Source organism: Rattus norvegicus, chromosome 10 (assembly GCF_036323735.1).
Source record: "Rattus norvegicus strain BN/NHsdMcwi chromosome 10, GRCr8, whole genome shotgun sequence".
In the NCBI taxonomy this organism is placed as follows: Eukaryota; Metazoa; Chordata; class Mammalia; order Rodentia; family Muridae; genus Rattus; species Rattus norvegicus.
This window is the reverse complement of record NC_086028.1, coordinates 25,606,477-25,750,655: the sequence shown is the minus strand read 5'-3', so window position 1 is coordinate 25,750,655 and position 144,179 is coordinate 25,606,477. Positions and strand designations below refer to the sequence as shown.

Below are 144,179 nucleotides of genomic sequence, written 5' to 3'. Positions count from 1 at the left end.
GATCTCAGACCATGGAGGGCGAAGAATCACAGGTTCAAGGTCATCTCCACGAAGCAAGTTCGGGACCCGCCTGAGCTACATGAAACTGTCTCAAAACAAACAAACAAACAAACAAACAAAAATATAAATCCTGTGACTTCTGCTCTGAAAGAGTAAACAGCATCTAATTTTATATGCTTAGTTAGCTATAGGAAAGTCTTAAGATTACTAGTTCATACATGAATAGTTTAACCTTATTTAACATATAACAGTGATATTGGTAATACTCACATGTTCAGCTCTTCCTCCTATGGAACCATCAAGTTTTCTTTTAAATATCAAATCTCCCAAAACTCCCCTCTTGCTCCAAGTGTCCTTCCGTGCTCTGGCTTATCTTACCTTGTAAACCCTGCAGATGTCTCATTAGATGCCGCTTTTTAATACCTCTGCACGTTCATCTAAGTTAAGTTCCATTTCTGGGCTCTCCAACATGAGCCTCCCTTTACCTTTATGGTGCTCAAAGCTGGAGTGCTGGGAGCCAAGCAAATGGTCACTAATGATACAACTCAGAAGCCACCAAACTTTGTATCTGAGGATCGAATAATAAGTAAATAGTAAGTAAAGTAAACAATAAGAAATAGTAAGCTTCTCAGATCCCAGCATTTCCTCACTGTCCAGTGTACTCGGTCATCATTTAAAAGCTGGCATATACTAAGCAAATGAGTGAGCGTTCCAATATTTTATTCATACCAGTCAACTTATTAAACTTGGTCCATAAAAACATAGTTTACCGAGTCAGGTGTTGCTGCGTATGCCTTAAATCCAATCACTAGGAGGCAGAAGCAGGCCGATCCTTCTGAATTCCAGGCCACCCAAGGCTATCTACATTATCTCAAAACAAAAAAAAAATTTTTTTACATAGTTTGCCAACCCCTTATATACACTATACCCTTTGCTCTCACAAAACAGAATACTAACAGAGAATAATGGCATTGTTACCAGTCAGCTACTTGGGTTCGTTTTCTCTCTACCCTGATAGAAATTATGGGTAGCTGAGAAGCTTTTCTTATGTTTGTAGTCTCAGACCTATCAGTGCCCAAAGCCTAGTTGTTCAGCTCCAAATCCTGTAAGCCAGAGGTTTGTTACTCCAGGCCTTAAAAACTAAATACCTGTATCTCAGGTACTTAGACTGGAGGCTTTAAGTACCAGCAGCCCCAGCCCTTGGCAGCTATTGTATCCCTGACACCTAGTAGCAGGCAGCAGTTGCTAGTGTGTCGGCTCCCTGGGCAGGCCTCAGGTATTGAGATCTGCAGCAACTCCAGTCGTCGGTATGGAAGCTCTCGAGTGTAGAGTATGAGGTTCCTTGGCCCTTTATGCTCAGCAGCTCTCTGGAGCTCTTCCAACAACCAGGGCCCACAGTTTCTTGGCTTATGCCTCCACAGATTTCTCTCTTCCTTCATCCTTGGTTCTCTCGTCTCCCTCACTTTCTCTACACTTCCATTAACTCTTGTTTCTGATGTCTCTACCCCTGGCTATTTCTACCCCGGTCACCCATTGATGTTCTTCGGCCACCTTCTCCCCGCTGCCTCTGCTTTCCTTCATGGCTGCTACCATTGTGTTACCATTTTGCTGTCTCTGTTTCCAGTTCAGTTCACTCTACTGATGGCTAAGATGAAAAGCATGTTGATTGAAAAGAGATCACCGCAGAGAACCATTTTAATGGGAAATGTTGCAACACCCCAGGACGGAACAGGAGGGTTCTCCTTGCTGACTGAAAAGGTCAACCAAACAGTCTTCACAGGCAACCAGAAGAGAATCATAATAAGAATGTTTGCACCAAACAGCCTTTGATGCAAATGATGGATTTTGATCTGCACCAATCATGAGCCTTCTGCTGGGGAATGTAGAAGTGCCTCCCCTTTAGTCTGGGTGAAGAAATCTGTGGGACTTGATAACTCCAAGTTCTGTTTTTCAAGGCTGATGCAAGCTATTTGGAGGGATGAGGACGGGAGAATACCATTAGCCACGGCTGGGGCGCGTAGTTCTCTGCAGCTGCTGGACTGTTCTCAGAGTGAACAGCCAGACTGTCATAAGGGCAGTCCAGTCATTGCCAGGAAAGGGAATACTTAACTGACAGTTTCCCACTTGACGCTGCCAGCTAAAAAGAAAGAGCCTGGCAAAAGACTCCACTCTGGCAGTTGTAATCACTCACAGAAAGCATTAAGAGATCGCTTAGAGTGGAAGCATAACAAAAGCTCTGCCCAGAACTAAGGATTCTAATAGCGTTGGGTTCTCCTTAACTCTGCTTAGCTATGCTTGAAAGCGCTTACCTCATGCAACCAGGGAGGAGTGGACCATCTGGTCTGTCTCAGTGTCAATGTTTATGTCCTGTCCAATTCATTTGTTGAAACCCAGACCTGAGATGACAGTGCTAGGAAGCCTGCTTAGGATGTGATTAGGTCTTCAAGGGTGGGGTCCGTGTCTTTCCACAAAGCCGACTTGAAGGAGGTCCCTCAAGTCCTCCATCATGGGAAGTGAGCGTGGAAGTAACAATTGTCCGTAAGGAATTAGGTTCTCATTTGACAAGCAATCTGTTAGTTCTCTAATTTTAAGCATTCTAGCCTCCGAACATGTGTGAAATAATGTTTCCTTGTTTATATACCACCAGACTAGGATATTTTGTTGCAGCAATTCAGACAGATTAACATAGAACAATGACTTGAGAACGTCAAGGTTTCTCACCAAGCCTAGTCCAATATTATGCTGCTATCTAATATTCTAAATGATGATGAACAAGAAGAGGAAGAAGAGGAGGAAGAGGGCCGGGGGAACAGAATAAGGAGTTCTATAGACTTTAAAATCCCAGGAAATTGCTGGAGACTCTAAATCTTTCGAAATTTGAAGGAGCTATAATTTTACTTATTTTCTGAAGTAGACAGACATGTAAGGGTAAGTCAAAAAAATATGCTTTTGCAAAACGAAAAGCTATTATTTTCATTCCACACAGAGCACCAATGTTCATATCCTGAACACAGCTTTGCTCTACCCCTGTAGAAACAAACACATGAAAAATGAAAACACTTAAGTAAACAAACAAACAAACAAATGGAACCTGTCTTCTCTAAAAACTTTCTATGGTTAATACAATTAGTTCTGGAGACAATCGCATTTTCAAGACCACATCAATAACAGATATAACCAGGGGTGACTCATGCTAAAGAGTAGGTGCTGCTCCTGCAAAGGACCCTACCTTGTTTCCCATCTTCCAACATCAGGCGGTTTAACCCCTTGTAACCCCAGCTCCAGAGTCGGCATCTTCTGACCTCCTCTGGCACCTATAGTTTATACACACACACACACATACATACATACACATACACACATACACACACACACAATTTTAAAAAGTAAAATAAATCTAAAAATCAATGTAATCAAATTTATTTGATAGAAATACTCAACACATTCAAAGTACCATCCCAAGCATGCCCAGGCCTAAGGGGAGGGGGGGTACTTTTACTTCTGACAGGTACAATTCACATTATCTTCAAACATATCCCTCTCTTTCATGCTAAAGATGACTTGATTACAAGGTATCAGGGACTGAATTTGCTCCACAAACATTCATATACTGATGTTCTAACTCCCAATCTATCAGAGCAGGAGCTTGTCAGAAATAAAGTGGCCATAACTGTAATTGGTTAAGATGGCGTCTTTGCACATGCTCTACTATGTTCATAGCAGCCTTATATATAATAGCCAGAAGCTGGAAAGAACCCAGATGCCCTTCAACAGAGGAATGGATACAGAAAATGTGGTACATCTACACAATGGAATATTACTCAGCTATCAAAAACAATGCCTTTATGAAATTCGTGGGCAAATGGATGGAACTGAAAAATATCCTGAATGAGGTAACCCAATCACAGAACGGGTATGCACTCATTGATAAGTGGCTGTTAGCCCAAATGCTCGAATTACCCTAGATTCACAGAACATATAAAACTCAAGAAGGATGACCAAAATGCCGATGCTTCACTCCTTCTTTAAAAGGGCAACAAGAATACCCTTCGGAGGGGATAGGGAGACAAAGTTTAGAACAGAGACTGAAGGTATGCCCATTCAGAGCCTGCCCCACATGTGGCCCATACATATACAGCCATCAAACTAGATAAGATGGATGAAGCAAAGAAGTGCAGGCTGACAGGAACCAGATGTAGATCTCTCCTGAGAGACACAGCCAGAATATGGCAAATACAGAGGCGAATACCAGCAGCAAAACACTGAACTGAGAATGGGACTCCCGTTGAAGGAATCAGAGAACGGACTGAAAGAGTTTGAAGGGGCTTGAGACCCCATATGAACAACAATGCCAAGCAACCAGAGCTTCCAGGGACTAAGCCACTACCTAAAGACTATACATGGACTGACCCTGGACTCTGACCTCATAGGTAGCAATGAATAGCCTAGTAAGAGCACCAGTGGAAGGGGAAGCCCTGGGTCCTCCCAAGACTGAACCCCCAGTGAACGTGATTACTAGGGGAAGGGCAGTAATGGGGGGAGGATAGGGAGGGGAACATCCATCTAGAAGGGGAGGGGGAGGGGCTAGGGGGATGTTGGCCTGGAAACCGGGAAAGGGAATAACAGTTGAAATGTAAATAAGAAATACCCAATTTAATAAAGATGGAGAAAAAAAAGATATTAAAACTCAAAAAAAATGGCGTCTTTGGTTTAGGCCCTAATGGAATACAAGTCGTTTTCTGGTGAAAAGAGAATGTGTGAGTGAAGAAGCTGGCACACAGGGAGCAGTCTGTGAGAAGATAATGCTGTAGATGCAGGCGATGCTTCTTCAAGGCAGAGATCACTCAAAACCCGCAGGCTATTTGGAGGAGAGAATAGAACACTTTCTTCCTCAGAGCTCTTGGGAGGAAGCAACCCAGGCTACAGCTTCACAGCAGACTTCCAGGAGCCAGAATGGAGGACTTCTCTGAAGGTTTTCAGGGAGTCAAGCTACCCATCCAGAAAACGCTGTGGGCTACAAAGCAGTAGGTGACAACTGGCCTAGAGAGTGGGGCCCACTGAACTCAGAAAAACTACATTATAAGGAAGATTAGTTATTCTTGGAGTGAATATTGAAATCAGTTTAGTGTCGTTTCGTCTCCATTTTATGGGGGGGGGGGGTGGCTGCAGGAAGGTTGGACTAAAAAGAATCTTCATGTGCACATACCAGCTCGCTTTTTCCTCCAAAATCACAGTACCCTTTCAGAAAAAAAAATGAAATTTTAAATACATAAAGTTGCTGGGGTGAAGTAAAACTTTAAGAGCTCTTTGGACAGTCAGTTGGATAATGTTTTGCCAGGGCAAACACGGGAAGGAATGTTTAGCTGAAGTAGACACAGCTGAAAGACTAAGGCAGACTCATGAAGAACGTTTAGCTGAAGTGGACACAGGTAAAGGGATGTCCTGCTAAAGCAAGCATGTGAAAGGACACATGACAAAGGACTCTTTACTAACAACACACACATATTGGTCCGCCTTACATTACGTAGTTGACCTACATTTGTCAGAACTCCGTAAGAAAAATGCACCAGGAAACTTCCTGTGCTGTGCTGCGGTTTCTTGCCGCTTCAGACTACTCAGGCTGATTGGCAGAGTGATGGCGGCTGAGACAGACGCACAAGCTAAGACCAGACTCATGGAGGACACGTGATGTGTGGAGGGTAGGAGTAAGACTGGACTGACAGCAACAGAGGCTGAGCTTGACTCACTGGCAGAGCTAGCTATGCAATGCTGTGAGTCTCGTCTTCACTGGCCTTCACTTATCTGAGAGAGGCACAGTCAAGAACTTCTCCTGCTGTTCCTCTTGGTCCCTCCTGCTGACCTAGGCGGAGTCTGAGGCCTGGCTGTCTCTGCTAGGTAGTGTCACCACTGCTGACTCATGTTTGCTAGCCCTACTCTAGCAAACTAGACTGTTGTATCTGTGAAGTGTTTGTGAGTGGATGGGGCTGCTGCTGCTAGCCTGTGAACTCAACTACCCATTTCCAGACAACACAGACAGGAGTTGCTCCAAAGAACCTTTCAAAGCAAGTCCACTTCCCCTGCATCCTTTCTTGTCCACTATTTCAGGTGGAACCATCATTTTAAAAAAGGTTTTTTTTTAAATTAAAGTTATACTGGACAGTGACGGCATGCCTTTAACCCCAGCACCCCTGGGTATCACAACCCAGGAGGTTGAGGCCAGCAGATGTCTGTGAATTTGAGGCCAGCCCAATCTGCAGAGTGAGTTCTGGGACAGCCAAGACTACACAGACAAATCCTGTCCCAAAAAAAACAAAAAGAAAGAGAAATTCAATAAGCAGCCCATATTGTCATTATCGACAGTCTCATTCTAGGATTTGTATGTGTGTGTCATAGTCCAAATTCCCTTAGATCTTAGCGTCTTTGTTGAAATGATAATACAGAAATCAAAGAGGGAACAAGACTCCTGAGCGTCAGATGCTTCCCAGGAGGAAATGTGTCGCCTACGTCCATCCTGGTCAGAACCAAAGCCAACACAGGGAACTCTTTTTACCCTCTGATGACACTTCACAATGTCTGAGAAACGCAGAGTGACCAAGTTTGCACCCTCACCTAGGTATCACAAGGCATTTAAAACATTCAGAGCAAACTCAATCTGAGTCGGTTTTATCTGTTAAGCCTGCTTGGGTCCTGTCTGTCCTGGGTCCCAAAACAAATGCCAAACCACAGGCTTCCACTTCTTTTTAGAGACCAAGCCTTACTCTCTCTCTCTCTCTCAGAAAATGCTGAGTCCATGTAAATCAGTGGTTCTCAACTGATTCAAAGTGGGTTGCAATCACTCTGGCCAATCTCCATCTCCAAAACTATTCATATTTCTACTTATTATAAAACTTATTATACTTACAGTGTGATTCAAAACCAGTAGCTAAATTACAGTTATGAAGTAGCGGCAATATTTTTTTGGTTGGGGTCTCCACAACGTGAGGAACGATAAGAAAAAGTCACAGCATTAGGAAGGCTGAGAAACACTGATCTAAGTAAAGCTTCCATATTTGCACTTATTCTATGCCCAAATAAATTTTTGTACTCGTGTTAACTTTGACCACAACCTCTAGGTTTACAAAAGCAACAAAATTCTAAAGTAAGGCTCCCTTCAGACCAGTGATGTGCAAATAATTAACTGCTCCGAGGGGTTTCTGAGCATAGACAAGAGGGACTGAGAAAGAGAGGTCCTTGACTGACATGTCCTCTAGAGGAGAGATTTATTAATACCTCAGCAGGCAGGATTCAGGGATCATAAGCAAGAAGCTTCCGTTTCACTGCACAAAGCCAAGTGTCTACTCTTAAAGGTTTCCGCATGGGGAAGGGGAGAGCCTTCAGGCGGAAGTATGCTTAATTAATATATAAGTTATGCTATGTGATTATACTTAGACAGCTTCCAATCCCCAGGGATATAAACAGCCCAGGGAAGGGAGAGCATCCCACTCCAAGAGAGAGCCTGATGGGGTAGATGGGGACTAACTCTGGAAGAGCTAGGTTCTAGTGTACCTAAAGTGCCCAAGAATCGTGCTAGGCAGATTTTAAACACGCAGCAAGCTGGAATCCATTCCACACTTCTAAACTCTGGGGCATGACCCCAGAACCACATCTCACACACCTCTGATTTATATAATCTCTCTGAAACTAATCAGTGGAGCATCTGATCCATCAACACGAAAACTAAACTAGTATTAGTAGAAAATATATTATGACAACAAAGACACTTGCAAGTGAAGAATAAATGTATGTGTCTCAAAGATTACTAATTTTTTTTTGCTGTTTTTATATGTGTATGTCTCAGGTATATCAGACTTCAAAAGATCTTTGCCTTCCATTGGTAGTTACACAAAAAGAAAAACTCTAAGTTATTTAGTATCATTTGCCTTCTTCGTGACGTTTTAGTATGTGGGGGTATATGTGTGTGTGGATGTGTGTCCATAAATGCAGATGCCCAGAGAGGACAAAAGCATCACATCCCCCTGGAGCTAGAATTATAGGAATTGTGAGCTACCTGACGAGGAGGCAGAGAGTGGAATTTGGGTCCTCTGTAAACACAGTACAACTCTTAACTACGAAGTTGTTCTGTCTGTCCCCTATTTGCATTCCTTCTCAGATTTTTCAGTGAATTAACTATGCCTCTAAACATTCACGACCTTATACCCACCACTATAGAGAATTCAGATCATGTCAGTGGTTTTTTTTTTAATGTTGTGAACAAAATATCACATTCTTCAAATATCAAACTGTCCCTTAATTAATTAAGTGCATTATTCGCCTCTCTTCTTCGCCTGGGTGGCTTCACATTGGTCGCGCAGGCCCACTGATCTTCAACATTGAGTGCTATGCAGAGGACGAGAGAGAAACCATTATTTGAGAATTTAAAATCCTTTCTCCTCCTTCCTATCTAATAAAACGATTCCTACAGAAATTCTTGTATCGCTATCAGAGTTGCAAATCTTGATGGCTGGATTCAACTGACAGCATACATACGTACTCTAATATATATGTCTGTGCAGATACTCATCCACAAAATACTAACTGCATTCCCCACCCCACCCCCCAAAGAACCAGTTCTTCATGCTCTAATGTAAAAGGATTTGCATTGGTAGTAATAAAAATTGATTCACTGAGTACTGCTGTGTACCAGATACTGTGATCAACACTTTAAGCATCAATATCCACTTGCCCTTGTGACAGCTTGTGTCAGAGTTTCTATTGCCATCTCCATTTCACAAATGAGAGAAGTAAGGATTAACTACCCAAGGTCACATAACGACCAAATCACGGAGATGAGATTTGAATTCATCATCCGCTGACTACAAATCCTGTGCTACAAGTTTCCCCCGAAAAGAACCAGGTTCTGGTGAACTGAAATAATCGCCAGGCAGCGATCCAAGAGCTAAGAATGTTCTTCCTTCAGCTGTGACACAAAGGAACTGGGTAGTTTTGACCACGATATTTCCCGTCTTTGGATTTCCACTTCCTCTTCTGTAAAGAGTGGTAATTGGGCTACTAGATGAATAATAAAATTGCTTCCAACACTAATATATCACAGATTTAAGAGCGGCCACTTTGGACTAAAAAAGAGAGAGAGAGAGACAGAGAGAGAGAGACAGAGACAGAGAGAGGAATCTATAGACAATGGGAGCCATCTGGATGTGGAAATGATGAATGGCAAAAGCTGCTGGAGGGGCTACTCTCAGATGAACGTCCCTTGCCAGGGACCCACATGCCACACGGCCTCTCCTGTAAATTGCCTGCAGCTGCACAGATCTAGAGGCTACTGAGAGTACAGAACCCTTAACAAACTGTTCAAGGCATTCGGTCCCGGGGTTTCCCTGGAAGCTTATCTAGGTCTGTCCTATTAGATGTCTTGAGATTTTGCCAGCTTTGTTATGAGAAGCAAAGCAGAGCTGTTTTGTTTGCCTAAACTCAATTATCACTTCTCTCCAGATAAGAGGGGGGAATGCCTTTGTAGATTCTTTCTTGAGTCCTTGATTGGGGAAGATTTTTCACATCAATCAAAATGTGAAAATCGCCTAGAGACACCTGTAATGATCTAACTAGAGAAGGAAAACTGCCCTATTCTCACAGCTTATATACTTCTTCTCACCTTTATAGCACTGTGCCTCCAGTACTCTAGATCCTGGACTGTGAGGTTTCTGTAAGCTTACAGTAGATCATTAGGGTCTTGTACTGTATTCTCCTGACTGCTGTGTACTCTGACTCACAAACCCTATCAAAGTCTTCTCACTCATTAAGGTGTCCTGATCTTTTCTCTCTGCCCCATGTAAACACAAGTATCTCCCAAACGATGATTCCCTAAAAAGTAAGGCTAATGAACTTGAAAGGGATTTTTATCTCCACAGACTGACCACAGAGAAACCTAATGCACACCTAATCTAGTACACATACCCTTGCCCTTAAAAACTTTGGATCTTTGATTTCTTGGGATGACTGTTTAAAAGTTAACGTCCTTATTTTAAAATAATGGTTGTTGCTTTTACCCTCTTCTTCCAGTAATGCTGATTCAATTGCTTATTCTTGAAGAAACTGGTGTGCTAACACAGAGAATGTTGCTTGTAGCTATACACTGGTTTCTACCCAATCTTGGCCCACCTACGTGACTTCAACTGAACTAGGGGTCCATTTTTAAACGGCCTGTTTTCTCTATAGAATTTTGTTCATGAGAAAAACCATTCTAAGAGTGACTATGAACATAAGTCAAGACGCTTCTCTGCAAAACATGCCATTTCTCTTCTTCCTCCAATTTTGTGTTTTTGCTAAAAAGTGTTCCTCTTTTTCAAGATTTTAAGATATTTTGTTTATGTCAGTACACCGTTGCTATGTTTAGATGCACCAGAAGAAGGCATCAGATCTCACTACAGATGGTTGTGAGCCACCATGTAGTAGCTGGGAATTGAACTCAGGACCTCTAGAAGAACAGTCAGTGTTCTTAACCACTGAGCCATCTCCCCAGCCCGGGGTTCCTCTTTTTCTACTCTTCACTTTCAAGGAAGAAAATCACCCAATATTTCTATCTCAACAGTCATTCTTAATTTCTCAGTCTGCTCCAAAGTTGTCTTCTGTAACAAGTGGAATATACTTTATCCAATGCTTTTTTTTTTCATTTTTCATTTTGTGTGTTTGAAGCAAGGGATTCCTTGTTTCCCTTTCCCTGTGTAACCACAAAGGCTAAGGCAGTTAGAGGTAATTTGAGTAGGAATACAATGATAATTTTCATAGTAGGAAAAAGAAGTTGAAACTTTAAATACTTGCACATCATAGATTTTGCTTCTCTTTTCAAAATTTAGGATTTTTTTTATATAAATGAAAATAAGCATTTATTTAAAATAAATCAGTGAGTTGCAGCAGAATCCTGTAGTGCTAAACATTAGGCCTGAAACAAAATTCTCTATTACATAATAAAACGATTGACTAAAAAGAGATTGAACTGGAGACAACTGTGAATTGATTTGAAAGCAAAGGAAAACAACTATGTTCTAGAGATTTAAAAAAACAGTATCCTCTGAGCACTGTCTGTAGCTCAAGGCAACCTTCAGACAACAGAACAAACAACCCAGCGTAAAGGAACCAGATCCAAGTCAAGGCTGACATCAAAATGCTCATGCACAGAAACTCCTGAATCTATTAAAGCTTATTGCAAACAGCAGAACACTTCCGTCTACCTTAACAGAAACAGATCATGTTTACAAAGAATGATGGAATGGATAAAGGGATTTAAAACTGGTCTTTTTTCCCTCCTACCAGAAACCCTGAAATTAGTTTCTTCTAATCGTAAGTTCAAGACGATTGTGATTTCAATAGTAATGTCCCCATAAATTCATATATTTGAATGCTTAGTCATCAGGGAGCACATTATTTGAAAGGATTAGAAGGATTAGGGGTATGCCTTAATGGAGGAATTCTGTCAGCAAGGATGGGCTTTGAGGTTTCAAAAGTCATGCCAAACTCAGAGTCAGTCTCTCTCTCTCTCTCTCTCTCTCTCTCTCTCTCTCTCTCTCTCTCTCTCTCTCTCTCCCTCCCTCTCCCTCTCCCTCTCCCTCCCTCTCCCTCTCCCTCCCTCCCTCCTTTCTTCCCTCTTTCTCTCCCTATGGATCAACATATAGCTCTCAGTTACTATTCCAGTACCTGACTCCACACTGTCGTGTTCCCTGCCATCACAATAATGGACTAAACCTCTGTCTGAAGCTATAAGCAAGACCACAACTAAATTCTTTCTCTTATAAGAGTTGCCTTGGTCAGCAATAGAACACTGACTAAAACAAAACAACTAATATTGGCTGAAAACCATGAAGCCCTAGGCCCTTTGTAGCCCATCCTCCAACGGTCTAGTCCACTTCTCCTTCCCTTGATCTCCAAGCTACACTGCTCATCACTACTCACTGACCATCATCCCTCAACCACGGGGCCGTTGCTCTTTTACTTCCCTTTTTGAAATGCTCTTTCCTCTCCCGTTGCCATTCATATTGGTTTTATATCTTCATCCTGAAGCCAAAAGTTCAAACTCCACTACTCAGGTAAGCATGGATTTGCATACACACATGAAAGAATAAATAAAACAGCAAAGCAAAAATAGTAATTCTTAACAGGAAAAAGTTTTTAAAAAACAAGTTGAATGTGGTGGCAGATACCTATAATCTCAGCACTTAGGTGGCAGAAATGGGCAGTCGGGAGTTAAAGTTTATCCTGGGCTAGATAGAAACTGTTTCAAGGGGAAAAAAAAGAAATTGGGGGGGGGGAGTTATTATATACTATGAATAAGGTATTTATAGATATTAAATATATTTGTTGCTGAACATTGAATCTTCTGACCAAAAATATGATACAATTTTATTCGATGTATGACAGTGGCGGAGGATGAGGGAGAAACATAAGGAGAGGATAGAGATAAAAAAATAATGTGACATTTGGATGAGCTGTCCCTGCCCCGCACCATAACAGTGCTGGAGAGCTGGTGGGATGACTAAGTCAACTTGAACCCAGGCCCACTTCCATGACTTTGAGTTGACCCACCCCAACATCCACCTCATCTGTGACCTACTGGAGCATGTGAACATACCAGTCCTGCAGAACCAAAGCTGCAGGATTTCCATGACCCAGTAACAACAGGATATCAGAGTCTTGATGATGATCTAGTGCTGATATTGTAGCAGAAGCCAGATGAATCATACCAGAACAATGTCTCACTGCAATGAACATTGTCAAGTAAGGCTGTTTGGACAAAAGGATACACTATGTAACACACCATGACACACCACAGCTTCCACAGTGAGATCTTTTAAATTTATTTTCTGAATTCTTATTTATTTATTTTTCCAAGGAAGATTACAAGGTCAGAGGGCAGATATGGAGAGATGCGGAGATGAGTGGAAGTGGGGTGCATAAGGTAAAATTCATGAAAAATCAATTAAATAAAGCAAATATGCTTTTATCTGTTTCAGAAGGTCATCAGAAACTGTCTAAAACTGAAAAGCAAGATATAATACTGCTGGTAGTTGGTTAGAATTTTGAAAATAGGCCCAGAGAGATCAATAGGCAAAAGTGATGGCTACTGAAGCCTGACAACCTGGATTCAATCCCAGGAAAGTACACGGTGGAAGGAGAGAACTCACTCCACATAGTTCTCTTCAGATCCAGACAAATGCACTGTGCCATACATGTGCTCTCATAGAGATACATTGCAGGAGCATATACCCGATGTAATGAAGTTGAAAACCAATACTGAAAAATTAGAAAGTAAACTAGATCCACCCAAAGTATTTACCTTTGGAGAAGTGGAGTGGAAGAAAGCAGAAAATAATTATTGTTCTTTTTAAAGTAAATCTACAGAAATTATTACACTCCGGAAGTCAAGTATACATTTATCTCAAAGCCTTAATTGATAGCTTGATGGGTTGACTGATTGATTGACTGATTGATTGACTGATTGATTGATGATTGATTTTTGGATTTTTGATACAAAGTCTCCCACATCAATGGTCTCAACCTTCCTGAGGCTGAAACCCTTTCATGTAGTTCTTCATTTTGTGGTGATGCCACAATGGTAAAATTATTTTAATTGCTACTTCATAACTATAATTTTCCTACAGCTATCTATTGTGATGTAAATATCTGATATTTGGGATATCTGATATATGACTCCTGTAAAAAGTCATTAAACACCCAAAGGGTTACAACCCACAGATTCAGAACCACTGCTCTACATAGTCCTGACTGTCCTGGAACTTACCATACAGACAAGGCTGGCACAAACTCACAGGGAGCCACCGACCTCTGCCTCCAAGTACTGGGATTAAAGGTATGTGCCACAACACCAAGCCCAAACAGTAACATTGTTAAACAGTAAATATGCTAAAAGGAAATTAATATATGAAATCTATGGTAAAGGTAAGATGAGGCAAATACATGCTGCTTAAACGCTTGTACAAAAAGATGGACCTCTAATGATATACTATCAAAACTTCTAACTCAAAGTTTATGCCTGTGTTTTTAAAAGTAACCTAGATATGGTTTGAATAAGCATCTTCCCAAGGTTTATCTGCTAAATGATTGGTATCCAATCAGAGGCAGTACTGAGAGACGAGAGAACGGGTAAGAAAAGATGTCTTAAAGGAGGAAGTAGGTCACTCAGAATTTGGACAGGAAAGGGAGCTCTGCCCCTTCCTGTCTCTTTGTGTTTTCCATCTGCTGTGAGGTAGTTTCTCCCACCACATGTTCCTAGCAACGTACAAAAGCCTGTAAGTAACAGAGCCAACTGACAATGAGTTAATCTGTAAGACCACGTTTACCTAAGTGTTTCATCCCAGTGGTGGAAAACTGATGCACAGGATTCCACTTGAGGTGACGTACAGGAAAATACCAAATAGGGCTCCCCTAGAATTCATTTTTTCAGAATGGAACAGAACTACTGGAGGCATTTTATTCACCCTTTATTAGGACATTTTTTTACAGTGTGTGGTGAGGGGTGGGGGGTATTGTGTATCTGTGTGAACATGTACCACTCTGTATGTAAAGGTCAGATGACAACCTACAGAGTCAGTTGACTCCTATTATACGAGTCCTAAGGATAAAACTTGGGTTTTCCAGTTTGGCATCAAATGCCTTTGCCTGCTGAGCCATCCAGTGGTTTCAAGTTTTGATTATCTTTCATGAAAAACAGGGCATACATTTTCAAAAGACCCTTCTATAAAATTTTACAAGTGTAAAGTACAAAAGTGTCATTGAGATTTTAAAATACTATATTTGAGGAGGCAGGGAGATAACTCAGTAGGTAAAGTCTTTGTGTGACGGATATACTTGTAGTCCAAGAGTTAGGGAGCCCAGGACAGAGGAGGCCTAGGGATAACATAATTGTTGCACCTGAGTCTCCAGAAAAAGAATCTACTTCAAAACACATGGTGGACTGCTACTGAGGAATACCACTTGAGGTTGAACTGTGGCCTTCATAAACACATACATACATACACACACACACACACACACACACACACACACACACACACACACACAAACACACAAATTCTGAATGGGAAAGGTCAGAAAGCTGTTCCTTTACCATCCCTATTGTTTGAGGTGATAGTGTTCTCCAAAGTAAAACATTCGGAACTCTGATGAGAACTGGGAGGTAAGCAAAAGACCACATGTCTAGGATAGTAGGCACAAGATTCTGGAAGCCCCCTCCTCAGCTTTATAGAAACAGTAAACAATTGCTGAAGAAAGGGGACTCTGACAGAAGATTTTTTACTTGAACTGTAGTTATATGAAAGTTGGGAAGATATATCTAAGGTCACAGCTTCCAAGAGTCATCACCCATGTTGGGGTAGGTTTTTTTGGTGATGCATTTGTTTTTTGAATCATGCCTGCTCCTAAAGGTAAACCCTCACCCATACGCCCATTAGCATCCCCATTAACACTTATGGGGTCACCAAGTTGGACATTGTTGCAGTCATTCCTGTCATAAGTAACCTTTCAGGGGTAAGCAAACGTGTGTGTGTGTGTGTGTGTGTGTGTGTGTGTGTGTGTGTGTGTGTGTGTGTGTGTGTGTGTGTTTCAACTCCCCAGGAACATTCTCACACACATTCCTATCCTGCCACCTCGGTCATACATCACTACCACATGCTACTGTCACTAGATACCACTGTGTTTTGCAATGATCTCATTGGCAGTTGGCTTTCCACACTGAGTCCTGTTTCACAGATGAGAAGCTCAAGCTGGAAAGCTTGGGTGACTTCGGAAGGTCCCAGAGGATCCTTCAGCTTTGAAACCATCAAGATTTACCTTCTTCTGTGCACATAGTTTGAACTCTTCACTGGCAAATAGTGGACCGGTCCAGAAAAGAATGGGTAAATTTCACGCCAAACTTTTTGAGTTGGTAAGCCTTTTGTGTATCGTTTTTCATCCTTAGAGCCTCAGTACATGGAAGGGATGGTATGTTGCATAGCATCTTGAATTTCTGCTTCCTTTGGTAGGTAATACAGATTACATTTCCAATTATTTCAAATAATGTGAGGTGGTTGGTTTTTTTAAAATAATGAATAGAGGCTACTGGGATAGCTCAGTGGGTAAAGGCACTAAATGCCTAGACTGATTATCCGAGGTCAATCCCTGGATCCCTCAAATGTTGGAAGGGGAAAACTGACTTCAGGAAGTTGATATTTGACCTTCATATGTATGCCATCTCTCTCTCTCTCTCTCTCTCTCTCTCTCTCTCTCTCTCTCTCTCTCTTCCTTCTCTCTCTTCTCCCTCTCTTCTCTCTCATCTCTTCTCTCTCTCCTTCATAAATGAAAAATTATAAATTATACTAAAATAGTTTAAAGTAGCAAATTCAAAAAACTAACCAAATGGAGGTCACAAGATTTGTAACTAGATGAAATTGATAATTACCTTTCTCCTCTGGTAGCATGCAGAGTAACTTCTAGTACCATGAACATTAATCAGTCCATAGAAGTGAAGCTTCTAATAGGGCACCAGCTCCATTTCGCTCTATTTGATGAAATGAGTAAGTTGTGTCCTTAGCAATCAGGCTTTGCCATTAGACTATAATGACTCACCATAACCTTGGCAACAGCCTGTTATGTTTGGGTGATCTATAGGACTCTTGTGGTCAATGATTCAACAAGAGGTAACTCCAGTCCATGGCACTGGAGGTTTTACTTGGTGGCCTAAGATATCTAGTTTGGGCACTGTTTTCCCCATTATATGGTGATTCCATTTAAATTCCATTTATCCGTGTATATATTTTAGAAAGTTTCTGCTGTAATGATTACCATATGGCTTTTCCAAAGGTGTTTGCTATTAGTCATCCCTCCCCGTATTTCCTCCTTTACCCTCTCCTCTAATCCTCCTAGTCATTTACTCCTCTTATTCCAGTTTCCTCATTGTCTTTCCATAACAACACATTTGATTTTCTCTTCCTTGGAATATTCCTTTCCCCTTTGCACCTTGCTAGTTACCTAACTTGTGTGGTTATTTGGGTTGAAGCACACATGTTTAAAGCTTAAAAGGTAACGTCCACATATAAGAGAAAACACATTTTTATTATTCATTCAACAGTTGATGGTCATCTAGAACAGAGACCTGCCTGTCAAATATACTAGTAGCATAAATATCATGGGAGTGATCACCCACTTTTGACTGGATTTAAGGCCCACTCCATGAAGTGAAACCCATATCTGACACTGCTAAATGGGCCACGAACCTGAGATTAGATAGATTATAGGCCAGAGAGGAAACCTATTGTTATTATTCTGCTAAAGGAACATAGCAATAAAATGACTTCCTAATGACATATTGCCATACCCATAGACAAGAGCATGGCTTAGCCCTCATCAGAGACGCTTCTCCTTGGAGTATATGGTAATTAATGCAACAACTAGACAATGAGCAAAGTGTCAGAGATTTTGGAACACTCGGCCTTAAATAGATAGGATGTCTTTATCAAACACTTCTCCTCAAGGTTCCAGGAATGATATAGAAGAGGCAGAAGTGATGGGAAACTCCAAGGACATAGTATCTTCCAGACACACAACAGGACTGATACAGTATGATCTTAGAGACAACGATGGCACACTCAAGACCTGCATAGGTTCAAACCAGACAACATCCCAACCCCCACCCTAGCCCTGAGAAGGGGAAGTTGAAGCAAAGTCTCACACCTAATCAAGAGGCTATTTATTGATACCTACTAGGAAAAGGAAAATCAGTTTTTCCCAATTGAGAGTCACAGGGTCTTCGAACTAGGAGCAGTTAGGCAATACAACACAGATGTACGAAGGTCTTTTTTGCATGTGCTTTCTGATTGGTTTGGCTTATTGTTTTGTTTTGTCTTGTTTCTTTTTTTTTTGGTTTAGGGGAATATTTTTAATTTTGTTTGGGCATTTTTGTTGTTATTAATTAATATCAATTTTCTTTATTTTATTTGTGGGAAGGTCTGTTTCATTTTTTGCCTTTTCAAGACTTTTTTATTTATTATTTGGGAGGTTTTAGAGAGACAGAACATGAACTTGCATGGGAAGAGAGGTGTAGAGGATCTGGGAGGACTTGGGAAAGAAAAATGAATGTGATCAAAATACATTGTATGAAAAAAATACTTTAATAAGAAAATGTTTACTAACTGTAATGGTTTGAATGAGAATAGTCCACATACTCACATACCTTTGAATACTTGGTGTCCTATTGGTGACACTCTTTGGGAAGGATTAGGAGGTATTCGTATGTCTAGATGACAGCAGGGGCCAGTGGTCTCAGTTGTCCCCAGGACTAGAGATCTAGATGGTTGTTATCCACCCTGCTAGGGTGCTTGAAACTGAGCTCAGGTTCTCTGCAGGAGCATACTTGCTCTTAAGCAGTACAATCTCTCCATTTTCCAGAATTTTAATGTTTATCTATATTTACAAGAAATTCAGAAACTAGAAAAGGTAAGGAATCATCAGAGGAAGAAACCTATTTGTCATTTCTAGAATGTAGCAAATTTTGTAGAAGAAGAGGTAAATTTTATTCAATAAATAGCATTCTCTAGCTGCTTTTTAAAACAGTTTTATGGAAAAAGTACTGTAAACTGAAACAAGAATATGAAAAAGAAAAGCCTGGCATACCTTCTCTGGTACCTCAGACAATGAAACAAAGAGAAACCTCTAAGTTCCTTTTCCTCTATTGTGGAGCCTGCATAGCTCTATGGGAACTAACATTCTAGCACACAAATATTTGTGAAAGGCTGTGGTATATTTTTGTTAACTGTAAACTGGCTCTCCAGAAGCAAAAGGAGCAAAACTGACTCTTCTGAAAACTAAAGACACTACCACCCAAGATGAAATTAAATTCTACTTAGGCAAGAGACAAACTTGAGAGAGAGAGAGAGAGAGAGAGAGAGAGAGAGAGAGAGAGAGAGAGAGAGAACAGTAACTATGGGTAACCAGGTGAAAAAAAATGTTGGGAAAAGCTGGTAGCCATGGAAACAGTAACATCGCTTGTGCCAAATTCTAAAACAAGCATTTTACTGGGGCCATTGGAATGTCTGTTAATGTTGTTCCCTCAAAAATGCAAACTTACAAAGTCTAAATTTTTAAAAGGGGGTGGTCATTTGTACTCTTGCAAAAAAACGTCTTTAAATAATCAAGAAAGCTAAAAATGATAAATAAGTAATGCCAAGAAATGAATGTCAGTCAGGTATGGTAACACATGACTTTAATCCCAGCACTCAGGAGGCAAAAGCAGGTGGGTCTCTGTGAATTCAAGTTCAGCCTGGTCTATATAGTTAGTCCCAGTCCATCCAGGGATACACAGTGAGGCCTTCTCAAGAAGAAGAGGAGGAGGAGGGGAAGAGGAAGAGGAGGAGGAAGAGGAGGAGGAGGAGGAGGAGGGAGAAGAAGAAGAAGAAGAAGAAGAAGAAGAAGAAGAAGAAGAAGAAGAAGAAGAAGAAGAAGAAGAAGAAGAAGAAGAAGAAGAAGAAGAAGAAGAGAAGAAGAAGGGGGTGTCAATTTGATTAGTATAATGGAAACATGAAAGTATATTTAGATGTTATTGTATAACATGTATGCATGACAAACTAGAGAATCAAATCAGGTGCTATATTCTCTGTAGCTTTCGGTGAAAGATAAAATACCCACTAACCAAAATAATAGCATTACTACTAATATTAGCAGTAGCAGGGACAGGCTTTCAAAGGATGACAAGATGTTTATAATCTCAAAAATGGGAAACAGGAATATTGGAACATATTACCTGTCTGTCCTTCTGTGTATACTTGACAATTCCTATAATAAATACAACTTAATCCTTGCCTCAAAAGTTTAAAGACATGAGTTCAAGCTCTAGAAATCACATAAAAATACCAAACATGATGGTGCCTCCTTATAACTCAGGACCAGAGAGGCCGAGACAGGACAATCCCTGAGGTCTGCTGGTATCTAGCACAGTTGATGGGCTCCAGGCCAAGAAGAGGTACTGTCTCAAAGGAGGTGTGTGAGTCAGGTGGTGATGGCATATGCCTTTAATCCCAGGAGTTGGAAGGAAGAGACAGGTTTATCTATGTGAATTCAAGGCCAGACAGGTCTTCAGAGTGAGTTCCAGGACAGCCAGAGTAAAACAGTGAAACCTTCTCTTGGGGAAGAAAAAAAAATCAAAGGAGGTAAGTGGCATTCCTTATGACATCTGAGGTTTGTCTTCTGGCCTACACACACACACACACACACACACACACACACACACACACACACACACACAAGTGTACCCTCACAAACACAATCACACATATAATTACACACAAACAAAATATATACCTTAAACCCAAATAATTTGGCACCAAGGCTCATGATTAAGGAGTCTTCCTATATTGTCATGAATGTTTTTTCTGTGTGTTTCTAAAGGCAATTTCAAAAGAACTGAGTTTGAACTGTTGTTCTGGATGACCTTGGGGAGCTGTGACTCTCTTATAAGTCAGCTAACAAAGAAGGCTAACTTGATCATCATGGCCTTTTCTAGGATATGTCTACAGCTGGTTTGTACTTTGCTCAATTGGCAGAATGATCAGATAAGGGAATGACTTTTTAATATCATAATAATACTTTGAATATATATATTAAAGTTAATTTAAAAGATATATATTTTTAAAGCTAATTTAAAAGATGGCTTCATTATTTATAATGACTATATTTAATATTTTAACTGCAATATACAAGGTCAGAAATTTTCTAAAATGATCAATTCTATGAACAATAGCTTGGGAGGAAACTATTTAATTTATTATTTTGTAGAAAGATTGAACTCATGCCCCTGAAAGCTCCTACCTGCTAATAAAAATCTAATCGTGACTTTCTGCACGGTTCGGGTCACCAGCTAATGGCTTGATTTGAATAAAACAGTTATAATATCATATGGCAAAGGTTCTACCAAACAGCAACCTAGCATTGTGTGGTCTAGAATTAAAAGGGGGGCCTCTACGGCCCTTCAAACAGCTGCACTGGCACCATGTTGCTAACTTTGTGGATCAGACACTTAAAAGCAAGTGCAATTAACTAAAAAAAAAAAAAAAAAAAAAACCCTTGGACAGCCCAGACTTCATGCTACATCCAGCAGCAGAACCCAGTTTTGAGTTTTATTGTTATCTTGCTATATGTTTTCTACAACTTCCCTGTACTCTTTTGCTCTTAGGTACATCCTTAATTGAAGGTCAGAAAAATAAATCATCCATTAAGAATAATGGATCTGAAGGTGAAAAGATGCCTCAGACAAAAAAAAAAAAAAAAAAAAAAAAAAACACTCACCTTAAAATCAGAAGGCTTGGAGTATAGTTCCAAAGTAGACAAATAAAGAACTGGGCAAACACGGGCACAGGGGAAATTTTCCTGAACAGAACATCAATGGCTCATGCTCTGAGATCAAGAATTGACAAATGGGACCTCATAAAATTGCAAAGCTTCTATAAGGCAAAGGACACTGTCAATAGGACAAAACAGCAACCAACAGATTGGGAAAAGATCTTTATCAATAATCCTACATCCTATAGAGGGCTAATATCTAATATATACAAAGAACTCAAGAAGTTAGACTCGAGAGAATCAAATAACCCTATTAAAAAGGGGGATACAAAGGAAAACAAAGAATTCTCAACTGAGGAATATCGAATGGCTGAGGAAATACATAAGGGAATGTTCAACATCCTTAGTCATCAGGGAAATGCAAATCAAAGCAACCCTGAGATTCCACCTCACACTAGTCAGAATGGCTAAGATAAAAAAACACAGATGACAACAGATGCTGGAAAGGATGTGGAGAAAGAGGAACACTCCTCCATTGGTGGTGGGATTGCAAGCTGGTACAAACACTCTGAAAATCAGTCTGGAAATTCCTCCAAAATTTGGACATAGTACTACCTGAGGACCTAGCTATACCACTTCTGGGCATATACCCAAAAGATATTCCAACATATAATAAGGACACATGCTCCACTATGTTCATAGCAGCCTTATTTACAATAGCCAGAGGTGGAAAGAACCCTCATGTCCTTCAACAGAGGAATGGATACAGAAAATGTGGTACATCTACACAATGGAGTACAACTCAGCTATTAAAAACAATGACTTAATGAAATTCATAAGCAAATGGATGTAACTAGAAAATACTATCCTGAGTGAAGTAACGCAATCACAAAATAACACACATAGTATGCACTCACTGATAAGTGGATATTAGTCCAAAAGCTCATATTGCCCAATGACACAAACCACAGACCACATGAAGCTCAAGAAGAAGGACAACCAAAGTGCTTCAGTCCTTTTTAAAAGGGGGAATAAAAATATTCAGAGGAAGAGATATGGAGACAAAGTTTGAGCAGAGACTAAAGGAATGGCCATTCAGAGCCTGCCCCACTTGGGTATCCAGCCCATACACATACAGCCACCAAACCCAAACAATATTGCTGATGCCAAGAAGTGCATGCTGACAGGAGCCTGATATAGCTGTCTCCTGAGAGGCTATGCCAGAGCATGACAAATACAGAGGCAGATGCTCACAGCCAACTGTTGAACTGAGAACGGGGCCCCCATTGGAGGAGTTAGAGAAAGGATTGAAGGAGTTGAAGGGGTTTGCAACCCCATAAAGACAACAATAACAACCAACCAGAGCTCCCAGGGACTAAACCACCATCCAAAGAGTACACATGGACAGACCCATGGCTCCAGCTGCATATGTAGCAGAGGATGGCCTTGTTAGGCACCAGAGGGAGGAGAAGCCCTTGGTCTCGCCAAGGCTCAATCCCCCAGTGTAGGGGAATGTCAGGGCAGAGAGGCAGGAAGGGGTGGGTGATTGGGTGGGGGAACACCCTCATAGAAGAAAGGGGAAGATATGAGATAGGGGGTTTATGGACAGGAAACTGGGTAAGGGGATAACATTTGAAATGTAAATAAAAAATATCCAATTTAAAAAAAAAAAGGTGAAGAACCGAAGACTAGACAGGTCATGGGCCCTATGTAAAAAGCTACTGTGAGAGGCTGGAGAGATGGCTCAGTGGTGAAGGGCACCAACTGCTCTTCCAGAGGTCCTGAGTTCAATTCCCAGCTCACAGCCATCTGTAATGGGATCTGATGCCCTCCTCTGGTGTGTCTGAAGACAGCGACAGTGTACTCTTATACACTACATAAATAAATTAAAAAAAAGAAAAGTATAAAAAGCTACTGTGAGTATTCTTCTAAAGAAACATAGCAATAATGTGACTCCTGATGATGTATTTCTAAACCCACAGAGAAAAGCATGGCTCAGCCCTCCTCAGCTCCTTCTTGCAGTAGATGGCAATTAACACAAAGAACAACTGAACGATGTGCAGGGAGAAGGAGGCTTTCAAGTACTCAGTCCTAAATAGAATGTCTTTATCAAACCCTTCCCAGCAGAAGAGGAATTTAAAAGATTTTTAGTCGAGGGGGTGAATTACTCCAAGGAAATAATAAAACAGGACTGATGCACAAATAAATTCACAGAGCCTGAGGAGGCATGCATAAGACCTTCACAGGTTCAAAGAAGAAAAGACAAAAAATGTCGGCATTGAAAAAGGGAAGCAGACAAAAAAAAAAAAAAGAGTCCCATCCCTCACTAAGAACTTATTTACAACTGATACCCAGTGAGAGAAGGAAAGTCAGTTTTCTCCAATATAGTATATAGTGGTTTGAATAGGTTTGGCCCCTCATTGATTTCTGAATCCTCAATTAGGTATGCTTCAATGTTTGACAATAGGGAATGACACTATTGGGAGTTGTGGCTTTATTGGGGTAGGTGTGGCCTTGTTGGAGGAAGTATCAATTTTGAGGTGTGCTTCAAAGTCTGCAAGTGCGGGGTTGGGGATTTAGCTCAGTGGTAGAGCTCTTGCCTAGCAAGCGCAAGGCCCTGGGTTCGGTCCCCAGCTCCAAAAAAAAAAAAAAAAACCACAAACAAACAAAGTCTGCAAGTGCCCATGGTCTGCTCAGTGTGGAATCCGTTTCCTCCTAACTGCCAAGATGTAGAACTCCTGGCCCCTCCAGCACTGATGCCATGTTCCTTATCATAATGATAATGGACTGAACCTCTGAAACTGTAAGCCATCCCCAGTTAAATGTTTTCCTTTATAAGAGTTTCCTTGGTCATGGTGTCTTTTTTGGTTTGTTGGTTGGTTGGTTGGTTGTTCTTATTTTTTGTTTGTTTGTTTGTTTGTTTTATAGTATTTCTTTACAGCAATAAAACTCTAATGTCATTGAGTGTATCAACCACATTTCAGGGTAGATCCAAGGCCCAGGTAGTTGACCAACACAAAATAGACTCCATGTTTTTGCTTTGATAGTCTTTGTCTTATAAGGGCTCTTTGTTTGTTTGTCTGTTTGTTTGTTTGAGATACTTTTGAGAGAGAGAGAGAGAGAGAGAGAGAGAGAGAGAGAGAGAGAGAACACAAAGTTGGGTTAGTACAGACATGGGAAAAATCTGGATGTAGTTGGTCAAGGGGACAGAATGTGATCAAAATATATTGCATGAAAAGAAATTTAATAAAAGTAAATAAATAAGAAAAGAAAAAATACTTAAGGCATGAGCAAAGGTGGTTGAAGCATCGATGATCAGTGGACAGTGCAAGAATAAACAGTGTAACTGTGCTGACCTAGAACTTGCTATGTGGCCAGGGACAACCTTGACCTTTCCCTTTCCTGCTTCTGCCTAATTAATACTGCCTAATAATTACCGGGAAGCACCATAACAGCCATGCATCATCAATCCTCGGGGCTCTTTGTGGGATAAATGCTCAGAAAATGATGATCTCAGCATGACAGGGAGGTGGACTTTACAGTCTCCTGGATCAAAAAAGCAGCCAGTGCACAGCTGCCATGGTGGTTCCAACAAATATGGCCTCTGTGATCCTGATATTAAACATAGGCAAACAGTATCACCATAATCTGTACATCATCAATAATAACTAGAATAAAACTCTTGGAGAATTAATAGTATAGCTCAATGCCATGACCTCCAAAATTAGCCACAGATAAATAAAACAGAATAATTATGTAAAATGTGGGTAAAGGGCTTTAGTCTGCATGAGATGTGGCCAGTTGGGCACTAATGGCTGGTATTTATCATAGTGAGGATTCTGGCCTCACATGGGGTCCTAAAGACTAAGATCTTATTCCTTTGATGGTTACATTCCTGAGAATGGCTTTGGATCAGTGGTTCTCACCCTTCCTAATGCTAAGACCCTTTAATGCAGTTCTTCATATTATGGTGACCCCCAACCATCAAATTATTCTGTTGCTATATCATAACTCTAATTTTACTACTGTCATGAGTTGTGAGGTAAAGACTTGTATTTTCTGATGATCTTAGGCAAGCCCTATGAAAAGGTCATTTGATGCCCAAAAGGGTCTCCAGCCACGGGTTGAGAACCACTGCCTTGGATCTTTAAAGGATGTCTCCAAGCTGCTAAAGATACACATTTCCTAGTGTAAGCCTGCATTTGGTAAACACAGAGTAGATGAGTTCATCAAGGCCTCGGTTTTATTAGCAAGCGTTAGGCAAGCAAGTGCTTTGAATAAGTGGGTGTTCTGTTTTGTTTTAGAGGGCACGGTAAACACCTCAACGCCCAACACAATGTTATGCTTTCTTCAAGCATAGCACCTCAGACATGCTTTCTTCCATTCACCAACACTAGTACGAAGTAGGACGACTAGCAACAATGTCATTCTATTCTGAATATTGTTGTTGTTCACTTGAAGAAACGGCTTCAACGAAATTAAGGGACTTGACTTGGTCGTATAGAAGTGGAAGATCTAGAGCCACGCCTTGGGTTTTCCTGACTTCACAACCATCTTCCTCTTCCCTGTGCCACCCCTAGACTGTGGGATCTCCTGGAGATTTTCTTATACACTTACCTGAGTTGAAAATGAAAAGGAGATTAAGGATAGAAGATAGATTAGATAGATAGATAGATAGATAGATAGATAGATAGATAGATAGATAGATAGATAATAGATCCAAACATACATATATACATAGATACGTAGACAGATAGATAGATGAATAGATACATACACAGATAAGTGATAGATCAAACATACATATATATAGAGAGAGAGATAGACAGACCAATACATATGTACATACATACACACATACACAGAAACAGATACAGACATAAATAGAGACATAAAAGCATAGATAGGTAGGTAGGTAAGTAGATGATAGATAGATAGATAGATAGATAGATAGATAGATAGATAGATAGATAATAGATCCAAACATACATATATACATAGATACGTAGACAGATAGATAGATGAATAGATACATACACAGATAAGTGATAGATCAAACATACATATATATATAGAGAGAGAGAGATAGACAGACCAATACATATGTACATACATACACACATACACAGAAACAGATACAGACATAAATAGAGACATAAAAGCATAGATAGGTAGGTAGGTAAGTAGATGATAGATAGATAGATAGATAGATAGATAGATAGATAGATAGATAGATAGATAATAGATCCAAACATACATATATACATAGATACGTAGACAGATAGATAGATGAATAGATACATACACAGATAAGTGATAGATCAAACATACATATATATATATAGAGAGAGAGATAGACAGACCAATACATATGTACATACATACACACATACACAGAAACAGATACAGACATAAATAGAGACATAAAAGCATAGATAGGTAGGTAGGTAAGTAGATGATAGATAGATAGATAGATAGATAGATAGATAGATAGATAGATAGATAGATAGATATCTTATTACAGACAGACAGACAGACAGACAATGCAGACATACAGAAAATACAGTGATCCAGCAAGATTTTTGGTTGGTGGTAGCAGTGGTAGTGGTGGTGGTGGTGGTGGTGGTGGTGGTGGTGGTGGGTGTGTGTGTGTGTGTGTGTGTGTGTGTGTGTGTGTGTGTGTGTTTGGGATTGTTTTCTGGTTTCAGTTAACTAGTATTTATTGAAATTCTTATTGTAAAGCACACTCACCATTAGTTGTTTTTGTATCTTCGTTTTAGTTTGTTTACATGATTGGTTAGTTGTGTTTAGTGAGAACTCAAGCTATTTATTATCTTTCAAACAGAGGAATCAACTCTCCCCAAATCAAAAGCAGTAAACCTTTTGATCTGCAGAAATTGCTCAACAGTTAAGAGGGCAGATGGTCCATGTTCAGTCCCAGTACCCACATCCAGCCACTCACAACCATCAGTAAACCCAGTTCCAGGGTACCCAAAATTCTCTAGCCTCCACAGGTACCCAAACACACATGGTGCCCATAAACTCATCCAAGCGCATATAAACATACGCCTAGACACAAATAATAATAAATAGGGTTGGGGATTTAGCTCAGTGGTAGAACACTTGCCTAGCAAGCGCAAGGCCCTGGGTTCGGTTCCCAGCTCCAAAATAATAATAATAATAATAATAATAATAATAATAATAATAATAATAATAAGTGAAATCTTTGAAAAGGTGAATCTTGTGTAATTATGCCACAACGAATGGCTTCAAGCACCAAATCCAGTAATTAACCAGGTATCTTACTCACATTCCAAGCCTGCCAGCCCACCTGGATCTTACTTTTTACAGGGCTTTTAGGCTGAGAACATGAAAGGAAAGAAATCCCACATTACTTTTGTTAGCCAGTCCCGTGAGTGCTGAGTCGCTCTTTCTGCTCTTGTTGCCACCAACATGGGTGGCTCACACAAGGGCGACTGGTTTTCCAGCTGAGAGAATGGCACAATCGCGGAACAAAGGACAAAAGCGGTAACGAGCCAGCCTTTACTGATAGCGTCAGAACACTGCTATAGTATGGTATCACTACTCCATGGAGGGGATATGATCTTTAAAATGAACTGTTCACAGATAATTGAGGTGGAAGGAAATGGAACGAGTCATAGCTTTTCACTTTGGGCATGGAAAAAAGAAGAACATGAAATCCAGTTCACACGGCTGATTCGTGCTGAGTCAACGCCCCGTTTGGCACCTCCTTTGCCACGTGTCTCTCAAAGCAGAGACTTGTTGAGATCTGCTACGTAACTCAACACAGAGACACAGCCTTCCTATTGCAAATAGGCCCAATTTTCCTACTAAATTGGCATGATATAATGTCTCTTCACTCACCAAGTGCCTAGGCTCTTTTTTTCACTTATTTTCAGTCTTAATCTCATGTTGTAACTTGGTTGTTAAGAATTGAAAAAAAAAGATATATGGTTAGAAAAATATTAGAGACTAGAAGGCACTATTGGTGTGTTTTGAGCTGCCTAGACTCAGAGCTACCAAGGAAGAAAGAGAAATGGATTTTTTTTCCTTTGAGTAATAGATGGTTGAAATAGCAAAGAAGTCATACTGGGAATTTATTTCTTTTTTGTAAATGCTCAATATCATCTAAAAATTTTATAAGGACTTTCAAATATCGCAAGCCTCTCGCTGGACTGTAAGAAGTTGAACTGTTTTCTAAGAAAGAGAAGTTAATTAAAATCCAGTCACCTGATGCCAAGGTGAGTCATTGCACAGACCAGCGTCAGCAGTCAGTTTGCCTTCTCGAGACTGAATCAATTGCTTTGAACAATGAACACAGAGAGTGCTTCCAATTTCTTCCTGCTGGGTAGAAATGCTTGCCCTCGTTCTGTGGAAGGACAGAGATAAAGTTGGCACCTTCTGAGTTAACTAGCTCTCGTCTATCTCACAATTAGAAGTGTTCAACAAGCCTGCAAAAAATGACCCAGGAAGACAGGAGTTGGTGTAACACCAGGAAGGCAGGAGAGACAAGGAACTTGAAATCACAGCTTAATTCCATGGCCAATAATAAACACAATTCCAAAGGCTAGAGTAAAGTCAGACTTACAATGCATTTACAATAAAGTGCAACAGGAGACTCTCAAGAACTGTCCTTCATTTTGATCAACAAAATTCTCCTCTCTGAAACAAACTGGGCCGTGTTACTCTACACCTCCCTGGATTCACTATTATTAGGCAAGCCACTCAAACTTTAACCCACAAAGGAAGATTGCAGGGATGACGACTGATATTGCCCACCTTGGAGTTAATGTTGCTGGTGCATCTAAAGCACTTAGTTAGGAATGCGCCTAGTGCCACAGTGACAGCTCACAAGGTGACAGCCAATATTGTGATTATGACGTATGGGAATGACAGTGCTGCTTTAAAACTGGCTTTGAGATCACTCCAAACAACTTATCTTTGGTGAGAGACGTAGTTAAAAGCATCCCAGTCAGAAAACAAAGCCTCTCATAGGAGCTGGGGAGATGATTTAGCAGTTCAATCAATGTGCAGCTCTTTAGAAGCCATGACTCACATGGGTGGGCTCACAACCACCTTAACTCCACCTCCAAAGGACTCTGACTCCCTCTTCTAGCCTCTACAGGCACTCACATACACACACACACACAACTTGAACACACACACACACTCACAAGCTCTCACATGCGAGAACGCACGCAAATAAACAAGTAGGCCTAAAATTCAATTAAATGTAAATCTTTTCTCACAGACTTTTGAGAGGCCAGATAACAGTTTGAACCCCATTCCCCAAACATAAGGAGACACAGGATCACAAAGATACTCTGAGAAGTGAAACCTATCAAATAATGGAATAATAAGAGAGAAGAGAAACTATATTAGAAATAACTTCAGTGCAGAATTCTATCAAACCTTCATAGAAGACCTCATACCAATATCCAAACTATTCCACAGAATTGAAACAGATGGATCACTACCAAATACCTTCTACGAAGCCACAATTACTCTTATACCTAAACCACACAAAGACACAACAAAGAAAGAGAACTTCAGACCAATTTCCCTTATGAATATCAACGCAAAAATACTCAACAAAATTCTGGCAAACCGAATCCAAGAGCACATCAAAACAATCATCCACCATGACCAAGTAGGCTTCATCCCAGGCATGCAGGGATGGTTTAATATACGGAAAACCATCAACGTGATCCATTATATAAACAAACTGAAAGAACAAAACCACATGATCATTTCATTAGACGCTGAGAAAGCATTTGACAAAATTCAACACCCCTTCATGATAAAAGTCCTGGAAAGAATAGGAATTCAAGGCACATACCTGAACATAGTAAAAGCCATATACAGCAAACCAGTTGCTAACATTAAACTAAATGGAGAGAAACTTGAAGCAATCCCACTAAAATCAGGGACTAGACAAGGCTGCCCACTCTCTGCCTACTTATTCAATATAGTTCTTGAAGTTCTAGCCAGAGCAATCAGACAGCAAAAGGAGGTCAAGGGGATACAGATCGGAAAAGAAGAAGTCAAAATATCACTATTTGCAGATGACATGATAGTATATTTAAGTGATCCCAAAAGTTCCACCAGAGAACTACTAAAGCTGATAAACAACTTCAGCAAAGTGGCTGGGTATAAAATTAACTCAAATAAATCAGTAGCCTACACAAAAGAGAAACAAGCCGAGAAAGAAATTAGGGAAACGACACCCTTCATAATAGACCCAAATAATATAAAGTACCTCGGTGTGACTTTAACCAAGCAAGTAAAAGATCTGTACAATAAGAACTTCAAGACACTGAAGAAGGAAATTGAAGAAGACCTCAGAAGATGGAAAGATCTCCCATGCTCATGGATTGGCAGGATTAATATAGTAAAAATGGCCATTTTACCAAAAGCAATCTACAGATTCAGTGCAATCCCCATCAAAATACCAATCCAATTCTTCAAAGAGTTAGACAGAACAATTTGCAAATTCATCTGGAATAACAAAAAACCCAGGATAGCTAAAGCTATCCTCAACAATAAAAGGACTTCAGGGGGAATCACTATCCCTGAACTCAAGCAGTATTACAGAGCAATAGTGATAAAAACTGCATGGTATTGGTACAGAGACAGACAGATAGACCAATGGAATAGAATTGAAGACCCAGAAATGAACCCACACACCTATGGTCACTTGATTTTTGACAAAGGAGCCAAAACCATCCAATGGAAAAAAGATAGCATTTTCAGCAAATGGTGCTGGTTCAACTGGAGGTCAACATGTAGAAGAATGCAGATCGATCCATGCTTATCACCCTGTACAAAGCTTAAGTCCAAGTGGATCAAAAACCTCCACATCAAACCAGACACACTCAAACTAATAGAAGAAAAACTAGGGAAGCATCTGGAACACATGGGCACTGGAAAAAATTTCCTAAACAAAACACCAATGGCTTACGCTCTAAGATCAAGAATCGACAAATGGGATCTCATAAAACTGCAAAGCTTCTGTAAGGCAAAGGACACTGTGGTTAGGACAAAACGGCAACCAACAGATTGGGAAAAGATCTTTACCAATCCTACAACAGATAGAGGCCTTATATCCAAAATATACAAAGAACTCAGGAAGTTAGACCGCAGGGAAACAAATAACCCTATTAAAAAATGGGGTTCAGAGCTAAACAAAGAATTCACAGCTGAGGAATGCCGAATGGCTGAGAAACACCTAAAGAAATGTTCAACATCTTTAGTCATAAGGGAAATGCAAATCAAAACAACCCTGAGATTTCACCTCACACCAGTGAGAATGGCTAAGATCAAAAACTCAGGGGACAACAGATGCTGGAGAGGATGTGGAGAAAGAGGAACACTCCTCCATTGTTGGTGGGATTGCAAACTGGTACAACCATCCTGGAAATCAGTCTGGAGGATCCTCAGAAAATTGGACATTGAACTGCCTGAGGATCCAGCTATACCTCTCTTGGGCATATACCCAAAAGATGCCCCAACATATAAAAAAGACACGTGCTCCACTATGTTCATCGCAGCCTTATTTATAATAGCCAGAAGCTGGAAAGAACCCAGATGCCCTTCAACAGAGGAATGGATACAGAAAATGTGGTACATCTACACAATGGAATATTACTCAGCTATCAAAAACAACGAGTTTATGAAATTCGTAGGCAAATGGTTGGAACTGGAAAATATCATCCTGAGTGAGCTAACCCAATCACAGAAAGACATACATGGTATGCACTCATTGATAAGTGGCTATTAGCCCAAATGCTTGAATTACCCTAGATCCCTAGAACAAACGAAACTCAAGACGGATGATCAAAATGTGAATGCTTCACTCCTTCTTTAAATGAGGAAAAAGAATACCCTTGGCAGGGAAGGGAGAGGCAAAGATTAAAACAGAGACTGAAGGAACACCCATTCAGAGCCTGCCCCACAGGTGGCCCATACATATAGAGCCACCCAATTAGACAAGATGGATGAAGCAAAGAAGTGCAGACCGACAGGAGCCGGATGTAGATCGCTCCCGAGAGACACAGCCAGAATACAGCAAATACAGAGGCGAATGCCAGCAGCAAACCACTGAACTGAGAATAGGACCCCCGTTGAAGGAATCAGAGAAAGAACTGGAAGAGCTTGAAGGGGCTCGAGACCCCATATGTACAACAATGCCAAGGAACCAGAGCTTCCAGGGACTAAGCCACTACCTAAAGACTATACATGGACTGACCCTGGACTCTGACCTCATAGGTAGCAATGAATATCCTAGTAAGAGCACCAGTGGAAGGGGAAGCCCTGGGTCCTGCTAAGACTGAACCCCCAGTGAACTAGACTGTTGGGGGGAGGGCGGCAATGGGGGGAGGGTTGGGAGGGGAACACCCATAAGGAAGGGGAGGGGGAGGGGGATGCTTGCCCGGATACCGGGAAAGGGAATAACACTCGAAATGTATATAAGAAATACTCAAGTTAATAAAAAAAGAAATAACTTCAGTATTAAATAAGAATATGAGAACACCATGTTTCAAAATACCTTCCAGTTGCTGTTGCCCAAGGAAAGTTTGCCTTACCAGTACCTTCCAATGTCTTAAACTTTTATTCTTCAATTTAACTCATTTTCTTCTTTTATGGACTATATTACTTTTGTCACAGACGAAATATCAGCAAAAACCAGCTTAAGCAATGATATGACTTTATCAGCTCATGAATTTGATCTCCAAAAATTTAAATCATATTCTTAATATCTCTATTTATTTCCCTCTCTTCTCTCTATCTCTCTCCCTCTCCCCCTGTCTGTCTCTCTCTCTCTCTATCTCTCTCTCTCTCTCTCTCTCTCTCTCTCTCTCTCTCTCTCACACACACACACACACACACACACACACACCTCTTCTCTCTCTCCTGTCTGTGTCAGAGCTGTTCCTGTGTTATCTAATCACTTCCTGTCACTTTCACTCAGAGATCTCTGCTTTAAGAACATTGAGCAGACCGAAAAAAAAAAAAAAAAAAGAACATTGAGCAGGGGACAGGGTTTCTGCAAGACTAATCATCCTCATTTAGTGAACCCAGGGGGAAGTGGACGTTTCTTCCCCAAAACCCATTCTTATTATTATGTAAAATCCAAGGCAGGTTTCTGATGAGCTAACCTGCTTACACGCATCTCCTCATTCCAGTCACTGTTACAAGCTACCACGATTTACTTACTGATGGCCCCAGATGTACATTCCCACAACCAGTATCCCCAGCTGAACCTGTAATTAAGAAAGGGCAGCTATGGGCTAGAGAGATGGCTCAGTGGCTGAGAGCACTGTCTACTCTTCCAGAGGTCCTGAGTTCAAATCCCAGCAACCACATTGTGGCTCACAACCATCTGTAATATATGTGATGCCCTCTTCTGGTGTGTCTGAAGACAGCTACAGTATATTTTTATATAGTAAATAAATCTTTTTAAAAAACGGCAGCTCCTATGAAAAGCAGGAACAGTGCTGTAACACAAAAGAGCAATAAATATACTGTTTTTATTGGGGTGGGAAACGAGTCTCCATGACATGGATGTAATAAGTGACCTTGTTTGCAGGGTTATCATGTGAGCAGTGAGCAGTCCCACTTTCAAGGGCTGCATGCCTGTGCCTTCTTCCTTTACCTTGTTTCAGCAAAGCACGAGCTGATGCAAGACATCACAGCCTTTGAGGGGCTAAACGACTCTGATGTCAGAGTCCTGGTCAGGGATTAGCACTAGCAGACATAGCACGGCTCACCCTTTCTGCAGACCTAACACGAGCAGCAAAGGCAGAATGCTCAAGCAAGGACATGTGACTTCTTGAGGATGCAAATAAAAGATGTAGACAAGAACCATGTGGAAAGAGGATAAATTTTCCACTCCTGCACAGCAGATTTTATTTCCAAACATCTCATTTTCTTCCCCAAAACGGCAGTGCAGATTTTGCAAACATGATGGGTTATATAAGTAGGATTATGTACTCTTCGTGCAAACTCCAAAGCCAGCTGTCCATCCGGTTCCACTTCCCAAATAGGAAAAAGGATTACTACCCTGCTCCAACACAATGCTGGACAGATATTGATCAATTTCAAATTAGAATGGAAAATTCTTATTCAACCAGAGTCCTTTCAAAGGCAATGGCATTTTGATTACATGATTGTGGCTTGTTTTATAGAGTCCATCGGTAGATCAGAGGACCACACAATTCATTCAAGGGTGATTAGTTTCTTCCCCCAAATCCAAACGTGAAAGTCTTGTTCCTTTGTTTTTGCGTTTGTTTGTATGAAACAGCAGCTCCGTGGACCCTAAAAATGGATTGTTTTATATCTGTTTGTTTTAAAGCAAGATCCTATGTAGCCCAAGCTGGCCTCACACTTGCTAGGTAGCCAAGCATGACCTTGAGCTGACTGCTCTCCTGATTCTGCCTCCCGGATGCTGAAATTAAATTATGGGCATATACACCAACATACCCAGCTTTGAAATCATAAAACACACACACACACACACACACACACACACACAGAGAGAGAGAGAGAGAGAGAGAGAGAGAGAGAGAGAGAGAGAGAGCTCAGAATGTGTCCTTATCAGGAGATAGGGTCTTTGTGAAGGAAGTCAAATTATAATAAGGACACGAGCACAGCCTCTAATGTGAGTAGTGCACAGAGAGAAAATATGTGAAGATGAAGAACTAGAGCAGTGCGATGCCTCCCCTCCCCCACCACAGAGAAGGAACACTGAAGATGACTAGCAGACGACCAGAAGGCAGTGGGAGCCATGAACTGATTCTCCCTCCCGTCCACAGCAGGGGTCATGCTTGCCAACACCTTGGCCCTGCACATCCAGCTTCCAGAATACCAATACAATAAAGACTCGTTGTGTACTTTGTGGTGCTTTGTTACAGCAACCATAGAAATCCATGTGAGGCAAGAAACATGCGAGAAAGAAAAGAAGGAAGTATTACCCAGGAGACCAACGTGACTCTTTCTTTATGGTATTTTCTCTCAGAACCTATTCTTTCCAGACCAGATAAAAATCATTAAGTGAGAAAATTGCCTTTGTGACACAGATTCAAAACTCATCTGTTTTATTCAGCAAAGCTAGATTGGCTCCTGATATAACATAGGAATTATCCAGGTTAGAACCGTAGCTGTAAACCTTGGCTGTTCATTGTGAAGTACGCACAACCTCGGGTAAACTAGCTCAGGTCATCTTGGGACATGGTGATTTAATTTCTCTGATTAACTATGTTCGTTGATCCAAAAAAACTGGGGACAAAGGCCAGGATTTCCCTCCTCTAACCTACTCCGTTTAGTGACTAGCTTGGTTCTACTAATAGCCTCCTCTATAATCCTTCTTTCAGTGATACCTGGGTCCGTGTGTTTTGCTCTACTCGGGATTGGTATGAGAGTAAAGATAGCGTGGGAAAGGCAAAGGAATCTCACTCAGCCTCTGCGCGACTCCACTTGTCAGGTAACAATCAGGATGCCGCATCTGCCTAGGAGATTATCTAAGGCGCCTCGTCATTGCTGCATCGGCATCCCACCTAGCCAAGGAATGAGATGATAAATCTGTTGTTCCCAATATCTCAGGAGCCACCAGTTTCTCTTAAAGGCTACTTTACTGGTAGAACAGTAGGAGTCCCAGCTACCTGTTCGGTGCTAAATTTGGACGTGAAACTTATTTTCCTTTTCACCAGGAGGTAGCAAGCAAGCAGAATCCACCGAAGTTGGCTGTCAAGATTCCAAGACAGCCTGGGGAATCTCAGATCGCCGATAGTGCGAGCAAACGTAAAAGCAAAACATGGTTAGGAATAGAGCATCGCTCCAGAAAGAAGCACACGGTTTTGGTTTCTGGTATTGTTATCTTTCTTGATTAGAAAAGATGGCTCATTATCAATAGCAGAGACCCACTCAGGAATGCAAAGAACACGGCAAGTGTGCCAGCATGCGCATTGACGATGACAAATGCCAAGCTGTTTTATGTAAGTAGACTTTGAGATACATATGGCTGAGGCAGAAATAACGCTGCAAAGCCTCAAGGAATGTTTTCCATTTCAGCACATCCTTTCTCATTCCAAGCCTGTCCAATCCAACCAGCAGGCATACTCTGCTTCAGGATGGTTTATGCCTGTCTGTGAGCCCTCGGGATTTGGAGCTGGACCTCCCCCTTTCGATTCCGCAACTCTCTTTCCATAAATCGTTCTATGCATTTCAAACTCCCACCCCTGCAACTGAGGGTCCTCTCTACCCTCACTCATTTACCAACTACACAGGCCAAAGTCCTCGTTGTGGTTTCATTCGACCCACCCTGTTTTTTAAAAAATCAGTCATCGATCCCAGATTCCATGTTTTAGTTGGCAGGGGCTGCCTCAGCTGCGGTGTGAAGAGGAAAGAGCGTGAGACTGAAGAGGGAAAGTGCAACACAAGAACAAGCCATTCTCACTAGGAAATGCAAAAAAAAAAAAAAAAAAAAAAAAAAACCACCCGCTGTGCCGTCGCATCTTTCCTGGGCACCGCTGAATTCTATATTCTTTTAATTATTATCACAAACACACAGGCCATTTTAGTCCTATCTTCTTATATTTAGTTATACATGATTAAGTCCGTTTTACCGGCATGGTAGCTGCCTGGCGTTGCTCAGAGCTTTTAAAATGAGGTTAGCAAATTTAACTGAGAAAAAGACAATGCTAACCTGACACATTAGGAAACATTAACGCACGCACTTACAATTCCTTGGCAGGTTGTCTCCAAAGGTGAAGAATAAAGACAGAGTCATTTCCATGAAGCAGCAGATGGAAAAGGTGCTTTTTTCAAGCATGGGTATAGGTCTATCAGGTCAATATTATTAAGATACGTGGACTTCAAATAATGAGACTTAGAACATTCCAGACGCTTCTGGAGAAAATGCAAGATGCTTCAGGAAGGAAAAGGCACCAAAACCAATCTCTTATTTTTGAATTTCTGAGTGTAGATGTTGAGTGTAAGGAACATCCTGTGAACAGGCTGGTGTTAGATTCAATCCTGAAATGTATAGTCTTGAAAGTGAAATTCGAAACCAAAAAAAAAAAAAAAACCCACATGAATTAAAGCACCCATGGTCTATTTTTAAATGTATTTTGGGGTGAGGGTGGGGTCAAACATGGCATTTAGAAAAGCATCCTTCTCCTGGCAGAATGATTATGTGTTTCATGTCGGCAGAAAGACTTCACTTCCAGTGATATTTTTCCAATTGTTATAATAATAATAATAAAAAGTCCCTACTGCTTTCTTTGCAATCCATAATTTTGTGTTTTTAATTTAGATAACTGAAATCTCTCAAAGCAGAAATAAGCTGCATATTCATGAGTCCTGATTTGCTGCAGTCATTGCTAAGGCTGTGAGTCGGTGAAGACTTGAGTACCGAATCCTATTCTCGGGCAATTAGATCAGATGACTAGAAACTGAGGGAACGGGGGAATCTCATTCTCCCTTTCCTCTTTGAAGAATGCTGTTGGTCTATCAGAGGTCAACTTTCCTTGCTCCCAAACAGGGCTGATAATTAGTTGCTTCAACATTGGCAGGAGGGATAAAAGTCTATTTAATATGCTAACTCCAGGACTGTTAACTTTTTGTCCATCAGTCTTTAGTCCTGGACAACCAAGGGACCAAAGGGAAAATGGTATGTTAAAATGAGCTGAGCAGGTGTCTGGAAAGATGGCTCAGTGGTTAAGAGCACATGTTGTCCTTGCAGAGAACCTGGGTTTGGTTCCCAGGACCTACCTAGGACAGCTCACAGCCACTAATAACTCCAGCTCCAGGGGGGGATCTTACAACTTCTTTGGGCCTCTGTGGGCACCATATTCATATGAACAGACGCACGCAAGAGAAACACACATATCCACATAACTAAAAATAAATTAAAAGTCTTAAAGAATTGTCACTGCTTAAGGGGCTCCAGGTGCCACCGTCAGTTTGCCTGCAGGAAGCCCTCTGTAAAAATAACAGACAAGAGCACAATCCAGGCTGCATGAACCAGATCTGTTATTTACTAGCTTTAGAATGTTGGGGTGCTGAAGTACTTCGCTTGCTTCATGAAGCTACTTCATCTGCAAACTGGGGGTGAGATATTTATATCATAACTAATATTCCATTAAGACGAAAAGATTGGCGTTATATGAAGAGACCACCAACGTGATTGAGCAAAGTAGTAAACCAACAAATGCTCTTTATTTGCATTTATTTGCATTTATTTGTATCCATTCTTGCTTTCTCTTCCTCCAGGAGAGCACAAGTAAGAAGAAACAAACATAGCTGAGAACTGAAACTTCTTGAAAATGTCATGATCTTATTTTTTTTCAGAGATGAATAATATGCCATTGTGGTGCGCATGTACACATTTTCATCTGTGGATGGGCACCTATGCTGCTTCCTTCCCCTCGCTTTCATGAATACAGCAACAATAAGCACGTGTTAGTGTCTCTGTGGTAGGGTATGGACTCCCTTGGGTATATGCCCAGAAGTGAAATAGTTGGGCCATATGGTAGTTCTATTTTTAATTTTTTGATGATTCCCCATACTGATTTCCATAATGGCTGTACTAATTTGCACTCCCACTGGCAGTGAATAAGGTCTCCTCTTCCCCGAATTTTCTCTTAAAGTTTGTTGTCAGATTTCTTAAAGATTAGCCATTCCCATTAAGATGAGGTGGTTCCTCAAAGCAGTTTTAATTTGCATTTCCTGGGTGGTTAGGGATCTTGAGCATTTTTTAAATAGGTACTGGCCACTTGTTCTGGCTTTCTTGTTCTGATAACTGCCCGTACATATTCTCACCCCATCCTTAACATGAGTCTATTCAAAGGTCTTAAGCCAAGCTCTCTCTGCCAGGAGCACCTGACCGTAAATGAGCCTGATGTAATCAGTCCACACAAAAGTGTGATCCAGGCTGACTAGTTTCAATAGGATGGCAATTCGTAAAGCTGCTGGCCAGCCATGCTGAAAATGCACGCTAAACCAAAATAAATAATATTCTTTTCTGAGCTATTTTAAGACTAGTGGTAGACGATCTTGAAAATATGCACTAAATAAGTAAGTAATATTCGTGGGAATATAAAGAGAATAGACTCTTTACTCCTTTCAGAGAACAAGAGGTATCGGGTATTTTGAACATCCCTGAGTTTGGATCTATCTGATGGTAAACACTCAAATACTTTTATCCGTGGTAGTTTTATATATATATATATATATAATATATATATAATAACCCAGACATAGCAATTCTTCAGCCTAAACCAAATGGTTGTATATGTTCACTTGGTAATAGAAGTGATTACATTGAAACATTTTGCCCTATGTGTGTGTGTGCGTGTGTGTGTGTGTGTGTGTGTGTGTGTGTGTGTGTGTGTGTGTGGTGTGTGTGTGCCTGCATGCACACTTCTGTCTCCAGCCATTTGGAAAGTTATTATGTACTAAACCTCTTTGGAAACATTGTTATAATTCATTTCAAAGAAGCAGTTTACATAGGAAACAGGCTCACACATACACTGGGTTTCTAGTCAACTGTCCTTTCTTTATAAGTGTGCTGAGTGCAGTTGAGATTAAATAACCCCGGGAATGATCTATCCATATTCCCCTTCCCTAACAATTTGGTATTAGCATTTGGTGTGATTTGAATCAAACATTTTAAAGCACATTGGTGATTAGGTAATTTCCCTCTTCAGCTATCGTTTTTTTCTGAAGCTCATCTCATGAACTGAGTGCATTAATATTAAAGTTTGTGAAATAACAACCTTGAGGCGGGGGTTGTGTATGCCCTAACTTTTCCCTTCCAGAAGTGACTTCATCGTTGCCCCAGCTATCCGATGATCAATTGGATGAATAATAATGATGAGAATTAATATTTATTAAGCACTTAAAATATGCCAACACAGTGCCAAGCACTTAACACACCTCATTTAATTCCTACAGCAACACTATGTGACAAATATTATCTCTATTCTGTAGATGAGAGAACTGGAGCTCAGAAAAATAATCTAATAAGGCTTCATTTCTGAGAAACGGTACAGTTGGAAGGTAAAGCCAGGCAATCCGGCCCCAGAGCTCACCTACTTAATACTTTTGAATAATTTCCTTTAACTGATTGTTTTCTGGTAAAGGAAAAAAAACCTTTGATGATGATGGATCTTTTTCCTATATGGGGCATCATGGTAGCAAGTGCTCTACAGCCTGAATTTCCAACCACTGAGTACAGTATTTCTTACTGTCAATTATTCAGAACAATTCAGCTGATAGTGCGTGTAGATAAAAGTTTTCCAGTTCCTCAGCAAGGCACGCAGACACCCTCATATCCCACATCATCTTAAAAGATATTCCTTCAGAAAGATGCGGCTTTTTATCTTCAAAGTCAATATTGATTGATGGCATTTTTCCCCATGTCTTGAAAAGGACGTGGAAGGAGAGTGAAGAGGTTAGTCTGAGAATAGAATCAAGAAGCTGAGGATCAAGAAGTAAAAGAAAGTGTCTCTAATGATCCTTCTATTAAAATGTTTCTCTTCGTTACTGAATAGCCATGACTTAAGCTGGGTGACTTGTCAGAGAAATGGATACTCGTTTGTGAAAATCTCTATTCCTTCCTGAAACTTAGGAACCAGCACCTTGGTCTTTTGGCACTACAGTAACAATTAGTTGGGCTTTAGGAATAATGGAATTGTCTTTTTCTTTCAGTTCTATCTGCTGGGAGTTTCCAAACCAAGGCTCAGGCAAGGGTGGCTATGGAGTGAAAGCTGGTCCCTGCTCCCAAGGTGGAAACGTGTGACTGCTCATCACACAATACAATGCCGAAAGGCAAAAGAGGCCAACATGCTTCAAGCCTCTCATGAAGCTCTGGTAACCTAGCCATTTCACCTCTTGTTTTCATTGCACTGACCATTAAGTTTCAACATCTGAATGTTGGTTGGAGGGGACATAGTCAAACCATAGCACAAGGGAACCACAAAAAAAAAAAGGCTCATCAGAGATCTGTGAAGATCCTTGTATGATATTACAACCACCACCACCTCTCTCTCTCTCTCTCTCTCTCTCTCTCTCTCTCTCTCTCTCTGTGTGTGTGTGTGTGTGTGTGTGTGTGTGTGTGTGTGTGTGTGTGTGTGTTATGGTTTGTATATGTTCTGGCCAGGGAGTAGCACTATTAGAAGGTGTGGCCCTGTTGGAGTAAGTGTGTCCTTGTTGGAGTAGATGTGTCATTGTGGGTGTGGGTTTTAATACCCTAGTCCTAGCTGCCTGCAAGTGAGTATTTGGCTAGCAGCCTTCAGATGAAGATATAGAACTCTCAGCCCCTCCAGCACCAAGCCTGCCTGGATGCTGCCATGTTCCTGCCTTGATGATAATGGACTGAACCTCTGAATGTGTAAGCCAGCCCCAAGTAAATGTTGTCCTTTATAAAGACTTGCTTTAGCTACAGTGTCTGTTCACAGCAGTAAAATACTAAGTCTATATATATATATATATATATATATATATATATGTATATATATATGTGTGTGTGTGTGATATATATATATATATATATATATATATTCCTTGCTCTGTTTCTGTGTATGTGTCTTTCTCTCATTCTGTCTCTGTCTATGTGTCTTTCTGTCTGTCTCTCTCTCTCTCTCACAAACACACACACACAGAGATGGAGAGAGAGAGAGAGACAGAGACAGAGACAAAGAGACACACACAAAACCAAAATGATGGATGGATGTATATTACCTCAACAACTTATAGGCATCTATGATTCCGATATTTATATTCATTCGTTGCCACATGATCTCTTCAAATACATGTTGAGGGAGTTACGTATCAGCATTACACCATGAACATTATCAAGGGTGGAAGATCAAACATGATCTTTAAGTATCTTTCAACAAATGCATTTGAAAAAAATAGAGCTAATATTTTTTTGAAGTTTTCTATGCCAAGCTGTGTGGTACCTGTTTTCACTTCATTAATTACCTCCAGAGCCTCCTGATGCAGGATCTGTCCCCATTTGTCACTTGAGATAAAGTGAGCTTCAGATAAGGCAAGTAACTTAGGAATTTGCCCATGATTACAGCCACAATGGCAGAACTACTGCTACCACTAGCGATAGGAATTCGCATCCATGAAGTACCTACTGTATACTTGGCAAATGTGTGAAGCACCGTATACAGACTCCTATGTACTTCATGCTCACTATCAGAACAAGAAGATACCTTTAATCCAGCAGTTCAGAAGCAGAAGCAGGATCTGTGGAAGTTTGGGCTAGCCAGGTCTTCATAGCAAGTTCCAGGCTAGCCAAGGCTAAATAGGAATACAGTGTCTTAAAATAAAAAAAAATTAAAAAGGTAACAACTAGCACTAGATATCACAATAGGATATCATGATGATAATCTCCCTAGTCAGAGGATGCTAATGGAAAAAATATTTCAGAGCTATAGTCCTGACAACAAATCAAACTTCTTCCATAAGTTCTCATATCTTTGTATTCCTATCTACAAAGTGTACTCTAAGGTCACAAAATTGCCTGATAAGCAGGGCTCCATTCAAGTGCAACCGCATAGTTTGCCACCTGATGCTCAAGTAAGTGGCTATTAATCATGTGTCCCAGAGCAATGCCTTCCAACCCCGGACACTGTATTTCATTAAACACTGTGATCGCAGGAATTAAAGTCATTTACTATTGTCTTAAATACTGTGCTAGAGACGGTGTGCTGTGGCTAGCCAGTAACTTTTTATTGATAGACATTCTGTATAATACAAGTGCTTCAGAAGCTGGCACAGGACAGCAATTGATGCCCCGTCTGGGTACACATTTGGAAAGAATCACGAAGATTTCTTTCTGCCACTATGGTTCTGCACCGTACTGATAGGGGTTTGCATTTGTCCAAAAACTGTTGTTTTGCTCACCATGATGACTTTGCATTAATTTTGTCTTGGTCTGAGCTTACATGCTCTTGCAGTTGCTACTCCACCACCTGCTGGTTGTTTTACCACACGGACATTAAAAGAAACTGTCATGCAGAAAATCTAATAAAAATATGTAGCAGTGAGGGATGAAGAATTGTGGGTAACCACTAGAAAGTTCCAGATGCCAGGGAATCAAGAGGCTTCCAGGACCCAGCTGGGATGACTTTGGCAGAAATACACAACAAAGAGGAGAGAGAACCTACAGAGACCACCTTTAGTAGATAGGCATGGCCCCCAGTTGAGGATTGGGGCCACCCACCCATCTCAAAATTGTTAACCCAGAAATGTTCCTATCCAAAGGAAAGACAGTAACAAAAACTGGAACAGAGACTGAGGAAAGATCATCCAGAGACTGCCCCACCTAGGGATCCATCCCATCGGCAGATACCAAACTCAGACACTATGGCTGATGGTAAGAAGCGCTTGCTGACAGGAGCCTGGTATAGCTGTTCCCTGAGAGGTTCTATCAGCATCTGACCAATACAGATGTAGATACCCACAGCCAAACATCAGACTAAGTCCAGGGACCCCAATAGAAGAGCTAGGAGAAGGACTGAAGGAGCTGAAGGGATTGCAACCCCATAAGAAGAACAATATCAACTAACCAGACCCCCCAGAACTCCCAGAGACTAAACCACCTACCAATAAGTATACATGGAGGGATCCATGGCTCCAGATACCTATGTAGCAGAGGATGGCCCTATCTGACAACAATGTAAGGGGAGACCCTTGGTTCTATGGAGGTTTGGTGCCCTCGCCTAGGGAGATGCTAGAGTGGTGAGGCTGAAGTGGGTGTATGTGTGGAGGAGCACCCTCATAGAGGCAAAGGGGAGGGATGGGAGGGAGGAGGTTGTGAAGGGGTAACTGGGAAGGGGGATATCATTTAAAATGTAAATAAATAAAATGATTAATAAAAAAGGAAACTGTCCTGATACTCTGTTCTTCTTAGATAAAATGGGTATAAAAATATTTAATATATCTAATTACTATACGGAGTGACTCAGATAAGAAATGTGCAGTCCCTGGCTCAGCAGCTAGAATTAACTAGTACTCAATATATGCAGCTTCTGTCCCCTGGGGAAGAACTGTCTATTAAGCGTTTTCTTTACTTGGTTCATCCTTTCATTCCATTGTTTCTATAACCTAAGAAGCTCAAACGATCCGTATAGTATCTGTCCTTCAAACTGAATTTCTTTCCCAACAGGAAGTTGTGTCAGTATGACGCCAAGATGGCATTTGACTCAGAATTTGACTCCTATTCTTGGAGGAGTTACCTGAAGGACAAATCCATCATTCCAAATTTATATGAAAAAAAATTTTAATGCAAATAATTTTCGCACAAAATAGAAAGTGATACATGCTGTAAAACAAACAAGCAAGCAAGCAAACAAACAAACAAACAAACGCTTTTCAGTATGGATTTAGTGTATACCGTCTGTTGGCAGCTTACAAAAACAGGAGCGCCAGACTCAGGTTTGTGGCCCAGGTGAGTCCTTGTGAACTCATTACTAAGTCGAGCTCTCTCGGCTCTCGGCATCCCTCAGTGTGGAATGAGGAGTGATAAAGCCGGTCTCAGAGTGTGGTTGCAAGGACTAGACGAAACAATTTATGTAAAGCTCTCTCCCCGTGGTCAATTACCTTCCCTGGCTTGAATCTACACCCCTATGGGTTTAATTAAAGCTCTGGCTTTAATTCTCAGTGAACAAAAACTTTGAACCTGGATTGTCAAAAGGAACCAAGAACTTTTTTAAGACAAAATATTTTAAAAAACGGAATGTCATAACAATGTGCTTGGAAGAAAGGTACGAACGAGCATTCATTTTAAACTCTTGGGCTCATTTTCCGCTTAAATTCAGATGACGCTGATTTCTCAGGACGCGGCACTATGCTGCCATCTAGTGGTCCTTTAGAACCTCCCAAAAGTTTTTCTAATTTAAAAAAAAAAAAAAACCCCACTGATACAAGTCTCAATTGGCAACAAAGTACCAACTTCCTCCAGCACAGCAACAAAGTTACTGCAAATTCTCTTCAGTCATGTGACCACCTGCAATCCAGAGTCTACCGAGGTATATAGTCCCAGTCATTATTCTGTCTTAGACGTCCAAAAACCTCGGGAATGAAAATTGTTCAGTTTCCCAGGAAAAAAGAACCACTTTCCTCGGGGAAGGCAGGAAGAATGGTCCATGAATCAATGATGGACCTGACATAGGACCAAAAGGGAGGAGAGCCCAGAACTGAGTCGGTTCCTGGAATAGCTAGCCGAAGGAGGATAAAAGAAAAAAAAAATAGAGCTGAATCAGTTCTTAAAACTCTTCAAGGCCTCTTGGAAAATAATAGAACTAACATAGCAAGCAACCAAAATTATAATAATGTCACTGCTGCACTTCTAACCAATCATGTTAGAGGTTACCTAACCCTTCTAGAAAATTCCCGTATCCCTGCATTGAAAGGTGGCCTCCTCTCTGGTCGTCATTTTGATGAATAGTTGATGAATCAACTGTGTGCTGCTTGTTTCTGCAGAATATCTGAGTCTGGGGTCTTCCTCCAGCGATTCTTGGACCCTAACGGTCAAATCCTTCTGTCAGCTAGTTATACTGCGAAAAAGTAGTCTAGTTAAGTCACAAAGGGGTTTGTTGAACATCTATACCTCAAAGTCATTCCATGGGGATTAGCGTTTTGATTTGATTTCATTTAGAGCCTATTTCCATTTGCATCCTGTTTTATTCTATACTTAATGAAGGAGACAGGTCCTTAAAGCAATCTCTCAAACTTTTATGTACATCCAAGTATTCTGGATAGCTTTCTAAGGATCAGAACACTGGACTGCGTGGTTATGCTTTATGAAATGCGACGTTCTAATGAGTCTTGGGTGATGGATGATGGTGGTTCATGGTGAAAATCTGAGTACCAATGTTATCACTTCACTGCCCTCAGGACCTAGTTCAAACATGCCTTGTAAGAGTCTTTATAATTTAAAAAAAAAAAGAGTCTTTATAATTTATTCCCTCCTCATGTCCACTCGCCCACTACAAGTGGGCAAACCTGTTCTTCATTCGTTGTGTTCTTGCTAGCATGTGATTTCAGAAGTCTTGTCTTGCAGATTGTGGAGCCCAGTCCAAATGGACAAATCTATACAATTCCCATAGCTAAGACTGAAGAAACACTAAAAAGAGGGAGGTTTTGTTTTATTTGGGGGGGGGGGTGCTGTTTGGTTGGTTGGCTGGGGTTTTTTGTTTTGTTTTGTTGTTTGTTTGTTTGTCTCTTTATGTAGTTCTTTCTGTCCTAGAATTGGCTATATAGGCCAGACTGGCCTTGAACTCACAGAGATCCTCCTACCTCTGCCTCCAGAATGCTAAATTTAACGGTGTGTGCCACCACACCCTGCAAGCGGGTAGGGAGATTTTAAGAGCCAGAAGATGAGGGAGTTTGCTGGAAAATTGTGTCCTAGTAATGCCAGAAACTACATCCATAAAGTCTTACCAACATTACTGCCCAAACATGACCTGAACAAGAACAACACCAAAAGATATGCGAAAGGGAACCAGAAATGCCAATGAGGTCTCAACCCTAAGAAAACAACTGTAGGCAACAAAGAATGCTGAGAATGGGAGAAATCGTTTTCTTCAGAGAAGAGCACACAAACTGATGGTCAGACCCAAAACCATAAATATGAGTAACATACAGACTGAGCAAGTTATATTTAAGAGTATGAGTGTAAACACATATATAATAGCAATTAATGAAAAACAATGACATGAATTTGAAAAAAGATCAGGGAGGGTTGTGGGTGGCTTGGGAGGGATAAAAGTGTTTGGTTGGAATCTCTGTTGGCCCCCAGCATAAGCTTAATAACCTAATTCTTCCCCCAACCACTGTCAGCAAGAAAAACTTTCGGGCTAACGTGTCACCTCTCCCTGTCTCCATATTTCCCATTACCTACCCATGAGTGATTGCCCAGACGTGCAACTTTTTTACCTTATATGTACATAATCCCAGCTCCGAACACACACTTCATCACTCTGCGATCAAGAAAACCAATAAAATCCCCTTGCTTTTAGCCCCAGAGTGTGTCTTCCCTAACCTCTACCTGTGGGGTCAGTGAAATTGCCTGGTAGCTGCCTCTTAATAAACCTGCCTTTATACTTTTGATTTGGCTTTAATCTGTTTACTTTGTCAGTGGAGAAAACTGTTAAGGCCTACGTAAAATGTTAAAGCCCAGGTATTAGTTACTTGGCTAGCTGTTACTAGGAAAGTTTCTAACACCAAGATTGATTACATATTCTGTTATGTTTTGAGCCCTTGGAAACCAATCACAATAAAAGTCAATAGAACCGTTTTTATAGTTACCCACAATAAACCTGGTCCTCAACCAATCACCCGACAGCACTTCCTACACCTGTGTATAAGCTTTTATGGTAAAAGCTGCCCCTGGGATGGACACCAACATAAGAGAGACACCTGCACCAATATAGGAAACTATTTGGGATAAGACTTCCATTTTGAGTAGTGGTCTAGTAAAGTTTAAGTTCCCAAGACCTCACTTGGGTAACTGACATCCTGGTTGGCAAATTGAGACATGAATGTTAGACAAGTTCCTACCCTGGTAAACAAGTTAGGACATGCATATTAGACAAGTTAAGTCCCCTGCCACAGTTGAATACCCCCATCCAATGGGAGCAGGATAAATGTACCACGAAGACATATTCCTTAGGATGTCCCCTATCCCTAAATCCTGATTGGTGAAATAACTTGGCACGGATGTTTGTAGATTTGGAGCTTAAAAACCCAATCTTAACTCTGAGTCATGGTTCAGTTCCTGAATCTGGACCATGACCCTGGTGGACCAGTCCTAGGGCATATGTTCAATAAACTATCCCTGTCTGACTGAGACTGGTGTCCGTGTGGTTTGTGATTATGGGGTTCAATTCCTGGACCCCAACAAAACCTGTTAGGAAGGGAGAAATTACGTCACTACATTGTAACCTAACAGATAGATAGATACATACATACATACATACATACATACATACATACATACATACATAGCTACAGATACATAGATAGATACTGAAAGAATAAAAAATGCAGCTAAGAAGTCAGAAGTTTAAAAAAGCCCTAAATACCTCAAATTCTAGACCCTGCCCTCTACCTGTAAGTAAAAGGTCACATTTCTTGAGCCTGCTCTCCCAGGAACTAAAAAAAAAGGACTTAAGATAAGGCCCTTAGAGAACAATCTTGAGAAACTGGAAGCTCCTCCTTGTGACTTTTCACTGGTGTTCTCGACACTTTCCAATGACGCCATCCCTGTCCCCTTGGGTTGTGGTTTCTCCCTTTAAATACCCTTTCTCCCAGCCTCTCGGGGTCGAACTCCACTGCCCCTGTGTGGGACATGAGTCTAACCCCAGTGCACTGGTTCCTATCAATAAACCTCATGTTTATTACAGCAAGGACGGTCTCACGTGAGTTCTTGGGGGGTCGCATCATCCTGAGACTTGAGTGAGGGTCTCCCCACTCCGGGGGTCTTTCAATACATAGATAGATAGATAGATAGATAGATAGATAGATAGATAGATAGATAGATAGATAGACAGATACATAGATAGATAGATAGATAGATACATACATACGTACATACATACATACATACATACATACATAGAAAGATACATAGATAGATATATAGATACAGATACATAGATACATAGACAAATACATACATCATGGAAAGATACATAGATAGGTACAAAGATAGATATATAGGTACAGATATATAGATAGATACATAGACAGACAGACAGACAGACAGACAGACAGACAGATCTGCTGTCCAGGAGAATAATAAAAGAGTTGGTGAAATAGTCTGTCTAACTGACAATGTTAGGATCTGCTTACCTCTAATATACTTTTTGAGAGGATAAACAGGAGATAAAAACAGAGATTAATATGATGAAGAACCACACAGAGCACCAAGCTTTAGTTCTCAAACCAGAATGGTAACTACCTCACACAACCCAATATTCATCTTATGCTCTTGTCCAGTAAACTTCCATTTTTAGTGCAAGCAACCAGACTGCTATGGAAAAAACATAAAATGTGTCCATTTCTAGAACTCTGGGAATGACATTTAAAGTGTCTCTTTGTCTTCCTCCCACACCAGTCCCAGCCATGAAATGCTTTCTCAATAGGTGTGTGTTTAATGAGGAAAATTCAAATGCCATTCACTCAGCTCTTAGTACAAGCCCAGCATGACTGTCACTGCCGATAGTCTTGTCACGTAGCTGCAGCATGATCACTCTTTGTAGGCTCCTGCATGATGGTGAAGTCCATTTCCTCTGTCTTCCTTCACACATTAATATTTTCATCATTCATCTGTTGCCTATTTTAATAATAATTTAAGAATGTGCTTAGAATAATGAGTTTCTTTGTCATATCATGCATAGATAGCATTATAATTTGCTCATATTTATCTCCATCACCTTCCCTTGTCCAACTTCTCCCTAAATGCTTGCTCCTCCCCACAAAAAAAATATATATATACATATATATATTATAATATATATATTATGCTGTTTCAGAGCCTTTAAGAAGAGTTCATACTGATAATACCACAGCCACTTAGAAATGTTTCTATACAAATTTAAGCATCAATGACAAAAAAATATTAGAACATTCTTTTCATATTTCGATATTTGTGAATTTGGAACTATATGTACTTGGTCACATATGTATGTATGTATACTTTGCAAAGTTCTGCATAGAAAACTTGCCTCAGTTAACAATAATGAAAGTATATTATTTTCAAACAGAACTAGCTCCTAAGTTGTTTGTTGGGGTACGTGTGTTTGCCAACCTAGCATCTGACCATTATTGAATGAGCTGTGTAAATAATTCTCCCACAGGTGCCTGAAATATCCACCACTTTGACATTCATTTCTTTAGAATTCACAGTTACTTTTCTAAAAATTCATATATTACCACCGAGGTGTGTAACAGATTGTGTGTTGTCTAAAAATAAGCACTGACGTATTCATGGGTCTCACATTCTGTTCAGGAACCTTGCCACTCACATAAACAAGAGTAGCCACTATCGCCTCCCTTTGAACTAGGCTGTGACTAACTGCCTCATCAGTAGAGAACAGAAGACCATATGCTACATTCAAGGCTAGTTCACAAAGCACATTGTAGCATCAGCCCTGGTCACATCAGTCTGAATGACAGGCCAGTATGATAGCCAAACAGCCATGTTGAAAGGTCACGGCAAGCACTCTGTTCAATGTGGAGGTTCCACAGAAAGCCAGAATCAAGGACATGTAACATAAGTGAGTGGGTGAGCCTTCTGAGAACTGTAACAGTGCTAATTAAAGAGGAGGTCATGAATTTGAGAGGGAGTGGGGGGCAGATGTGGAAGGAGTTGGAAAGGGGAAGGAGAGTTGGAAATTATGTAATACCTTACTCATGTATAAAATTCAAAAAATAGTTAATTAAAAAATTTTTAAATAGAAGGGAAAACTAAAATCAAAACAAGGAGAGATCAGCATTTGTGTCAGTAAGGGGCTGACACATGGATCTTCACTTAGGGAGCAGGACAGAGTTGGAAGATTGGGCGTAGGGATAGCAGGGGGGAGAGAATGGAAATTGGCAGTGGGGGTGGCAATCTCTAGGTTCCAGAGACCTAGGATGGGGCAGATACCCCAGGGAGTCTATGGGGCAACAATAGTTGAGACTCTAGCAGTGGGGGAATGGATCTTGAAGAGACCACTTCCTATAGCCAGGCAGGGCCTCCAGTGGAGGGTTAGGGACAGCAACCTACACAAAGCCTTCAATCCAAAATGTTTCCTGCCTACAAGATGTGCGGGGACAAAGAAAGAGCAGTGACAGAGGGCATAGCCAACCAATGGCTGGCCCAAATTAGAACCCATCCCATGGACAAGAACTAATCCCTGACACTATTAATAATACTCTGTTGTTATACCTGAAGGCAGGAGCCTAGCATAACTGTCCCTTGTTAGGCTCCACCCAGCAGCCAATGGAAAGAGATGCAGAGATCCACAGCCAAATATTAGACGGATATCCAGGAGTCTTTTGGAAGAGTTGGGGAAAGGATTGAAGGTCTCAAAAAGGACAGGCGCTCTACAGGAAGACCAACAGGATCAACTAACCTGTACCCTTGGGGACTCCCAGAGACTGCACCACCAACCAAAGAGTGAACACAGGTTGGACCTAGGCCCCCTGCACATATGTAGCAGATATGCAGCTTGGTCTTCATGTGAGACCCCCAACAACTAGAGCAGGGGCTGTCCATGAATCTGTTGCTTGCCTTTGAATCCCATTTCCCTAACTGGAATGCCTTGTCTGGCCTCAGTGAGAAAAGATGTGCTTAGTCTTTCAGTGACTTGATGTGCAGGTGAAATGGTGTGTGTGTGTGTGTGTGTGTGTGTGTGTGTGTGTGTGTGAGAGAGAGAGAGAGAGAGAGAGAGAGAGAGACCCAGAGGGGGCCTCTCCCTTCTCAGAAGAGAAAGGGAGAAGGGAATGAGAAATGATCTGCATGAGAGGGTACTGGGAAGAGAGGGAGGGCTGATATTACAATATAAAGTGAATAAATAAAATTTTAAAAAAGAATCCTATTACTAAAGGTGATTCTGTTTAAGGAAATGACATTATTACAAAAGACTAAATAAAATGTAAAAGAAATATACAAACCGTAAAACAAATACTGAAGTGATGTCACTGGAACAGTAAAATTTTATTTCTACATTGCATTTATAATAATAAAGCATTAGGAGCTACACACTATTTTTATATGGGGTCCTAAAGAGCTTATTGAAGTCTTTACACTGTGGGAGACACTGACAGAATAGTGGTATATATCAGTTAGTCAACGTTGGTAGGACCTTGTCTTCACCTTTAAGGACAGCATTCTCTTCTGCATCTCTGCCCATGTTTCTTGATCTTTTCGACCCTCCTTCTCCCAGGTCATTCCCCTTGCTTCCTGTCCAAACCTTTTGAATTATTCCCACATAACTTCAATAACAGCTTATGTGTTACCAGTTCTCAAGCTCTCTGTCCCAGTCCTCCTGGCTTTCCTAAACTTCCTGCTCACCTGCATCCTGCTACCATGTGGGTAGCTCCTTTGCAGGCACTTGAACTAACAAATAATTTAATTTTCAGCCATGTCTGTTTAGTTCCTTGGTTCAAATTTCATTATATTTTATTCTATAAAAAGAAAAACAGAAGATCTTCACCTACAAGTCCCGTGGGCATCATTCCTTCTGCTGAGGGATACACGGATGAAACAAATAGAAGCAGAGGAAGAGGGAGAAAAGAAAGAATAAAGGAAAGAAGGGAAGAAGAAAGGGATTGAGGAGAGACAGGGCAAAGGGACTGAGAGACTATGGGGACTGGAGAGAGAGCTCAGCAGTTAAGAGCTCTTGCTTCTCTTTGAAAGGATCTGAGAGGGGTTGGGGATTTAGCTCAGTGGTAGAGCGCTTGCCTAGGAAGCGCAAGGCCCTGGGTTCGGTCCCCAGCTCCGAAAAAAAGAACAAAAAAGACAAAAGAAAAAAGAAAGAAAGGATCTGAGGTTTCCCAGCACCCACCCCCCATGAGGCAATAAACAACTGCTTGTAACCCCAGTTCCAGGAGATCCATCTGAAGGTCTTTTCTGCCACTTGTATTCACCTAAGTACAGACGTGCACACGTGCACATAATTTCAAAAGTCTTTAAAAGCTAAGAGGCAAGGGAGGGAGAGAAGTGGAAGAAGAGAGGGGAAGGAGGATGGGCAAGCTCTGTATTCTTAGGCATTGATTGCCTCTTGCTCTTGAACATAGAAGCTCCTGGTTATTGGCTCTGGACTCCATTCTTACAGCAGATACTCCTTGTTTCTCCGGTTCTCAGACCTTAAGATATAGACTGAGGCACTGCCTGCTTTCTCACTTCTCCAGCCTGCAGACAGCAAACTGCAGGACTTTGTAGACCGTGTGACAGCTATTTCCCTGACAAACACAGAGTTGCAATTATAAAGGAAAAAAAAATGTGCATTTGCACATTTGTGTATGGAGAAAAATATTCTGATGATTTCACACAAGAAAAATCAGTATAATAAACTCGGGTGTTGCAAGATGTCAGAAAAACAAAAAAAGATCAGTTGCATATCAAGATGCAACAAATAATCCAAAAGGAAATGAAGAAAGGAATTCTATTTATAATAGTATCTGAGTGAATAAAACAGGGGCTGGAGAGAGAGCGCAGCGGTTAAGAGCTCAGGCTGCCCTTGCAGAAGAAGGAAGCTTTGTTGCAGCATCCATGCCAAATGGTTCACTATGGTGGCCCATGACTCTAGCTCTGTGGGATTGGATACCCAGTTTTGGCATCCCTGGGCACTGCACTCAAGTAATGTGGAAGCACATACATCACACAAATAAAAAAAACACACAAATATTTTTAAAATGTATACGCATACGAAATTTGTGTGTAAATGTGGTGTAACTAATAATGAAAAATAGAATGTGAATGCAGGATGTGGTGCTGTGTGCAACAGGATTTTAAAAGAATGAAATGGGCTCTCTGCTCCTCCCTGTTCCAGAGACAGCCGCATCTTCTCGTGCGTCATCTCATAGACAAGATGGTGAAGGTCAGTGTGAACGGATTTGGCCGTATTGGGCACCTGGTTACCAGGGCTACCTTCTCTTCTGGCAAAGTGGAGATTGTTGCCGTCAACGACCCCTTCAATGACCTCAACTACATGGTCTAGATGTTCCAGTATGACTCTACCCATGGCAAGTTCCACGGCACAGGCAAGGCTGAGAATGGGAAGCTTGTCATCAACCGGAAGCCCATCACCATCTTCCAGGAGCGGGATCCCGCTAACATCAAATGGGGTGACGCTGGTGCTGAGTATGTCGTGGAGTCTACTGGCGTCTTCACCACCACGGAGAAGGCTGGGGCTCACCTGAAGGGTGGGGCCAGAAGGGTCATCATCTCTGCCCCTTCTGCCGAAGCCTCCATGTTTGTGATGGGTGTGAACCACGAGAAATATGACAACTCCCTCAAGATTGTCAGCAATGCATCCTGCACCACCAACTGCTTAGCCCCCCTGGCCAAGGTCATCCATGACAACTTTGGCATCGTGGAAGGGCTCATGACCACAGTCCACGCCATCACTGCCACTCAGAAGACTGTGGATGGCCCCTCTGGAAAGCTGTGGCGTGATGGCCGTGGGGCAGCCCAGAGCATCATCTCTGCATCCACTGGTGCTGCCAAGGCTGTGGGCAAGGTCATCCCAGAGCTGAACGGGAAACTGACTGGCATGGCCTTCCGTGTTCCTACGCCCAATGTATCCGTTGTGGATCTGACATGCTGCCTGGAGAAACCTGCCAAGTATAATGACATCAAGAAGGTGGTGAAGCAGGTGTCTGAGGGCCCACTAAAGGGCATCCTGGGCTACACTGAGGACCAGGTTGTCTCCTGCAACTTCAACAGCAACTCCTACTCTTCCACCTTTGATGCTGGGGCTGGCATTGCTCTCAATGACAACTTTGTAAAGCTCATTTCTTGGTATGACAATGAATATGGTTACAGCAACAGGGTGGTAGACCTCATGGCTTACATGGCCTCCAAGGAGTAAGAAACTGTGGACTACCCACCCCAGCCCAGCAAGGACACTGAAATCAAGAGAGAGGCCCTCAGTTGCTGAGGAGTCCCCATCCCAACTCAGCCCCCAACACTGAGCGTCTCCCTCACAATTCCATTCCAGACCCCATAATAACAGGAGGGACCTAGAGAGCCCTCCCTTCTCTCTTGAATACCATCAATAAAGTTCACTGCACCCTCAAAAAAAAAAAAAAAGAATGAAATGCTGATACACTATGGCATGAAGGAGCCGGATAAGCATTATTCAGTGAAGCAATCCAATAACAAAAGACTTCATATTATATGATCCCATTTATACTAACGTGCAGAACAGACAAACATACAGAGTCACGAGGTAGATTGTTGGTAGCCTCCATCTATGGGTCTGGAGGGATAAGTAATAGGAGTTGGGTTTCTCTGAATGGTGAGAGATGCCCCCAACTGAGCCTATGTAGGAATTCCACAGTTCTGAGAATATAGTAAAATCCACTGAATTGAACAGATAGGTAAGTGAAGCTTATACTATGTCAATTGAACTCTTTTTAAAAGATAATTTGAAAATCATAAATCAGTATGATCATTGAGAGTGGAGATATATATAGATATATATGTGTGTGTATAAATATTTATGGATATATATATAAGACTATATGTACATATATGTATATGTATATATGTATGTATATATATATATACATATATATATATATATATATATATAGTCGTGTATGGAAAGCACATTCAGGTGAGGGAAAGCCCAGCCAGAAAGACTCATGTGTCCATTGACTCATTAAATTCTTTTCCGTTTTGACCTTCATCTCAAGAGAGAAGAAGACAAGTTGCACTGGGCACAGGTGTTTCCTCCAACTTTTTTCTTTTTCTTTCTCTTTTTTCTTTTATTATTGATTTTGATATTTGATTTGGTATTGAGGTGGGGTTTAAAAATAAAATAGTGCCCAGACTGGCTATGTAATCCAGGTTAAACTCATTCGTGCAATCCTCCTGCCGCAGCTTCCCCACTGAGATTACAGGTTTGCCCCCCCTCCTTTTGGCACATATGGACATGCCTTTCTTTAGATCACCCCTTGTTGGGGGAAAAATGACTCAAGTAATACTGGCTATGTAAATGTCATCCTTTTCAAAAATGTGTAGTGAATCAGGCTTCCGAGAAGGCTCTGTGGCTAAGAACACTTGTTATTCTTACAGAATACCTGAGTTCAGTCCCCATTGTCCACAAAAGTTGACTCACAACTGCCTGTACCTTTGGTTCCAGGGAATCTAACACTCTCTTCCAGTTTCCATGTGCACATGCACACACATGTGCATATCTACACATGCACACACACACACACACACACACACACACACACACAGATATACAGATATATAAAAGGAAAATATTTTCCAAAAACTAAAAATTTACTGTGAGTCAGAGAGCTTATAGGAAACATCTTTTCATTTATTCAATGAATCAAGATTAAGAGTAGAAGAAAAATAGAGTGTAATCAATAACAGATCAGAGAAATATTTTGAAACAGAGTATAATCAATATCTGATTAGAGAGATGTTTCAAGTTCAAATATTAGCAAGTTTTCTCACTTGATTCGAGAAAAAAAATGTGAATTGGAGGCAGAAAAGTTCTTGCGTGCTCATGCAGGCTTATATAAACTTCATTTTCTTTACATAACTTACTGTAGTCACAATTCCGCGTGTTAGATTCCCAGAATAGTAGAAGGTGGTTACCGCAGACTGGCGTGTGAGGGAAATTGGGAGATGTTGATCACAGGATCCAAACTTTCAGTGATCAAATGAAAAATGTGACATTTTTGTGCCTTGGGTGGGGAGCAATCAAAGCAGCCTGCTGCTGATGAACTGCAAGCTCGTAAAAGGAAGAACCCAGTCTCCGTGCTCCGAAGCGAATGTATTTGCTTTGATCCACACAAGATGTCCTTATGAGTTTCCCTGTTTGAAAATGAAGTTTAAAACAGGAGCAATCATCTGACCCCAAGAGGTTATCACACTCACCACCAGGAATTACATAACAGGGGCTATTCTGTCTTTCAATCCTTCATGTTAAGAAGCTGTATGCCAAGAAGTATTTGCATCAACTAGTCCTTAAAATCTTACTATAAAATGGCTCTCTGAAAATGCTGACAACTCAGAGAATGGGTTTAGTTTAACGGGGAAAAAAAAAAAACCTACCAAGTCATGCTTTTGAACCTAGATTTCCTATGTGGAAGTGACATTCCTTTGTCCATGACGTTGAAATTATCCCATGAACACAAGTCAGGGAGGAAGCAATTCTCAAGGGGTTGTTAATCATGTAAGGGAGAGATGAGTCAGCAGTTAAGAGTACCATCTGCTCTTACAAAGGACCTGGGTGTTAATATACACTGTAACTATAGTTCAGGGGATCTGACACTCTCTTCTGACCTTTGCAGCCACTGCAGGGACACATTACACAGATGTACATGCAAGGCAAGGCACCAATATACAATCAATCAATCAATACATCTTTAAAAGAAGGAGGAGGAGGGTGCACCACATAAAGACATGTTAGCTACATGTGTGTATGCGTGAGTGCACGAGTGTGTGTCGTGTTTCTTTATCTACTCATCACTTGTGGACACTTGATCAGAGAGATCACGTTATAACACTGTAATGAGCATGAACATGCAAATGTGTCCTCACCGTACTCATTTCCTTTATTTTGGCTGTAATATCATGCCATAGTTTAAATTTTTTGAAGCCTCTCCATTCTGCTTTCCATAAGTAATATGCTAGTTCGCATCTCCTACTAGAAATATGTAAGGGTTGATTCTAGGATTTATATCATTTTACATTTAATTGTGTGTACATGCATGCATTCGTGGGAGGGGCGGGTGCAGGGATAGGGAGACGGTGGGAGGGGGGTTGATTTGAGCACAAGTGTGTGCAGGTGCTAATAGTGTCCAGAAGAGGGCACTTGTGAGCTACCTGACACCCATCGATGCTAGATTTCAAACTTGTATCCTCTGCAAGAAGAGTACATATTCTTTTTTTTTTTAAGACTTATTTATGTTATGTATACAAGTACACTGTAGCTGTCTTCAGACCAGAAGAGGGCATCGGATCTCATTACAGATGGTTGTGAGCCACCATGTGGTTGCTGGGAATCAAACTCAGGACCTCTGGAAGAGCAGTCAGTGCTCTTAACTGCTGAGCTATCTCTCCAGCCCAAGAATACATATTCTTTTTTTTTTTAACTTATTTATTATGTACACATCATACAGCTTTCTGCCTGCATGTATGCAACTACAGGCCAGAAGAGGGCACCAGACCTGATTATAGGTGGTTGTGAGCCACCATGTGGTTGCTGGGAATTGAACTCAGGACCTCTGGAAGAACAGACAGTGCTCTTAACCTCTGAGCCATCTCTCCAGCCCCAAGAATACATATTCTTTTTTTTTTTTCTTCTTTTTTTTTTTTTTTTTTCCGGGGCTGGGGACCGAACCCAGGACCTTGCGCTTCCTAGTCAAGCGCTCTACCACTGAGCCAAATCCCCAACCCCAAGAATACATATTCTTAACTGGTGATACATCTCTTCAGCCCAAGGAAATATTTTAAAAATCCAGAACCAGGGAGGTGGGGGAGGGGTAACGTTTGGGATGTTAAATAAATAAATAAATAAATAAGAGTACTTTGAATAATTTGAAAATGTAAACTATAAATATAAAATAGTCACATGAAACAACATTTATAAAACAATTAGTGGCATTCTATTTTTTAGTATCTATCCAAGTAAAATTAGTTTGTTATTTTATGTGTTGGAAGCTTTGCCTGCAGGTATGTTGGTATACCTTGTGCATACCTGGTACTCAGCAAGTCCTAAGTTCGTTGCCTTTCACTGCTTCAAGCTGTGGTTGTGAGGCCCAGCCTTCCTGCAGCTGTCCGTTTCTGCTGCTAGCTGAGGCCAATGGAGAATGCTCTCCCTCAGAATCCCAGTGGTAGGTATTGAGAGCAGAGGAGAAAAGTCTGAAGTAGGGTAACATCCCACATTGCTGTGTGTCTTTAAAATAAAACCAGACAGCTGCATAGTGATCATGTCCCCAATCCTAGCACTCGGGAAACTAAGGCAGGAGGATTACTGTGAGGACAGCCTGAGTTACACAGAGAGTTCCATTTTTAAAAGAGAGAAATGAAAGCTGAAACATGCAATGATAAAAATACACACATGTCTGAAATTCTCAAAGAATAAACAAATATATATATTTTAAACATCAAGGAAAGAGACCAGTGGTGAATGCTATGCAAAGTTATACTCTTGATGCTAAAGAAAAATATAAAAAGACTTAAATCAAGAGGGGGGAATCTCAGAAAGGAATCAGCTTTTGGGATCAAGGAAATATATTCCAGGGAGAAAATTAACAATACCTGATTTTGCCATGAAAATAAAATGTATGAACATGTGGGGTCTGGAAAGCTGTGTGACCCAGGGAGACAGTCCTGAGCAAGAGCAAGGTCAAGACATGTCCAAACCCCGGAAATCTTGTCCTGAGACTATCAGGAATAGGCCTGCTTCCTCCTTGCTGTGAGCCTGCATGTTCCAGCTCACATAGCCTTCCATATCCTTACCTCCGCCACCCTCGAGGAAATCAGATAACCCGATGGTTTCAGGATAAAACTTCCTCTCTCCTTATATGGGCATGTGCATTGAGCTCCCGGAATTCCTCTTCATGCAAATGAAGCATTCCCAGGACCTTAGTCCCAGCCAATAATATACACTCACCCCCCCCCCCAAGCCCCTACCCACCCCTCAAGGTTTATATTGCCCATGTTACTCCCAATAACCAGAACTGTATCACTGAAAACCCAGTGTGGACAATGCCGTTTTTCCTGCACTCACATCGACTGAGTTGCTGCTAACCCACCTGTCCAGCAAAGCTTCATTCCTTCCAGTCCAGCCTGGTGTGCAAGGATGCGTGGATATCCCTAGAGGAAATGAGGACCCTGGCCAACATGAGCAAGACAGTAAAACAGACCAATGAAAATGAGAATCACTCTGCAGGGTTCAGGGATCAGGCAAGAGGCAGAAAGTGGACATGTAAGGAGAGATCATTTCCTTTTCAAAGACAAGCAAGAATTGTTTAAATAATGGTCAAGAAGGCCATGGGGGGTGGGGAGTGGGGTGAAGCATGTAACTGTCGAATCAGTCTGAAGCTTCATCTAACGCAAGGCGATTAATTAATGGCCACAAGCCTATTGATCTTGATGCAAGCGGTACTATGATCACAGAAGCTTCTAGTCAAAACCTTCAAACTACAGTGGGAAGGGAGGGGCTCAAGCGAACACTTCAGCATATGTAAAACTTGGAGGGTTAGAGAGATGGCTTCTTGGTTAAGAACACCGGATGCTTTGTCAAAAGACCCCTATTTAATTCCCAGTACTTACATGTTAGTTCCCATCTGTCTGTAAGTCCAAGGAAAGGAAACAATCTTGGCATTCAAGGAGTATTGAGAAATTTGGAGTGTGGGGAGAGAAAGGCAAGAGGCAAATAAAAACAAAGCCAAACAAAAGAAACAAACAAAACCAGAGACAAGAAAGAGGAGGAAATGACAGCAGTAAGACAATAAGCTGAGTGGTGGTCTGACTCCAAAAGGTCCTCACCGGTTTACTATCAACCTAGAGAACGAAGGTTCTGACCACCAGGTCCCTTTTTTGAGTACAACACACAGATAGGAAAGAGCGATTAAAGAGAAAGAATTGGGGTTGGGGATTTAGCTCAGTGGTAGAGCGCTTGCCTAGCAAGCGCAAGGCCCTGGGTTCTGTCCCCAGCTCCGAAAAAAAGAAAAGAAAAAAAAAAGAGAGAGAGAGAAAGAATTAAGGTCAGCTATCTGCTAATGAATAAAACGAAGCAGATTCCCTAGAGGAAAACTAGGGCTGTAGAGGAAACCGGAAACCGCGATGTGTTAGAAAGCAGGCGGAAGGGACGCGCTGAGCTCTTCTGGGCCTCAACTTCCTTGGCCTTCATCAGACATGGTCAGGCTAAGGCCTGGAAGTTTTGGGTGTTTATGAAGGGGAATGAATCAAGACTAAGGTACTCACATGTGTGTGTGCAGTAGGAAGAAAGGAAGAGCCCCTTCCAGGATGGACGCCTACAGAACCAATTAGAGATTTATCTCCCTGAGTCAGGGAGGCATTGGGCATTGTCTTGGCTTATTTTTTTTCCTCTCCTTTCTCGTATTCTTTTCTTTTTGTTGTTGTTATTCTTGTTGCTGTTACAGAAGTACTCTGACAAAGGCAACTTAATAGGGAAAGGGTTAGTTTGGGCTCACAGGTCAAGGTCACCACCATAACAGGGAGGACAAGGCAACAGAAGCTTGAAGCAGCTGGTCACCTGGCATCTACAGTCAAGAAAGCAGAGAGCTTTTAAAAGATATTTTTTAATCATTATTAAAAATAGATTCTTCTCTTATGCCTTACACCCCAACCACAGTTTCCCCTCCCTCCACTTCTCCCAGCTGCCTCCACCTCCTCTCTCCCCAAGATCCGTTCCTTGTCTGTTTCCCTTGAGGAACGGCCTCTAAGCAGGCCTCCAAGAGACAACAACCAAACATGACAAAACAAGACAATGCAAAACCCTTATATCAAGGCTGGACAAAGGCAACTCAATATGAGGGAAAGAGGCCCAGAACAGAAAAAAAAGAGCCAGAGATACAACTATTGAGAGCCCCACAAAAATGCCAAGCTAACAACCATAGCATACACAGAGAACCTGGTACAGACCCAGGCAGGCCCAAGCCTGCCACTTCAGTCTCTGTGAGCCCATATGAGTCCTGCTAAGATGATTCAGTGGGCCGTGTTCTCCTGGTCCCCCATCCCTCTGACTCCTGCAATCTTTCCTCCCCCTCTTCCACAGGATTCCCAGTATCTTAGGGTGGGGACCTGATGGAGGATATTGCCCCCAGCAATGGAGCCCCGATGTCAGTTTTCAGAGAATGGCCGACCTTCCGTCCCAGCATCAGCCCATGTTGTTTAGGGATCTCTATGGGACCCCCCTGCACCAACAACTCAACCAAATGCAACCTAGTCTCACCAGTGGAAGTTTTACCTGGTTACCAGATGGCCATTTCAGACTCGATATCCTCCATTTCTAGGAGTCCTGAAGAGGCCATCCTCATAGATTCCAAGAAGTTTCCACTACACTAGGTTTTCTCACCATTCCCTTCCAATGGCCCCCCCATCCCAGCTGTTTCACCACACTCTCTCTTTCCATCCCCCCTACCTGATTGTTCCCTCTCCCATGCCCACCCATCCCCCAGTCCATCTGCAGAATCTATTTCCCCTTCTCAGGGAGACCCAAGCATCCCCACTAGGTCCCTCCTGTTTACCAGACTCTCTGGGTCTGTGGATTATAGTTTGATTATCATCTACTTAACGGCTAATATGGACTTCTAAGTGAATACAGACCATACTTGTCTTTCTGGGCATGGGTTATAATGAAATACTTGTCTTCATACGTTTACAAGAATAAATAATTGCTCATTTTAAATTCTGCAACTCTTTTAAATTACTCAAAAGATGGTCTCTATTTCAATATTACTGAATCAAAATTGCAGTGGTGTATCATAGACCAAAACTTCTCTCAGCCTTGGTCAGAAAAGTCTCTTTCGATGTAGGCTATAGTTAAAGCAGAGATTCTTAACTGATTAAGGTATTGAGAAAAAGCGAGTATAAAGTACTCAGCTCTGAGCAGGAGTTCTGTAACAACCTCTCCAAGGCCCGGAACACTGAGACAGACAGACAGAGAGAGAGAGAGAGAGAGAGAGAGAGAGAGAGAGAGAGAGAGAGAGAATAGAAAGACTTTCAGAATTGAAGGAGGGTGGTGTCATGAAATGCTATCCTCTGCTTGTGACATGTCCATTGCAATCAGGAAGTCACAGCATTTGTGGCTGTGTTCACAAGACCAACACACACACACACACACACACACACACACACACACACACACACACACACAAAGGGACTAGTTGAAAACCTATGTGGCAAGGAGAGCAGCAATAGAAAGTAGATTTGATCACACACTAAATGTATATGAAATGGTCAAAAACAAGATATTCATACTTAACAACAGAGGTTGGAGCAACAGCTCCAAAATTAAGAGCACCTATGTTGTAGCTGCAGAGCTCCAACATCGCCCTCCCCACCTCCTACGGCATTGTGCAAACCGCCACACATACACACACATATCTACATAATTAAAAATGAAAATAACATGTTTTTTATTGAAATAGCAGAGGAGAAATAAGCAAAGAATGTCTATTATGTTCATTTCTTTAGCATCAGTGAAATAATTTTCACGTAAAGAACTGAGAGTGGATAAAAAAAGAAAACATGGGATCCTGAGAGAAAATATTTTTTAACACATAACGTTCTGCCAACAGTTCTCAACAGGAATTTTAAACATAAGAGGCCAAAGAGATGGCTCAGTGGTTAAGAACCACAGGAGGTACTGAGCTCAAAACCCAGCAACCACATGGTGGCTCACAACCATCTGTAATGAGATCCGATGCCCTCTTCTGGTGTGTCTGAAGACAGCTAACGTGTACTTATATATAATAAATAAATAAATCTTTTTTAAAAAGATGTAGAAAGGGTTGGGGATTTAGCTCAGTGGTAGAGCGCTTGCCTAGCAAGCACAAGGCCCTGGGTTCGGTCCTCAGCTCCCGAGGGGGAAAAAAAAAAGATGTAGAAAGTAATTAAAGCAATTTGAAAATTCTTATTAGTATTAAGCAGTTCTAACACCCTGATCTTCTTTCTAGGTTGAGAAGACCAATCAAAGAATAAGCAGAACCAACTATTTACATAAAGCACTTAAGAACAAACGAAGTTAATAAGAAAAGGCTACCGTTTAACACATGCTTTCCAGCATTGAATCCTCCCACTTATATATGATTCAGATATTTTTTTACTGCCTACTTTTGAGAAACCAAGATAGAAACCGAAACGAAGGAAAGGGAGTCGAGAGATGGCTCACTGGTTAGAGCACGTCTTAGTTGGGATTTTATTGCCGTGAACAGACACCACCCTCACAGCAACTGTTACAAAGGAAAACACTTCACTGGGGTTGGCTACAGTTTCAGAGGTTTAGTCCATTACTGTCTTGGCAGGAAGCACAGCAGCGTGCAGGCAGACATGGTCCTGGAGAAGGAGCCGAGAGCTCTGTGTCTGGTTCCACAGGCAGCAGGAAGAGCAAGTGAGCCAGCAGGCCTGGTTTTGAACTTCAGAGGCCTCAAAGCCACCTGCTACTGAAGCACTTTCTCCCACAGAGCCACATCTACTCCATCAGGGCGACACCTTCTAATAGTGCCACTCCCTATGAACTCATGGGAGCTGTTTTTATTCACACCACCAGAACGCTTACTGCTTTTGTAGATTTGACAGCACCAGGGATTCCAATGAACACAGTTCCCTGGTCAACTCACAAGTGCCTTGAACCCCAGATCTCTGGTCTCTGTGGGCAGCCACACTCCAGTGCACCTACCCCACCTCACCCACACACTCCAGACATAATTTTAAAAACAACAACAACAATTTTTTTTTAAATTAAAGAGAAAAGGCCAAGCATGATAGTGCATGTTTTCATTCCCAGAACTGGGTAGGTCAGAGGCAGGTGAATCTCTGAGTTCAAGGCCAGACTAGTCTACATACATAAGGAGTTCTGGGACAGCTTGGACTACATAAAGACCCTGTCTCACATAAAACAACACTTGTATAGTTAATGACCTTTGTGGGTGGCCAGCTGACTGGGCTCTTTGTTTGTTTGTTTGTTTGTTTGTTTTCAAAAGATGCACTGGACTAGACAAAGTCCTGAACACCCAGTCTCCACACCCTCATCACCCCAACTCCCCTCCCCCACCCCACCCACACACTCACACACCCACACACCCACACACACAGAGCAGTCACGAGAACTGAGAACTAATTCTGTGCATTGCTCCTGAGGACACGCCCTTCCCCCACCCCAACCCCAGAAAAAAGAGTCCAGTAAGAGTTCGGAATAATTATTTTTCTGTTGACCTGGTAGAGAAGAGGCTTATAGAGACTGATTTTTAAGAATCATGTTCCTTCACACCCTATTCTGAAGCCCGAAATTCTGTTCACTGCAGATGGGTTTTCCAAGCCCTGCACTTTGCTTTTTTTTCTGCCAAACACATGCCATTTTAAGCCACTGATGACAGTATGAGGGTGCTACAAGCTTGATCTATCAAGAACAAATTCAGAAAATTAGTAGAGGAACAAGAAACTACATGGTCCAACTTCATTGTAACATCCGAGAAGTTTCTCAAAAAAGCAAAATAAGATAAAGATTGCCAAAACTCAGAGAGAACCCTCTAGAATGTAATAAAGCACACTATAGAGAAACCTACCGCCTCATTATCTGTAAAGAACGAAAGCAGGTTTTTTTAACTTTCCATTGTGTTTTTTAGAAAGAGGGGGCTGAGCTGCAGTGAACAACAAAAGAGAAAAAAGAAAAACCAAAACAATGCAAAACAAAACAAAAATCCTCGCAGTACATTCTGGTCCGTTACCCAGGCCAATCTGGCTATTAGCAGCTAGACCTGCCCGGGCAAGCCTTGGCATTGAACATTCAGTTCCGCAGCTTAAGGACAGTTCAGAAATGCTCCAATGAGAGAGGCTGAAAGAATCGGGCGTGGTTCGAAGGGGGCGGAGAATTGAAGTCCGACAACGGGAAGTATGCGCTGATTGGCCGAGCTTCCTCAGAGGCCATCCATCAAAAGAATCACACCAATCAGAGGCGAAGATGAGTCCCAGCTAGCAATCCTGGTGCCCAGCCTATCTCCCCGCGGCCGGGCGCAGTCCTTCACCGCACGCTGAACCGGAGGAAGGCTGCGCCTAGTCGGGGCGCTGAGGGACCCTCCACCGGGACGCCGGCCCCTCCCCGGGCCTCTGCTCACTTGCCCCCCTGCGAGCCCGTCCCCCTAGTCGGCCTCTCGGATCGGGGACGTGGGGCGAGCTGAGAGCAGGCCCGGGGTGGGTGGTCACTGTGGAGAAGACGTGGCTGTCAAGGTGAGAGGGGACTGTGGGGTGGACCTCAGAGCCCTACACTCCCGAACGCAAGCCCGGGCTAGTCTGCTCCTAGAGAGGCGCGGTGGGAGCGGTATTCCTGTGTCATGCCTCCCAGTCCCAACCTGCACCCCTGAACTGAGTTAGTGGTTCCACACAAAGAGGACTCTCATATCTGTCATATCTTTAAATTGACCAGGGAAGGATCGTCCTCTGTATCCAGGGTTTAGGTTGCGCCCAGGACTCAGAGGAAGTGTAATGCATACTTAGACCAATGCGATTCCCAGCTCCACCTAACTTTTTCTCTTGGTTTTTAAATGGCGTTAGACTATTAGGAGCACTGTGTGCTAAGCACGGTGGCACACTGAGTCATACCATGTGTTATTCACGGTCACCACTCCAAGAAGCAGATGTTGTCACCCTCATTTCCAGATGTAAAAATGAGCTCATTATCTGGCAATAACTAAGCACCTGTCTTTGTGCTAAGCGGCTTGTGTGACTCCATTTAAGTCACCCAATCTATGAGCTTAGGTAATAGCCTTATTTCATCTTCACAGGTAAGGAACTGAGAACGTTCACATTGTTAACATACATGGCTGAGCATTACTATCATTTGACTTTTGGTTTGGACGTATCTTGTTGGGCAGTCTGTTTGTGGCATGTAGTGACAGTGAAGAAGTCTTTCCTTAAGCCATAATTCACATCCTGTACAAACTCAAAATCTAGCAATGTGACTGAGAAGGTAAAAATACTTACAGACCTTCGCAGTGTCAGTGTTAATGGGGGGAGGGGGGTATGCACTATAAAACACATTTTGGCACCGTGCAGAGCGCCAGGCAGGAAGGGCTCTTATGCTCTCTTCTGGGTTTGTTCTATTTATAGATGATAGAAGTACTGACAACTGACTCTCAGAAACTGCTACACCAGCTGAACACCCTGTTGGAACAGGAGTCCAGATGTCAGCCAAAGGTCTGTGGCCTGAAACTGATTGAGTCTGCACATGATAATGGCCTCAGGATGACTGCAAGACTCCGGGACTTTGAAGTCAAAGATCTACTGAGTCTAACTCAGTTCTTTGGCTTCGACACAGAAACATTTTCCCTTGCTGTGAATTTACTGGACAGATTCTTGTCTAAAATGAAGGTATGTTTATGCTACGATGTCTCATTTTCTAACTTCGCTTAGCGTGTTTAAGAGATCAAGTTGCAGAGGGCTGGAGGAATGGTTAAGGAGCGCTTGCTGGTCTTCCAGAAAATCTAAATTCAGTTCCAACACCTAGGTGGGCAGTTGAAATCTGATGCCTTCTTCTAGCCTCCTCTGGCACATGCACAAATGTACCAAACATTCATACATCACATATTAAAATTAATAAAAAGGAAAAGGAGCCAACAAATTGCTGGATTAGGGCTGGTATTAAAAAAAAAAACACTTTCAAATGTGGCAATGGTTCCTTTTTAAAATCAAGACTAGTAATACGTGACTTACTAGTTGTATACTGGAGTAGAAGGTAATTAAACATCAAGCAATTAATTGTAGTACTCTAGTAATGGGAGAGCTGGCTGTATTTAAAACCCTTTCTTGAGCCAGCAAAATAATTGAACACCTAAGAGTACTTTGCACACACCTCAGGTAGTCAACTGAGTCCTGTCCCTACAACACCTCTGAAGAGAATGGATAACCAAAAGTTGTCCTCTGGCCTTTACAGATGCACCATGGCAAACACATGCCCTCATACCTATCTCTCCCTAACACAGAGTAGTAATAAAAATAAAATTAAGGGCCCATCGAAATGCCTTTTCTTAACAATCGGATGGCAGAGACAGGCAGTTCTCTGTGAGTTCGAGGCCAGCCAGGTCTACATAGTGACTTCCAGGACAGCAAAGGCTACACAGTGAGACCATTTCAAAATATAAAAATTGAAAAAATAATTAGAAACTTGTTAAAAACAGTTTTATATATATTTGCATGTTTGTGTGTGGGGGGCACACTCATGCTGCATCATATGTACAAGTGAGGACCACTGTAGGAATTGGTTCTCACTGATCACTATGCGGGTCCCAGGGATGGACTCAGGTCATCAGGGTTGGTGACCAGCTTTTCCCACTAAGCCACACTAGCCCCAATCAAAACCTTTATTCATAGACTGGATATTTCCATTCATCTACTCTCATCTACTCACGCCCATAGATTTAAAGTTAAATCTCCATTAAAGTCTGAATGTTAGGTTGTGGATTAAGAATTAGGATATATTTCTTAATCACTACCCATATACTAAAATTCTAATTCCTTTAGCCATCTGGCATTTCCAGCTCTGGTTTTCATGCAACCGAAAAGGAAGCACTGTCAGGAGGAGGATCATTGTAGTCATTTCCCAGTAACTGGCAAAATACTCATGTGGCTTTTGAAGCTTAACTCTTAAAACGGAAGCTATCCTCCCTATCCATCCAAAATCACTGGTTTCAAGCAGGGCACCTAAGACTGTCAGGCTCCTCTTGAAGTAGAATACGTTAAGTCTGTTGTAGCTGAGATAATTGGTCTTTGATATATTTTTCATGATGACAGCTCTGAGTCCTAGGTCCCCCTTGTGTCCTATTGAAGCCTGGTAAGGACACTGTTGTGTTTATAGGTACAGGCGAAGCATCTCGGCTGTGTCGGACTGAGCTGCTTTTATTTGGCTGTGAAATCGATTGAAGAGGAAAGGAACGTCCCGCTGGCAACTGATTTGATCCGGATAAGTCAGTATAGGTTCACAGTTTCAGACCTGATGAGAATGGAAAAGATTGTGTTGGAGAAAGTGTGCTGGAAAGTCAAAGCTACTACTGCCTTCCAATTTCTGCAGCTCTATTACTCCCTCATTCGGGAGACCTTGCCATTTGAAAGGTATGTGAGCTTTGCTTTGAACAAAAGAGGTTTGGAAATCAAAGGGGTACTGTCTGGCTCTTGCGTAAAGTCAGGGTTTTCATCAGAGAATTCTGATCAAAACAGGTGGATGGCGCCCATGGTCCCCTGCTCCTCGCTGCCTAAGAGAAGTGAAAAGATGGTTGTCAGTCACGTATTGAAGGCTCCTTCTTAAGATGATAGTGCATTTCTACTCTACAGAACCCAGGGAATAAGCGTTTAGCATAAATAATAGAAATACATTCAAAAGATGCACACTTTTTATTAAAATAAAATCCTGGTATTGGTGGTATGCTAGTGTTCACTGAATCCTTTTTGACCAGTCATTTAAAACTCCTATTTAAGAAGTTGTTATCACTGATAAGAGAAAATTTTTTTTCTTAAAATGATTTCTTATGAGTTTTATTTTAAAAACTTCCTTCAATACAACATGTCTAAAACTGCCAACTAGATATAACGCTGTCAACATAAAATCAATCCCACTTTCTTGTTAAAAGGAGAAACGATCTGAATTTTGAAAGACTAGAAGCCCAACTGAAGGCGTGCCACTGCAGGATCATATTTTCTAAGGCAAAGGTACGGACTTTATATGATCAGTCCTACCTAATCGCAGAGACCAACTTTTACCCTTGACATTTAGTTTATATTTATCTTTTTCAGCCTTCTGTGCTGGCGCTGGCAATCATCGCTTTGGAGATCCAAGCACTGAAGTATGTGGAGTTAACAGAAGGAGTAGAATGTATTCAGAAACATTCCAAGGTATGCCAAGGTGATAGCATTGATCCTATTAGCAAGCTACAAGAGAAATGTATCCACTGTACTCCTGAAGTAAAATAAAATGCTGTGTATTGATTTGAAGCTTAAATGGCTCTCCCTTAGTTCCCTTTGGATGATGAGGAAACATATGAATGAGAATATATTTATTACTACAAATACAATGGGGCCTTTAATACGGTTTTTGATTTTATGTACAGATAAGTGGCCGAGATCTGACCTTCTGGCAAGAGCTTGTTTCCAAGTGTTTAACTGAATATTCATCAAACAAGTGTTCCAAGCCGAACGGTCAGAAGTTAAAATGGATCGTGTCTGGGCGCACTGCACGACAACTGAAGCACAGTTATTACAGGATAACCCACCTCCCAACAATTCCCGAAACCATGGGTTAGTTGGCAAATCTGGTTGTTATCCTCTGTGTACAGAACATTTCCCAGTGAGATCGTTTTTGTGCTATAACTTAAGGATTGAAATACTACCTTCAATATAAAGAATACAGGATGAAAACAGTAAAGGAAACGTGAGTTTGTTGGTCTAGACAGAGAATACTGGGAGGCATTCACTGTGTACCGCAGTCTGAAGAGAAATGAGTATCAAACCTCTAGACACATGCTCATACTGCTGTCAAAGGACTAGCGTAGAAAAGAGAGTCCTCCAAACCGGAAGTTTAAATGTAGTTACTAAAATAGCACTTCTTTAACTTACATATCCCCCCACTGTGGCTTATTTAAAGTTACAGAAGTCCAAGCAGAACGACAAAAGATGTGACCCATATATGAACACATTTTAATCTGTTCATTGATTAGGAGAGTGAATATGAACTTGCATGATGCCCATGTTAGGTTTCTGGAAACTGCCGGGGTATCTTAATTCTCTAGTATTCTCCCTCTGTGGCAGTTGGGCTAATACAAAGTAACTATACGCATGAGAATATAAAATCAGTCTCTGATACATACACATTTTTACCATCAAAATTTCTTAATCATAGCAAAGACTTACCTTTTTATGATTAGGAATTTTTTTTTTAATGTATGGCAGCACATGCCTTTAATCCCAACACTAGGGAGGCAGAGGCAGGTGGATCTCTTTGAGTTCGAAGCCAGGCTGGTCTTTACAGTGAGTTCCAGGACAGCTGGAGAGCTACAGAATGGAGAGACGCTGTCTCAAAAACACTGAAAACAAACAAACAAACCATACCAGTTTGTAGGCAGACTTCTGTTGGGTTGGGTTTGTACTGTTTGCCTATGCAGTGGGATTACAGCAGCAGCAACAAAAACTGTCCCTGAAGTCTTTCTCTGCCACTGTGACCTGAGTTTCCTATGGTACGCGATTTATTCTAAGAAACCTCAGCCCCTCACCACGTTAGCTGTTGGCAAATGGCCTCACAGTTGCGGAAAGTCCCAATTCTAGGCTTGGGAAAGCAATGCTTAGATTTGAATTGGCCCATGAAGCATTCAAATCAAGGCTAAAGACATAAATGTGAAATAAAACTGTGAACCTTCATTTTAACATTGATCTCACTTCCCAGATTTAATCAATATATACTTAGGTGGTATTAAAAATGGTAAACTGCCTAATTTAAATCTCAAAATTTAAACTATGAGGTTTACATCAAAGCCAACATTTCACAAATGTACTTTTAAGGTATTAAAAGAGGTATTTAAGCAGTAAATGGTTTCTTGGCACCCATAACCAAGTAATAGTTAAGTTAGAGGTGGGACTTTTTTATTGCTATGAGAATTACATTTAAACTTTTGGGTGTTTTATAAAAAGCAGATTTCACAAGTTTTGAAAATTGTGACCTTTACTGAAATTTGTTACCTTTAATATTTCTTCTAGAGGATAGGTATTTATAAAAGAAAAATTCGTCAGAATTGCTGCCTCAATCTAGTCCCATTTGAGAAAATTTGTTTCTACTGTCTCAATAACTGGATGAAATATCACTCTGAAAACTTGCCTATTGCACTAAAGCTAGTTTAGGCTTGATAAAACACTCCAGGAGGTTTTTACCACAGACTGTTTCTATTAAAACTGCTGCTTCTCATGTACAATTTTGTTTTAAAAGGAACCGAGTACATCTGCAAAACCTAAGTCTTAAGGGACGTCAGGAGGTACCTTCAGAATTATAGGATCACCATGGTAGTGGGGATTCTCCATGCTGGCCTTGAATGTTTGATCTTCACTGCTGAAATGTGGGTAGCTCCTCAGCGCCCTGTAGAGCCTGAGTCTACCTAGAATAGCTGTAACCATTTTGACAAGTAATGGATAAGAAAATTATCCATTGAGAAGCTAAAAACAAAACAAAACAAAACCAAAGAACGGGTGTATTTTATTCTTAACCTTTGTAAACCATCACTGAGAACACTTCAGTTCTTCCTAACAGCTGTTATGCTTCGATTTGAAAAAAATACTGAGTGGATAACCAACTACCATCATGCTTTGGGTACACCTTTCAATAAAATTACTGAAATGCAGCCTTCCCTGCTTTTGTTTCTTTTGTGATTTAAGTATTTTAGCAATATTACAAAATAAGTTTTTTATATTGTATATTAATTTTACTAAAGATGCACAGAGGCCAAAACAAAATCTCTTAGTAATGCAGTTATTAAGTTGGGTATGGTGATAAACCCTTTTAATTCCAACACTAGGAACCAGCCTGGTCTCCACAGCAAGCTCCAGGCTGGACAGCCTACATGGTGAGACCCCATCTCAAAAACTGTAGTGCTACCATCACCCAGTTACTGTAATTTAAAAAAAAAAAAAACAAAAAACAGGTTAAGTATGTTGACTGAATAGACACTAAAACAGTGTCTTTTGTATGCATTAATCAGGTTTTTCATTTAGACCTCCCAGTGCCATGGATGTTATTAGTAAAAATGTACGTGTGCACTTCTTCCTGAGTTTACTTAGGGTCATTCACTTGAGCATGGGTAAGAAGTTATTTCCTGGAACACGGTTAGCTTCTCAGCAGATACGACCCTGCCGAAATCACCTGTGCGCTCTAGTTTTGTGTCAGCTTCACACAAGCCAAACTCATTTGAGAGGGAACTTCAATTGAGGAAATGGCTCCATCAGATTGGCCTGTGGGCAAGCTGTGAGGAACAGGCCACGAAGCAGCATTCCTTGACATGGATCGGTCTCTGATCCTGCTTAAGTCCTTTCCTGACTCCCTTCTATGATGTTCCCTGATATGGAAGTGGAAGCACAATAAACCCTTTCTCTGTGACTTGCTTTTAGTCCTGATATTTTCTCAGAGCACTATAAATCCTAAATAAGACACCTCTTTCCCTAGTCACCTTTGTCAACAGTCCCGTGGGGATACATAGGGCCTCAAGAACCCTTTCCAAGATGAAATGTTAATGGACATAGTTCTTAGAGCACTGAGTCTACAGCAGGCACTGGAGGAAATGACAGTAACACATTGTACTTGACTCATATCAGACAGGCTCCCCTTTCCAAGTACTGGAACTTTATGTACTTCCAAAGATAAGATACACATATAAATAATTGCTATTTCTGATCTAACGACTGTGGCTGGCAATGATTTGTTAATATAACTATAACCCACCTCACATAAGCCCTAAGCTGAATGAAGATAATCAGTTACCAAAAACATCAGACAGAAGAAGTCATTAGTGCCTGGTAATGGTAACATTAAAATTCAGGTGCTTCTGACTCCCGGGCCTTTGCTTTTATGATCCCAAAATGGAGATTTAATTCATGTGAAGTTGCATGATCCCCATAATCCTAACCATATTCTGTGTGCTATCATGAGAGAATTATATAAGGACTTTCCCTCTTTTATAGTAACAAAGTAGTTGTTATCCAACATGTCATCGCAAACCAACCTTACAGAATGTGCCACATTCTACAGTGGTAACTGGAAAGCTGATCATTCTGATCCAAACCCAGATGGTTTTGACATTAGCTCAGTAAACAGACACTGCAGCAGTCTAACCTGCGAGGAGGACAGGATGGAACCAAAGATCACTGAATATACCGCACTTACAAGACAGGAAGCAAATACACAGCAAGGAAAGGGGAAATCATCAAGTACTAGGTAGAGAACTATGGCATCACTCGAGGAAATGTACAGAGTTACGAGAACATCAGTGAGGACACAAAGCTGAACCGAGGAATGACTGACTGAGCAGTGCATCCTTGACCTGCATGCTACCATCCTCTGGGGAGTATGGGACAGTCATCAAGGCAAGACAGGTCTTGGGCCCTAAAAAGCAAAAAGCTGGAAATACACAAAGTATGTTCACTTCATGAAGTAGAAGTGAGTAACAGGCCAAATTCTAAGAACATGAAAATGAAACCAGAAACTTCCAGACAATTTGTGATGCTAAGGACAAGCATCGAAATCCAACAAACTTTAGACTGAGTGGAAATGAAGGGGCACCATATGTAGAACATACTGTATCAGTACTTGAAAAAAAACAAATTACAGTCACTGTATTTACTGACTACGATGGTCTTAAGAGCCAATAAAGATTCTATTCAAGAAACGGGGTGTGTGTGTGTGTGTGTGTGTGTGTGTGTGTGTGTGTGTGTGTGTGTGTGTGTGTAGGGCTAAGTGAAACCCAGAGGAAAACAATGAAAAGGATGGGGTGATAAAATTCAAAATAAATTAACAAGAGAAGAATCCAAACCAAAAACTGGTTTCTTGGAAAAGGTGATAGATGATAGATTAAGTCCAGTACTAGAAAAAAGATACACTAGTACAGACAGCAGAAGACATTCAAGGGGGCTGGAGAGACGCTCAGAGAGAAGCGTGCTTGCTGACAAGCATCGTGTGCTCAGTTCCATCCACACAAACCACACAGATGGGAAGAGGGAACAGACTTTCACAAGTTGTTCTCCAACATCTACAAGTGCCATCAAACATGTCTGCACGCATGTACAAAATGGATGACTTTAAACAGAAAAGAAGCATAAAGAAGATAGAAATAATTCTACATAGAGGTAAAATAGTGAAGTTGGTTCTTGAAAGAGGAGAACTGCCAACATACATGAGGCTGGAGGCGTGGCTCAGTGCTGAAGACCATTTGCTGCTCTTGCAGAAGACCTCGGCAGCTCACACCTGCCCACAACATTAATCCCAGGGGATCCAATGCCCTGTTATGGCCTCTGAGAGCACTACACACGTGGGGTACACTCATGCAGATAAAATACTCATATGCATAAAATGGGAGAAAAAAAATCTTTAAAAAAAATTTGCCAAAATTGAACTTTCTCCACCTCTAGGGAAGCCAACACACTCACACAGACTCATGTGCAGGCAGAACACCAACACGCATAAAATAATGTTTTTTTTAAAACTTAAAAGGTTCACAAAGCTTTAACAGGTGTCTTCTACACAGAACTATTTCACAGTTCATTTTATAAGGTCAGAAACAATGTATGGGGTGTGGGAAGGGGATAGGGGAAACAGGGAAGGGGGATAGCATGTGAAATGTAAATAAATAACCAATAAAATTATTGAAAACAAAGAATTAATGTATGAAGACAAAAGGAAGACATAGACAAAATTATCAGTATTCCAGATGAACGCAAATATGAGATGAAGGTAAATGTGTAAACTGAGTGATACTCATAGCTGAGTTCGGGTGAGGGATTGTGACAAGCTGTGTCAGAATTTGAAAATTAGTACAATTTACCACATCAACAGTTCAGACAGGCTGGAGAGACGGCTCAGAAGTTAAGTGTACCGTCTGCTCTTCCAGAGGTCCTGAGTTCAATTCCCAGCAACCACATGGTGGCTCACGACCATCTGTATTGAGATCCCATCCCCTCTTCTAGCCCACAGGCATAATATGCAGGCAGAAAGCTGTATGATATATACATTAAAAAAAAAAAGTCGGGCTGGGGATTTAGCTCAGTGGTAGAGCGCTTACCTAGGAAGCGCAAGGCCCTGGGTCGGTCCCCAGCTCCGAAAAAAAGAACAAAAAAAAAAAAAAAAAAAAGTCCAGATGAGAAAATGATCAAACCAACTGATCCAGAAACAATCCGGAAGTACTCAACACCTCTTTTTTTCTCTTATTCTGCTTTTGTTGTTTGTTTTTCGAAACAGGTTTTCCCTCTGTGTAGCTGCCTGGCTCTGTGGATCATGCTAGTCTTGAATTCAGAGATCCCCCTGCCTCTGTCTCTGTAATGCTGAGATTAAAGTCAGTGCACCATCACAACAGGTTTTTACACCCTTTCTAGAAGTTCAGCTAGCTAGAAAATTTTGGAAACTTCAACCTGATAAAAAGGAACTATGGCTACCTTGCAGGTAGCATCCCACATAATGATGGAGAACAGTGTGTTCACCATCCCAAAGCACAGCTAATATAAGGCTGGTTGATTGCTCGACTGTCTAGCCAGTAAAATTAGGAAAGATGCAGAGTTAATAGCCCGTCTCAGCACTGGCAAGCAGATCAGGTACTCAGGACATCTCGTTCACAAAGTAATTTCAAGATCGGAATAGACTCCATGAGCTTCCATCTCCAAAGCAAACAGACCAAAAAAGAGAAAAGAGAAAAAGCCTGTGAACTAGAAAGGGTAAAATGAGACAGATTTACACAGGAAACTCAAGGTACCAAAAAGAAGTGAAGAACCCACAAAAACAAACCAAAACCCACAAACTGAATTTAACAAGGCCGCAGACCACGAAGTCAACAAACTAAAGTCAAACCTATCCATATAATGATAATACTAAATTATCAATGGCACTGTAAATTGCTCCACCTAAAAATGAATATTGGGGGAATAAAGACTTACAAAGGATCTGTAACTGTAATCTGTAAACTACATTAAATGCCAGTAACTGAAGTCAAAGAGAGACTAAATGTAGAGACACGTAGACTGCAAATACTTATGAAATCCCATCCTGTGATTGTCTAAGTTCAAATCTATCCAATCTGTATTTATGAGAGAATTAACTAAAACCCAAATGATGGCACATCTCTGAGAGATTTTTTAATTATATCATCTGAAGTGACAAGACACACTTATAATCTGGATCTTTGATGTGGGAAGATTTACCTTTAATCTGGACCACACCTGCTGGCAACCTATATAAAGACACAGAAGGCAGCTTGCTCTCTTCTCGCCTGCCTGCGCCTGCCTGCTCTGGTTCTTGCTAGTAAGTCCATTCCTTTACTGACACTGCAGCCTACTTCTTTGGGATTCCAGGGTATCCTGAAGACCAGGTGAGACATCCAGCTTGTAGACTGAACAACCACTGGATTCTTGAGCCTTCCATTCACAGGCAGCCAATGCTAGACTAAATGGACCACAGAGTGTACACCATTCAAATAAATGCCTTTTGTATAGAAAGAGATTCACTCTCTAAGTTATGTTACTCTAGAAAACACATTATTATCTCAGTGAGATCTCTCATAGATACCGAATGGATGGATCTGAACTCAGAAAGACACAGGAACTAAAAGGTCAATGTTTATTGAAAAACAATAAAGTTGGATTCATGCTATTCAATTTTGAGTTTTGGACTCTAAGTCTATGATAATCACAGTAGCTGGCAAACAGATGGATTGACACATAGTTCGGTAGAAAAGGGTCCAAAACCAGACTCACATAAATATAGAGCTGATTGATGTTTGTTCTGACACTCGGTGTGAATCTGTAGCCCAGGCAAGTCTACTTAGTTTTTCCAATAAAATGATTCTGAAACCAGTGGGTAGGTATCCATTCGAAAGAAACACTGAATTTCCACCCACGCTTTCCATCTAACATGAACTACGTTAAAAAACGGGTTAAAGGTAAATGTAAAACATTCCATGAGTAGCTGCGCCACACCCACTGGGCGGTGTTACTGCTTCTCTGTGCGTCTCTCTCTTAATTAGGTTTTCCAAACAATCCATTACCCATCTCTGAGAAGCCTACACATATCTATGCTTTGGAATATCTTTCTTTTTGAGCACTTCTCCTAACTTTTGTACATTGTCTTTATTAAAACACCTTTATTTACTGAAACCTCAATTTTGTTCTAAAAAATAAATTAATTAATAAATTAATTAAAATTTTAAGATAAAGACAAAGGAAAAAATTTTATGACCAGAAGTTCCCATAAGAGTTTTTATGGGAAGACAAGATGCCAAAGACATAGTGCAGTTGACAAAATGATAAACTAGACTTTGCCAAAATGAAAAATCTAGCAAAAAAACGCTATCAAGATGGTCAGAATAATGGCTGGAGGGTGGAGTGCCTGCAAACCCTGATCGGCAGCAGCTAATACAAGGCATTCCAGTTCACAGCCAGTCTGGATTACACAGCAAGACTATCTCAAAAGACAAACTGAAACAACAAAAACCCAAACAAAGCCCACAGGAAATTACTAAAAAACCACATAGCTGATAACTTGTACCCAGACTATTTACTACTTAACAATAAGACAACTCAATCTAAAACTGGGCAAAAGATTTGAATAAGCACTCTTTAAGATACACAAATGTTCAATAAACACAAGAATACTAGCTACAGCTTGCCTTCACAGAAATGTAAATCAAAAACACAAAGGGATATAGAGATGACTTAGTGGGTAAAAGACCTTGTCAGAGACACTGGCTTCCAGAGTTGAAAGCTAATGGTGTGACTCCAAAGAAAGAATTTCAGCATGTTTCAGGGTAAACGAGAGGGCACTTATAAAAATCTGTCTGTGTGCTAAAATTCACCAAATTATAGATTAGGAAACATTAACTTTACCTGTAAGTCTGTTCAAAATATTATCGGAAATAATGTCAAAATCAACCAAGGAAAGGCCTTTTCCTCCCCAGAATTCATCCCTGAAGTTGTTAAGGAAAGCAAACAAAAGAGGAAGGCATCAAAAAGTAGGCAAGCTGCGGGTGTCAGTGCTGGGCTCAGGAGTGAAGACACCCTGCTCAACACAGCCTCACACTTGAAAGGCACTTGGACAGAGATGACCTACAACAGGATGTCAAATACACTGAGAGTGGTGGAAACCAGGCTACTGAAGAGAGAAAAACTAAAACGAACCCCGTAAGATTAGAACTGGGTACCTAATGGGAAGTCATGATTTCCAGTGTGCATGTAGAGGTTTAATGTGTGCATGATAAACACACATCAACAGTGTTCATACACCAGCATGCACATCTTGCTTTTAAAAATATATATCCACTAAAGAGAACTTGATTTAGCAAAATGCTTGTTTATGGACTATGGCAGGGAATGCCTAAGTCTGGGGTGTAAGAAATTGCTCAAACAATGATGTAAACATGTCAAAGGACACAGAAGCCACCTAGACTGGTTTTACACTAGCCAAATTATATAATTTTAAGCATGAAAGTAATGAGGATAGCAATTTTTACCCCAAATACAACAGTAATTTAGTTCAAAGTTTGATTAGAAACAAGAGGTGCTTTAAAACTAGTTTCCCACAAAATACCCAAAACTTGGTATTACACTGAAGAAACCCAGCAGATACTACCTTACTCCCTGACCAAGGCAACACCGTCAGCCATCAGCAACAGGGCAAAATTCTTAATTCGTGATAGGGTACGGGATGCAGGAATATTGTAGCTAGACAACAGACCTAATCCTGAACAGTCAACAGACAAAATTCCCATCCTTTTCAAGTGCAAAAGCTAAGCCAGGCACAGGGGCATACCTCCACTCATTGGCCCTGGAGCTACGGCCAGAATATCACCATGAGCTGGAGGCAACCCTGCCCAGCAGGATGCTGTCATGGGAAAAGATCAAAGCGGTAAAAGCCAAGGAAAAAGTGGGAACTTGTTCCAGGCTGAAGTGAACTCCAGTCCTGTGCTGGTACAGCACATCCTGAAGACAGAACTCTCTTATTTAAAGGGCACTGTAGATATTAGCTCAGCATAAATGGCACAGCGCTGAGGACGAAACAGTAGTACCATGTCCATGTTGATTTTCTAGCTTTAATGGCTGCATTGTTGAGAACATACTCTTTTGAAGAAAAGAAAAAGAAAAATATTGAGGTGACAACATGTCAATTTATTAGAAAAAGTGTAAGATTTCAATCTGTTAATATTTGACTTGTAAGCTTTTTACACATTTCGATTTTTTTCAAGATTTAAAAAACACAAAGAAAATGAAAGAATTTTTTTTCCAGACCACTTTATCTGAATCACTGAAATTAAATGAAGCCTGTGGCCTACACTCAGGGGCCTAAATTGTTTTTTGACAGTAAGAGGCAATTAACTTCTCTTATGTTGTTAGGGTTTTATCAGTTTTCAATTTCTTGACATAATCACTTAGGCAGCACCAAACCAGTTAGAATTTTTTACTAACTCAAGTTATCCAAAGGATTTCAGTGTACTTTTTTCCTTTCTTAAAAAAATTTTCAGTTCTGTACTTTCTGTGTACAGACAAGCATATCTAGACAAAGGGGTACACAATTCTTACTCAGAAATTTACTGAACATTATTTTTGCATCACACACACACAAAAAAATATTTTTCCATGAAGGCACCTTTTCATTTCATATGATTTGTACTCCAATGTTTTTGTAGTAAAAATACAATTAAATATGAAATTAGGAAAATGTAGCATATAAAACTTAATGCAGAGCAATAAAAGTTACCATCTATCCACAGCAGAGCTGCTCTATGTCCTACGCAAATCGTATCTGAATGTAATCTTTCACAAGCATACTGAAATACACTTTGCAATCTTTTTACTGTAGACATTGGGTGTCTCGTCCGTCACATCATCAGCTGCATTAAGTTGCCAGCACCTGCCAGGATCCACGGACAGACAGACAGACAGAAACTACTCAACAGCAGTCATTTCTCAAGGTTTGAGAAATCTGGTCCACCTTTTGTGTAGTTCCCTGAGATTTCTGCTCCACTAAAGTCAAACCCAGGATTCTGAAAGACATAAAATATTAAAACTTACAAGGATAAGTTAAATTCATAATTGACAAAAATATAAATCAAAAATTAAGGAATAATATCAACCTTGACTAAAATCACCCAAGGTAAAACTAAAACTAAGAGGCCCCCTCAACTTCCAGATGTGTAAAGACTTAGAAGAGTGATACCTGTGACGATAGTTAACAGTATAATGAAACAAATAAAATGTTTATTTGTATAAATAGATTTTAAAAGCTTTTTCTTTTCTGGAGAGCTTATTATAGTTTGAACACAGGGCCTCCTGCAAACTAAGCAAGTACTCTATGCTGAGCTTTTTCAATTAGCAATAATCGCGCCTCGGATAAACCTCATTGGCTCGATACTGCCACTGCGCAAAGCTTATGCTGAGCTTTTTAATTTTAATTTTTAATTTTTCTGAGACCTGGTGTAGCTATGTCACCCAGGCTGGCCTTGAACTTGAAGTTCTGCTGGAATTAAAGGTGAATATCACCAAGCTCAGCTAACAGCAACGTCTTGAAGCTTACTATATGCCATACAGGGTTCTAAGAACTGTGTGTATACTAGCATACTGACACATATTATATATATGAAGTACTCATTCAAGCTTTAGACTTCTCAGGGGGAAATTTCATTTGTTTAATGGGATTTCTGAACTATTTGGAAAGTACCATTTAAACAAATGTGGATTTCAAACAAAATGTTCTAGGGGAGCTAACATGGCACTAGGGACACACAAATATGAAATGTAAATACCAAAGACAGAACTTAGGGAAGTCTGACTTGAACAAGAGTCAGGTAGTAATCACTTTAGACTTTGCAGACTACGTGACCTCAGCTGCTATGTGTGTAAAGTAGCATCCTGATGAATAAACACAGGTATCTCAGTAAAACCTGCAGAGACATGCAGTGGGCCCAGTATCCCCAGGCCACATTTTGCCAACCTGACTTAGTGTGTTAAAGCTTGTAAGTGCTATAAAAAAGGTAAGCAGGGAATATAGGTAAGCAGAAGAAATAATTAGGAGAGAAAATTACAGACTTTAAGGGAATAGTCGAATGTGTTTTACTGCGCACTGAGCTGAAAGGTACAGAGCACTCCAGTTAGAATCATCGTGGAGAGCAGGCATGCCGGTACACATCTTTAATCCCAGTACTTGGGAGACATATCTCTTTAACGAAGGCCAGCCTGCTACACACACAGTGAGACAGTCTCAGAAACACAAAGGAAGGGTAAGGCAAGAAAGTAACTATCAATCATCACAATTGCTGAGAACAATGCATTGGTCTGACTTGCCCTATCAAGACTTCTTTACTTGCTACAGTCCGAGTCCAGGAGGCTAGTAAACATTTTATTCAAGTAATCCAGACCAGAGTGCTGGCAGATGCGGCAGTGTGAAGTGGTAACATTGTGAATGGGAGTGGAAGGCAATGCTAATGAGACTTCCTAAGAGTCACCTGGATGGTGTGCAGGCTGGCATATAGGACTAATGTACACATCGGGTGTCTTCCTCATTTGCTCTCCCTGCTTCATTTATTGAGGGAGGGTCTCTCAATAAACCCCTAGCTTAGAAACTCTTGGCAGTCTAGACAGTTTCCCCGGGAAATCCTTTCTCTGCCTCAGGAATGCTGGGATCTAGTACGGCGACCGTGCCTGTCCCGCTTTGCATGGTTTCTGAGGATCCTCAGCAGCCTCTGGTCCTCATGCTCACATGGCAAGTGCCTTCTCTCAACCCCCTCCTCCCAACCCCTAATCATGAACAACTAGGCTCCATTAACTAAAATGAAAAGGAAGAGTAAATGTGGGAGCAAAATTAGTTTGCTCACCTTGGACACGTAACATCTGACAGACAGAAAAAGGTTTTTGTGCAGAAGTAACTGGAGAAGTCTAAGTCAGACATATTTTTGGAAGTGAGCATGATGAGGATGGAAACTGCCCTTAAAGAGGCCGATCAAGAGAATGAGGCAAGAAGTGGGGAATCCACTGAAGGGAAATCTCCTTTTTATACTGTGTACCTATAGTGGTCCAATCCTTTTGGTTTATCATTCATGAATTACGTATATGCATTCAGCAATCAGTCTCACAACAAATGCATACATTTGTGAAATTTGAAACCTGTGTAATAGGCAATTTTCTGGCCATTCACTTTCAAATTCACCAAAAGGCTCCGTACAACTTCATATGCCTTAGAATACTTGTGCGTCTGACTTACCTCTTTCTGGAATCGCTCTAACGTAAGTTTCCTCTGCATTTGGTCTTGCACCCAGGGGTCGGCTGCATATTCAGATTCTAGAAGGGAAGTCCAACAGTTTGCAGCATCTCTCTTGGTTTTTGTCAGGACGATGCGGACCATCTTTCTATCCTCTAGGATAAAAATAAGAAAGAAGTTACAGAGAAATCACAGTGCATAGTTGAACACTGTATTTCCTGAAGGCTGGTAGGTAATTTTGATAGACAACTGTTCCCAACGCTTTTCTCCATCTTTCATAGCAACAAAGACAAGACTTAATATATAGGAAAAATGATACCATGACTCAATTTTTTAAAATGTTATGAATCATCACAGATTACTCTTACCCAAAGTCCATGTTCCTTCATCAGCAATTGTAGAGTCAAACAATTTCCCCTGGAAAATAAATGTAAGGTAATAAAATTACAATATTTCATTAAGTTTAATAAATTCTCATCACTAAGATTTGGCTCATCTCAAGCTAAGGCACATCTTAGGCCAATTTCCCCTACTTTTAAGTGTTCAACCTTGAACTTCCTCCTAATGAATGAAAGGGGGTCTAGGTTACAAATTTGACAACTTAATCGTGGGGGGAAAAAAAAAAACCAAACCCACAGGGACCAGTAAACCAAACAGGAGAAGACATACTACTCCTTATGATAGAATGTTAAATTAACCTATAAAATGAATATGAACAAGACAGGGACTCCTGATGAAACTAGAAAAATGTGCTCTATTTTTTTGTTCTCCTTTCTTCTGTTTGGGTTTTTTTTTGTTTGTTGGGCAGGGGGGTTTCTCTGTGTAGCCCTGGCTGTCCTGGAACTTGCTCTGTAGACCAAGAGACTCAAACTCTCTCCTCAAACTCACAGAAATCCTGTCCCTGACTTCTGAGTGCTGAGATTAAAGGTGTGTACAAACACCACCTGGTGACTATTCTTTTTTCTTGAAGCAGGGTGTGTCTACCAGCTTCCAACCAATGCATCTCAACCTCTTTGGAGGTTACATATAAGATATCCTGCATACCAGATATTTAATTGCAGATTCATAACTGCAAAATTACGCTTAGGAAGTATCAAGGAAACTAATCTTATGGCTGGAGGCTCACCACAACATGAGGAACATTATTAAAGGCTCACAGCATTAGAAAGGTTGAGAACCACTGCCCTATGTAGTCATGGAGCTGGCTTAGTAGATCTGTCTGTCTGGCCTAATTCAAAGACATTTACCTGCCTGTGGTTCCCAAATGCTAGGATTAAAAGTTCGAGCCACAATACCTGCCTTAAAAATCTCTTAAAGTTAACGTTATTAAAGTTAATTCAATCTCTTTTGAGAAGCTGGCACTAGGAAAAAGCCAGTTTCTTAAAAAGAATCTAATCACATATTACAGAATTGATGTCAAGTTATCTTCATTATCTTGAAGGTCAACATGTAAGGAAGTTGTTATTTAGTAAACCAATCTGACCATCTTTGAATCTTCATCCAATTACCCTATCCTTGCTTGTAACTGCCTGTATTAGCCTACACATCAGGAACAGAGTTCAGAAACCTTTTGTATAAGTCTCTGGGACTCACATCAGTGCTAGAGGATGCATATTTGTTCTTTTGACCTACTTAGCCTTCTGTCGGGAACTCCAGGGGAATTAAAAGCACCCCAAAACTATTTTACAAATAAAGTGGAAAACAAAATCTTTGCCTTTCTTCCCGCGCAAGATCTGTCCTGTGGGTGGGGTGCTCCGTTGAGACCCCTCGTCAGAACAAATTACCGCTTTCTTTCTGCCAGCCAGGAACTAACCTTGCCACACCCAGCAGTCATCCCTCTGACACCGTGAATTTTAGGACTCAGGGTGCGGGGAAGCCAGAAGAAGGAACTCGGGACAAGCCCTGGCTTGCTACCTTGAGGATCTCGCGGCCACCCACGGCCAGAGCCACGTGCCGACTCTGCAGGCCACACTGGATGTCCTGCGCGCGAGTGCCCGGGGGCACCTGGACTTCAATAAACACCTCCTCCAGGGTCTGGTACCACTGTCCCCACGGAGTCGCGCAGGGAACTACCCCGCTGCGCTCCTCAAACGGGGCAGACATTCTGAAGATGCCACGCAGGGACACTGCTCCGGGAGAGCACTACACCGGCGGGACTCGACTCAGGGTTTGCCCTCCGCGCCTTGGGGTCACTGCACATGCGCAAGAGTCCAAACCCGGCGTGTCCGAGTGTTCAAATTTTTCCCTTTCAGAGCCCATTTAAGACACTCGCGAGACCTGGTGGGAAAAACCGGCAGCCTAGAGTTGTTGACATCCCAAGAACGCTGACGCTGGAACAAAGGAGACAAGTGCCGGCGATCTTTTAATCTGTGTGACGCCAAAATTCGGACGCGTCTAAAGACCTGTGAAGTGCGCTTGCGCGAACTGTGCGATCCAGGGAATTTGAGTAACACCAGACGTGATTGGATGGACCTGTTTGCAGCGGCGAACGGGGACAGTCTCTTATTGGGTACCAGCTTAAACTTACAGACCTCCCGATTGGGCAGCAGTAGAAATCTCGTGCGCATGCTCTTTCATCGGTGCAGGATTAGCCAGCTAAATTTAGACTTTCTGATTGGCTGACGCTGGGGACGTTGGGGTAAATTTGAATTCAGGCGAGTTGACAGTTTGCTAGGGCGTTTCGTCGCTGTTGCATCTGGACCCAGGCGCTAGAATGTCCTTCCCTAAGGCGCCCCTGAAAAGATTCAATGACCCTTCGGGTGCGTATGGGTGCGGGAACAGGGTGGGAAGGGGTTTGCGCCCTCGTTCCCCCGTCATCCGGAAGCCAGATTAGGGCTGGGTTGGTGTTTGTATTTTCTCCAAATTCACGCAGTAAACATTGGGCAAGCGCTGTATAGGATGGTGGAGATGCGGTTGTAAGTGAAATGGAATCTTCCCTGCGCTCAGCGAGCCTTCAAGCGCGAAATTCTAAAATAAGCTATCAACGCCATGGACAAACTATAGCTGATTGAAGGGGATTAGGAATTGCCAGGCACTGCGTACCTTTTAAAAAGTTGCCCTCGTTAGAATTTTCTACTTTGACATTACATTCAGATGTAAAAGCACGAAGACTGAGAAATCAGTTCAGCTGCCCAAGGATTCTTTTCTACTCATGAAACAATTCTTAACATTGTTCAGCCTTTTAACGGTAAGGTGCTGGAACTTGGTGTGTACATGGCAGAGTAAATTGAGTGTAGGTGGTGGTAGCATTTAAAAAGTTCGAATAAAGTAATTTTTAATGTTTTCACCTGTAAGAAGTACATGTTCCAGACCTATACAGAAAGCCTCTCAGTGACCCTGCCTGCAAAAATTAATAACAATTGCAAGTAAAAGAAAAATGAGAATGAAATCTGCTCAGTGTTATGAAACTAAATTGACAGAAATGGAGTGGGAACCCAGGCTCCTGTGCTCTCAAGGACTGTGGTGTATAAGCACAATAAGCAGGGCCTTGGGTATGAGGTGATAGCATCCTTTGAACAGGCAGATGAGAAAAGTATCAAAGCTGTACTCTTTATAAATAAGAACATTGAGGAAGTTTCTGACTGTATTTTAAAGCCAGCAAGTTAAGTGATGGAGCTGAACATGAAAGGCCATTATATATCCTCTGAGGCATGTGTGGTTAATAGTCTACATCAGTGGTTTCTAGCAACACTACTCCATTCACAAGGTCAGTGATCAGATTCATCCAGCTCAGGGGCCACACCATTTCCAGGGTATTCAAACAACTTAGGTTCTGCAGAACAGGGTAGACTCTTTTTGTTTTGAGACAAGGTTTCATATAGCTGTCACCTCCCAAGTACTGAAACTTAAGAGACCTGGGCAACACACGTGGCTCAGCTGCTGTTTGGTTTTAAGGAGCAGTAGTTAAGGCTTACAGGATGAAAGATAATAGGTTCAGATATTTAATATTTGTGAGTCCATAGCAGCCTCATCTAATCCAGTAATCTTCATAACCGTTTTTCCCCCTCCCTACCTCAAGGAGACTTAAAGCATCCGGAGAAGAGGAGGGAGTTTAGTGTTTTTTATTCGATGTGTTCTCTATATGTCTACAGTGTCTGGCACAGTATTTTTTGTAGCTTGTCATATGCAGCTTATTTTGAGTCCTCATGTGGCTAATTACAAAGGCCCAGTCCGTTCCCACATCCCAAACAATTTTTTTTTCTATACTGCTAAACACAACTATGAGCTACATACTAGAACAGTAGAAGCAACTCCCAGATTGCAAGCAGTTTTGTCTAATGTGGAAATAGAGTAAATGAATCTTTATGAAAGCTTAAGAAGTTATTGTTGGGAAAGCTAGACGGTGCTATGAGAATTTTCTAGCCTGATTTTTTTGGGGGGGGACCCTGCAAAAGCTAGAAGTAAGTAATGTCCTGATTGAGATCTAAAAGGTAAATGAGAATTGGCTGAACAAAATGGAAAGCAGACTATGGTTTCTATATGGCTGGAAGTCTGGAAGCTTGAAGGTTTTATTTGATGTAATATCAACCTCGTATAGCCCATTAACTTTATTAGCTGATTTGATTGTCTTGAATGAGAACATTTTTATGTCTTAAGAGATTCAAAAACACGTGAGACCTGGATTGTCTTGAATGAGAACATTTTTATGTCTTAAGAGATTCAAAAACACGTGAGACCCTTTCTCAAGATCACCCATTATTATTTAGATATTTATATTACAATTCATGACAGTAACAAAATTACAATATGAAGTTGCAATAAAAATAATTTATGGCTGGGGGGTTACCCCCATGTAAGTAACTTTGCAGAAGGGAAGGTTGAGAATCACTAGTTTAACTTAAGGTTGTAGATTCTTCTTATAAGTATTGCTAATATACTAATAGTAGTGATAAATAACATTCAGTGAAACACTGCTATTTTGTTTTTTCTATAGGTTGTGCTCCATCTCCAGGTGCTTACGATGTTAAAACTTCAGAATCAACTAAAGGACCAGTGTCTTTTCAGAAATCACAAAGATTTAAAAACCAAAGAGGTAATGGGTCCTTAAACAAACAACGGTTAGCTGGCCTTATAAGCTGATACAAGCAGTACTATTGACATTTTAAAATGCTTTAGACGTCCAGAGTTTCGTGGTCCAAAGTATATCCTCATATCCTTATTAGGTATATTTTATGAAAGAACCGTGTACAGAGTGCTAGCTCCAGTTACACTGTATGTAAGAGAGAACGTAAGCCAGGCATTTACAGGTAGTTTTCCTTGTAATGATTTGCTTTTCCTTTCTGTCAGAATGTTGGGACTGTCGGGAAGTGGTTGGGGAGCTAGCTCAGTAGTTAAGAACCCATACTGCTCTCACATTGCTAGCATCAAGTACACATACCCCCAACACACACACACACACACGTGTATTTGTTTTAAAAAATATTTTTTTCTTTTGAAAATAGAGAATATCGGAAAGGTCTATAACAAATAATTGTGCAAGTAATTATTTGAATTGTACAATCCAAAGGAAAACATACCTTATTGTCTGCAGCAAGTTTGGAAATTTTATTATATTTGGTTATAACATGTAAACATCAATAGTGGCCGTGTTGATTTTTTTTTCCCAGAGTCTCAACAAAATCTTAACATTGACAAAGATACGACCTTGCTTGCTTCTGCTAAAAAAGCAAAGACGTTGGTGTCAAAGGTGAGAAATATCTCCATTGGTATATTCTTTCTGTCACTGACTGCATACCTGTACGATACTGTGTTGGATTAAAATGGCTATGTGTGAATCATATTCAGGAGTAAGTTGGGACTTGAGAGTTAGCTCGATTGGAGCACTCATTGCTCCTCAGTAGACCTGGCTTCAGGTCCCAGCACTTGGAACTGTAGTTTAAAAACCTATCTTTAATTAATAAAACGAATGAAAAACAGTTAATGAAATAAGTATCATTAGAACTCTTGCAAGTTTTCCATTCTGCCTATGTTATTAGGGAATCTCTTTGAATGTGCTCCTGGTTTACAATTACAAAGACGTTTCTTCATAGACACAAATCTGATAGTCACCTGTAAGCCTTTGCAAACGTGCCATGCTTTGGTTTGTCTTCACCATCAGAGTTGCGTTTGTTTCTTCGTCTTTCATCTATCTGTTCATTGTTAGCTTTTCTGATTTTTTTTTTGGGTGGGGAAGCGTAAGTATGAGTGAACAAAAGAAAAATTAAAATATCAGTGACTAAAAGGCTGTTACTCAAACCATTGTACAGTAGATTAAATTCTTCTCAACAGAGCTGGCAATGTGGCATGAGCCTTTGATGCTAACACTTGAGTAGCTGAGTCAGGAGGACTTGTCATTGCAGATCTGAAGGCAAGTCTTGGCTACATAGAACTCAAGGCTAGCCTGGGTTGTGCGAGACCCTTTCTCAGAAAATTTAAAAAGAAAAAGAGCAACACAACTCCTAAGGGCTATACAGTGTTGTTTATCCAAGGCCCTACAGTTTGTCATTAGTTCCTAAGAGTGTCACTTTGTTAGGGTTGCAGAGATTAACAAATATTTTCTTATAACCAATATACTGTTGATTTATTTGGCAGTTACTAAGGACTCTTATTCTGTAATATAGAACTATGCCATCTATTGTGGAACTAATATGAATGGCTACTGAGTACTTGAAATGTGACTAGTGCCGACTTAGTATTAGTCAGCTGACACAATATAATCTATGGTCATCTGAGAGGAGGTCACCTCCATAAAATTGGCCTCTGCGATAGGGTATTCTCTTAATTAGTGATTTATGTGAGAGGACTTAGTCCATTGTGAGCCATCCCAGGACTACTGGGCCTGAGTGCTGCTATAAGAAAGCAGGCTAAGTAAGCCATGAGGAGGAGTAAGCCAGTAAGCAGCACCCCTCCATGACCTCTGCATCAGCCTCTGCCTCCAGGTTCCTACCTTGTTTGAGTAGCTACCCTGATTTTCTTCAATGATGAATTGATAGTAAGCAAAATAAACCCCTTCCTCCCCAAATTGCTTCTGGTCATGGTGTTTCTTCACAGCAATGGTAAGCCTAACAGTAATAGAGACACTAGTAGCTCTGGTGTGTGAGCATATGTATATGCATGCGATGCCCATGAAGGCGGGAAGACAGTGTCCAGTACATGGAGCTGGGTAACAGATAATCTGTAATCGTGAGCCGCCAGCATAGATGCTAAGAACCAAACAGGGGTCCTCTAAAAGAGCACTGAGTGTTTTTAACTGCCGAGCCATCTCTCCTGTCCTAGGAACCTATGTTTTTAGTTCTCCATCTTTTTTGTGTGTGGTACTGGGAAACCAGACCAGAACTTATACATGGTAGGCAACTGATTCACCACTAAATCAATCCTGTATTTAGAAAATGTCTATTTTTTTTAAAGAAAACAAGCTAACTATTTTTTATAAAATGTACATAAATATGTTTGACAAAAATTTTTAAAGATTTATTCATTTATTATATATAAGTACACTGTAGCTGTCTTCAGATACACCAGAAGAAGGCATCAGATCTCTTTACAGATGGTTGTAAGCCACCATGTGGTTGCTGGGAATTGAACTCAGGATCTCTGGAAGAGTAGTCGGGTGCCCTTAACCGCTGAGCCATCTCTCCAGCCCAAAATTTTTTAATTTAAACCGAGAAGTAGTGGCACAGGACTTTAATTTTAGCCCTAGGGAGGCAGAGGCAGGCAGATCTCTGAGACCAAGGCCAGCCTGCTATACAGAGTGAGTTCAGAACAGCCAGGGACTATACAGACAAACCCCGGCTTGAACGCCTTCCCTCAAAATGCATTTAATTTGATTTGATATGTGTTAGTAGGTCTGAAACATGAGTACAAATAAGACAACTCAATTGAATTTTTGTACTCGTAAATTTATACTAGTATTAGAAAATTGAAGTACATATTTGGCTTATGTTATTTTTTTATAGCAGTCATGTGTTGTTTTATAGGAATGGATATAAATGACATGACTTGAATTTTTTGGTGAAACAAATTTTAAATTTTTAACTGAATTATAGAACTCACAAACTCTCATAGATACTATATATATGGGTATGCACAGATTTACCAAATGATAGACCTTTTCTAGTAGAAAATGCCATCAGTTCTGAAGTGAATAAAGTTGACTTTTTTTTTAAATATTTATTTATTATGTATACATCATACAGCTTTCTGTCTGCATGTGTGCCTGCAGGCCAGAAGATGATTCCAGATCTCATTATAGATGGTTGTGAGCCACCATGTGGTTGCTGGGAATTGAACTCAGGACCTCTGGAAGAGCAATCCGTGTTCTTAACCACTGAGCCATCTCTCCAGCCAAGCTGACATATTTTTAATGCTGTATAAACTACATTTTCTTTCATTGTGTCAGAAAGGTTTTATACACAAGATTATGTAAAGATTGTCTTATGTAAATAAATCCCATGGGAAAAAAAGATCATAAGTTATGAGGTTACAATTTCTTTACTTTCTTTGAATCTAATTGGGTTGGGGAGTAAACTTTAAAATGATTTTTCTTTAAAAGATTTTTTTTGTTAGGTGGCATAATTATTTCAAATTTGCTGCTGCCTAGTGTTAAAATGGAAACTGAAGTTTTAGTCACAGAACTCCACATATATTGTAATGGAAAAACTATTTTTCTAATGGCCTGAAATTTTGAAAACTGAAATATTTCCAGGTTTTAATAATATTTTAGGGGCTGGAGAGATGGCTCAGTGGTTAAGAGCGCTGGCTGCTCTTTCAGAGGTCCTGAGTTCAATTCCCAGCAACCATATGGTGGCTCACAACCATCTGTAATGGGATCTGATGCCCTCTTCTGGTGAGTCTGAAAACAGCGACAGTGTACTCATATACTTAAAATAAATAAATAAATTCTTTAAAAAAAATTTTTTTAGAGGGAAGTGGTGACACAAACCTTTGATCCCAGCACTTGCAATCAAAGGCAGGCAGATCTCTGTGAATTCAAGGCCAGCCTAGTGTACAGAGTACCAGGACAGCCAGGACAAACCCTGTCTCAAAAAACAACAAAACAAAACAAAAACTAATTTCTGTCTCACAAAAATTGCTTATAAAATATTTCATGACCTTCTACAGTGCTTAAAATAGATACAAAGATGGGTATGTTGGTATGCAGTTTCAATCCCAGCCCTTAAAAGTTAAGATTGTGACTTCGTGGTCAGCAAGTACTGTGTAATGAGGTGTCTCAAAAAGACTAAAAACTCTGGCCTCTGCAGGCACCAGACACATACATGCTCCACAGTCATATAGGCAGGCAAAACACACATACATGTGAATTCTTTTTTAGTTTGGAAAATGACCAGAAATAATTAAATAGCAGATTGGGCTATGATGTTGTGGCATGTAAATTTATAATTGTTCTTTGACTTTTTTTTTTTTTTTTTATTAACTTGAGTATTTCTTATATACATTTCGAGTGTTATTCCCTTGTTCTTTGACTTTTAAACAGAAGGAGTCTCAGAAGAATGATAAAGATGTGAAGAGATTAGAAAAAGAGGTAAGCCTTACTTTCAACTAACAGAAAGAGAATTATATAGACTTGTAGGCTTAGATTCTAGCAATTTGAGCAGTTGTGCGGTGAGGTAAACATGTCATTCTGATCAGAACCTTTAGGAAATGGTTCCTTGGCCTAAGCTCTGGTCTCGTTTACTGTAATGTTGATGTCTTTATTGAGGCTCCATGGCAGTGAGGCCTTTGTGTCTGATGCTTGCACATGCGGAGATTGGCTCATTGTTATGATTGAGTGGCACTACCGAGATCAGGACTTAGTATTTGCATCAGATTTTAGGTTGGTAAGCTATTGCACAGATTTTTTCATGTGTGTTTGGTATACATACTTGTATGTATATGTGTTCACATGTGTGTGGATGTGGAAGCCAGTGTGTTCCACCTTCTCTCCACCTTCAAATATTGAGGCAGGGTTTCTCAGAACCTGAGCTCATCATTTCACCTGGTCTGTCCAGCTAGCTTGCTCCAGAGATCTGTTTCCATCCAATGCACTGGGATTAGAAATGGGCCACAACGCCTTAGTGGCATTTACATGGCTCCTGGAGCTCTAAACTCCCAACTCATGTTTCTGCAGCAGCCCTTGCTTCCTATTGGCAAATGTTAGCTTCTTCATTTTGCTGCTGTTTCTTTAACTAGTAGGAGCAAAGCAACCGATGCCTCACAGCTGCCTGTTAAATTCTGAGGACTCCACTTTCTCAAAATATTTAACACTTCAAGCTATGATTTGTGTAATTAGGACCAGCAAAAACAAGAATTGTTGTAAGTTTTAAGTGACTAAATAGAGCTATCTTATAAGTTTATGGCAATTAAAAATCACTGTATTTTGTTGGTGGTGTTTGTGTGTTTATGTGTGACAGTGTGTGTTTGAGACAGGTTTTCAGTGGCTCCAAGTGGCCTGGTAGACCAGCCAGGCCTGAAAAAACACAGAAGTATCTGCCTGCTTCTGCCTCTCAAATGCTAATCCTGAATTTATAGAGCATATCTTTAAGATGTGCCAAAGTGAAATATGATTATTCAAGTAGCAAGTACAATAAGGATATCTGAACACCATATCAAAATGTAGGTTTGCTTGTTTTGAGGCTTCTGGTACCACTAGGATCAATCATGTGTTTATCTTCTCATTTTCTTCCAGATTCGTGTTCTTTTGCAAGAGCGAGGGACTCAGGACAAACGGATCCAGGACATGGAGTCTGAGTTGGAGAAGACAGAAGCGAAGCTAAATGCAGCAGTCAGAGAGAAAACATCTCTGTCTGCCAGTAATGCTTCACTGGAAAAGCGGCTTACTGAGCTGACCAGAGCCAACGAGCTCCTAAAGTCTAAGGTACTAAACTGTGTGATAGATAACAGCAGAACCGAATGGTTGATAAGCATTTAACTAACGCTCAGGTTGCTGGCAGGTTAAGCTGTGACGCTTGTGAGTGCAGTTGGAGCTGGTTATTCACTGACACTGTCAGTAGAGGAGTTCATGCCCTCACTGGTCCTGATCACACAAAGCAGAGAGATAGTCTGCAATGTAGTAGACAAGGGCAAGCATTAGTCTGGCTGTGACTGTTAACTACTTAAATGTTAGCCCACTTCTGTAGGAGAGTCTTACCTTCTCTTTTTACTTAAAGGGGGATGGGCATAGGTTAAATAAACCCAGCTTTTTGTTTTGATGTCCGATATTTTCTCACCCCTGCTACACCCCAGTAAATAACCATCAAAGAGTATGACAGAATTTACATTTTAAAGTCTCTTTTTTAAAAAAAAATCTTCCCCTGAAAAAGATGTAGTGTCACATAGGAGTAATACTGCACTCAGAAGCTAAAGCAGGAGGGTTTGAGGCCAGCCTACACTACATGGCAACATGTCTCAAAACAACAAAAAAACTTACTCTTTTAAGGGTTTTCAGGGAATGCAGTTGGCAATAATGGAGTGTGTGTGCTCAAAACATAAATTGTGTATGTAAGTAAGCGATGTCCTGATAGGTCCTAAATATAATATACTTCCATTAACCAATGGTAGAAATAGAGGGAAGAGACAAGTCGCTGTCTGATTGAATTCAGGGCCTGTGACAAGCTTTGCTGTGGGAGTACATGCTCACTATGGACACAGTAAAAAGCGTATTAGAGCCCAAGGGGCAGTCTGACCTCGAAGGCCCTGAGTAGGCATCATATCCTACACACTTCAGATGTCCCAGGTAGCTGAGACTAGTCTGGCAAACATAGTTCACAAGTCTTTGTGAGGCTCGCCTTAGACCTTACAAAGGCCTTTCTAGAAATACCAGTGAGCGACCACTTAGACTGTTTCAGTGATAAACCAGAAACGGAAGAAGACAGGAGACGATGGTGCTGGCGCATGGTATGCTCAAAACTCTTCTCTCTGTCACACAGCTAGCAGCTCAAACTCAGAGATCCTCCTGACTCTGCCTTCTAAGAGTTGGGATTGAAGGCGAGGGCAAACATCGCCCAACTCCCTCAGTTGGTATTTAAGTGATTCTTTTTCTTGGATGTTTTGTTTTGGAGACCAGGTCTCATGAAGTCCAAACTGGTCTTGAGTTCTTGATCACCCTTGCCTCTGCCTCTTAAGCACTGAGATCACAGGCGTGTGATACCACACCTGCCTTACGTAATTATATGTATATATGATGTGACAGAATAGATACCCAGTTCTTATATGTTTATTGTAGTTTTCTGAAGATGCTCACCAAAAGAATATGAGAACTCTAAGCCTGGAATTGATGAAACTGAGAAATAAGAGAGAGACAAAGATGAGGGTGAGTGCTTCCTCTGGTGTGTATCTGCCCGTTGACTCTGGGGACCTAAGAATGTCTCATTTCCTAAAATAGTTATCTCTGTTGTGCAGAGCATGATGGCTAAACAGGAAGGCATGGAGCTGAAGCTGCAGGCCACTCAGAAGGACCTCATTGAGTCTAAGGGGAAAATAGTACAGCTGGAGGGAAAACTGTAAGTGGTACAACGAAAAAGATTGTTGACTGTGACAATGTCTTGATCTTCCAGTATTTCACTGCTGTCTCAAACCATAGAAATTAACAGGGTTCTTTCTAATGGTTCAATGTACATACATATTTTTAATGAGAGAATGAAATTAAACATCTGAATCTCTTCATTTCTTTATAGTGAAAACAGCCTAGCTTTTTGAGTTATAAAGTCTGTCCTCACCTTACTGTAGCACACCAACTTCCTGCTCCTGTCTATATTAGAACTCATTGACCAAACATGCCCCGTGACCAACCATTCATATGCTGAGCTTCCCCTGCTTTCCCAGCTTTACTGTCAATGTCTAGTGTGTTGGGGGCCCTGGGTACAATCGCAAACCACCAGGATACAGGGGATGCAGAGCAAAGGCAGAAGCAGCTGCACGCAGTTGCAAGCTTTATTAATCCTTATATAGATATGAATATGCATTACTACAATTTCCATTTTGGCAAGATACCATAAGATCGTTATTCCCACAATATCAGGTACAACTGAGGCAAGTCTAAACAAAGAAATACGACTAAACAAAGGTTTCTTCTCAAAATTTTCACATAAAAAAAATCACCCCTCTTCTTATCAAAGTATTCTCGCCATTACCAAGAGAGCGTGACAACAGCTTCCACAGAAACAGGACACAGCAGAACATAGTTTAAGGCCAAGTGAGAAAAACATTTTCTTCTCAAGGGCGGCATCCCAGCCCCTACTTGCACCTGCCACCAGTCCTTACTTGACCCAGCCTGGGAGCTGCATCGCTATGTCGTAAGAACTAACCAGTGGTCTAGGATAATCAGTTTTTGAATTTTACAATTTTGTGTGATGGTATTTGTCTTTCTGTGCCTCCCTTACTTCATTTGACATACGGAATTCCAGTTCCATCCATGCTGTCACAAACCGCACTGTTTATATCTGCTTACTTTTCCGTCCTGTACCAGTGTACATCTCCTTATCTCTTCGTCTCTTGAATAGATGTCCATGGCTTCTCCTACATGGCTCCTGTGGATAGTGCTGATAGAAACAAACCGTTATTTGTTTTCTTTGCCTATGTACCCACAAATGGAATTTTTGCTCTTATGGTAGTTTATTTTCAGTTTTGTTTTCTTTTACATATATAAATATAATATATATATATATATATATAATCTCCCTACATTCTGTTTTCCATAACTATACCAAATGACTTTCCTATCACCAGTATACCAAGGTTCCTTTTCTTTCCATGCTTACCAGCACTTGTTAACTTCAGTTCTTTTATTTATCTTTGTGTGTGTGAATATTTTGCCTGTATGTATGAATTTGCACCATGTGTATGCCTGGTGCTCATGGTGGTCAGAAAAAGACATTGCATCCCCTGGAACTGTAGCTGTGGATAGTTGTGATCCCCATTTGAATGCTGTGAATTGAGTCCCTCTGTAAGAGAATGAGAACTCTTAGCTGCTAAACAATCTTCAATATTCATTCTCTCTCTCTCTCTCTCTCTCTCTCTCTCTCTCTCTCTCCCTCTCCCTCTCCCTCTCCCTCTCCTTCTCTCTCTCTCTCTCTCTTTCTCTCCCTCTCTCTTTCTCTCTCTCTTTCTCTCTTTCTCGGTGCAGTGATGGGAACAGGGTGCCTACAAGTGTATCTGTGCATCATTTACGGAGAGTTTACACAGAATCCAGAAAGAAATTTTTTGTGACTGGAACTACAAATGTCATTAACCATCATATGCTGCTAGGAACTGAACCTGGATCACCCACAAGAGCAACACATACTCTTTTTTTTTTTTTTCGTTGCTCCCCACAGGAAAGAAATTTTAATAAGTACTTGAAATAGAAGACTTATTTTTAAAAACTAAAAACATACATCAACCTTATCTTTCACAGAACCTAAATAGAACATTTAATAAATAGGCCTTAAAATAGGTTTTATAAAACCTATTTTCTCACTCGTTTTTCTGTTTTTAAGCTTTTTTTTCTCCATCTTTATTAAATTGGGTATTTCTTATTTACATTTTAATTGCTATTCCCTTTCCCGGTTTCCAGGCAAACATCCCCCCTAACTCCTCCCCCTCCCCTTCTATGTGGGTGTTCCCCTCCCCATTCTTTCCCCATTACCACCCTCCCCCTAACAATCACGTTCACTGGGGGTTCAGTCTTGGCAGGACCAAGGGCTTCCCCTTCCACTGGTGCTCTTACTAGGCTATTCATTGCTACCTATGAGGTCAGAGTCCAGGGTCAGTCCATGTATAGTCTTTAGGTAGTAGCTTAGTCCCTGGAAGCTCTGGTTGCTTGGCATTGTTGTACATATGGGGTCTCGAGCCCCTTCAAGCTCTTTCAGTCCTTTCTCTGATTCCTTCAACGGGGGTCCCATTCTCAGTTCAGTGGTTTGCTGCTGGCATTTGCCTATGTATTTGCCATATTCTGGCTGTGTCTCTCAGGAGCGATCTACATCTGGTTCCTGTCAGCCTGCACTTCTTTGCTTCATCCATCTTATCTAGTTTGGTGGCTGCAACACATACTCTTAACCACTGGACTATCTCTGCAGCCCTAGTCCTTTTAATGATCACTCTGTTTTAAGTATATTTTTAATTGAAATAGAATTATATTACTTCCTCTCTTTAGCCCCTCCCAGATACCTTCCTTATAATCCTTCCTATGGACCCACACTTTGAAGTTGATAGTCTTTTTCTTTTATTAGTATTAAACATGAACATGCTGTGTGTGTGTGTGTGTGTGTGTGTGTGTGCGTGTGCGCGCATGTGGGCTTGTGCACACATGCACAAATATAAATTTATATGCACTAATTCTGTTTTAATGACCAGTCTTTGGTGAATTAATACTTTATTTTGTTTTTTATTCCCATTTTTTGAAAAAAAATATGCATTTATATCTATTGCCCATTTTTTAATTAATTAATTTATTAATTTATTTATTTATTTATTTTACTATTGAAAGCTCCTTATATAAGCTAAGTATTTGTCTTATTTAGGGTTTCTATTGATGTGAAGGGATAGCATGACCACAGCAACTCTTATAAAGGAGAACATTTAGTTGGGGCTGGCTTATAGATTCAGAGGCTTATTATTATCATGGCAGGAAGCATGGCAGCCTGCAGGCAGACATGGTGCTAGAGAAGGAGCTGAGAGTTCTACATCTTGATCCACAGGCAGCAGAAGGAGACTGTGTACCACACTAGGCCTAATTTAAGCTTATAGGACCTGAAATCCTACCTCCACAGGGACAACGCTTCTTCCAACAAGGCCACACCTAATAGTGCTGCTCCCTGTGGGCCAAGTATTCAAACACATAGTCTCTGAGGGCCATTACTACTCAAACCACCACAGTATCAAAACTTATTAGAGGTAGACTTCGCGAGTATCTTCTCCAATTCTGTTAAGTGGTCTCATCATTCAGTTACTTCCTTTGCCGTCTAGAATGTTGATGTCGTTACATTTATCTAGTTTTGCTTTTGCTTTTGCCTTTTCTGCTCTAAGGATTTATGCACACAAAAACACACTTGCAAGTTCCAGTGTCCTGAAGCATTACCCCTGAGTGTGTGCTAGTAGTTTTAAGTGTTAAATACATAGTTCATTTTGAGTTGACTTTGGAAGTTGATGGGTGAAAGTGTCCTAAACCTCATTTTTCTGCCTGAGGATTCATTGTTCCCAGCATGGTTTATGAGGATTCTCCTGTCCCCAGTGCTTGTGCTATGGGTGTGTCTGTTGCTCTCTTGGCTCTAAGCTTTTAATATAACAATATTGATTTTTGCCATCTATAAATATGGAGAATTATATCTCTTAAAATTTGTATATCGATATTTTATTGCTGTTTTTTAACAAAATCTTAATTGTTCAGTTTTACTCAGGAACTTGTATGCGGGGGTGAAAGCTTGCTAACTCAGAGAGACAGAGAAAGCACCCATCACTCAGCTGATCTTCTTCCTCAAGGAAATTCTCCTTCTCCACACCATAGCAAAAAAAACCCCCTCACTTCTATTTCCTGTGTGTGTCTATCCATCCTCCTGACTTCCTCTTCTCTATGTTTTTTCCTGTGTTCATGCCCTGTTACCTGGTTGCTTGCCCTTAGCCTGTGGTTGACTTTATTTAATCCTATTTACAGTAAGCAGAAAGCTCTTAGATTAAAGCCTCGTGCTAGGGTTAAGCCACATCACAACTAGAAACAGTAAACAACACAGTCTCAGGGTTTACAGTGTGATCAAATTTATAATTTTTACTGTAGAAAATGGATCGCCTCTTGTTTGTGGTTGTGAATGGCACATGACCCATACAAGGTGTTGAACCTGTTATCAGTTGGTCATGCTGTTGGAAGGCTGTGGAACGTTATGGGGCAGAGCTGGAGGAAGTAGGCCTGTGAGGATGGGTCTTTGGAAACTTTTAAACAAAAAATTTCAAGGGATCAATGAAACGAGCCAGATAGAATGCTGCAGCATTCTGAGGTGGTGACTGGAGCATCAGGAGGTCAAAGTGAATTATGGCTACCAAGTAAGCTTTGTTTAGTCTCCATTTTGTTCATTTCTGCTCTGACTTTTATTCTCCTTTTAATAAACCTGCAGCAAGTTGTTAACCCTTTTGTGTTTTGTGTAAACCCCAAAGTTACTACTTTGTTCATTGCCTTTACTTGACCCCTTAAATGCCAGTTAAATCCTAATCATTCTCAAACAGAGTGAATGTGTTTACCTTTCACTACTTTAATGTATCTTTAGTTTTAATAAGCAGGGAAGATCTTAAAGTCTTTCTTCTAGCATCATTATACTGAAATAGTTGTCTAAAACTACCTCAAACTGAAACCCAGGAAGATAGGATTCATGTCCAATTATTACTTTGTAAAAAAAAATTACTGAGCTAAAAGTTTCATACAACATAGTACAATGTAGAGATCATATGTTTATAGTTTGATAACATCATAGCCATATACACTTGTGAAAACATTTTCACCCCTGGGAATGCTGTTTCTGTAGCCTTGTATCTTTACTATTATATACTTATCTACTATAAGATATTACTATAGTATCTCTAGTAAGCATATAGGAGTGGGAGTCTCAAATCAGAATCATATTTACTGAACATAAGCGCTGGGAGATGTTCATTGAACAAAGTATCTGCTGGACAATCCAGAGGACCCAAATTTAGATCCCCAGTTCACACATAGAGTACTGGGCCCAGGGGGATGTGTCTATAACCTCAGTACTGGTGAGCAGAGACAAGTAGATGTTGGCTGCCTATTGGACCACCAGTGTAGCCAAAACAATGAGCTCTACATTGAGAAACACTGTCTCTAAAAATAAGGTCAAATGCAACAGAAGAGGCCACCTGATGTTGGCTTCTAGCCTCCATAAGCACGCATGGTTGTGTGTCCATGCATACATAAACATACCACACACACCACTTACACACCACATGTACACAGAGCTGTGCTGCTTTACAACTCTGCACGAAAGTATTGTCTGTAGAATTGTTCTGTGTTCATACTGTTTGATACTGCTCATCTCTTTTCTCCTTTCTAATGGCGCAACATGCTAATCTGTCATTTGTCTTTGTTCTTCCTGTTTGAAACAAGGTCCTGGGTCTCAAGTAGCCCAGGATGTCTTCATAGTCTAGATCCTCCTCCTTCAACCTCCAATGTTGCTAGGATTTATAGACCTGTGCCATACAACCTGGCAATAATTTGTTACTTTAATTTCTTTTTAATGTTAAGTACTGTTATGTGTATTTATAGACCTTACATATCTTCTATTATGAAGTGTCTATTTAAGTGTTATTCATTCCTCAAACTAGGTCATCTGGAAGAGCAGAAACCATATAAGTAACTGAATATCATACTGCCTTGAACAAAAGCCTTCTGGTGCATAAAATGTGCTTTAGGGAAGGAAACTCAGAAGGTTGCAAAATAAGATGATTTCTGATTTATAGAGAGGTTCTTGTCACAGCTCTTTTAACAGATCATGTTTGGAAAATTTATTAATGTAAAACATCTAATCTCCTGTGTCGATCTAAGCTGCTAATCTGAAAAAACTCACATGAAATCGAAAGAATTTGGCCTCTAGAGTTATTTTACCTGACAAAATAATACTTAACATCTATTAAGTACTATGCATGGTTATTAAATAAGTGAGCCATATGTATTTACTTTTTCCTCTTTTCTTTGTTTTTTCAGTGTTTCAATAGAGAAAGAAAAGATCGATGAAAAATCTGAAACAGAAAAACTCTTAGAATACATAGAAGAAATTAGGTAATATCAATAGTAGCTTTAAAATTAACTTCCATGCTGAAGAGATGGCTCAGCAGTTCAGAGCACTGGCAGCCTTTCCAGAAGATCCATTTCATTTCCCAGCACCCACGGGGTGGCTCACAACCATCTGTAAATGTAACTCCAGTCCCCAGAGGAATCTATCTGATGCCATCTTTTGGCCTCTGTGGCCACTGCATACACAAACACACATACACGTAGGCAAACACTCACACATATTGAATAAATAAATAATTGAAATTAAAATTAATAATAAAGTTCATTAATAAATAAAATGAACTTCACTGGTTTGGGGTTTGACTTTGTTGGTAGGGCACTTGCCTGGCATATGGGAAGCCCTAGAATCAGTATCAGTTTGTCTTGTTTTGTTTTGTTTTTAAAGATTTATTTACTTATTATATATAAGTACACTGTAGCTGTCTTCAGACACACCAGAAGAGGGCATCAGATCTCATTATAAATGGTTGTGAGCCACCATGTGGTTGCTGGGATTTGAACTCAGCACCTCTGGAAGAGCAGTCAGTGCTTTTAACCTCTGAGCCATCTCTCCAGGCCCAGTATCAGTTTTTTGGTGGGTTTTTTTGTTTTTTTGTTTGTTTGTTTGTTTTGTTTTGTTTTGTTTGTTTTTTGTGGGTTTTTTTGTTTTTTGGGTTTTTTTGCTTTTGGCTCATAAAAAACAAAAGCATCTTATTTTGTTGAACATGTTTTTCCAGTATCTTAAGAGAACTTTATTTCAAAATATCTTTTAATATAGCTGTGCATCTGATCAAGTGGAAAAATACAAACTAGATATTGCCCAGTTAGAAGAAGATTTGAAAGAGAAGGATCGTGAGATTTTATGCCTTAAGCAATCTCTTGAGGAAAAGGTTTCCTTTTCTAAGCAAATAGAAGACCTGACTGTTAAATGTCAGCTGCTTGAAGCAGAAAGAGGTACTGTGCTATTTCTATCGCTTTGCTCTGTGAAGACTTAGATATGCTACTTATAAAAATGAAGCTGTATGAACACGACATTTTCATAATTATATGAATAACAATAAAAACCCACGTGCTATATTTGAAAAGTTTTATGACAGTATAGGGATTTCTATTCATTTCAACACACTGTTTTCTTTGATTGAAAACAGTTGTATTAGTTGATGACTTCTCTGAGTGACATTTGTAATTGGTACAAACTCAAAGCTAACTATCTGTGTCGGGAATGTGATAAGGCAATGACTATAATCGTCCCCCTCTTTGGAAATGCTTTATCTGTATAGAATGCCAGAGTGACAGGATATTACAGGAAGTGATCCCTCAACAGTAGTTAGTGGTGGATGTTTCCTGCTTTCCTCTTACAGATGATCTCCTCAGCAAGGACAGAGAAAGGGCTGAAAGCCTCAGTGCTGAGATGCAGGTTCTAACAGAGAAGCTGCTTCTAGAAAGGCAAGAATATGAAAAGCTGCAACAAAATGAATTGCAAAGCCAGTCACTTCTGCAGCAAGAAAAGGTAGCTGACTACATTTATTTCTGTTTCTTTAAAAAAAAAAAAACAAAAAAACCAAAAAACAACTATGTTTTATATCATAATTGTTTGTGTCAGAAAACCCTTGTGTTTTAATGTTTAGCCACAAATATTGGTATATGTTTATTATATTAAGTCAATGAGATGCGTATTTATAATTATCTTTAAAAGAATATTCAGGCTGGGCATGCTGGCATACACCTTTAATTCCAGTACTCAAGAGGCAGAGGCAGGTGCCTCTGCAAGTTCAAGGCCAACCTCCTCTACAGAGTAAATTCCAGGACAGCAAAGAAAGAAAATGAATGTGTAATAAAAGGGGGAAAGGGGGCACTAAAAAATACAAACAAACAAACATGGTCATGGAATAGAAAGACAATTCTAACACGACATTCATGTAACTTGTAAACATGAAACAATCTCTATAGTAATCAAGAGAATAGAGATTTGCAGAAACTACGCAATTTCACTGTGACACTTTGATGAAGGCCGAATCAATAAGAACAAACATGCACTCACATGATATATTTTGGGGCAATAGATATGAAAGGGGTTCAATAGGTTAATACACATTGACCTTAAAAGATGTCAGCTATTTTTATGATTTTACAAGATTTTGACATAAAGAGAATATATAGCATTGCCCCTCAAAAAGTGTATACATGTATGAAAATATATTGGGACTGTGTCCTCTAAACCAAAAGTTATCTCTAGAAAGGAAATATGAGATTGGGATAGGGACCTGTGAAAACTAGGATGCACTTGAAATCTGGAATTTAGTATTTTTTTTTTCTCGGTGACGTCTTATTAAATAACTTTGAAATGTGTGTATCTTATATATTTTATGTAACATTGAGATCATAATATATTTTTACCATATCTGAATAGAGTATATTGGAGTATATATGAAAATGGAATATATTGAAATATGTATAAAAGTCAATTGTAAATCAGATATAAAGAAGGCAGTGTGACAGTTTTACACTAAAAAAAGCTAGAATTATGTTTTCCACATTGTTAAATTATAATTTATAATCTGGGGAAAGTGAATATGGTATTTGTACTTTGTGTGTTTTCTTTAAACTTCCTTAGTTTCCGTACTTGACCGTGTCTCCACGGAAGGTCATGGCGCCATGTCTAATTATTTTGTGGTCACCTGTCTGAATGCAGGAACTGTCTGCTCATCTTCAGCAGCAGCTCTGCTCATTTCAAGAGGAAATGACCTCCGAGAGGAATGTCTTTAAAGAACAGTTGAAGCTTGCCCTGGATGAGCTGGATGCCGTCCAGCAGAAGGAGGAGCAGAGTGAAAAGCTGGTTAAACAGCTAGAAGAGGAAACGAAGTCAACTGCGGAACAGCTGAGGCGGCTGGATGATCTGCTGAGAGAGTTCGTATTCACAGGGCCTTGTGCTTGCACAAGACTTGACATATAAACTGTTCTCTGGCTGATTTTCTTAGAATGTTCATGTTACCCAAGCACATGCATGGAGCTTAGAATTAACTTACAAAGTAAGAAAGAAAACATGTTAAGACCTTGCATACAGTCACACATATACACTCATATATGTAGACAAGTATGGCAGTCAAAGTAAACACTAGACTGGTACATCTTTAATCTCAGGACCCAGGAGGTTGAAGCAGGAGGATTAGTCAGAGATTCGTCTCAATTGTACATTGAGGCTGAGGCACCCTAGGCTAGAATAGAGACTTTGGCTCCACAAACCAAAAACAGCCCTTTTCCTAAAGCCAAATACATTTATGTGACTCTTTACGACTACATTTTCTAAAAGTCGTTAGACATCAGCATTAAAACAATTTGTTTTATATTTGAAAACTTTATGTTTTAAATGGCTTTCTTGAGAGAATTCAAACACTGAGAGAATTCAAACATTTGTGTGTGCATCCATGAACATGTACAGGCACACATATCACTGCATGCTCGTAGAAGTCAGAGGACAAATTTCAGAAGCTGCGTCTCTTCCCACTATGTGGGGGTCCTCAGTACAACTCAGATCACCGAGGTTGACAAGTGTCTTTGTTCTTTTAGGCAATCTTGCTGCAGAATTAACAATCAGAAAGCAGGTTATAGTGGTTCAGACATGTAGTCCTAGCATTTTGGAGGCCGAGGCAAGAAAAGTGCAGTGAACTTGAGGCCAGCCTGTGTTGTAGAATGGAGTGCTATCTCAAAAAATAAAAATAAGCACAGAAATCAAGCAATCAGAACTAGCTGATAAACATTCAAAAACATCATTATTAAAAATAAGAAAATTAATGCCTGTTAAAACTTTCTTCTTGCCAGGTGTGGTGGCACACTCCTTTAGTACCAGCATCCGGGAGGCAGAGGCAGGCAGATCTCTGAGATCAAGGCTAACCTGGTCTACAGAGTGAGTTCCAGGAAAGCCAGGGCTGTTAAACAGAGAAACCCTGTCTCAAAGAAACAAAAACAAACAAAGGAAATACCAACAACAAAAAAAAAGCAAAATACCCTTTCTTCTCTAGCACAGGCATTTAAATTAAAATTGATAATTTTATTCTTTTAACTTTAATTTTTCTTATTTACTTAAAAAATATATTTTAGGCAAACATGATGATACATGCCTTTATGATACATGCCTTTATTCCTAGCACTTGGGAGGCAGAATGAGGCAGGTGTCTGTGAGTTCAAGGCCTACAAAGCCAGGATTTCATAGAACTCTATCTTGAAAAACCAAAAATAAATACATATATCATCTTATCATTGTTGGGCAGGTATATGCAGTGTGTGTGAGTACAGGGTGGGTCAGAGGACAAAGTTCAGGTGTCATTCCTCTCTGCCATGGTCTTTAATGGTCAGATATAGTAGTCAGGCTACACAGCAAATTCTTTTATCTGGTCCTGGCAAGATTTCTGATTATTAAATTTAAACTACAGAGAAGTTCTTGCAATTCCTTCAGAGGAGCAGTCTGCTGTGGATGGGATAGGAGCCTGTGGGGTTATCGTGTATCTCATGCCTGCCCTGCTGAGCACTTTTCTTAATCTCTTTTGCTTTGAATTTTGGTTTGCCTGTTTGTTTGTTTGTATTTGTGATTCCTGACAAACAGGCACCTCAGGTCTTCGTATTCCCTGGTTTTAGGGAGCAGTGCAAGAGTGTTATTATGGAAATCGTTCTTAACTGTAACTGATTTGAGGGGACAGCAACCCTACCAAGTTGAGTAGACAACCCATTTCCCAGAGTGGGGTTGGGAGTCATTCCCTCTGGCTTACAGAGTTCTGATTACGCTAAGATCTTTTATACGAGGTCTTATTTGGTGGCTTAACTGGTTAACTGTGCTTCCCAGAGAAATGGTCTTGCTGCCTTCCCATGCTGCTTCATAGGGTGCTTTTTCAGGTCCTTCCTACACTGGACATTTTAGGCTCAGATTAAAAAACGAAAATTGAAAGTCACTCTTCTAAGGGACAAGGAAAATATTTTTATTACAAACCACTTAGTATCAATCGATTGGTTTTGCTTCTGTCTTCCTCATTGTGCAATGAATTTGATCTACTGTTTATCTTATTTGAGTGTTCACTTAAAATTGTGCAGTGTTTATTTTTAATTTCCCAAATTCTTTTAGAGATCCTTCATAACCTCATATCCCTATCCAAACATGTTATAGAGTTTTAATATACAATATTTGAGACTGGTAGTATATATCTAGAAAAGATAGACTTAAACCCTATTTGTTATTATACAGAACTGTTGAAAATTTTGTTAGGGATGGGCATCTGGGATCCTTTCACTTGAAGGCTAAGATAAGAGGGTCCTGAGTTCAAGGCTAGCTGGGGCTAAATAGCAACATCTTACCTCAAAAAAAATGTTTTTGGATAATAGCATCATTGCACATGGTATTATAATTACCTTTAAAAAGATTTTAATGTGAAGTGTCTTTAAGTATTTGTAATATCTACTGTCTCAATACAAGGAATTAGGCTTTATTAAGTCTCTGTGCTTTTAGCTGGCATTGCATTCAGTCTTCAAACCTGACTATTCTGTAAGATTGGCTTTGCAGGTGGCTGTAAATGTCTCGGTTGTTCTTTCCCATTTTACCTATATAACTTAGGAGACATGAAAAGAAATCCAGGCAAAAATAGATATAGATGAAGCACATAAGTACATTAGTAAAACCATCATGCAAGGAGATGAAGTGATAAGTGTATATCTTAAACTGTAGAGCAGTTACGGCAAAGGATCACGTGAGACACATGGAGCATAGTTTTGGTGTTAGTAATGTTTTCTTGTTCTTAGGAAAGAAATTGAACTGGAGAAAAGAACCGCTGCACATGCCCAGGCCACTGTGATTGCGCAAGAGAAGTACAGTGACACAGCGCAGACTCTGAGAGATGTTACTGCTCAGTTAGAAAGGTATTTGTCTCTGTAGTACCCAGTAGTGAATATGTGCATGGAGAGAAGTGTTTACATACAGAAATCTATGAGCAGAGCACTCCAATGGACGATGACTGCTGTTACCTTAAATTCCATGGCTATAAATGGGCACTTGGTGCCATCTAGTAATGAGTAACATACTTAGGTAGATGTTCACTTTCCTACCATCCTGTTCAAACTTCCTGTACCTTTAGGACCACCATCTTACTTTTCTTATAGCATCATTAAAAAAAAACAAAAACAAAAAAACAAAAAGCTTTTAGATAACATAGGAGTACTGACGTTCATTCTATCTCCCTGGTTATTCAATAATTTCTTAGTTTTCTGTTTCTTTTTCCCTCACCCTCCTTCCCCACACTTTCTTAGATACTCTTGCCTTGATAGGTAACAAGGCTAGCCTGGTACTACCTGTGTATCCCAGACAAGTCTGAAATGCATGGCAGTCCTACCTCAGCCTTGGAGTGCTGATGTTACCGGAATGCTCTACTGTGTGTATGAGATAATATTTTAGTCTTTTAAATGCTCAGTGAGCCCTGAAGTTGCATCATTTGTTCCTTGTTTAAGTTCTTCCTGGCTAGGCTCGGTGGCTCACAGGTGCGTTCCGCTCACTTGGGAACTCTAAAACAATTACAGGAAGGTTGAGGTCAAACCAGACTACCTCATGGTCTCTAGTTCAACCTGGTGTGGAGAGTGTGACCCTATCAGAAGGCAAAAAAGAAAATTAGTAATGCTTTCGGTCAATATGAATATATTTTGATGTGCAGTCATTCTTCAAATACATAATTAAAAAAGAAAACAACTTCATGGACACAGCTTTCTTCATTAACTGTCATTCCCAGCACCATCTTAGCACAAAATTCTATCCCTCGCACATCTACCCTCTTGGGAAACAGTTGTTTCCATACTGTACACAGCTATACACAGTTCCCTCTACCCTTCCCCATCTACTTCATAGTTTGCGTATTTTTTTCTTTCTCTTCTCTCCTCTCCTCTCCTCTATCCTCTCCTCTCCTCTTCTCCTCTTCTCTTCTGCCTCTCTCTCTCTCTCTCCCTTCCTCCCTCCCTCCCACCCTCCCTCCCTCCCTCCCACCCTCCCTCTCTCCCTCCCTCCCTCCCTCCCCCACTCCTTGGAGACAGGATCTCTTTTTGTAGCCCTGGCTGACCTGGAATTCTGAGATCTGTCTGCTTCTGCCTCCCAGGTGCACCTGGCACTATTTTCCTCTTTTTAAAAAGGTCACTGGGACTGGTGAGATGGTTCACTTGGTGTTTAAGAGCACTGAATGCTCTTCCAAAGGACTCAGGTCCAGTTTCCAGTACCCACATGGTGGCTCAGCCATCTGTAAGTCCACAGTTCCAGGATATCTTCAGGCACTGCACACATGTGATTCACAGACATATGTGCAGGAAAGACATTTATCAACACACTATGTTATAGAGTACTAAATTCTTCCTTGTGTAAGCATGATTATAATGATTGTATTTTGCCAAGAGTATGTAAAATCTGAACCTCGTGTATATAGTAGTAAGAAAAGAGTGTTAACTATTGTTCTTTTTTATAAGCTATAAGTCATCAACACTTAAAGAAATAGAAGATCTTAAACTGGAGAATTTGACTCTACAAGAAAAAGTAGCCATGGCTGAGAAAAGGGTAGAAGATGTTCAACAACAAATATTAACAGCTGAGAGCACAAATCAGGAATATGCAAAGTGAGTAGCAAATGCACCCATTAAAAAATGTGCAATTGTTTTTGTTCATTTGTTTGTTTTGAGACAATCTCATTATTTAGCCTTCACTGGAACCTGCTATGCAGAGCAGGCTGCTCTGAATGGAGAGCCACCTGACTCTGCCTCCTACGTGCTGCATTTAAAGACAGAGTCCTACCACACCCAGTTAGAGTCCCAAGCTTCGAGAACTGTCTGTTTGCTCTTTGTTTTCTTTTTCCAAAAAGAAGAGGGTGAAAATAGAAACCACTATCAGATGTTTAGTAGATTCTTCTTTCTCAAATCTAAGGGTGGTTCAAGATTTGCAGAACAGCTCAACATTGAAAGAAGCAGAAATTAAAGAAATCACATCTTCATATCTTGAGAAAATAACTGATTTGCAAAATCAACTCAGACAACAAAATGAAGACTTTAGGAAGCAGCTGGAAGAGGAAGGGGCAAAGTAAGTCAGGCTGGACCTTAAATGCTATGGAACATGGTTTTTCCTAGTAAATTGAAAAAGATAATTCAATTTTAAATTTAATTTTCCCATACAGAATGACAGAGAAAGAAACTGCAGTGACAGAATTAACCATGGAAATTAATAAATGGCGTCTCCTATATGAAGAACTGTATGACAAAACTAAACCTTTTCAGGTTTGTGGCTTGTTATTAAACTTACTTGTGGGCTGGATCTGAAGTTAAGATATTGCCTCCTCTTCCAGAGGTTCAGTTCCTGGGCTCAATTCCCTGTAACCACATGGTGGTTCCAGACTGGCTATAACTCCAGTTTCAGGCCATCCAACAACTTTTCAGGCTTTCTGGGCGCCATGTTGCCCAGACATAAGTGTAGACAAAACACCCATACGCCTAAAAAAAAAGTTAAATAAAATAAAAATAGATAAATAAACTTATTGTGATCTGTTTTCAGAATGTATTTCTTCCATGAGTCTTGAGCTCAGCTACCACTGAGTAAGTGTGCTTGGCACGTACAGTTCCCAGAGATACACAAAAAGTAAAGCCATAAAAAACGGGCATTTTGTATTACTATTTATCATTTTCCCAGCCAACTGACAAATTTACCTGACACTAAATTTTAATGTGATGGTATAATATAAAAAATGCTTTCTAATCAACAATTTGAAATTAGTGATCCTGAAAACTCTCCTGGTAGGAACATCAATCATTTACCTGTTATTTTGTGATGTGTATTTCGGTATGATCCATCCCAGCATTTCTCCAGTCACTGTAGTGATATTTGCGTTGTATGTTATCCTTTGGTTTAAAGACAAGGTATTGCTATAGAATCCAAGCTGCCTGGTGCTCACTGTGCCAAGCCTGGGATCTGAAGTGTTCCTTCTTCTACTCCCCAAGTGCTAGCATTAGGAACATCAGCCTCTGTGCCTGACTAGCTTTCCCCTTGAGATTCTAGGCTGGAATGTTCTCTGGAGCTGAATTTGTGCTTGAATTCCTGACCTCTTGCTTCTGCCTCCTGAATGCTGAATTTATGGCCACAGATCATCACACATGACAATCCCCTAAGCTCTTTAAAGAGAAAGGAGCCAGGTGTGGTGGTAGCACACACCTTTAGTCCCAGCACTCAGGAGGCAGACGCAAGTGGTGTTACTTGAGTTTAACAACAGCCTGGTTCTAAGTTCTTGGACAGCCAGGACTGTAGTGAGACTCTTTTTTTTTTTTTAAATCTAGAAACACGCAAACAAGCCTACAAACAAAAGGAAGGTCTAATTGGAATGGAAGCAGATGTTGAAAAAGTTTAGTCCAAGCATGACCACAAATGCTTATGCTGCTGTGAGGCAGGAGCAGAGGGTGCACAAGTTCAGCAAGCTAGTCTTGGTTTCAGTACTGATATATGCTAATTCATCTTTTCCAGCAACAACTGGATGCCTTCGAAGCAGAGAAGCAGGCACTGTTGAATGAACATGGTGCAACTCAGGAGCAGCTAAGTAAAATCAGAGACTCCTACGCACAGCTGCTTGGCCACCAGAATCTGAAGCAAAAAATCAAACATGTCGTGAAATTGAAAGATGAAAACAGCCAGCTCAAATCGGTTTGTAAAATAACACCCATATTCAGATATGCTAAAACCAAAGATACTGACCAGTTTATAGAGGCCAATTCTTCTGAGAGCTAACGGACTTACTTAGTGTTAACCAGATAGTGTAGGTTGATATCATTATGCAGGCGAAGGCAGATGCAGGGTAGAACGAGGCTGTTGTTGGACAAGAAGGAAGGGTGGGTGGGAAGTAAGATTTACAGAGGCAGAGGGGACCTGAGCATGGGGGCTGGCAGCCAAGAGAACATGGCGGATGTTAAGATTCCTCTCTGTACACTCACAGGTTATTACGACTGTTCTTAAGGGGTGGATGTGTACAGGATTTTGTGTTGTCTAGATGGGCAAATTGCATCTTATCTGGGTGGATGGCTTATATCCTTATCGATTGGTTGTAAGTTTATTGTGTACATATATTGTGGATTGAGAATGTAACGTGTAAATCTAGTTGCTAAATTACAAGTTTCTGGAACTTTGATTACCAGGCTAAAGAGGACAGTGTGTGACAGAAATGGCTAAAAGGCAGTTGGAACACGCGGATCTGCCTACGTGGAGTGAGAATGCACAGGGTCTGCAGAACGAGGGGTGTGTGTGTGTGTGTGTGTGTGTGTGTGTGTGTGTGTGTGTGTGTGTGTGTGTGTGTGTGATGCATAGTAACTACCTCCTAGGGGACCGCACAAGAGGACTGCTAAAAGGGAGACAGCCAGAGTGAGCGACTTGCAGACCGTGTGATAAAGTAGCAGCTGGAATGGGTGGATCCAGCTCATGGGAACTAATAGAAAATGTTCGTTTTTTAATTTTTACCACAACTACTTAGTTTTTTACTTAGTTTTATAATGGCTGAGAAGTTAGAAACTATAAAATTTTACACGTTCATTTCTATTTACAAAATAGCCATTCCTTTTTCTAACTACTATGAAGATAAGTAGTATTCAAAAGAATGATTATTTAATTTCTCTTTCCTTTTAGAAAGTCAGTTTATATTTTATTTTTGGCATACATTATACAAAACAATGGGTTATATTACCTGAGATATGGGTGTTTATAGTATGTTGATTTTGATTCTTCCTGGTTTATACCAGAAGCTGTAAACTGGACCCAGTAGTAGTGTTAATTTTCAGTTTTGAAGAGCTTCGATACTGACTTGCTTAGGTCCTGGTAAAAAGAGCCTGGCCATCCTCCGTCAGCAGAAGCCCTTGGCACTCACACATCTCCAGTCCAGTTTTGAGATTTTATAAGAACGCAGTTCCCCTATGGACGGGTCAGCAGAAAGGCAGTCCACTTTGTACAACTGAGAGGACAAGGGTTGCAAGCCATCTTGGGATGGAACCTGTTGTTAAAACTAAACTACCATGGAGGCTGTGAATGGGAAACAATCCCAAGTCAGGGAGCCTGAAGTTAGCCTGGCACAGCTCCCTAGGTGGGAGACAGCTCTGGAAGCAATCGCCCACAAGCCATGGTGCAGGCGGTGCAAGGCTTAGCCCAGGCAGTGAAATGATAGGAAAAAGTAGCCCTGAGCCCAAGATCAGGGTGGTGATCGCAGGAGCCGAGCTACAGATCAGTTCTCTAGGGTCTGAGGACTCTGGAGGTTCACTGATCTACTTGACCTCCTCAGGAGGTCACTCTCACCTGTCTTCTCTGCAGTGTCCCCGTGAGCAGACTCTGAGCTAGTATTTCTCTCTCAGTGCCATGTCTGCCCTTAGCGCTGTGGATCTTAGTGACCTACAAGGAAAGGGAGTCAGGAATAGCCTCAGTCTCTCCAGTTTTGCTTCTCCTTAGAACCCTGTCACGTGCTAGCGCGGGGGTGATCAGGCCAGTGATTCCAGAACTGCACAAGTGCAGCTGAGCAAAAGAGATCTTCTATCCGTAGTGCATTTCCCACAGCCATCACCTCTGCAAGTAGTGGCTGCTGGCAAAATGGGCTCTTTCTGGTTAGGAGTCTTTGGGAGTTGGGGAAAGGATAGCTTACGTTCTTGACTGTGAGGTTTCTTGTAGGTAGGGAAGGAGCTCTTTGGTTTCAAATGCCAGACAAACTTTGTGGGTCTTTCAGAATAGCTATTTCTTTTGTTCTTCTGCTTTCAGGACACTGTCCAGAGGAAGAGCACAATCGCTTGCCTTTTATATTGTCTGGTTTTACTAGGAAGCCTACCACAAACTGTTAAGTTGTCAAACCAAAAGTTGATTTGGGTGTAATTTATTTTTACTTCAATTTTGATCAGAAAAATGTACCCATAACTACAGAAGGACAGAAAAATTTAAAACACTTTGTTTACTTTGCCAGAGCTGTTCCAAATCCCTTAGTAATTTGGTCTTAGTGAGTGTGTAATAGTTACATTTTGCCATTAGCTTTTATACAGAAACAGTTTTTTGGAATAAGTCTACAACAATAATAACCACTGTGCACTTTAGGGATTATTTATATTTTTCTTTCACAGGAGGTGTCAAAACTCCGATCTCAGCTTGCTAAAAGGAAACAAAATGAGCTCAGACTTCAGGGAGAATTAGATAAAGCTCTGGGCATCAGGCACTTTGACCCTTCTAAGGCTTTTTGCCATGAATCTAAGGAGAATGTGACCCTCAAGACTCCATTGAAAGAAGGTAAAGTATATCTATGCTCCTGTCATTCTCCTTCTTTTTCCTTTGTTTTGTCTTCACAGCAGTTAATGATATAACTTTTTATAACCTATGAAACTTTGTTTGTGTCTTCTAATGTAGAAGACATCCCTGGGGACTTGGTGTATGCAATGCCATTTTCTCCTCCCTTATCTGCTTCTGTCTATCCAGATCCCCTGTCCTTCAAGCCCCGTTCAGATTGCTCCTACCAGCAAGCCTCCCTCCTTATGCTCTGAACTGCATTTCTCTTTTGCCAAAGGTCAATGCTGCTGTGTAGAAGCCACACTGTAACCTAAGTGTGTCCTAGATCTACAATGCAGTCTTTTGCATTTCAAGCTGAGGGAAGTTTTTTTTTGACAGAAACCTTGTATATTTCACAATTAAGTCCTAATTGCTTGAAATACTGAATATATATGTATTAGAATATATATGTATATATGTATTATAACATATGTGTGTTTTATATATCTGAAATTGTATATTATAATTATGGTACTTCTTCTGTCTTTAAGAAGATCAGTCTAGTTTTAGTTTACACTGGCTTAGGAATTTGGTTTGGTTTGGTTTTCAAGGGTTTCTCTCTAGGCCCATGACCATGCTAGGCAAGTTGTACCTGAAGCATGTCCACAACCTGGCTCATCTGTTCGTGCTGTGAATACAATACTTAGAGCTCTTTGTCCTACTCCCCAGGCAACCCGAACTGCTGCTGAGTCAGACTGCAGGGACCGTGGAAGTGGACGTCCAAGATACTTGCTGAAGATTGTTCTCTTCATTATTCTTGATATTATGTTTATAGTATATATTATATAATGTATTTAATTTCTACTGCCTATTCTTAGGTATATGAAACGGTAATTCAACATTTGTTATCAAAATGTATTTTGACATTTTATTTTCTATTATGTGTCTCCTTAATCATCACCTGGATCACCTCATTCTGAACCATTGCTTGGCTTTGTTGCAAATTGACTTTTTTTAAAGATCAGTATTAAAAATTTCCCCCTATTCTGTATTCCCTCTGTGTTTTTAGCTTGACTCTGTAGGTTCTTTTTATTCCAGTAAAGAGTGGAAAGGCTAAAGCATTCTGGCTTGACCATGTCTTTGCCTTGATTTACTGATCATGCTCACTCTACTCTCTGCTATATTTCACCTTCTCACCTCACCAGAAATAAGGGCGCCCTTAACTCCACAGTAACCTTGGGTTTTCTTTCTTTTTTAATCAAAGTCATTGGATTATTTGTTTCCAGATCCCTTAGCTCTATGCCAGTTCTAAATTAAGATACATAGTTTGGCCTATAAACCCACATTTTTTTAAAGATTAGCCTTTTAATTTTTAGACACACTGGAAATCTGGATTTTTTTCCCCCTTAGTCAGAGATTAGTTTTCTTCGTGTAGCCCTGGCTGTCCTAGAACTCCCTCTTTTGACTAGACTGTCCTTGAACTCAGATCTGCTTACTTATGTCTTCCCAATTACTAGGATTAAAGGAAGCATCACATGCCCAGGCTCTCAAGCAAATGTGAAAAACATTACATGTAAGATTTATAGAGAGTTCGTCATCTGCATATCCTCTGAATGTATGTGTAATATAAAATAAAGTCATACAGAAACTCACTCACCCAACCAGTGGTTAACTTTTATTTAATAAATTAAAATATTGCTTCTGATTAAGATGTATTTAATTATGTCTCCTAATTTTGACCCAGAATAATAACTACCTTTTCTTTTCTTTCTTTTTTTACCCCCGACTTAATGTTTGCCAAGGGTAGTGGAACACACCTGTAATCCTGGCATTCTGGAGATAGAGGCAGATGGATGAGATGGGTCTGCTTAGCAAGTCTCAGGCCAGCCAAGACTAGTAGGCCCATTTCTGAAAACCTACTTTAATTAGTGTACTTAAATACTTCTAGCCTACCATCCACCATGAAAGGACAAAGGAGGATGTGGACCTGTTTAGAAATAGTTCTTTGGGGTGAATCCAATCTGCATTGTCAGGATATCGGCAGTTGAGTTCACACAAGTCAACAGCAGTAGCTCGATCCGCTTGAAACCCCATTCACAAATGGTGCATTTCCCTCTACAAAGTCTTGACAACGATCAGCAAACAAGACAAGGCAAACCGATGCCACAGCATTGTCAAAGAAGACCAGCAAAGAACGGCCATGGTGAACCAATACCACAGAGCACAGTTCACTGTTGGATCATATTTATACCCTATCCAACAATCACTTGCTCTGTCAAATATCTGCTCTAGCCCAATACCACATGCCCTCTTTCCACACATGCCCTCTTTCCAGGCAGCTTCCAGAAAAACACACATCTGTTTCTGCAAAACATCCTCCCACATGTTTGCTTCAGCAAAAACATCCTCTCACAAGATGGTTTCCAGGAAAACATCACATGACACCACCTACAAGGTAGCACATGTGGAGCTGAAGATTCGCTTCGATGATTGTTAGGACCCAGTTAGCAAGCCAGGTCTGGTGCACACCTGACACCCCAGGCCTGAGACAGCTGACAGAATCACTAGGACTCACTGGCTTTTGGCCTAGCCACAAAGTCAGCAAGTTTCAGGGTCAGAGAGACATCCTACCTCAAAGGAATGGGTGGCGAGTGATAGAGACCCCAAACCCTATTGCACACTAGACACACATGACAATAGAACTGTCAGGCTTATTAGAACTCTCTAAGTTAAGTGAAATTTCAGTAGGACACTTGTCTTTGACTCGAGAGCAAATCATAACCCACATCTTAAGCATACATGGGTTTATGCTTTCATACTTTTCTGATTGTTCTTTAGCTCTGCTGAAAAGCAAATCTTGACTTTGACTTCCATGGAATCCTTTGATGTTGGCTAACTGGAAACAAATGAGGACCCTGGGGGCATACCGGTTGTGGTGGTTTGAATGACAACAGCCCCATAGGCCCATGTATTTAAACGCTTGGTCACCAGTTCCTGAAACTGTAAGGGAAGGAATTAGAGGTTTGACTTTTTGGAGGATTTATATCATGGGGCGGGCTTTGAGGATTCAAATGTGCATAAAGAATTCTGCATTCTAGCTAGTCCATATAAAAAACACACAATCCAGGTATCGTATTTATAAACCGTAATCCTAGAGTGGGCAGGTTTGGAGGTACTCTAACTTATTTCCCAGCCATAATGTCTCTTGTTACTTACTCTTTTTCCTGGCTACGTGCTTATGGTCCATCTCCTCTCATGATGACCTCCTCCACCTCCATTCACGTCTTCCTCCCACTCTACTTGCAATCCCCAGCCAGGGAACTAAAAACCTGCCTACCTCTACCTATTGCCCAATCACAGGCTGTGGCCTTTTATTTCCAATTAGCCTGGGGAGCAAGGTTACATAGCATCATTTGGTGTATGTGAGGATCTTGTTGGACGCAGCCAGATCTTGGGGACCAATATTAGCATTTGAATCTATACCAGTACCAGACTAACCCTCTATACAAAAGGCCTTCCTATTCCCTGTATCCCTAGGGTTCTCCTAGCTGGCCACAAAGTAAATCTGAATACTTGCTTCCACACATATCTGGAAAGTTACATTTATACCATGCAGGGCACTGTTCCTCATGCAGAGGAGAAATTTGTGGTTGTTGCCTCTGTGTTTGTTGAAGCTTAGGCTTCTCTTGAATGGCACTTCCTTGCCTCCTCCTAAACCTTAGAGTGGGTTGCGCTGGAAATAGGAAGAGGATGGTGGCAAAGGCAATGACAAGAGTAGTGACAATAGCATCCGGATAGTAGCAGAGGAGTTCGAACAGCCAAGATAGAAAAGACAGATCAGAAGTGATGAGAAAAGGGTTGTAAGGGCTGGAGAGATGGCTCAGCCATTAAAGGCTAGGCTCATAACCAAAAATATAAGAGAAAGGGGTTGTAAAAGCTGAGAAAGGCCAGAGAGAGCCTCTGTTAAGAGCACCAGCTGATCCAGGGACTAAGCCACTACCTAAAGACTATACATGGACTGACCCTGGACTCTGACTTCATAGGTAGCAATGAATAGCCTAGTAAGATCATCAGTGTAAGGGGAAGCCCTGGGTCCTGCTAAGACTGAACATGATTGTTGGGGGGAGGGTGGCAATGGGGGGAGGATGGGGAGGGGAACACCCATCAAGAAGGGGAGGGGGAGGTATTAGGGGGATGTTGGCCCGGAAACCAGGAAAGGGAATAACACTCGAAATGTAAATAAGAAATACTCAAGTTAAAATATATATATATATATATACATATATATATATATATATATATATATATATATATATTTACTTCCTAAGGGAAAAAAAAAAGAGCACCAGCTGGACCTGAGTTCAAGTCCACTGCCTGCATGGCAGCTAATAACTGTCTAGCTCCTATGGTCCTGTGGACCCTTCTGACTCTCACAGGCACTGCACACGTGTGGCATACAGACAAAGATGCAGACAAGATACCCATACATATAAAGTTAAAACAAAGTATTGAACAGACATGTGGGCTGTCCCAGAAAGCTACCAAGACTTACAGGTTAAGGAATCGGTGCACGAACTTTAACACGTCACTCTAGGGTTAAGGATCCCAGTAGCCATGAACTCTGAAGCTTGTAACAGCAGGAGGTGCCATAGCCTATTGCTCTGTGCTGCCACTGCCCATTGCTGACAGAAGCCATTTATAGAAAGTGCCAAGTACCAGGGTTGCTGGTGGTTAAAACACAGAATGATAAACCTTCAAAATGAGATCCTAGAACCCTGTTTTTTTGGTAAGCTCAGTTTATTAGTCCTGCCCTTGGATACTCACCTCAAATTGCCAGCAGCAGCAGCAGCAGCAGCAGCAGCAGCAGCAGTAGCATTCAACATGATTCATATTCGAATAGAGTGTACGACTCTAGTCAACATATTGGTGTAGCAAGATCACTAGTAGCAGCGTTACTAATATATATTTGTGTGTGTGTACATGCATGTGTATGTATGTATGTGTGTGCATGTGTGTGTATGTATGTATGTGTGTGTATGTATGTATGTATGTATGTGTGTGCATGTGTGTGTATGTATGTATGTATGTGTGTGCATGTATGTGTGTGTGTGTGTCTGTGTCTGTGTGCGTGTGCGCGCACGTTCTCTTGCACTTGTACCATGGCATACTTATGGCAGCCAGGAGATAATTTGTAAGAGTTGATTCTCCAGGGTCTAATTCACATCACGTTGGTGGCAAACACCATTACTCGGCCCACCTGACTAGCCTATGTTTTGGTTTAAATGAGGAATGCCGTATGGAGATTCAAAGGAGAAATTGTTAGATTGCACTCATTTCATTCGAACATCTTTGTAGAAGCTCAAAACTTGTAACAAGAAGAAAGGAAAACATTGGATTTTAGCTTTAGTCTATCATAACAACTTAAAGATACCTTTCAAACTTGAAAATATGTTTATACCCTGTAAAGGAAAGCATATTTTGACATTGTGTTTAGGTCCAAATGGATTTAGAAATCGATTGTCCATTTATTTTATTACTCAATTATCAGTACAATGGGTAATATTTCAGAAAAATGTTGACTGAGTCTAAAGTTGTGACTTGAAGAATCCAAAATATAATTAGTATTATTTTTAAATGTAGGTCTAGCCATGTGTGGCTGTGCACATGTTTAATTCCAGCACTTGGAAGTCTGAGGCAGGAAGATGTAAGTTCAAGGCCAGCCTGGCTTTATATGGAGACCCTGTCTTATAAAATAATAACTTGGATATAAACTACATAGCAACAGAGTAAAATAAGCAGATGTGTTATAACATGAGTTCTAGTAAATGGCATTCTTGCAATTTGCCCTCTATGGAGACTGATAGAGTTCATTCCCCAGAAAGTTCACTTAGGCTTCCCTGCCAATCCCTACTCTTTCACCAACACAAGATCATGCCTTTCACATTCACCTCTTTTGGAATCACATTCTCTGTGTCTTCTTCATTCACTCAGAGAAATGATTCAGATTCATTACTACAGTTTATTTCTTTGTATTCCTAAGTAATATTCCCAGTCTGGATGAACCAGAATTTATCCATTTATCCGCTGACAATTGTTAGGTTTATTTCAAATTTCATGCCTTTTTTTTAATTAGATGATGGTGCCCTGTGGGATGCCTTGGTCGGTAAAAGTGCTTGCCGTGAAGCCTGAGAACCTGAGTTCACTCACCTAGATCCAAATAGAAGAAGAAAAGCAGCTCCTACAAGTTAAACTCTGACTTAAACATGCACACACATGTGCACACACATACTGGCACACATGCCTCCTTCCCCACAGGAACATGCATGGTGGAATTAAGCAGCTACAACTACCCAGGTATTAGTCTTCATGGATGGGGTAAACGCTCTCTTTTTTTAAATGTTTTATTTATTTAATGTGTATGAGTACACTGTAGCTGTCTTCAGACACACCAGAAGAGGGCATCAGAGCTCATTACAGATGGTTGTGAGCCACCACGTGGTTCCTAGGAATTGAACTCATGACCTCTAGGAAGAGCAGTCAGTGCTCTTAACTGCTGAGCCATCTCTCCAGCCCCATCCTTCATTTCTTCCTTCCTTCCTTCCTTTCTTTCTTTCTTTCTTTCTTTCTTTCTTTCTTTCTTTCTTTCTTTTTTTTTTCGGAGCTGGGGACCGAACCCAGGGCCTTGTGCTTGCTAGGCAAGCGCTCTACCACTGAGCTAAATCCCCAACCCCCCATCCTTCATTTCTTGAAGGTAGAAGATCAAGTTGCTGGAGAAGCATTGCCTTCCTTAGAAACAAAGCTACTCTCTTATTACCATGAATGGGGAGTTGAACCACGAGAGCGACACAAACTTACTCTTACCTTCTAGTCTTACCATATAATTCAGTAGCTGCTCATTTGTCTGATTCAGAGTACAGTTGTTGAGCTCTGTGCATGAATCCTTATCGCCTTATTAGGACACCTATGACATGGAAAACTTGTGTTATGTGCTTATTGGCCAGTGGTGGTGTAAATGAAAAATGTCCCCCCATAAACTCAAAGGGAGTGGTGCTACTGTAGCACTGGCCTTGTTGGAGTGGGTGAGGCCTTATTTGGAGGAAGTCTGTCATTGAGGGTGGGCTTTGAGGTGTCAGAAGCTCAAGTCCGGAAGGCCCAGTGTCACTCTCTCTCTCTTCCTGGTGCCTGCTACCTAGATGTAGAACTCTCAGGCTTCTCTTAGTACCATGTCTGCCTGTGTGTAAAACATGCCATCAGTCGTCTGATACTGGACTGAAGCTCTGAACCTATAAACCAGCTCCAATTAAATGTTTTCCTCTATAAGAGTTGCCATGGTCATGGTGTCTCTTCATAGCAATATAACACTAAGACGTGGTCATTCCTGTGTTTTCCTTTGAGATGTCTAGCAAAATTTTTTTCTGTTTAAAAATACAAAGATGAAGTGTGGAGCAGAAACTGAAAAACCATCCAGTGACTGCCCCACATGGGGATGCATCCCACATACAGCCACCAAACCCAGACAATATTGCAGATGCCAAGGAGAGCATGCTGACAGGAGCCTGATATAGCTGTCTCTTGAGAGGCTCTGCCAGAGCCTTACAAATACAGAGGCAGATGCTCACAGCCAACCATTGCACTGAGAACAGGGTCCCTACAGAGGAGCTAGAGAAAGGATGGAAGTTGCTGAAGGAGTTTGCAACCCCATAAGAAGAACACAATATCAACCAACCAGACGCCCCAGAGCTCCCAGGGACTAAACCACCATCCCAGGAAAACACAGGGATGAACCTATGGCTCCATCTGCATATGTAGCAGAGGATGGCCTTGTGAGGCATCAGTGGGAGGAGAGGTCCTTGGTCTAGTCAAGGCTTGATGCTCCAGTGTAGGAGACTTTCAGGGTAGGGAGGTGGGAGGGAGTGGGTGGGTAGGTGAGGGAACACCCTCATAGAAGCAGGTGGGGGTTGAGGTGGGATAGGGGTTCCTGGAGAGGAAACTGGGAAATGGGATAACATTTAAAATGTAAATAAAAAATGCAATTAAAAAATTGCTTTTTCACCTCCACATCAAACCAGATACACTCAAACTAATAGAAGAAAAAGTGGGGAAGAATATGATCACATGGGCACTGGGGAAACTTTCCTGAACAGAACACCAATGGCTTATAGTCTAAGATCAAAAATCGACAAATGGGACCTCATAAAACTGCAAAGCTTCTGTAAGGCAAAGGACACTGTTATTAGGACAAAATGGCAACCAACAGATTAGGAAAAGATCTTTACCCATCCTACATCTGATAGAGGGCTAATATCCAAAATATACAAAGAACTCAAGAAGTTAGACTCCAGAGAGCCAAATAACTCTATTAAAAATGGGGTACCGAGCTAAACAAAGAATTCTCAGCTGAGGAATATTGAATGGTTGAGAAGTACCTAAAGAAATGTTCAACATCCTTACTCATTAGGGAAATGCAAATCAAAACAACCCTGAGATTCCACCTCACACCAGTCAGAATGGCTAAGATCAAATATCAGGTGACAACAGATGCTGGCAAGGATGTGGAGAAAGAAGAACACTCCTCCATTGTTGGTGGGATTGCAAACTGGTACAACCATTCTGGAAATCAGTCTGGAGGTTCCTCAGAAAATTGGACATTCCACTACCTGAGGATTCAGCTATACCTCTCCTAGGCATATACCCAAAAGATGCTCCAACATACAATAAAGACACATGCTCCACTATGTTCATAGCAGCCTTATTTATAATAGCCAGAAGCTGGAAAGAACCCAGATGCCCTTCAACAGAGGAATGGATTCAGAAAATGTGGTACACCTACACAATGAAATATTACTCAGCTATTTAAAACAATGACTTCATAAAATTCATAGGCAAATGAATTGAACTAGAAAATATCATCCTGAATGAGGTAACCCAATCACAGAAAAACACACATGGTATATACTCACTGATAAATGGATATTAGCCCCAAAGCTCGAATTAGCCAAGATACAATCCACAGATCACATGAAGCTCAAGAAGAAGGATGACCAAAGTGTGGATGCTTCAGTTCTTCTTAAAAGGGGGAACAAAAATATTCATAGGAGCGGATATGAAAGCAAAGTTTGGAGCAGAGCCTGAAGGAATGGCCATTCAGAGCCTGCCTCACATGTGCCCCATATATATACAGCTACCGAGACTAGATAAGATTGATGAAGCTAAGAAGGGCATGCTGACAGGAACCCAATATAGACATCTCCTGAGAGACACAGCCAGAGCATGTCAAATACAGAGATGAGTGCTGGCAGCAAACCACTGAACTGAGAACGGAACCCCCTGTTGAAGGAATCAGAGAAAGTACTGAAAGAGCTGAAGGGCCTTGCAACCCCATAAGAACAATGCCAACCAACCAGAGCTCCCAGGGACTAAACCATTACCCAAAGAGTATACATGGGCTGACCCCATGGCTCCAACTGTTTATGTAGCCAAGGAAGGCCTTGTTAGGTACCAATGGAAGGAGAAGCCCTTTGTTCTGCCAAGGTTGAACCCCCAGTGTAGGGGGTGGGGGAAGTGAGGGTGGATGGGGAGGGGAACACCTTTATAGAAGAAGGGGAGAGGGATGGGACAGGAGGCTTATGTCTGGGAAACCGGGAAAGGGAATATCATTTGAAATGTAAATAAAATAAAATATCCAATAAAAATTGCCTTTTCGAATTACTGAGCTACAGTTCTTTAAATGTTCAGTGTATGTTCTCTTCAGTTATATGTATTCAAACTATTTTTTCCAGACTGTAGTTGACTTGAATTTATTTTATTAATAGTCTCTTTTACTAAGCAGAAGTGGTTCACTTTGAGGAATTTCAATTTATCAAATAAAAGTTGGTGGTTTTAGTTTCACTGTTGTATCTGAGATACTTGAAGATAATCACCCTATATTTTTGCTTGATATTGTAACTTTTGAGTTTTGATAGGACTAATCAGTAAGATATGTATTTAAATGTAACACCTTTCCTGTCGGATGATGTCACAGGTGAGGCAGGTACAAGATAGAAGAAGGCCAGTCATTGGACGAGAAGGAAGGATGGGAGAGAGAAAATTTTGAAGGAAGAGGAAGAGACTGGGTCGGGAAGGACGAAGAGACAGGAGGGACAGGGAGAGAAGCCGTGGCAGGACAATATGGCAAGTGGCATTAAGTCCACGCACGCTCTACCTTTACAGGTTGTTACGAATGTTTTTAAGGGATGGATTTGTATTGGGCATTGTATGTTTAGGTGGGCAATTATATCTTATCAATTGGGCCAAAGGTTATTGTGTTGTGTGTTCTTTGATATAGCGATTTAAGTGTGAGAAAGTGTGCGGCGGGCCACCACAGAGTTGGGATGTGTGTTTCTGGCATGGAAACCTGCCTTGGGAACTAGCTAGGTAGAGAGATTGCTGCCAGGCTCAGAGAGAGGCCTTTGGCAGTGTGATATGGGATGGAGCAAAGCGGGTGAGAGGCTTTGCTGACTGAGAATTAAGATATCCAGCAGATACTTTGGGGGCACTATGGTGTCGGACCTAGTGGGGGATAAAAGATACCCCTTTTATTTTTTATATTTTTACAACAACGCTTTCCAACACCCTTCCTCCAATTTTCCTTCCTCTTTCTTTCTCTCTCTCTTTCTCTCTCTTTCTTTCTTTCTCTCTCTCTCTTTCTCTTTCTTTCTTTCTTTCTTCTCTTTCTTTCTTTCTTTCTTTCTCTCTCTCTCTTTCTCTCTCTCTTTCTCTTTCTTTCTTCCTTCCTTCCTCTCTCTCTCTCTCTCTCTCTCTCTCTCTCTCTCTCTCTCTCTCTCTCTCTCTCCCTCTCTCTCTCTCTCTTTCTTTCTTTCTTTCTTTTGGAGCTGGGGACCGAACGCAGGGCCTTGCGCTTGCTAGGCAAGTGCTCTACCACTGAGCCAAATCCCCAACCCCCTTCCTCCAACTTCTTGACCTTTGTTGGATACTTTGAATGCCTCCTACTGCTTGTCTTTGGGCCACATGTCCTCTGACTAGACTGTTCAGCTGCGTGGTGTCCCTCACCCCCACAAGATAATGGTTTTTCTGTGTAGGTCTGACACTCCATCTGTAGCCCAGGCAGGTCTGGAACTTAAAGAGATGTTGCCCTTCTGAGGGCTGGTTTAAAGGTATGTGCCACCACTCGCAGAGTGATATTTTAAAGCACAGTTTCAATACTAGCTTCTGTTGATTTTAAAAGTAAAATTGTGCAATGCCATAAACCCAGTGTCTCAAAGCCGCAATAAGCCTAAAACGTCCTTGAAATTCCTAAAAATAGCTGTCTGTGCTTCACTCCTAGAATATGGCTGTACTTACTGATCAGCAGTATTTAATGCTTGGCTAAGTTTAAGCAAAACACAGTTAATGGAAATGACCAGAACTATATATTGTTACCACCAGAGCTTTTAAATTGGCATTTGAAATCGTTAAGCTAAAAAAAAAAAAAAAAGAAGGCAATGGGGAGTTTTACTGAAGTTTCCGTTACTGGAAGGTGCGAAACGTGTATAATATTTCACAACAGGAATCGATTGCTCAGTGTGCTTCCCAACCGTTTGGCTCCTTCTTGTCTTTCTACAAGAGAGAAAGTCAACAAGTTCTACCAGGGAATTGCAGGGTTGGTTTGTTTGTTTTACTTAGTTCTGCCATATGGATTTTAGTTACGGATCCTCTCTTGACTTGCAATTAAACACGAAACTTCTCATTGGGTAGTTTCAAAACTAGCAGGAGGAATCAGCGGCTAGCTTACTGCACTGTGAAAAGCTGCACGAGATTCCAGGATTGGGAAGGAAAATGCTAATTTAAAAGGTCAAGCGGAGCTGCACCTCACGTTTCTTGGCGTCCGTGTGCTCCGTGCGGGCGGAGCGAACAAAAAACCCGGCCAGAGAAGCCAGACGCCCAGATTCCTCTCGCTGCGTTTCCCCCAAAATAGTTCTGGAATCATGCCTGAGATGCCGGAGGACATGGAACAGGTAAGAGCTGGCAATTGAAGACACGGTGTCGACCCAGCGTTGCGTTTAAATCGATTCAGAACGGCTGCTACGAGCAGGAAGGGTGTAAAGAAAATAGTAGCCGGTGCCATTTATTTTCCTGTAGAAACGTAAGCTTGGGACACAGAATAAACGATCTGGGGTTTCTGACCCAGGAAACCAAACCCAGTTTGACAGAAATAAAACGTGAGGCAGAACGATAGTTACAGTCGTCCCCTTAAGTGCAACTGTGGTGAAGGTTCTGTGTAGTGAGGTTTAACCGGTGGTGCATGCTCAGGCTTTTGTCTTGTGGGGCTTGAATCTGCTAACCGGACTCGCAGTTCCAGTTTGCACTGAGATGTGACCCCCAGCGGAAGTCAGACATTGACTGTAAACATCGATCCTTTTCTTAGCAAGCAAGCTACGCCCAACTTTTTCCCCCTCGACAAGTGTCACACCGTATTTTTATATATAGGCAAGCAAACATTTCCTCACTCTCTCACAAGGTTGCTCACACTATAGTTGGGGAAATATTTGCCTCTTCCTATTGAGTAGGTTTCAGGATCCCCTCTAGGAAGGGACTACACACATCCCAAGTAGAAACTTGAAACATTCCCACTTTTTAATAAGGATGAGGAATCATGGATCTGCCCCTCCCTCGGACTTTTTCTAATTATTCTTAGAGTGTTGGGATAGCTAGACCTTTTAATAACACTAAGACTTGAATTAGGGAAAAAAAAAATCGAAAAGCCGGGTACCTCAGCCTGCCTTTGTTTTCTCTTCCAAAGAATTACGTGAGGGAATACATTCTTAGGTGGGGGGTGGGGAGGAAGAACCATCACCTGACTCTGAGGAAAACTTTTCCCGGGGGGCAGCTTAATCTTTAGTTTAAAAATAAACCAAAAGGCTTCTGAAAATAAGGCCTTTGGGAGAAATTCAGGCAGTGATCACGCTTCGGTGCGAGTTTTGAAATCCCTTCTCGTGGGTGTCTGGGTGAGAACAGACTGTTGGGTGGAACGTGGGCGGAGAAAAAGTGTGTCCGGGCTTTTGGCACCGTAAGTTTCACGGGCTTGCCTGTTGCAGTTCTTCGGGGCTCGTGACCTGACCTGCGGGTAATTCAGATGAGAGCTGAGTCAGACCCTAGGGACTGTCGTTTCTGATTAACTTTTGAATAGCCCCACTGGGTTGGAAGAGTGCCCGGCGTTACGCCCTTCCTTGACTCCATCATTTTAAGTTTTTGCAGCTCCTCCAAGGCTTGGCTCCAGCAGTCCCCGGCGGCTGGGTCCTCTAAGTGGCTTCCACGGGGCAGCCAGGACGCCTGTTAAATCCACTTAAAAGTCAACTGGGCTTGTTATCACAGTTGAGTTTCTCTTTCTGTGACTCTGAGAAAAAGCCCGAAGAACCCGCCTTTTAGAAAGTAATATTCTCTCCCACACCTTTTTATTTTTAATTAGCTAAAAATAAACGTTTCTTTAAGACTTCACAGCATATTTTCTTTTTTTAGTATTCCAGAAAAACATAGCTTCCAGAGATGTTAATGACTCAGAGCACAGAACTATTTTCGGCTTTTCTCCTTGCTTTAAACAAATTTAGGACCAGCCACACCTTGCCTAGATTGGCCATCTATTCCTGTAATCCCAGCCCTTGGGAGGGGAAGCTAGAGGATCGGAAGTTGAAGGTCTGTCTCTGAGCCCAAGGTCAGTCTGAATTTGGGACTGCCTAAAACCAACCCAATCCAGCCTTAGCTGTGCGGTGGTATCACCCTTACCTTCTTGTCTCCTAGCTACAGTTGTTTTAGTCTACTATATATAATACATGCGCGGTTGATTCTTGGGCATTGCGCAGTCTGCAAGCCTAAGCGAATCGAGTCCTTACTCCTTTACTAAGAAGGAAAAAGTAGAAGGAGAGATAAAAAAAAAAAAAAACAACACTCCCAAGCCCAAGGAAGCCTGCATTCATTGCTTGGCATCAGTGCCTGCGTTTAAACGTTCTGCCTCTTTAAGAACTGGCACATGGGCTGAGAGCGTCCCTTGAGGTCCCGCCCCTTTTGAATGCGTGGCTAGAGGCGGCCAATCATTAGGCGCGGCCAGGGCGGCGGAAGCCGGAAGCGGCAGCCAGGGTCGGTCTGGGCCTAGGGGAGGAGGGCCAAGGGCGCGGGCGCTGCGGCCCCTGGCTGTGCTGCACTAGAGGAGGCTGTGGTCGCTACTGAGGCGGCGCAAACACTGCGGGCATGGTGGGCCGTGAGAAGGAGCTCTCCATCCATTTCGTCCCCGGCTGCTGCCAGCTGGTGGAGGTGAGGTTCGGGGCTTCGAGCCCGGGGTGGCGCCTTTGAGTTTGTTTACCTCTCTCCCCGTAGGGCTACGCTTTGGCTGCTGCAGTCAGGGGAGCTCCCGCCGCCACCGGGGGGCTTGTTTCCATTTGAGTTCTGTATTTATCATCTTTGTCTTGTAGTCCTGGATCTTTAAGGAGAGGGGGAGAGTGACTTTTCATAAATGACGGTGTTGGAGGTATCAACTTGGCGAATTCATAGTTCGCACAGGGCACATTACTTCAGGCACTTTAAGGATGTCAGTATTTCCAACTGCTGTTAACGCTCAGGCTCACGGGTGGGAAGACAGACATCGAGTTTATTCAGTAAGGTTTGAGCAGGAATTCCAGTGGCTTGGCTCCTAGGGTTTCTGAGCCACTGTGTTTTGCATGGTATAAATTTTATGTCTGGTAAACTTTCCCCTGCGTGTTTCCAAATCTGCTTAAGGTTCCGTTGCAAGCCTTTACTGACCTACAGAATGTATCCAGCACTGTAGATGAGACTGTTAATTCCCAAACTAATGTAACTTACAGATATAAAAAGTCTACGACTTGGCCAGTTTTTTTTTTTTTTAATGCAAACTTTTAACTGGGGGAAGGGGTGTGTGTTCTCGCTAGAGTTTATGGAGCCCCCATTGAGATAAAGGAACCTGGTTGAGATTAGGTAGCCTGGATTGAGAAGGTACCTCTCCATAACCTTAGGCTACAGGCAAGCCTGTAGGGCATTTTCTTAATCGGCAATTGACTGGGGGGCCTGGGCGGGGACAGCTGGTATTGTCCTGAAATGTTTTAGAAAGCAGGCTGAGGACGCCAGTAAGCAGTTTCCCCAAGGCCTATTTGAGCTCCTGCCTCCAGGGTCTTGTCCTAACTTCCTTCAGTGGTGAACAGTGATGTGGAAATGTTACGCTAAATAGGTTTAATGTGTTTGCTAGGTTCAGTAAAAGTGGAGAGTGAGACCCTGGGTGTGCTAACTCTTGTCTGTAATCTCAGCACTCAGGAAGGTGGCAGTGGTGGGTAGATACGATTGCTTTTTATAATGGCTTTGTGTGGTATTTTGTTTTGTTTTTGTTTTTTAAAAACAGTCTCCCTGTGTATTCGTGGCTGGCTTCAAATCCTTGGGGGTAATCTGCCTGGCTTCACCTCCAGTGGATCCGGATTAACGATGCCACCACACCCAGCAGTCTTCTTCCATTAAAAAAATGGTACAGTAGCTGGGTATGGTGGCTTACGTTCAATCCCATCCCTCTGAAAGCTGAGGCAGGATGCTTTTCAGGCAAGCCAAGGTTCCATAGGGTGACCCTGTTTTGAAAAAGCAAACAATAGCCAAAAAGGGCAGACAGCTGTGATTTACCTGCTGAGAGTTGGCATAGTTAATGTGGGGCAGCCTATTATCAATTCCTGTTAAGAACACTGCCTGTGTGTACAATGGGGAGACGGAATTGGGCTGTTCCCACCTGAATTCCATTCCTATTAAGCATTCTGGCTGTCTTGCTTCTTAAATTCCAAGGGTGTCTAAGGATGGTAGAGAGAGTGTGAATGTGAAACTTGAAAGTGTTAAACGTGAACATGAAACTTTCTAGGTTTTGTTTTTGTTTTTTGTTTGTTTGACAGGCCAGAGCTGGTCTTGAGTTCATTGAGATCCTCCTGCTCCAGATGCTCTTTTTTTTAAATTATGCACATTTGCTAAGTGTATAGCTGTGTACCATACGTGTCTGATATCCAGAGGCCAAAAGAGGGTGACCATTCCAGGAGAGTTGGAGTTACAGGGAGTTGTGAGCCGGCAGTATAGACGCTGAGAACCCAGTTCCAGTCCTCTGCGAGAGCTATTTTATTCTCTTAGATATTTAATGTATAGGTGTGTATAGGTGTATAGGTGTATAGGTGTTTGCCCTGTCTGTGTGTGTTCACCATGTACTCTTTAAGGTCCACAGAGGGTGCTGACTTCCCCAGGAACTGGAGTCACATACATTGTCCTTACCTGCCACATAGGTGTTGGGACTCAAGCCAGGGCTCTCCAGCCCCATCTGTTTTTTCTTTATGGTGTTTTCCTGGGTCTCCTCAATGGTATTTGTTACATGAACAGAGTTCTCTGAATCTATACTAGGCTTAGCGTGCTTTGACCCCGTTCATTTCAGCTGTGTGCATGCGTGTGTGCGCGTGCACATATACTTTTTTTTTCCAGTACAGACTTAGGCAACTTTAACAGGAATAGGGCCTTGTGATAAAATTTGATCAAAGTTTCATCCACAGAGCTCATGCATTGTACAGGAGTGTAACTCCCTGCTGGCTGAAAACATTATTTTTAATAAGGAAAAGTTGGTTTTACTTGAGAATTTGGCAGAGAAGTATTACTTGATTTTTGGAACTTTGCCTTAGATATACAGAAATCGAATTATTCCTTAAGCAGTAATTTTAAAAATTTTCTGTGAACACAAGTATGTTTTTTCAGTGGCAACACAATTTTTTTTACTGCCTATCTATATGCCATAAGTATTTTGTGTAGGTAAATTTAGTGCTGCCTGAGAGGCATATTAGTTAACTCTATTTATTCCAAATAAACTCCTATGAAATGTTGACAGGTTTTTCAGTCCTGTCAAAATGTGACACATCATTTGAGCCCTGTGCATTTTCAGAGTATCTTAGATGTGAAACTCCTGTGGACTACTCATGGGTGATGCAATCACTTCATCACTTGATTATTATAACTTTATTCTTACTCATTCAAAAAAAATTAACTCACATGCATTTGTGTTTCATCTATTTACCATATGCATGACTGGTACTCACAGAAGCCAGAAGAGGACATCAGATCCTCTGAAACAGGAGTTAAGGACAGTTGTTAGATGCCATTTGGATACTGGAAGTCAAACCAAGGTCCTCTAGAGGAGCAACCAGTCTTTTTAGCCACTAAGCCACCTCTCCTACCCATTATTTTTTCTTTCTCTCACACACGAACTCACAGTTATATGACCAGAAGAGGGCAATCAGATCTGCAGCTTGAGCTATAGGTTTGTCCATCTTCTACAAAAGCAGTGTACTCATGAATAAATCTAGTGTCAAGGATTATTAGTGGGGACTGGAAAGATGTCTGTGGTTCAGAGTTCTGTGTGGATTTGCAGAAGACCAAGACTTAGCTCCCAGCACCTACTTGTTGGCTCACTGCCTGTAACTTCATTTCCAGGAGATTTCCGACCCTCTTCTGATCTACCCAGACAATGCATTTAGTACACACACATGCATGCAGGCAGAAGTGCTCAGACACAACAAATAATGAAACACAAACTCATTAAGCCTTGCAGTTGCTGATGCAGTTTGATTAATTTAGCTTTAAAACTGACTTTTAGGTATGTGGTATTAATTTCAAAATTTAAACATTTCAGGTATTTGGTACACAATAATGTCTTGAAGAGAATTGTTTTCAAACTGTAGCTTTACCCGCCTTGTACTTCCAGGAGGAAGTGAACATCCCTAGCCGGCGGGTTCTCATTACCGGTGCCACTGGGCTTCTTGGCAGAGCGGTTTACAAAGAGTTTCAGCAGAGCAACTGGCACGCCGTTGGCTGTGGCTTTCGCAGAGCAAGACCAAAATTCGAACAGGTGAACCTGCTGGATTCTGAGGCAGTTCATCACCTCATTCATGATTTTCAGGTATGGGTTTATATATTTGAAGTTGTATATGTTTGATCAGGAGTTGTCTGGCTTATACAGAAAGTTTTTATACAGAAAGTGCGCTTTTGCTGGCAGAAAGTGTGCTTGAAAACTGTGACCGGTTGAGCCTCCACATTGCAGAGTGTGCTTCCTTTGCATGACTTGGAGTGGTGCTTGGAGTTGGGGCCAGAGGCTGGGCAGGTGTTCTGTCCAGATCTGTATCCTCCTCCCCATCCTGCACAGCCTTGCTGGGAGGCTTGTGTTTACGCCGTGCTTTCCTTGTGATGCTTGCCATGAAGTGTTAGGGTGTTATCTGGGAACTGAGAAAAAAGGGAATATTTGGCCTTAATGCTAAGAAAGTATGGTCAGGGGAACTTCAGCAACCCGTTTGCCATAATATGAGAAAAGTTAGAGGAAAATGAAGACTTTATTCTCCTTACCATGAGATTTCAGCTTTGGTTCTTTCTAACAGTGTAATTCTGGGAGCATGAATATTAGAAACACAGGGAAACCGGATTGCAAGCTGCATGCCCAGAGTGCAGTGTATTAAGTCTGTGATGGGCCTAGGGTATTGTATTTGAAGCATCCCATATTCTGTACATTCAAGTTTGAAAACAGATCTTAGATTATGCCTCCTTGAGCAATTTTTGAGAAAATTGGGTGTGTGGGCAATTCTTTGTCTCTTTCTCTCTCTCTCTCTCTCTCTCTCTCTCTCTCTCTCTCTCTCTCTCTCTGCCCCCCACCCCCATTCTCTCTCGTTCTGGTTTATTTTTATTTTCTGTGTATGGGTGTTTTGCCTGCATATGTGTGTATGTGATAGTGTCAGATCCCCTGCAACTACAGAGAGTTCTGAACTGCCGTGTGGGTTGGGAACTGAACCTGAATCCTCTGGAAGAGCAGCCAGTGCTTTTAGCCACTGAACTCTGTCTTCCAGCCTCTGAATCTGGAGCTATAAATGGTTGTTAGTTAGCCATGTGAGTTCCAGCCTCCAGCACACAGACCTTTAACACCTACCTTAGCTCTTGCTCTGTTGTTCGTGCATTTTAAAAAACAAAACAAAACAAAACAAAACAAAACAAAACAAAAAAACCAAAAAACCTTTTCTTTAGAAAATCTCTGCATCCCTAGGTTTCGATATCAGGCCCTTTAAATGTGTGTCTTGCTTAGCTGTGAAGACCTTGTTATTTACTGATGTGTTGTGGTTAGTTCTCAACTTTACAGGAGCCAGAGTCTTCTGTAAAGAGAGGATTTCAGTTGGCAAAATGCCACTAGCACACTGGTCCATGGGGCATTTTGTATTTAGTATAACTGAGTGAGCCTGAGTTACTTATGAAAGCAGGCTGAGCGTGCCGTGGGGAACAAGCCTGTGAGCAGAGTTCATCCATTGCCTTGCTACTAGTCCCTGCTTTGACTTTCTTCACTGGTGTAGGAAGTTGGAGTGTAAGTAATAAGCCATTTCTTCGAGTTGCTTTTGATCCACAGTAATAGAAACATAGCTAAGGCATGGGCTTTCTGCTTTTATGGTCACGTGGTCATATGGTTTCCATAAATAGCTGATTCTTATTAAATGAGTGGAGAAAAAGCTTGAATTTATGAATTTAACTCGCAACTGATACTACTTGCCTTTTGTCATGAGTTTAGTAAATGATAGGGGTGGGGCGTAGCATTGTGGCAGAACACTTAGCAGTCTGTAGGGCCTGGGGTGGGATGAGTAAGTCGCAGTAGTCTGTCCATGGTGGCTTTCATAGCACATTGGGATAGAGGCTTTTTTTAATTATAGGTAATTACTAATAGGTTTTTCTGCACTTTTGTCTCAGGATTACTAAGTTGTTTTTACTTTGGCTAGGAATGTAGCTCAGGGGTCCACGTACCTGGCTAGCATGTGATGTGCAAAGATCTGAGATCTCTAGCACTGCCCCTAAAAAAGCATATATAACAACAAAATTAGTTGTTCTTCCCTTTGCAGAGAGAGAGTGTGTGTGTGTGTGTGTGTGTGTGTGTGTGTGTGTGTGTGTGTGTGTGTGGTGATGGTGGTGGTGTTGGTTTTTCTTTTTTTCTTTTGAAAAAGGAAGTTTAACAACTGTATTAATGGTGGTGGTCCACACCTTTAGTTCAGCACTTTACAGACAGAGGCAAGGCGTGTGAATATCTGAGTTCCAGGACAGCTAGGGCTATTTTAGAAAACAGGAAAAAAATGAGTGAAATAAAAGGAAAACAAGCAAACCGGATCTATTGTTAATGAAGGCCTCTCCTTCCTCTGAGGTACTGTAAGGAAGCCATGGTTCTCCCTTCTCTCCATTTTGTGAGGTACTGTAAGGAAGCCATGGTTCTCCGTTCTCTCTTCCTCTGTTCTCTCTTCCTCTGAGGTACTGTAAGGAAGCCGTGGTTCTCCGTTCTCTCTTCCTCTGAGGTACTGTAAGGAAGCCATGGTTCTCCGTTCTCTCTTCCTCTGAGGTACTGTAAGGAAGCCGTGGTTCTCTGTTCTCTCCATTTTGTGAGATAATGTAAGGAAGCCATGGTTCTCTGTTCTCTCCTTCCTGTGAGGTACTGTAAGGAAGCCATGGTTCTCTGTTCTCTCCTTCCTGTGAGATAGTGTAAGGAAGCCATGGTTCTCTGTTCTCTCCTTCCTGTGAGGTACTGTAAGGAAGCCATGGTTCTCCCTTCTCTCCTTCCTCTGAGGTACTGTAAGGAAGCCGTGGTTCTCTGTTCTCTCCTTCCTGTGAGGTACTGTAAGGAAGCCATGGTTCTCTGTTCTCTCCTTCCTGTGAGGTACTGTAAGGAAGCCGTGGTTCTCTGTTCTCTCTTCCTCTGTTCTCTCTTCCTCTGAGGTACTGTAAGGAAGCCGTGGTTCTCTGTTCTCTCTTCCTGTGAGGTACTGTAAGGAAGCCATGGTTCTCTCCTCCTCTGAGGTACTGTAAGGAAGCCGTGGTTCTCTGTTCTCTCCATTTTGTGAGATAATGTAAGGAAGCCATGGTTCTCTGTTCTCTCCTTCCTGTGAGGTACTATAAGGAAGCCATGGTTCTCCGTTCTCTCCTTCCTCTGAGGTACTGTAAGGAAGCCGTGGTTCTCTGTTCTCTCCTTCCTGTGAGGTACTGTAAGGAAGCCATGGTTCTCTGTTCTCTCCTTCCTGTGAGGTACTGTAAGGAAGCCGTGGTTCTCTGTTCTCTCCTTCCTGTGAGGTACTGTAAGGAAGCCGTGGTTCTCTGTTCTCTCCTTCCTGTGAGGTACTGTAAGGAAGCCGTGGTTCTCTGTTCTCTCCTTCCTGTGAGGTACTGTAAGGAAGCCGTGGTTCTCCCTTCTCTCTTCCTGTGAGGTACTGTAAGGAAGCCGTGGTTCTCTGTTCTCTCCTTCCTGTGAGGTACTGTAAGGAAGCCATGGTTCTCTGTTCTCTCCTTCCTCTGAGGTACTGTAAGGAAGCCGTGCTTCTCTCTTCCTCTGAGGTACTGTAAGGAAGCCGTGGTTCTCTCTTCCTGTGAGGTACTGTAAGGAAGCCGTGGTTCTCCCTTCTCTCTTCCTCTGAGGTACTGTAAGGAAGCCGTGGTTCTCTCTTCCTCTGAGGTAGTGTAAGGAAGCCGTGGTTCTCTGTTCTCTCCGTTTTGTGTTAAAACTCAGTGTTTGACTTCCAGCCTCACGTCATAGTGCACTGTGCTGCAGAGAGAAGACCAGATGTTGTTGAGAGTCAGCCAGATGCTGCTTCCCAGCTGAATGTGGGTGCCTCTGGGAACTTAGCAAAGGAGGCAGGTAATGCTGTATTATGACTGGAATTTTTTTCAAGACATTTATTTTATGTCCATGCATTCATATGGTACATGTATGATGTATGGCTGTGCACCATATACATGCCTGGTATCCTTGGGGCCCAGAAGAGGGCTTCGGATTCCCTGGAACTGGAGCTGCAGATGGTTCTGAATATCCGTGTGGGGTCTAGGAACCAGATCTCGGTCCTCTTGAAGAGCAGCCAGTGCACTGCTTTTAGGTGCTGAACCATCTCCCCAGCCTCCTTCACTGTTTTTTTTTAAGTTGAAAGTTTTGTAGCTGTCTTACATGTGGTTTTGTTCATTTTAGGGAAGACAAAGCAAAACATGAGACACACAAAACATTCCATGCAAAAGTAATGCAGTGGGTTTATCTTTTCTTTCTGTAGCTGCAATTGGAGCATTTCTCATCTACATTAGCTCAGATTATGTGTTTGATGGCACAAATCCCCCTTACACAGAAGAAGATATACCAAGTCCCCTGAATCTGTACGGAAAAACAAAGTTAGATGGAGAAAAGGCGGTCCTGGAGAATAATTTAGGTAAGATTCGGCACCCTTAACCTCTGATCATTTTTGAAGACCGTTTTATTGTTCATGAGGAAATGTGTTCCTAATTTATTAAAAATATCCAGAATTGGTGTGTATGTCGGGATGTTGCGTTTTATATTCCCAAATCCCAGAACTTGGAAGCTGAGGCAGGAGTTTTAGGATAGCCTGGGCTATATAGTGAGCTCTTTTCTCTCCTCTTCTAATTAAAGAAAAGGAAGCAGGGGCTATAGGTTACTAGAAATGAGACAGTATGGGTAGGTGAGGTAGGTCAGTAGGTAAAAGTGATTGTCACCAAGCTGATGACACGAGTTCATTTCCAGTCATGTGGTGGAAGGAGAGAGCCAGCTCCCTGCAAGTTGTCCTCTGATTTTCACACAAGTACACACACACACACACACACACACACACACACACGTAATAACATTTTTTGAGGTATTCTACACCATCCTCTTCTTTTTTCCCCATGTATGTTTATGACTACACATGTCTATATAAAAATAATTTATTTAAACATAATAAGAAATTCTAAACTGGAAACATGAAATCTCTCCTGTGTTGATTCCTCGGGAAGACAAGCACAAAATGGTTCTTGAATAGGAATTTTTGTATAATATTTATTCAAGAGTTTCTGTTTTGATCCATACTCTTGACTTTCTTCCCACATCTTTGCTTCTCATTATATGTGGTACCAGCTCTGCCATGGCTTCCTCCTGTCTGTGGAAGTACCAATGCTCAACTTAATTTCTATCTGTGGCATCATCATGCTCAATGTCATGACCCCTGTGGATGCCAGTGCCTTACATCATAGAGAACTCCTGACAACCGACCACCAGCTTGTGATGCCCTCCCTGCAGGCATTTAACTTATCAGAGTCTTTGGTTTGTGATGCTCTGACTCAGTGGTAGAGTACATGCTGGGTGTGTCTGGGGCCCAGAGTTAAATATGCGGTGCATCCAGACAAAGTACATCATGAATGAACCATCAACCCTGCAGAAGTCTCCTTAGTGCCAGCCTCTTCCTTGCTTTGCTTCATCACAATTCCCAGTTCTTTATAAAGAACTGCAGTTCATTTCTCACAATTGTGAGGCTGGGAAATCCCACATCCAACAGCCAGCAGGTATGGTAAAGGCCTCGTTCCAGCTTGGCCTCAGAGAACCCAACCAGATGGCCCCCATTAAGCTCTTTCATAGTGGTGTCTTCATGACCTAAACATTCCCCTAACACATTTCTCTGTGCCAACACATACACACAGACCAACATGACACCCCGCCAACACACACACACACACACCCTTTTGGACTACGAATTACATTTTACTATATAACTTTTGGTGCAGCATTGAAACCCTAACTAGACCTTTGTTTACTTGCTCAGTAATTAGAAAAGAAAATACATGTCTTAAAGTGCTAATAATCCAAAGACTAACCCCTCACCTTGGACCAGTATAAAATTGAATTCTGAATAATTCTTCCGAGGTTGTAAGAGTATGAGCACTCAACCCTACCCCCAGACTGATCAGTGTGTGTATACTTGGCTACATTCAGTGATGAATCAGTCATCAAACTCTTGGTTGTATATCTTCAAAGGACCACAGTGTCGTTTCCATAATCACAGTGTGCTTACACAGTCAGGAGGAAAACTTACACTGATGTACTCGTGCTGTCAAATGTGTAGCCTGTAGAGACAGCCTCCCACTGGGTCCTAAATTGTTCTTGAGTGCTATTGTCTTCATTTGACCATCAGTCACGAGTGTTCATTTCACTTGGTTGACCAGATAGGCTCTATTTATAATGGCCATGATAACAAATTAGATAAAAGTCTCTATATGACAGAAGGTACATAAAATACTCATGATTATCTTTTAAGTTCATTCAGTATGAGCTTCTACTTACCATCCTAGTAATTTTTATTAAAAGGTAAGGTTTCTACTCTTCTACTGTTTAAGTCCACACAATTTCTCTTAACACCGAAATTTGGAAATGTATGAGCCAGCCATACAAGACCTTCATGTATTGTCCCTAGGGGCTGCTGTGTTGAGAATTCCTGTTCTGTATGGGGAGGTTGAAAAGCTTGAAGAAAGTGCCGTGACTGTTATGTTCGACAAGGTGCAGTTCAGCAATAAGTCAGCGAACATGGACCATTGGCAGCAGAGATTCCCCACACATGTGAAAGACGTAGCCAGTGTGTGCCGGCAGCTGGCAGAGAAGAGGATGCTGGTGAGTGTTGAGAGAGGGACCCTGACTTCTGTCTTGGTGAAAGGTCTGCTACTCTTGCGTGTTTGGACTTACGTGGACATAGATTATCATAGACTGAAAGTTGAACTTATTTTAAAAATACTTTAATTGTTATGTGCGTTGATGTTTTGCCTGAATGTATGTCTGTGTGCCGGTGTCAGATCCTATGGAACTGGAGTTACAGACAGTTGTGAGCTGCCTTGTGGTTGCTGGGAGTTGAACTTGGGTCTTCTAGAAGAGCAGCTAGTGCTCTTAACTACTGAACCATCTCATCTCTCCAGCCCCTAGACATGCGTTTTAAAAGTAGAACATGAAACAAAAGCAAGTTATACAGAGTAGAGGCTTCAGAGTAGTCATGAGGTTTGTATGCAGGAAATAAATTCAAACACAGAGTCCCGTCTCTGTCTTCCTAATGCTAGGATTAAAGACCTAGTGGATTAACTACACACAGCTCAAGTTCTTGGTTTTGTTTTGCTTCTCTGTTTTATATTATGCATGTGTGTGTCTTCATGAACTTGTTTGCACCACATGTGTACAAGTGTTGAAGGAAGCCAGAAACCATTGAGTCCTTGGGAACTGAACCTAGGTCCTCTTCAAGGAACAGTAAGCACTCTTAAACACTTAGCCATCTTCCAGCCCAGAGTGAGAATTAATTTTAAACATTTGGGGAAGTTGGCACTGAATACAATATTCATAAAAAGATTAGGAAGTGTTTAATTCAGAGTACTAATAATGCTGGCTACAGTGTGACTACAGCTTTTGCTGTATGAAAATTATGCCAGTGTATGTAGTGGATAAACTGGCCCCTTTGTGTAATAGGTGGAAGGCAAATGTCAACACCAGACATTGCCCTTTGACCTCCACGAACATGCTGGGGCATGCACACCTGAGTGCACGTGCATACACACACACACACACACACACACACACACACACACACACACACCTTCTACTATAGAAGGAACTTTCTGAAATCTGTTAAAAAAACAACGCAGCAACACTGAAAATGATTATCAAAGCACGGCATTATTTAACTATTCGTTCATCTCTTAGGGTTTCGTGGGACAAGGCTTTTTATTGCCTATTGCCCAGGGTGACCTCCCATCCAAGGCTGCTGTTCTGTCTCAGCTTCCCCAAATGCTGGGATTACTGGTGTGTGTTATTGTGCTTATTTGGTTCATTTCAAAATGAACCAAATGGCTGAGCTTGGTGATGCACACTTGTAATACAGCATTTGAGACAGAGGAAAGAGGGTCCCTGCTGAGTCTGTGTACTGAGTTCAGGCCAGCCAAGGTTACTTAGCAAAGCTCAGCCTAAAACAAAATATGTGGAACTGTGGATGTTCAGACGGTAGAGTGCTTGCCTAGTAGCATGCACAGAGACCTGTGTTGAATCTTTGCACCCCATAAGCCCCGAGTGGTGGTGCACACCCGTGCTCCCTGAGCTGGCGAAGCTGGGGGTGAGCCCCAGCTACAAGTTCACTTGGAGGATAGCCTTGGCTATGTGGTATCCTGTCTCAGAACAATGTTACATGTTTGATTCCACCTTAGAATAATTTAAAATGATCACTAAAATTAGTCACTGTCTATAAATTGGAGCTATTTGTGTTTTTTCAAAATGTTTTTAATATCTATAAATTGCCTTTAGTGTCAGAATATTTGTGGACATTTGAATTTAGGTATTTTGAAGAGAATATTTCAAAAAAGTAGGTATTCTTGGACCTATAAAATTAACTTCCTGTCAAACCTTACTATTTGGAAGCAGAACTGTGAAACTGTTTTGTTTTTCCTTGTAATTGTTAGGATCCATCCATTAAGGGAACCTTTCACTGGTCTGGCAATGAGCAGATGACCAAGTATGAAATGGCGTGTGCAATTGCAGACGCCTTCAACCTCCCCAGCAGCCACTTACGACCTGTAAGTCTTGACTCCTGCCTCCTGCCTTCTTAAGGCTGCTGTGTTTGCTGATAACACTTTTCTCTTTTACACAGCTAGTCAAAATGAACTTGGCTTGGATCTTAACTGTACCTGGTGGTAAATTATCCCTAAAGATGAAAAGTATAGAGAAGCATGGATGGGGCTAGTGAGCTGGCTGGGCGGGGGTGGCGGTGGGGACACGGACCAGCTCCAAAGCCTGACAACCTGAATCCATCCACATGCTGGGGGGTGACACACTGAGTACTGTCTGCAGATAACTCATGCAGGACACACTGTGTCTTGATGGGGCATGCTTTTTTTTCTGATCTGAAAAATATCAGTTTTCTGGCACTAACGGAAAACTGAAATAAAGTTATCAAGCCTCAAGATGCTACTTCGTTTGTCATGATGTGGTTTGTTTTTCCTTATAGATTACTGACAGCCCTGTCATAGGAGCACAACGCCCCAAAAATGCTCAGCTTGATTGCTCCAAATTGGAGACCTTGGGCATTGGCCAGCGGACACCATTTCGAATTGGAATCAAAGAATCACTCTGGCCTTTCCTCATCGACAAGAGATGGAGACAGACTGTCTTTCATTAGTTTACATGTTGTGTATTTTTTTAAGTGAAAAGTATAGTATGTGGCACTTTTTCAAGAATAAAGGAAATAGTTTTGTATGAGTACTCCTTAATTGTGACACATGATCCTTCAGGTAAATGATGCTGTTGCACTAGGGGAGCGTTGGACCGACTGAGGGCAGTCAGGACTTTCTGTTGATTGTTTTGTTCTGGCTTACCTTGCTACACAAGTAATATAAATTATGATCTGTAATGTTCAGGGGTGGGGTAAACAGACTGTTAGACTTTGGATGAAATGCTTTGTTCATTCCTACAACTTCCTTTTTTGCTGTTTTGTTTGTTAGCTCTTGTATATTGATAGTTTCAATGTGTGTGGAATCATATGAAAATCATCGGTGTTCATTATTCGCTTTGCTTTGCTTGAGCCCAGATCAAAATGCTTGGAGAAAAGAAACTTTATTTTTGCAACTGTAAGTATGGTTTTTAAATGCTTGATTCTTTAATGTGTTATGTATATCAGAACTTGTATAGCCTGATGCCTCCTTCATAGCACCGTGTGACAAACACTTGAGAGAGTGCACGTGTGTGTATTTTTTTAATATAAATACATATATATGTCTCTTTCCTTCTATCTCACTAAGTGACGTTTCATACATGTGGTTATAATAATGAGCCTTGTAAGTCTTTTGACCACTTCTCAATAATAATAAATACTTGCTGGCATGTAACACTTCGGCCTCTTTTGTATTGCTTTCTCTTTAGTGCTAGGACTGCTGGATATGGTATTGCCCATCCTCAGTCGCTTCAGAAGCAGTCCAGCCTGGTTTAAATATCAAGTATCAGGCAAGCCAGGGCTATATAGTGAGACCTTGTCTCAAGAAAGTAAGTAAATATGAGGACTAACTGTAAACCAATCATTCTCTAGTTTTAGTTTGTCAGTTACATACTTGTAATATCAGCATGCAATATCAGTGTAATGTCAGTGTGACATAAGTGGACACTGATGAACTTAACTGAAATCTAGGAGTCTTTTTGTACCAACTGATTAGAAACAACTCTATGATCTTGTCCTGTCTTCCAGGTAGGAAGTGCTGTCAGGAGGATGTGCAGTATCTTACGTTTCTCATCTGCACTGTCATTTTCAGATGACCGTAGCGTCAACACTGTCTTAACTTTTTAAAAGTTTAGTAAGAATTTGGGAATTAGAGTAGGTCCTATTTGGACCATTTGGTTACAGCAGCAGTCTCCATAATGCACTGTATTTTGGAATTAACTATGTAATTTCTGATGCCGTGGACTGATGCACTGTTATAGAATATAGAAATTAGGGCCTGCTAGCTGGCCAATAATTTCCTGTATTCCCAGCATTGGAACATTGGAAGGTTGAGACAGGATTATTGTGAGTTTAAGGCCAGCCTCAGTTTAAAGTTACACAGCAAAAACTAAAAAGTGAAACTGAGAATTTGGGAATTTTCTTCAAGTGCTATATGGGTAAGTTTGTAAATGTGTGTGTGTGTGTGTGTGTGTGTGTGTGTGTGTGTGTGTGTGTGTGTGTGTGTGTGTGTGTGTTAGTTATGAGTGTTTTACCTGTAATGTGAGTGCACCGCATGGATGCCTGCTGTCAGACGAAGGCATTCAGTCCTCTGGAACCTAGAGTTAAAGACTTGTGAGACACCCTATGGATGCTGGAACCTGGGTCCTTTGCAAGAGCAGCTAGTGAATGAAAAAAAGAAATACAAAAAAAAAAAGGACATGGTTGCCCCTAGGTATACTGGAGGAGAAAGTTTATTATAGATTTATTTATAAAAAAGATTTATTTATTGTATATGAGTACAGAGCCGCCATGTGGTTGATGGGAATTGAACTCAGGACCTCTGGAAGAGTGAGCAGTGTTCTGAACTGCTGAGCCATCTCTCCAGCCCCAAATTTATTATAATCTTATGTAGTAGAGGATAGAGTCAAAAACATCTGTGAGAGTCCAATGTGACTATGACCCTGAGCCATGCGGGGAGGGAGAGGGGAAAGAAAAAGGGAGAGAGGGGAACCAGATATAGCAGCCAGGAGAACAAAGGTACAAGATGGGCAGGTAACTAAAATGGCTAGATTAGATAGGGAAAAGCAGCCCAGCCTCTGGGCTGGAGAATTCAGGGTAGGGGCTGGGGTGGCAAACCAGGAGGACCTTGCAGCAGGTAGGGATTTGGGAATGCTGGGAGAGCCTGGTGGCCAGGTCCACTCTGATAGTTAATGCTGTTTTGAAGTGTATATCAAGCACACACCCAGCAGGGATTTAAAAAAAAAAAAAGTGATCTTCCTGCTGTGTGGCAGCTCTCAGCAGAGTAACTGAATTCTCTTAACTCTAACTTTCCTGAGAATTTTTGACGAATCTTGGATTCAGTGGGTACCATGCAGGAGGAAAAAAGATGGCTTGAGAACTCATAGAATGTGCCCCACCAGTTATCACAGCCACATGGGTGAGCCTCAGTGTGGCACTACCCCAAAGACCACGTGTCCTGAGGAGTTCTGTTCTGCTTGCTGCCCTCTTGTCCCTCTTAATCTAAGAATTATATGAAAACTCTAAGGGGACTTCCAGGCCCTCACTGAGCAGAATCTCTGGCACTCACAATAATAATGCTTGATCTACTTCAGGCATTGCTGCCGGAGCAGATTAATGACTTAAGTTTCCATCCTTGGAAGGAGCTTAGAGATACAGATTGTCAGTAATCACCACCACCTTAGAAAACATTTAAAAAAAAAAATGAAATTGTTAGTGAAGCTAGGTTGAAATGTTTTTATTGCTAGCTCTGATTTAGAAAATCTTAGGAAACAATTTGAAGATCAGAAAGGCATGTTCTTATTAGTTAAACTAGGGACTTTTTATGGTCAGGGAACAAGAACAAGCACTTGCTGACGTGACTCTCGCTGAGGCTGGACTGGTGATGACTGATTTCTTATACACAATTTTGTCCTCGCCTTTCTGATGTGATTTATTAGGAATTGCTAATGAGTAGATGTGCATTCTGAGGACTTAAGGTAGATATGATGCTTTTTATATAAAAGTTTAGAATTGTGATTCTTTTAGGATTCTTACATTACCTTTAAAGATTAGTAATAAAATAATTACTCCTCTCTTTGTAGCTGCAAATTGCTGCCTGCCAGTAAGAGAAAGTGGCTGAGAAAACTATGTTGCTTGCTTACACTTCGTTAATCTATGACACATTGCTTAGTTACAAATGTACATGGGTCTGGGGGGAACAATTTGTTATCTTTACCTACACTACGTAATGTTATTTCTTGTAAAGGTATTGGGGAACATGCTGTTTTTTTTTCACAATCATTCACTAGAGAAAAACTAAAACATAATCACATTGTAATTTTATACTGCTTGAAAGATTTCGCTGGGATATATAAGTAATGAAGAAAAAGAATAAAGGGTAGGGGTAGGAACTCTGTTCC

At 41.2% G+C, this 144,179-nt stretch overlaps 5 protein-coding genes, 1 long non-coding RNA gene and 1 pseudogene across 10 annotated transcripts in view; 4 read left to right on the top strand and 3 right to left on the bottom strand.

The window, feature by feature from the left end:
- Positions 1-37,376, bottom strand: part of LOC120095070 (uncharacterized) — a 39,669-nt gene extending 2,293 nt beyond the window's left edge. The window contains exons 1-3 of the long non-coding RNA XR_005490132.2: positions 37,075-37,376; positions 28,567-28,705; positions 1-8,376 (exon numbers count right to left, since the gene is read on the bottom strand). The exon at positions 1-8,376 is cut by the window's left edge and continues 2,293 nt beyond it. This is a non-coding gene — a long non-coding RNA (uncharacterized LOC120095070). The remainder of the gene's footprint in view (positions 8,377-28,566; positions 28,706-37,074) is intronic.
- Positions 1-55,156, top strand: part of LOC134480667 (glyceraldehyde-3-phosphate dehydrogenase-like) — a 904,186-nt gene extending 849,030 nt beyond the window's left edge. The window contains exon 2 of the mRNA XM_063270022.1: positions 53,850-55,156. Coding sequence (XP_063126092.1) covers positions 54,063-54,935 — 873 coding nt within the window. The 5' untranslated portion in view covers positions 53,850-54,062 and the 3' untranslated portion in view covers positions 54,936-55,156. The remainder of the gene's footprint in view (positions 1-53,849) is intronic.
- A 10,623-nt stretch (positions 55,157-65,779) lies between these two features.
- On the top strand, positions 65,780-72,153 carry Ccng1 (cyclin G1). The gene is made up of 6 exons (NM_012923.2): positions 65,780-66,010; positions 66,890-67,150; positions 68,634-68,887; positions 69,403-69,481; positions 69,566-69,664; positions 69,880-72,153. The coding sequence occupies exons 2-6, from the start codon at positions 66,890-66,892 to the stop codon at positions 70,069-70,071; spliced, it is 885 nt and encodes a 294-aa protein (NP_037055.1). The 5' UTR covers positions 65,780-66,010; the 3' UTR covers positions 70,072-72,153.
- Positions 72,154-79,645: 7,492 nt separating this feature from the next.
- Nudcd2 (NudC domain containing 2) lies at positions 79,646-85,163 on the bottom strand. 2 transcript variants are annotated; one of them, XM_039085371.2, is made up of 4 exons: positions 84,565-85,163; positions 83,120-83,168; positions 82,755-82,906; positions 79,646-80,541 (listed from the first exon to the last, which is right to left on the bottom strand). In XM_039085371.2, the coding sequence occupies exons 1-4, from the start codon at positions 84,583-84,585 to the stop codon at positions 80,458-80,460; spliced, it is 306 nt and encodes a 101-aa protein (XP_038941299.1). In that variant the 5' UTR covers positions 84,586-85,163; the 3' UTR covers positions 79,646-80,457. The 2 variants fall into 2 exon arrangements, with proteins under 2 accessions (XP_038941299.1, NP_001009621.1); NM_001009621.2 differs by having other exon boundaries at positions 84,666-85,137.
- LOC120095494 (U4 spliceosomal RNA) lies at positions 80,859-80,926 on the bottom strand (annotated as a pseudogene).
- Positions 85,164-85,266: 103 nt separating the features above from the next.
- Hmmr (hyaluronan-mediated motility receptor) lies at positions 85,267-115,407 on the top strand. Of its 3 annotated transcripts, none has more exons than XM_039085276.2 (18): positions 85,267-85,510; positions 87,685-87,783; positions 88,358-88,437; positions 92,227-92,271; positions 93,415-93,603; positions 94,951-95,037; positions 95,127-95,227; positions 101,410-101,484; positions 102,257-102,432; positions 102,840-102,988; positions 104,171-104,385; positions 107,263-107,379; positions 108,961-109,107; positions 109,412-109,564; positions 109,659-109,758; positions 110,993-111,169; positions 113,608-113,770; positions 114,476-115,407. In XM_039085276.2, exons 1-18 carry the CDS (start codon positions 85,465-85,467, stop codon positions 114,493-114,495), a joined length of 2,139 nt encoding a protein of 712 aa, XP_038941204.1. In that variant the 5' UTR covers positions 85,267-85,464; the 3' UTR covers positions 114,496-115,407.
- Positions 115,408-123,961: 8,554 nt separating this feature from the next.
- On the top strand, positions 123,962-141,454 carry Mat2b (methionine adenosyltransferase 2 non-catalytic beta subunit). 2 transcript variants are annotated; one of them, XM_006246126.5, is made up of 7 exons: positions 123,962-125,739; positions 131,496-131,690; positions 135,317-135,431; positions 135,835-135,987; positions 138,019-138,212; positions 140,033-140,146; positions 140,578-141,454. In XM_006246126.5, the coding sequence occupies exons 1-7, from the start codon at positions 125,710-125,712 to the stop codon at positions 140,746-140,748; spliced, it is 972 nt and encodes a 323-aa protein (XP_006246188.1). In that variant the 5' UTR covers positions 123,962-125,709; the 3' UTR covers positions 140,749-141,454. The 2 variants fall into 2 exon arrangements, with proteins under 2 accessions (XP_006246188.1, NP_001037747.1); NM_001044282.1 differs by lacking the exon at positions 123,962-125,739 and adding an exon at positions 127,887-128,029.
- Positions 141,455-144,179: the final 2,725 nt, after the last annotated feature.

Coding starts and splice junctions, on each gene's coding strand:
- Ccng1 (NM_012923.2), top strand. CDS start 66,890: ATGATAGAAGTACTGACAACTGACTCTCAGAAACTGCTACACCAGCTG. Junction 69,482..69,565: donor TCATATTTTCTAAGGCAAAG/GTACGGACTTTA, acceptor TATCTTTTTCAG/CCTTCTGTGCTGGCGCTGGC. Junction 69,665..69,879: donor GTATTCAGAAACATTCCAAG/GTATGCCAAGGT, acceptor TTTTATGTACAG/ATAAGTGGCCGAGATCTGAC.
- Nudcd2 (NM_001009621.2), bottom strand. CDS start 84,854: ATGTCTGCCCCGTTTGAGGAGCGCAGCGGGGTAGTTCCCTGCGCGACT. Junction 83,169..84,665: donor GTGGCCGCGAGATCCTCAAG/GTAGCAAGCCAG, acceptor TTTATTTTCCAG/GGGAAATTGTTTGACTCTAC. Junction 82,907..83,119: donor TGAAGGAACATGGACTTTGG/GTAAGAGTAATC, acceptor TTTTTATCCTAG/AGGATAGAAAGATGGTCCGC.
- Hmmr (XM_039085276.2), top strand. CDS start 85,465: ATGTCCTTCCCTAAGGCGCCCCTGAAAAGATTCAATGACCCTTCGG. Junction 102,989..104,170: donor CACTTCTGCAGCAAGAAAAG/GTAGCTGACTAC, acceptor GTCTGAATGCAG/GAACTGTCTGCTCATCTTCA. Junction 107,380..108,960: donor GTTACTGCTCAGTTAGAAAG/GTATTTGTCTCT, acceptor CTTTTTTATAAG/CTATAAGTCATCAACACTTA.
- Mat2b (NM_001044282.1), top strand. CDS start 127,967: ATGGTGGGCCGTGAGAAGGAGCTCTCCATCCATTTCGTCCCCGGCTGC. Junction 128,030..131,495: donor GCTGCTGCCAGCTGGTGGAG/GTGAGGTTCGGG, acceptor TTGTACTTCCAG/GAGGAAGTGAACATCCCTAG. Junction 138,213..140,032: donor TGGCAGAGAAGAGGATGCTG/GTGAGTGTTGAG, acceptor TGTAATTGTTAG/GATCCATCCATTAAGGGAAC.